Genomic DNA, 144,179 nt, shown 5'->3' on the forward strand with positions numbered 1-144,179 from the left:
CTTTTTCTCAACTAGGAGAGATCTACATCATAGAGAACCTTTGTGTGTCTCCATTTAGATAGTCAATAGATAGTCCCAAACTTAGTCTTAATTACAGAACCCTAAAATTGATATGAATTTCAAACTTTGTAGACCGAGAAAAAATATATGTATGTACTTTTAAAATTGAGAATATTGAAACTACATCTTTTTTCTGTTGGGGACTGTTATATGTGTATAAGTATATTATATATAACATGTTACATATTTAAATGTAATTATATATGATTATATATAATTGTATGCACATATATATGTAGTTTATCTGCTGGAAAGAGATTCACTCTTTACCTCCACATGCATATTAAATGAACAAATGCCATCAACCAAAGATCAGGCACAAAGTGTTTTCAAATGTGATCATCACAACGTGTAAGTGTTGAGCTAGAGTTTACATTCTGTAAAGGCATCCCCTTTTTTGTGGGTTACTCTTCACTATTTACACTTCCAGAATTTTCAGAATGAGACAGCTTACCTGTAGCAAGGATGAACAGAGCCTTGAAAGTGTCAGGATTGTGCTGAAGGTAGTGTTTCATTAAGTACATGGCTAATATTTCCTTCTCTCTTTTCTTTCGTCTTGGTCTGGTATTGTTGAACTGAAGAAATGGGCCAGGCGTGGTGGCTCAAGGCTGTAATCCCAGCACTTTGGGAGGCCGAGGTGGGCGGATCACGTGGTCAGGAGAGGGAGACGAGATCAAGACCATTCTGGCCAACACGGTGAAGCCCCGTCTCTACTAAAAACACACAAATTAGCTGGGTGTGGTGGTGCATGCCTGTAGTCCCAGCTACTCAGGAGGCTGAGGCAGGAGAATCGCTTGAACCCAGGAGGTGGAGGTTGCAGTGAGCCGAGATTGTGCCACTGCACTCCAGCCTGGCGACAGAGTGAGACCCCGTCTCAAAAACAAAACAAAACAAAACAAAACAAAAAACAAAAAACAGAAATGGATCTTCTATAGACCATATGTGTTGCTTTCCTGCTTTGAAAATGGGGATAATTGCCTGACTACTCAGCTGATGATTTATATTACATGTAAAAAAAATTCGTGGTTTAAGAATTAGAATATCTAGACCACAGTTTTTACACAATTATTAATTACTTCATCTATTAGATTTGAGCATCTTGAGTTATTCACTTATTTCTGACTTGACTCATTGTGGAAAATAATGTTTTAATTTTAATTTTTCAAAACAACTTTATTGAGATATAATTCACACACCATACAATTCACCCATTTGAAGCATACAATTCAATGGTTTTTAGTACATCCACAGATATGTTTAAGCATCACCACAGTACATTTACAAAATTCTCATGTATTTATTAGGCATCCGTGTTTCTTTTATGAATTATGTGTTTGTAGATTTTGCCCGTTTGTCATCTTATTTTTTTTTCCCAACATTTATTTTAGGTTCAAGGGGTACATGTTCAGGGTTTTTACTAAGGATAAATTGCATGTCATGGGGGTTTGGTGTACAGATAATTTTGTCACCCAGGTAATCAGCATAGTACTTGATAGGTAGTTTTTCAGTCCTCACCCTCCTCCCACCCTCCACCCTCAAACAGATCTTGGTGTCTATTGTTCCCTTCTTTGTATCCAGGTGTACTCAATATTTAGCTCCCACTTACAAGTGAGAACATGTGGTATTTGGTTTTTGGTTCCTGTATTAATTCATTTAGGATAATGGCCTCCAGCTGCATCCACGTTGCTGCAAAGGACATGATTTTATTCCTTTTTACAGCTATGTGGTATTTCATGATGTATATGTACCACATTTTCTTTATGCAGTCCACCATTTATGGGCATCTAGGTTGATTCCATGTCTTTGCTATTACCACAGTCAATTTTAGACATTTTCATCACCTCAAAAAACTCCCATATTCTTTAGCAATTCCTACACCCTTTTCCTAGCCCTAAGCAACCACAAATCTACCCTTTCTCTATCGAGTCCCCTATTCTGGACTATCGTATGAGTGAAATCAAATAGTATGAGGTCTTTTGTGGTAGGTTTCTTTTACTTAGCATAATGTTTTCAAGATCTATCCATTTGTAGCACCTATCAGTACTTCTTTACTTTTCATGGCCAAATAATATTTCGTTATATGGCTATAACACATTTGTCTATTCATCCTTTTCTTGGCAGACATTAGGATTATTTTCAACTTTTGGCTATTATAAATAATGCTGATAGAAACATTCATGTATAAGTTTTTGTTGTAGACATATGTTTTCATTTTTCTCGAACATATAGTAAGTAGAATTGCTGGATCCTATGGTAACTTGAAAATTAATCATTTGAAGAACTGCCGACAATTTTCAAAAGTGACTTTTCTCTTTATCTTCTCACCCAAAGTGTATGATGGTTCTGATTTCTTCACCTCTTCACCAATATTTTTTTTAATTTTAATTCTAGCTATCCTGGTGGGTGTAAAGTGATGTGTTCTTGTGGTTTTGATCTTAATTTCCCTGACAACTAATGAAGACAAGCATCTTTTGTGTGCTTTTGTCCATTTGTATAGTATATCTTTCTTGACGAACTGTCTATTCAGATTCTTTGCTCTTTTTTAAAAAAGGATTATTGAATTGCACCAAACCATGTTCTCCTTAAGATTGTCACTAACTCATATACCATAAAGTAAATCTCTTAAACTGTCTTTTTCACTATTTTTCTCATCGTTAATGTGGCAGTGAGGATTCTTGCTTTGTCCACCTGAAACAGTTGTTGTAAGATTAGGTGAGAGAGTGTATATAAAGGCACTTTATACATTTTAAAGAGATAAAAAAAACTAAGTTATTAAAGAGAAATACGGTGATAATAGATGGGGCAGTGTTTTGGATTAAAATTAAAGCCTTTGTATAAGTACGATGAATTGTGAAAATGAAGAAATACTATTTAGGCAATAAAGTCATCAAAATTGGTTATAGCTCATCAACTTTAGGAATCAAGCCAGGCACGGTGGCTCACTCCATAATCCTAACACTTTGAGAGGTTGAGGTGAGAGGATTGCTTGAGCCCAGGAATTCAAGACCAGACTGGGCAACATAGTGAGACCCTATCTCTAAAAAAATACAAAGAAAAACAAAAAAGTGGTGGCACACACTTGTGTTACTTAGGAGGCTGAGGTGAGGACCAATTGGGCCTGGGAGGTGGAGGCTGCAGTCGGCTGTGATTATGCCACTGCACTCCAACCTGGGCAACAGAATGAGACTCTGTCTCAAAAACCAATCAAATAAACAACACGAACAACTGCAAAACCCACAAAAAACCAAAACATTAGCAATCAGACAACATTTTTAAATGTTTTATTTTGAATAATTTTAGATTTACAAATGAATTGCAAAGATAACAGAGAGTCTCTTATTGCCCTATGTTCACTTTCCTGTAATGCTAACATCTAACATAATCATAGTATAATGATAAAAATCAGGAGATTAACATTGTTATAATACTATTAACTAAACACCAGACTTTTCACTAGAATCCTTTTTCTGTTCCAGAGTGCAATCCTGGGTCCTACACTGCATTTAGTCACCACAATTTCTTAGTCTCCTATATTTTATGACAGTTCCTCAGTCTTTCCTTGTCTTTCAGAATCTTGACTCTTTTGAAGAGTACTAGTCAGATATATTGTAGAATATTCTTTAGTTGGGGTTTGCTGATATTTTCTCATAATTGGACTGGGGTTATACATTTTTGGGTTGATGATTACAGAGGTGGAATGCCCTTCTCATCACATCCTATCGGGGGTACTTAATATAAATATGCATTACTATTGGTGACATCAATCTTCGTTACTTGGTCAAGGTAGACAAGAGTTTTAATTTTGAAATATTCTCTCTACACAGCCTTGCCAAGAGAGGATTTTGTCCCAAATATATATTCCTAATTTTACTAATAATAAATGACTGTGGTAACCACTACGCAAAATAAAATAAAGAACAAAAGAGAAGAAGGAGCTAGAGAAGGGGTAGGTGGTGGAGGAGGAGAGCGGGGGACAGAAACCTGTGTGTGGGTTCCAGAGAGACCCCGCCTGATTAGTGTCCTGGCAGTTGGGCCCATGGGAGTACACAGCTTAAGTGAAGGGGAAGTCACATAAGTCAGACATGGTCTTGAGCAAGCTGCTTTTCAAAGATAAGGTTGGAATTGAAGAGCTTCCCAGAAAATATGACAGATCTTTATTTCTTTTTTTTTTTTCAGAACTTGGTCTCATTCCCCACTATAGTTTATCAGCATGCCTCAGCTTGCTGAGCCTTAGGCACAGATGTGTCTTCAGAGTAAGCATTTGGTGGCATTTTTAACCTACTGGCATCTGATACCTGCCAGACTCTTTACCCATGCTAACTATAATCCTTAAAACAGTGCAGCAAGATAGGGCTTTTTATTTTTTTCTCTTATTGTCATTATACAAATGGGAAAACTAAGACATGAAATGGCTGTTGAAGTCTAATGCCATTTAGAAAATTCCAGTATCCACATTAAAATGAAAGTCAGTCAGTCTGACTCTAAAACTGTCATTCTTTTTCTTCAGCTAAATTGGTTTTAGTGCTTTTCTACTGTCTTTCAGGTATTACTTACATCCTAGAAAAACTGCTTCTCCTAATAGAAATATAAATAATTACATATATTCATAGTTTTTAGATGATAAAATCTAAAGTTTTTTTAACTTATTCATACTGTACAGAACTACGTAAAGTAAGTGTGAATGTCCATCCATTCACTCTTATGCTCCTGGCGATAGTTTGATATTCATCTTTCTGGTCTCCCTCTAAACATTTATACATAAATATGTTCTCATATACGTATTTCTGATTTTATAATATCAATGTTATAATACTTCAAAAGCTTCACCACGTGTCTTGGAATATCAGTTTTACCTTTTTAGTTTTAAAGGTGGTAAACATATTTCATGGTATAGATGGGTCACTTGTATGGATATTTTGATAGATCAATAAAGGTTTTTATTAGAGGATTACAACCATGCATGCTGAATCTTCAGGGATTATAACAAGCAGGGAAGGGAGATGTTTAGGAGTATTTTGGAGCCTTCAGTATAGATCAATGCTTAGAGCCTCAGACCTTGAATCCAGACTGCCTAGTTTCCTATCCTAACTACAGTGTTGACTTGATGTGTGAATCTGGGCAAGTAACAAATTCTGTAATTGGTTTTATTCTCTAAAACATACAAATAATAATGACTTTGCAAAGTCATAATGAAGTCACAGTAAGGATCATAATGTTACTGAGTAAAAAATTACAAACAAAGCCTGAGACACAGTAGGGACACAGTAAGTGCAATATTACTTTTATTTTGTCATTTTTGGCTACCCACATCCAAGACTCTATTTTGAAGGAATTTTAAAATAAGAGCCTTGTTTCCTACTGTTGAGTCTCACATTGGGGCAGATATTTCCAATCCTTGTCCTCAGCCATTTGCCAGGTTAAAGTCTATGACTTCGGCTTGATCAGTTGGATTCTCATATCTAGAACTTAGAGAATTTCGAAGGCAGTTATGCAGAATGCATGGGAATTGAAAACTTGGGGCATGTTTGTGACAGCAGTAGTGGCATTTTTATAAACTAGAATATTCTTATGGTATTATTTGCTTGTGACATCAGCTTGCTTTGGTAGGATTTGTTTCTTGACTTTGGGTTTCAAGGCTGAAGTCGATTTTGTGAGCTTCCTGGTACCCTCCCCAAAAATGCCATTTTCTCCATAGATATTTCATTTCTGCAGTTTGTAACTAAGAAGCTTGGTGATTCAGTATCATCTCTGTACCCCCTGTAATCTCATTATTCACTCAAAACATTTATTGAGGACTTCCTCTGTATTGGAAAAAAAGCTGCAGTATATGATGTTGCTCCTCCTTAACAAATTCAGAGAGGTTGAATTTGGGTGTTTTTGCAAGTCAGAATCAAGAGATTGTTTATCTATAAACACACACTTCTGGAGAAAATAAAGTCATGTTAAGCTAAACAAAAAATTTTGTCTGTTGATGTTTTTTAAGTTTTTTGAATTCAGTAATTTTGTTTCACAATCATTTTGCATGTAGGAAAAGCAAATTAGCAGGTATTATCCAGGTGTAATAACTGCAATTTCTGGTTTTGATTGAATTTCTGTGGAGACTCCCTGTCAAATTGGCATTGGATTATTCTTATGGCTAGAAGAGTCTGTCAATTTACAGTGGCTTCTGCTGACACAATGCATCAGCTTAAGACTCTTTCCCTTTTATCTGACTCAAACCCAACTTCTCAACTACTGAAAGGAAACCTCAGGTTTTATGTGAAAAAGTGATATTAATTTATCCATTATGCATCCTCTACTTTTTGCTCATAAAGATCACTTCCTTTAGAGTTTTTGTGGTCCATTTAATGCTTCCCTGTACAGTTATTATAAAGTAGATTTTATCCATGTTCAAATATTTGAATGAAAGAAGTCAACACAATGGTTGACTTGCTCTGGTTCCCACAGTCTGTAGAACTGGCTCTAATCACAGGGTGAAAATTATACCAGTGATCAATTTGATTATAATTTTTTGGTGGTAGGATTATGGATAATAATAAATGTGATTCTTATATTTTTATATTTTCAAATTTTCTTAAACTTAGATGCATTATTTTTATATTAATGAAGACATAAACATTTAAAAACATTGATATATTAGAGGAACCAGTAGGGATATAAAAAGAAGCTAAAATTTTTGCAAACTCTAACTCAAAAGGACGTTTTATTTCTCATTGGTGATAAAAATGAAAGGCCTTGGAACTAAAATCATGAAGTCACATAAAAATACTTAAAGATCTTTATGTGCCTTCTTTAGCCCAGGGATGTGCCTAACTTTGAAACAGCTCCATGGCTTGCAGTACACCTTAATTCATCATCTATTTAACAGTGTACCTATTATACCTGTAGACAAACACAGGAAGTTACTCTTTAATATTTAGGCTTGTGAATACATAACATATTGTGTTTCTTGAACTGGGAGAAAACAGATTGTTTTAAGTTAATGAGTACATTTATGGCAGACCCCTTTAGATGTAAGTCACCATGTGACTGAATCATCATTAATACAACAATGGATGATAATGGCTGTTATTTAGACGAATGGAATATCAGCAAAATAGATGACATTTTTTTTTTATTTTAAGCAAATAAATCTCTATATCTGGCTTTTAGCTAGTATGAAAGAGAGAGTCAACTACTTGGAAAAGAAATACAAGGGCCACGTGAAATAGTGAAATGTTTCTGGACAATTTGTAAGTTGAATAAGAATCAGGGAGCACAGATTTACTAAACAAAAACTGCTCTTGCTTATATGTACCATTGATTAATATTTTAAAAGTCCATTTGTCAGATCTATAACTAGCAAATAGTTATTTATGAGTTTATCTTTTCCCCATCAAGGTCTACAGTTATCCTCAATTTAAGTTGAAAACGAGAGGCTAAATATATTGTTTTGTTTCCTAACAACAACAACAGCAACAACAACAACAACAAAAACAACAACAGAGAATCAGAATGGAAACATCAGAATTCTTCATCCTTTGACTGCGTCAGGTTCCTACCAAGTTTAATTTATTCAAGCTACCAGAAAACTTAAAAGTTAAAGAAAATCAAATTCATTATTTAAGAGAACTATCAAAAAGGTAAATACATTATTATTTTAAAATTATATTGGTTTATATCTACAACCATATTGACCTTTTTGCCCAAATTGGCTGATTAATTTAAACAAACCAGTAATTTACTCAGAATTTAATCTGCTGAACTCAATTTACTAAACCAGTTGAAAAGATCAACATAATTATAATCTGTGACTCACTGTTTTTACCCACAAGCCCAGCTAACAGAGAGATAGCAGCATTGGGAGGCAGGGATTACGGGAGAAGAAATTGCTTTCAGTAACATGTAAGAAAGAAAGAAAGAAAAGAAAGATAAAAAGAGAGGAAAAAAAAAAGAAAGAGAGGGAGAAAAGAGGAAGGAAAACCAGCTGTTGTGGGTTAAATTGTGCCTCTGTATCCACCCCTTAAGGTAGGTTATTTTAAAGTTGAGAAAGTTTAACTTAAAATTAAGGAAATTTGGGTGATACGTATGCATTTTCCAGAAAAGATATTCAGTCTTTTGGGAAAAGTAAATAACTTAGGAAATGTTCAAGTATAGAAAGGTTATGCAAAAATACACAATGTTTGGCATGGATTGTATGAGAAATCTTTCCTCCTTTTCATATTTCCTTCCTGTGGGATTTATATGCCATCATCCTACAAGAAGAGAACTGTTGTATGTTCCTTTTATCAAAAAATTTGGAAACATCAATACGATGATAATGATGGGGTAAGAAACCAGGAAGAAGATAGACATGATCAATAAGAAGGTAGAGACACTAAGTGCACACTCTTTTAAATGGCAATGAAAATAAAGAGAATAATGGAATATTAGAATCTTAGCATATTTGTAGGAGGAGAGGAAAATTTTCCAAAAGGAAGATACTGAGAGTAGGAGCTGCTGGGGTGCTTATTGATGGCTTATAGTCCTAATGTGATCAAGAGATAAAGGTAGAGAATAATCTTTGAAAAGGTGCAAGACAGTGGTCTATTACTCAAAGTAAGCAAGGCAGGAGAAAGAGATGAATTAAGTTATTAAAACATTTGAAGCTGCAGAAAAAAAAGAGACGGTTTAAAACCTTAGTTTCATGGTTGTTTTTAAACTTTTGAACACATGATAATTTAATCTTCTGAAAGCTGATATTCTGTCAAGGTGGGGGACTTGAGAGGAAAGGCAAGGTGACTTTTGGATAATGCCACATAATATTCACAGACAAAACAGTAGTGTTCTTTTACTATTCTGGATGATATCAAATGTTGGGACAAGGCTTTTTTTGGTATTGCTTGACTCCTGGATGTGTGTGAAATCAATGAAGAGTTACACATCCTCCTCCAAAAAGGCCTTTTTTCAAGGCTTTGTTAGTGATCTGCAGCATACAGTCCGTTGGAGACTGCCATCACTTACGGTCAAGTTGTCTTTCAACTGATGAACTGTTTGCCATCTTACATGTATCTGCTGTACTCTGAACTGATATAGCAGCTTGAGAACTCCAAACCTTACAGAAACACATAAATGTATTGCATAATACATTATATACTGGATAAATTATGAACACTCCTGAAAAATGCCACTCTCTTAACTTACTCCAGACTTCCCTCTCTCAGGAATAATTGTTTATTCTTCACATTCCAACCATGTTCTATTCTCTTAAATACTGTTTTTCCCCTTTACAAGTCTTGTGTTCAGCAACTTCTGCTCCTTAACACTTTAAGCCAAAAATTATTAAGTATTATAATGAGCTCCTCAAAATCTAGATCTTCTCTACCTAGTCAAATCATTATACATACCTTAAGTATGCTCTTCACAATTAAGCTAGGCCAGAGTCACTTCTTTTTTCCGGTGACTTTTGTTTTGGATTTAAATCTTTACTTGTACTGTCTAAGAGGGCCATCACTGTCCTCTCAAAAAACTATCTTCCATCTATTTATCATTGTCCCCACTCAATTTTTCTCCTCTGCAACAGCTTTCCTAATTACAGTCTGTTCTCTGTATCTGTGGGCTTGGCATTTGTGGATTTGAAAATATTAAGAAAAAATTCCATGTTGAATCTATGCAAATGAAATGAAGTGTAGGCATTGTATTAGATATTACAAGCACTCTAGCAATCATTTAAAGTTTATGGGAGGATGTGCATACGTTAATTACAAATACTAGGTTATTTTACATAAGAACTTGAGCATCTGCAAATTTTGGTGCCTGCATGGGTCCTGGAACAAATCCCCATAGCCACCAAGGGATGGCTGTGCTTCATTCCCCATCCCCTTCAATGACTTACTACACCCTTACCCCTTTTATATTTTCCTTCAATTTTAACATTTAATCATAATAATCATAATCACTTGATATAGTTAATTATTTTGTGTATATATATAGTGTTCCAACTCAGTTTAAAGCCTTTGAGAGGCAGAATATGTGCTAAGCATTTATCTTGCTCACGTTGAACTAGATAATAAGTATAGCATTCCAAGGAATGCTAAAACATTTTTGCATTTCTCAGCACTATTGCTTACACCAATCCAGACACAGGTGGGAAAATTTGTAAAATTAGGCTAGGCCAGAGATTTTTTAACCTTTTTTGTGTCATAAAGCCTTTTGAGAATCTAATGAAAAGTTTAATTGCTTTTCATGAGAAATTGTCAAACATTCATATCTGCAGTATTTTGCATGCACTGTCAAAGGATTCATGAATCTTTCAGAGTAACCTTCCCATGAACTTCAGCATAAAAACCTCTGAAACAGAGCATAAGTTCTTGACTTAATAATCTTCACAATTTTATCTATATTTTGTCTATTCAGATATGACAATTTTCTCTATATTTTATCTATTCAGATATGAATCATAGAACTTGCTTTGATGCAAGATTGTCTCAGATCTAGTTTTCAGAGACTTTTAAATACCACTCATGAATAATTATTTAATAACATTGATTATGAAAAACACTTCTCCTTGTAGGAACGCTACAGACTGTAGATGCCTTGGGACATTGCCCATTCATAAAAGGTTGCCTGAGGAAACTGTTTTTCAAGGTGAAGTGACAACCAGTGCCATGTGAGATTAAAGTTTAAGAATAATATGATAATTTATTGAGCATTTATAACTCTGTTAGCTGATAAGCACTTTTCCTGTATTCTTTCACTGAATCCTCCCAAACACTTGATATAATAGGCATTATTTTACTCTTTTCTTAAATAAAGAAACTCAAGGCCCAAGAAACTAAGGAACTTGACCTAAGTCACAGTGCTAGTAAACGCTGGAATTAGAATTTGAGCTCATTGAATAGTCTCTGGAGCCTCTTCCCATAATCATGATGCTATATTACCACTCTGATTTTGAATGACTCCACACTCAGAGAACATGTCTTTGGACAGAAAGTGCACTTTCCTTTACGCACCCCTTTCCTTTTGACCATCTTTTATTCTGGAACCAAATATACAGGAAATTTTGGCATAACCATTGTATCTTGAGTACCATGAAATGCAATTCTATTTGTTTAGGCAGAAGACATTTTTTCCTTAATCCAGCTCTAGCTACAATCGTTTACAGCCCTCAACTTAATCAATATTTATAGAATAGCACTGTTATTCCTATACTCAAACAGTTTTTTGCCATTGTGAAAGAAGGAAGAAGACCAGCAACTTATCTCAGGACTCTTGAAAGTTTGTCAGTGCCCTTTAGTACCAAGTATACCTTTCATTTTAAAAGCGCTTTGTAGTTTTCCTTTTCTCTTGTGCAATTCTGTGCAGGGAATTTTACTGACTCTTATTTCAAAAAGGAAAAAGGTAATGGGTAATTGAAAGGGCAAAGACTTCTGGCTCTAAATTTAGCATTCTCTGTATTTTATTCAGTATTACCATTCTTGCAGGCTTTGAAAGTTATGAGATAGTCCCAAGCTCTTGATAGAGTAAAGCAGTAGGTAAATAGCTGTCTTTAAATATATTATAAGATTTTGAGATATTCAGTGAGTTATTTCCGTGCCCAGCTTTGGTTTTAAAATTAACAGCCATTAAGTCTTCAAAAAAAATAAGTTTAGGTCATCATGATTCAATACATTTTTAGATAACCTATTCTCTAAAAGTAATCTTCCTTCTTTTCTTCTTTCCTCCCTTCCTTCCTTCCTTCTTCCTTCTTCCTTCTTCCCTCCCTCCCTCCCTTCCCTTCCCTTCCCTTCTCCCCTCCCCTCCCCTCCCCTCCGCTCCCCTTCCCTTCCCTTCTCTTCTCCTCTCTTCCCTTCTTTTTTCTCTTTTCTTTTCCTTTCCTTTCCTTTCTTTTTTCTTTTCTATCTTTCTTTCTTCTTTCTCTCTCTCTGTCTATTTTCACCACATTCAATTCCTTTCTTCTTCTTCTTTTTCTTTTGTAGTGAGAATACTTAAGGTCTACCCTATTAGCAAAATTCAAGCATACAACACAGCATGGTTGATTATAGTTACCATGCTATATATTAGATCTCCAGAACTTACTCATTTTGCTTAACTGATACTTTGTACCTTAAAACAACATCTCCCAGATTTTTCCTCCTTCTCTCCCTTGGCAACTACCATTCTACTCTCTGCTTTTATGGCATTGACTATTGTAGATTCCACATGTAAGTGAAATTATCCAGTATTTCTCTTTCTGTGTCTGGCTTTTTTCATTTAACATAATGTCCTCCACATTGATCCATGTTGTCACAAATGGCAGGATTACCTTAAACCGAATGATATTCCATTGGGTTTATATTCCACATTTTATAAAACTGACAATTTTAAATTATCAAGTAAGTAAATAAGAACATCATTGCTAGAAAGGAGGCAGAAAGCCAGGGATGTAAAATTACTCCTTTCAGGTAGAATTTCTGAATACTTGGTTTAAAATCTAGTACTAAAGTATAGTACTAGATTTAAATCTATACTTTACTACTAGATTTAACTAGTTTCATAGTACTCTGTATACATATGTGTGTGTGTTGCATATATTTTGTGTATATATAGGCCATATGTATTTTGCTTGCTATTTTAAAATATCAATTTGTACATTTTCATCCTTTCTTTCTTGACAGCTTTCTTCTTCTTTCTCTTCACAGATTAATAAAGTATGCTGTAAAAATTAGGAGATGACAAGACATTTATAGGGGCTTCCCACACATTCAGGGGGCTTTGTGAAGAGACAGTTTCAATCTGTTTTTCTGTGTTATATTCATAGATCCTGCCTGTTGCATGGAGTAATGAAGAACAGAGAACACACATAGCAGCAGATGGAGTAGAGACATCCTTAAAAGAGGGGGAAAAACCCGGTTTTTAACAATTGCAATTATTTTGCACCTCTCCCAGAGTGACTGGTTTGTCATCTCCCAGGAACAAGCAGCGACAATAGCCTTCCTCCTTGCAGAGCCTCTGTCACTCAGTTTAACCCCACAAATGACCTCACAAACAACTCATCTCATTATTCTTCTCTAATGAGAAGTACACTGATGATGATGATCATCATCATCATTTTGATGTCAGTCTAGTACTTACCTCTTCTTAGATACAAACACTAAAAGTAATAATCCTTCACAACTTATAACTTTTTTTTCAGCATTTGAGTCTCACGATCTTATTAAACTATTATCTCAGTTTTGCTAAGTACGGTGTTTCCCAAAGTATGATCTATAGAGAACCTACATCAGCAACATTTGGGATGCTCGTTAAAGTACAGATTCCTAGATCTTACATAATTAACATTTCTGAAGATGACAAACATGAATTTTAAACAAATTCCTCACATAATCTTTATTCATACTCACGATTGATAGCTACTAGAACAGTACATTCAGATCTCAATGTGCTTACATCCTCCCATGGCTTCTCCCTCAACCATGAGAATAAATTTATTATATGTAATTTGCAGCGATAAATCCACAATACACCTGGGTATGTTTTGGATTGTTAGAAGTTCTGAAGCACACTCTTTCTCATCTAGGTTTTGTTTTCTTAATTTAATTTGTTTTCCAAGTCAATATATTTTTCCTAACTAAATTTCTTGAACTTTAGCCATGTGCTAGAAAGTTTTTTGAAATAAATTGTATTCTCCATTCTGGCAAACAATGGCACTGTATTTCTGTGTTTCTGGAAGAAGACAGAAAATTATTTGAGGGACTATTTTCTCTATTCTCTTATCTTAGATGCATAAAAGTGAGGTTACTTTATTATGTATGATGAATGCCTTAAGGCAGCGGTTTTCAAACTTTTTGGTTTCAGAACCTTTTTATACTTTTAAAAATTAGTGAGGATTCAAAGAGCTTTAGCTTACATGGCTTACAGCCATCAATATTTACCCTATTAGAGCTTAAAATAATTCTATTACCTATTTCCATATTGTAAAACTCATTAAAATTTATGTTATTCTCAGAACAGATCAGAAAGACCGATGTCATATGTGTGCACATATATATTATATATATTTATATATATAATTGTTTCTTAGCTGCTGATAAATTTGTGATCTAAAAATTGTGTCATGTTCATCTTTGCAATTCTTATAAAATATGCACTCAATGAATATTTGCTAAGCTGAATTGAAACAGCTGAAATAACAGTAAACTGGTTGAAAAAGAAATTACTTCCTCTAAAAATTGTAGTTGCCTACACTTCCTGCTTAAATTTAAAAAAATACATCTAGTGGCATACTATTGGAGAGAAGATTTTAAACATCATTCAGATCACAGGCTAATACATTATCTTCTGTTGACAGCACTGAAGACTTGCTCTAAAGAGTCTTCAAATGCTCAACAGCAAAGAGATAGATTATGTATAAAGCAGAATCTTCCTTTATGATCTTTGACATTTTTGAAAAATTAATGACAAGTATACTATCAATGTGTAACTTTCAACTATCAATTTGCTATCAACGTGCAATTTTATCCTCCTTAAGCCCGTATGCCAATGAAGATGAATATCAGTTCTAAATGTGCAGCAGATAGATGGGTATAATTAGAAAAGTTCTGAACTGGAACATTTAGATTTGAGTTTCAGCACCAATACTATCTGGCTGTGTGATATTTTAGAGTCAGCAACCCTGAACTTTAAATTTTTATCTTTCCAATTAAGAGGTTGAATTATTATAATTCTGAAACAAGGTTGTGGTAAAATGTCAAAAACTGGAGACTATCTCTAGCAGGTTATTTTAATTTTAGGAATTATCAAAAAGTCTCAAGAGGACACCCTAAATACTCTCCTCACATTCCTATGATACTATTTCCCTGAATACAGTTAGAACTTTTATTGGGTTAAAATGATAAGCCCTTTACTTTTAGCTGTATAGCAAAATATTTTTACATGCACAATTTTTGGAGGCAACAGCAGGAAATTTATAAACATTTCTCTTTGTTGAACAGTTTTTACCCTCTAGATCAGGAGAAAAGGCAAATATTGTCCAGATTGTATTTTAAACATGTTCATTCTTAACTAAATTTGATAGTGTGGGCATTTGGGAAAGTTCTTTCCAGTATCTCAGTTCTCAAAGGACAAAAATTCTGCCCATGTTCTTTAGAAATAAAACTTTGCAAAGATAGTTTTATTTTTACTTACCAATATGTTATTTTTCACATGGTATTAACCCATTGACAGACAATTTACATAGTAAAATAATTTACACGAAAATATAATGTTTTCTAATTTTAAATGCATAAAAATCACAGGTAACTGTTCAGAAAAGGATTATTATAATTGTCACTTGCACACCCCAACCTTCATATCTTCTTGAGTTAATGTATACCATAACTTGACTGTAAGATTTTTTACCAAAGAGGCCAAACCTATTTGTCGCTAGATAATCTATACAACTCTTCAACATTATTATGACGTAGTATGTGTTCAATAAATATCTATGTGGTAATGATAGTAGAAAAAATGAAATTAATGAGAGATTAGAAAACAAAAAGTCACTATCCAAAATATGTTAGAGTTAAAAAGAAAGTCTATAAAATTTAATAAAGCTAATGATAGAAATTAACAACAAAACTTTAATATTTTTCTTATCTTCATGAATTGCCAAAAAGTACTTTTAGGTGGAAATAACTTTCTGTGCATTTGAGATTTATACAGATTCTATTTCTGTTTCTTTGTTTCTGTCACCACATGAATTATTCACAATATTTCCCAGAATGTCTATTGTCCCACATTGTCTATTGTTTCTGTCTTTATGTTCACATGTACCCAATGTTTAGCTGCCACTTATAAGTGAAAACATGCAGTATTTGGTTTTGTTTCTGTATTAATTTGCCTTAGATAATGGCCTCTAGCTGCACCCATGTTGCTGCAAGGGACATTATTTCATTCTTTTTTTATGTCTGCATAGAATTTTATAGCACGTATGTAACACCATTGATAGACACCTGGGTTGATTCCATGTCTTTGCTATTATGATGAGTGCTGCACTAAACATATGAGTGCAGGTGTCTTTTTGGTAGAACAGTTTATTTTCCTTTAGGTATATACCCAGTAATCCCACATATACAGAATATATACCCAGTAATGGGATTGCTGGCTGGAATGGTAATTCTATTTTTAGTTCTTTGAGAAATCTTAATCTGCTTTCCATAGTGGCTGAACTAATTTGCATTCCCACCAACAATGTATACACTTTTCCTTTTCTCTGCAACCTCACCAACATCTGTTATTTTTAGACTTTTTAAATAAAGATCATTTTGACTGGTGTGAGATGGTTTCTCATCGTAGTTTTGATTTGCATTTCTAGAATGATTAGTAATGTTGAGCATTTTTTCATATACTTGTTGGCTGCTTGTATGTCTTTTTTTGAGAAGTGCCTGTTCATGTTCTTTGTCAATACAAAGACTGTAAAAAAATATCTCTGGGAAGGGTGATACAGCCAACAATTTCCCAACAATTTCTTAGGGACCTAGCAGATGTGGGACTGGAACCCTGAAGCTCCCAGGTAACTGGTTGAGACAAGGCAGATGAGAGAGCCTCTGAAAAGGAGAAGGATTTTTTTTAAGAGATGAGAGAGAGAGAGGATATAAAGTAAACTTTATTAATTTAATTGTTTTACCTACAACTATATCTGATTAGGCATTTGGAAATTTGGACGTTTCTAGAGAATTAAGTCAGCACCAAGGGTCCCGCATCTTTGGGCATTAAATCATACTGTCAGTTCTCATACAATTTCCATGGTTAGTTTCCGTTAGCTATTAAATTTAGAAAATAATATCACTGCTGGGTGCAATGGCTCATGCCTGTAATCCCTACAGTTTGGAAGGCTGAGGTGGTTGTATTGCTTGAGCTCAGGAGTTCAAGACCAGCCTGGGCACCATGGCAAGACCACATCTCTAGAAAAAATACAAAAATTAGCCAGGCGTGGTGGTGCATACCTGTAGTCCCAGGTACTTGGGAGGCTGAGGTGGGAGGATGACTTCAGCCTGGGAGGTGGAGTTTGCAGTGAGCCGAGATAGTGCTACTGGACTCCAGCCTGGGTGACACAGTGAGACCCTGCCTGGAAAAAAAAAAAAAAAGAAGAAGAAGAAAACTACTTATATAATTACTTGATACACAATAATATACATTCAAACATTTACTACAAACATTTAAGAAAGAGCTGCTATTAAAATAGTTATCTAAAAAGAATTATCCTGATACTAAAGCAAAACAAGACACATCAGGAAAACAAAACTACAGAGCAATAGATCTATAAATATTGATGCAAAAATGTGCACAAAATACTGACAAACTAAATTCAGCAGTACAGCCAAAGGATTACACAACATGATCAAGTGGGATTCATTCCTGGACGGCAACAATAGTTCAACATACTAAAACTAATCAGTATAATATGAAACATAAATAAAATGAAGACAAAAGTAAGTATTGTTATTCATTTAAAAAGCATTTGACAAAATTTAATTCCCTTTTATTAAAAAATTTAAAAATCTAGGAATAGAAGGAAACTACTTCAGCATAACAAAGGCTATACATGAAAAGCTTATAGTTAACATCATACTGAGTGATGAGAGACTGAAAGCTTTTTTGCTAACATCAGGAACAAAGCAAAGATGCCCACACTTGCCACTTCTATTCAACATAGTATTGGAAGACCTAATCAGAGAAGTTAGGCAAGAAAAATAAATAAAAAGCATCTAAATTGGAAAGGAAGAATAAAATTATCTCATAAGATGACATGGTCTTACATGTGGAGCACCCTAAAAATAGAACACACACATAATAAAATCTGATAGAACTAACAAATAAATTCAGTAAACTTTCAAAACACGAAATGAACATGCAAAAAAACAATTAAATTTATATACACCAAAAATGAACAATACCAAAAGGAAATTAAGAAAACAATTCCATTTAAATGGTATCAAAAAGAATACTCAGGAATAAACTTAGCCAAGAAGACAAAAGACTGTACACTGAAAACTACAAAAAGATTCTGAAAAAAATTAAAGAAGATGCACATAAGTGGAAAGATATCCACAGGAAACTTCTCCAGGCAGCCTTGAACCAACCCAGTTCTTCCACTATTCTCACTTGTAGTTCTCAAGAATAACTGTAGAATGTACTGGGAATGCAACACACGAATATAGGAGGAAGTGACTGGAAGGCTCTGTTCCAGTCTCCTCTAGACACAGGATGTCCTTCAATGTTTTAGCCTCACAAATTCTATTACCCTTAGAGTGTAAAACCAAAGATGAACTACTCTCCTGGGCCTCTCAGCTGCGGTACAAATGGATTATGTTCTGACAAGATTCCATCTTCCCCCAGGCAGCTTTCCTGAGCCTTGGAGCCTGGGTTGTAATGACTCCCAGGTTTCCGTTGTCCCTTCCTGCCTATTTGTAAGTAATAATAAGCCTGCCTCGTGTAACTTGTTATGTGTATGGGTGTTCTGTCTCACTGGACTCAGACAAGTTGGTAACAAGTGCATAGTGAATTTGCTTCACAATATCAGTATTTATGGATTGGCCAACAATATTTCTGAGATGTCAGTAATACTCAAAGTGATCTATAGATTCAGCGCAATCCCTATCAAAATCTCAATGATGTTTGTGGCAGAAATAGAAAAATTCATCCTAAAATTCATGTAAAATCTCAAGGGACTCTGAATAGTCAAAACAGCCTTCAAAAAGAACAAAGTTGAAGGCATCTCATTTCCTGATTTCAAAACTTACAAAGCTACAATAATCAAAACAACGTGGTACTGGCATCATGACGGACATATAGACCAAAGGAAAAGAATAGAGTTCAGGAATAAGCTCTCACACAGATGAGCAAATGATTTCCAACAAGGGTGCCAAGACCATTTAATGGGATAAGGACAATCTTTCAACAAATGATATTGGGAAAACTGGATACTCATATATGAAATAATGAAGTTGAACCCTTACCCCTGCATAAAATTAAAATGTAACACCATATAAAACAAACTAAATATAAGAGCTAGAATGCTATAAAACTTCAAAGAAAACACGGGAAAAGTTTCATGACATTAGATTTGGCTATAATATATATACATTTTTGGATTACACCAAAAGCACAGGCAGCAACGACAAAAAATAGATAAATTGTATTTCATAAAAATTTTTGTCCATCAAAGAACACTATCAACAGATTTTTTTCCCATGGAATGAGAAAAAATATTTACAACTCATCTCTGATAAAGAATTAATATCTAGAATACATAAAGAACTCTTACAAATCTACAACAAAATCCCAAACAACCCAGTTGAAAAATACACGGGATTTTAGACATTTCTCCAGAGAAGACATACAGATGGCCCATAAGCACATGAAAGATGCTCAACAACACTAATGATTAAGTAAATGCAAATCACAACAACAATGAGATACCACCTCATACCATTTAAGGTAGCTATTATCAAAGCAAAATGAAACAAACAAAAACCCAGAAAATACCAAGTGTGGGTAAGGAAGTGGGAAAATTAGAACACTTACACATTACTGGAGGGAATGTAAAATGGTGTCGCCACTTTGGAAAATAAAAAATTAAAAATGGAATGTTGGTATGTTTAATATGATAGTTCTTCAAAAATTAAACATGAAATTGTAACACGATCCAGCAATCTCACTGTGGGTATATATTCAAAAGAAATAAAAGCAGGAATTAGAACATATATTCGCAAACAAATGTTCCTAGCCGCACTATTTACAAAGTCAAAAAGTGGAAACAACCCAAATATCTATTGATGCCTGAGTGGATAAGCAGATGTGGTATTACATACAATGGAATATTATGTAACTTTAAGAATGAATGACATCCTGACACACTACAACGTGGATGAACTTGGAGGACATTATGCTGAATGAAATAAGCCAGCGCAAAAGGACAATTTTGTATGTATATTATTGCATTTAGATGTGGTATCTGGAGTAGTCAAATCATACAGACAGAAAATGGGTGGTGGCCAGGAGTTGGAGGGAAGGAGGAATGAGGAGTTATTGTTTAATGACTATAGTGTTTCAGTTTGGGGAGTCGAAAAAGTTCTGGAAATGGTTGATGGTGGTGGCTGCATGACAATGCAAATGTACTTGATGCTACTGAACTATACATCTACCAATGATTAAAATGGCAAATTTCATGTTCTATATAATTTACCACAACTTTAAACTCCCCTCCCCTGACAGCAATTTGCTCCATATACCTTCAAAATAGCTGGAGGTATCTTCTGATCACAAGCAGAGGTTAAAATACTCACATAACTCAGCATTTTGTCAATAATTAATTTAGCACATTTTTCTCATAATATTACTGTCTCAGGCTGCAAAATAAATCACCCCCTATCACCTTCTGGACATAGTCTTTGTTAATGACAGCTCTGTTTCTATCACCTGTCAGAGCTTCCATTAATGGCTCCTTTATTTCAAAAGCCCAGATAATCCCATGGAAGCAGGCTGCTGGTGTCACTCCATTCCTTCAGTTTAGAATTTTTTTCTGAAGAAAATAAAAATTTTCAACAAACCACTGTCTCACATTAGGAAAAACTGTCACCAGCAGTGGAGCAAGGGATTGTGAAACTTAAAAAAAAAAAAAAAAGTTTTGCAATCTGAATTCTGCATCAAGATGGCTTTCATAATTAAAAAAAATTCCTGTGGCATTCTAAATTTGATAGTTTTAAGAATCCTGTTGGAATGGTTTTTTATCATTCATCACTCATGTGTGTCATATCATTATGACAACTCATTTAAGAACATGTTTCCATTCCAATAAAAAGAACTGCCTAGTATTGGCTATTTTCTCACTGTGTTTAAGTTTTTATCTTTCTTTAAGTTATTTCCTCCCTTTTGGGAGGAATCCAGCATGTAAACAGAACCAAAGACAAAGAACCACAAGGAAAAAGAAAGCTTCCTTCGCTCCCTCCATCTGTTTTTACTGCCTGCCTGCAATTGTCTTCCTTTAAAAAATAAGATAGGCATAGTTTGCACAGCAAAAGATTACATTTAACTAAATAAAGTGTTTTGGGACATTATGATATTAGAGTTTTTAAAGTGGAGTGGATTATCATTTTTAAAAGTCACATTTTTTCTATATAATTACTGTACTATGCATTTTACTCTACAAATACTATATCAAAACATTCAATGAACTGTTAAGAGAGAAATTATCTTGCTAAGCTCTGAAAATATGAAATGTAGCTTCTTTTAAAATGACATTTAATTTTGTTTTAAAGATGGTACATGACCCATACAAGTGTATTTGTTATTTAAAAAAGTAATAGAAATTATAATGAACTCTTTAAAATGTATCAGCCTCTCTGTAAATATTTTTGGTTTTTTTAAAATTGTACTTTAAGTTCTGGGATACATGTGCAGAATGTGCCATTTTGTTACATAGGTATACACATGCCATGGTGGTTTGCTGCACCCATCAACCTGTCATCTACATTGGGTATTTCTCCTAATGCTATCCCTCCCCTAGCTCCCCAGCACCCGACAGGCCCTGGTGTGTGATGTTCCCCTCCCTGTGTCCATGTGTTCTTATTGTTCAACTCCCACTTATGAGCGAGAACATGCAGTGTTTGGTTTTCTGATGTTGACAAATAGGAATTCTTTTACACTCTTGGTGGGAGTGTAAATTAGTTCAACCATTGTGGAAGACAGTGTGGCAATTTCTCAAGGATCTAGAACCAGAAATACCATTTGACCCAGCAATCCCATTACTAGGTAATACCCAAAGGAGTATTAATCATTCTACTCTAAAGACACATACACAAGTAAGTTTATGGTGGCACTGTTCACAATAGCGAAGACTTGGAACCAACCCAAATGCCCATCAATGATAGACTGAATAAAGAAAATGTGGCACATAGACACCATGGAATACTATTCAGCCATAAAAAATGATGAGTTTATGTCCTTTGCAGGGACATGGATGAAGCTGGAAACTATCATTCTCAGCAAAATATTTTTGGCTTTTTTGGCCTTAAAAACATTATTTTCTCTTTTTCTCCAAGGTTCTTTGTTTAGTTGAGAGACTTGTGTTTGGCCATAAGATTGGCTATAAAATTTTAATTTTAATGTGTACTCCAAAGGAGTATTTTACTATTTATACATTTGAATAGTCAGTTAATGACTTAAATTTTACCCATTGAAAATAAATGTGCCTTTTAATAAATTACCTTCCTAGGAGAGAAAATGAAATAGTGCTTAAAATTAAATATACAATTTGAAGAAAATAGATTTTATATTAATCTCCAAACCTCCATGTGTTACGACCAGGATTATTTAAATAATAAATTTAGGAAGTTTTCAACTAATATCATCCTTTGTTTGATTCTGGTATTAGTGTCCATCATTTATAAGAATGCTATTCATGTTACCTTTATGAATGAAGCAAAAATTCCTTGAGCTCCTCTGGAAAGTTAGCATGAGTTGGCTGTTTTCTGTTTCTGCAACTGTGTATATATAGCATATGGGATTCTTTATTTGAAACTGCTTTTAAAATAAAAATAAAATTAAAATTAACATTGAATTCTTTCCAAAATACTTACTAGGATTTTTTAAAACCACAGTTGATTACATTGGCTCAATTGTAATTGCATCTTTTTTTATTCCAGTGTACAAGAACTTTCTGTTCTCCCGCTGTTTACAATAGTAATGCCATAGGAGCAAAGATTGCAGGTACATCGTGCCTGTTTCTGTTGTCATCACCTATTTGGCTAGGGAATAGGGAGAAATAGTTGATGGTTCTGAAACCTCTCCTGCGACCATGTGAGGTAAAAAGGTATGGCTATGCACATCCTGGGACTAGAAAGAGTTTTATCTTTTCCTAACCTCTTCTATCTCAGGTTGCTATTGGAAATTTTTTTCTTAGAGTATAAACATGGGGCAGACTAATGTGGTAACATACAGAATTGTCTGGGAGACACTTTATTTTAAGAACACTCAAGTAATAGACAACCATTCTGCCCCTTGCTGGACCATCCTGAAGAAAAAAAAATGTCCAAGTAAAAAATCTCCTGCCCTACAAGTGTTAACTTTCCTCTTTTCTTTTCTGAAATCTCTGAGGATGGTGTGAGAATGCTTTCTGATGGGGCTGGTTAGCTGTGAGTTTTAGAATGATACTCAGATGAAGCTAAATTCTATGAGTTCTTGTTACCTTTGACTCTTCCTGTGACACAGGATACATATTCAACACAGTCATCTTATATATGTGTGTTATAGCATTTACACAGGAAGATTATCAGAAAAATTATTCAAAATTTATGTCCCATATGAGGAAGGTGAGTGTGACATTTTTGAACACATATGAATACACAGTCGAAATCCACCGGAGAAAAGCAAATGTCGGTTCGTTTTGTTACTAACCCTTCTTGTCATTTCATGTAAGTAATTTCTCTAATTTGTGCCTCAGTTTTCTCTCCTGACAAATCATGATAATTATATAAGGAGGTAAGCCTTCTTAAGTTAAAACTCTTAAGATATCAATTTGGGAATTTACTGGTTTTGAAAAACTTGGACAAGTTAGAAAACTTTTCAGAGTTTTATAATTTTTTAAGCTGAGAATACTTACATTAATAAAAATAGAAAAATGTGGGAGATGTTCCACTGTTGTGATTGTCACAAAATAAGTTGTCAGTGGATGGTAATTTTCATTATTTTTCCTAGTATGCATTTTTAGTGGTCTCAAGAAAACACATGAGACTATAATATATATTAATCTACTTGGAGAACCAGAATTAATATTGGACTGATGTATCAAAAATGAAAACTGAGAAGTATTTAAATTAATTCATTTATATATGATGTCATGACTACTCCTACTGAAAACAAACAACTAAACCCAAAATTGGTCAGCATAACATTTTTAGCTGTATTAATGTTGAAACAATACAAACAAGAAAACCAAATCATGTGAAAAGGTGAATTAGCTCAGTAACTGAGTGCATATTAGTATGGCTTCATTGTATAGATTCTAAAAATACTAATCATTAGCTGATCACCACCATTTTGAGTGTAAAGATACCTCCTTAATGTTAAAAATATTCACCGACCTATATACAATATGGTAGTTTTAGGATTTATTGATTGAGAAAATACAGAGTAACAAAAAACAAATGAGGGTTCAATTTCAGTTTTCAGTGAGTTTGCATTTTAATTATTCTGTCATAGGAGTATATGCACAAGTTGTATATCCAAGTCTGCCTTCAGTGAAACTGGGGCTCATTGTTGAACATATCTAAATTCTACAATTTAGAGGCAAAATGGGGTGAGAACTGTTTTTGTTATTTTTTGTACAAATGTAAACCTATTTTTTTCCATAGTGCATACAAAGTCATGGAGGGAGATTTGAGATTTAGAATGCAATAAATTATCATTCGTTTCTTCATTAATTCCTTCAAAAACTTCTCCAGTGAGCCTGTGTTATGAGCCAAGGGGGTGGGGATACAACAGTGAATTAAGACAAAGATGCTATCCTCATGCTATTGCCACTTACAGTTTTGTGGGCAAGAAACACAACAAACAAACATTTTATAATATAATTTTGCAAAAATAGTGACAGAAGGGTAAGGGGCAAGAGAGTGAGAGGGGTGTGTGAGTGTGTGTGTGTGTATGTGTGTTTATGTATGTGCCTGTGAGAGAGAGAATGTAACAAGGAAAGTCTGAGGAGATAATTAACATTTGAGGAGGCTAACATTTACATATTTGGGGAAAGGTATTTCTGGCAGTGGAAATAACATGTCCTAAAACAGTAAAGAAATTGTCATGTTAGAGCAACATAAAGAGGACAAACTAGGCTACAGGAGGGTAACCAAGGAAGGGTGATAGGAAGTGAGGTCAGAGATTTAGGTGGGGTTTCATCATCGAGGGCCTTGCAGGGCATGACTGCTATCAGACAAGTTTGCCTCAGAGGTAAAAGCAGTTATGACAACTCTTGAAAAATAAGATTTTTCCTGCCTAATCTTTTCCCACAAGTTTGCAAAAATTAATACAGCTTTCTAACTTCTGAATTCACATTTATATCTAGGAAACTAAGTGTTATTCTTTTTTTCACGTGCAGTTAGAGAAATGATCTCTTCCTGTTTTTGACTGCCCCTCAGAACTTTTTATTAATAATTCTGTATTAGTAGTGGGCAGGGGAAATAGCTTCCTATTTTATAAAACTCAGACTTCTGGGGCACTTGAAACCGGAGTTTATCTTTAATTTACTTTTGGTTCCGGTTTCTAGAACCTCAAATTTCTTGTTAGTATGGGGTCTTTTCTTCCACAATCAGAGAAAAAATTAATTAAATGTGGGTATTGAGTCATCGTTGTTTATGAAGAATGGAATTATATCTGGGTGAGATGGAAGGGTAGATGTTTAGATTATGACTTTTGTGTAGTTTGAATTTTTACAAAAAACCTGAATTCTTTTCCATTTAGAAAAAGAGAAACTTGTAGTTCCTTATCATTTCAACATTTTTCCTTCTCCTCTCTATAGGCTCACTTTATCTACTTCTGTGATTTTAATGTAAAAACCTAAATTTCCTGTTCTGCCATTTCTTTTGAGGCCCAGAGTCTTTTGTCTAATTAACTACTGAATATTCTGCAGACAGTTAAAACCCAGGGTATCTAAAATCAGTCACCAATTTTCTGTCCCAGACCTGCTTCTGCTCCATATTCCCAGTCATAGCTGATGGCATCCCATTCCACCTGTTCTCCCAAGTTAGAATTCTGAATCATCTTTGCTCTTTTTTCTTTCTCCCTCATCCTCAGGTCACAGTACATTGTTCTACTGTAAGGTTATTTCCCAAATAGCACCTTGTCTCCTTTCCCATTTACTACTGCCTCTTACCTAAACTTGTGCAATAGCCTCCTGTTAGTTTCTTCAAATCTGTTCATCTCCCATTCTTCTTAATGGTGTGCTTATAAAAATACAGTATGTAAATGACTTTCACTTGTTCCCAATGGTCTATAAGATATTCAAAAATTACTCAGCATGCCATGCAAGTCTATTTACAGTCTTTTAAGTTTGATATCTGGCCTCATAATCTAGGGTCTGGCTGCAACAAAATACTTGTCATTCTTCAAATATTTGCTCAGGCTTTTCCCTCCTATGGTAATGTTACCTTCACTCTCTAAGACACACATAGATCTTTCATTTCCTGGTAAATAAGCTGCCTCACACCGTTCAATATTAAATGTGGTTTTCTTTGTGAGTTCTTGCTGTTCTCATGGTTGCCCCTTTCTATATTTCTAAGAATTCTCTCTTCTCTGTCCCTTTCCCTATCTCACATTTTGTTATTATTAGCTGAAAATATGTCCATCTCTTTTATAATACAGGAACAGTCTAAGAGCAGGAGCTATTAATATGTCTATCTCATTTATCTTCATGTCTACAGAACACACCACAGTGTCTGTCTTATAGTATGGGTTCAATTAATGTTTAGTGACATTAAAAAAGGAGGAGGAAAAGAAGAAGAAAAATGCAAATAAACCCGGGAGAGAACACAGTGTCTAAAATGTTACTGTGAGTATTTTTGGATCCTTTATTGAGAATATTAGGTTACATAGTAAAGAAATGTTGTGTTTGGTCTCTTACAACACAAAAGCCCTAGTAGTCAAATACCAGAGAGAAAGGTTTTTATACACAGTTGAAAAAAGGGCACAGAGAATATTGGTTTGAAAAGTTGTATGTAAACAGCTCCTTCTTCATCATATTGCCCAGTGATGATTATTACTTCAAAGGTTGGTCTGGATAATATTGCTTGAAATCAGTTGTGTTCACCTTAGCACATGATCAGAACAGCCTGTGATTATTACGTTAATTCTGAAACCCAAACCCCTCTGTTTAAGTGTGAAGAAACTGAGACACAGAGGAGTTGTGAGGCATGTCTGCTTTTATTATTATGGATATAATTTGATTCTGTGCAAAGCCTAGAGACTTCCAACCCCCATCATCTTTTATAGCTCCTTTTAGAGAAGATTGTAAATTCTTAAACCCCTAACATAGGACATACACCAATAAATTTAACACAATTGGTTTCATGGGTTAAATTTCCCTCAATTGGGATACTAAGTTGTACAACTAACTTGAACTAAATCAAGATCTGCAATCTTTTATGAATGCTCCATGTGTCCTATTCTTTAATTTTTTTATGAATGCTCCATGTGTCCTATTCTTTAATTTTTTTTGAATGCTCCATGTGTCCTATTCTTTAATTTTCCTCTAGTCCTCTCCATCATGAAATAACAATTCCTTAGTTCTAGTTGTTTGGTTCAAAACTCTTAAATGTAACCTTGATTTTTCTTTTTTGTCTTACATTCTACGTCAGATCCATCTGCAAATCCTGATAAGCATCCATTCAAGACATATTCAGAATCTCACACTTTCTAGTTACTGCACAGCAACTACTTTCTCCTAGGTACTTTCATCTCTTGTCTATAATATTTACCATATTTTCTTGTCTCCTTACTTCGGCTCTTGCCTGAACATAGCCCAATCTTATAGTACTAGAATAATCCTATGAAAACATCAATTGTATTATGTCATTTCTCTGTTTAAACCCTCCAATGGCTTCCATTTCACTGTGAAACCAAGCCAAAGTCCTTACGGATGGCCCTCAATGTTTTACATGATTTGCCTTCCTCCCTCTAGTTCTCTAATCTCCCACTATTTTCCACCTTACTTACTGTATTCTGGCCACACCAGCCTCCTTGCTTCTTTGAATTGTGGGCACTCGTCTATCTGAGTATTTTAGCCCTTGCTGTTCTTTCCCTGGAGCATTCCTCCAAGGAATTCCACATGGTTCATTGCTTTATCCCCCTTCAGACTTTTCTTCAAATGTTATCTTTGCAGTGAGGACTTCCCAGGATATCCTGATACTGTAACTTCCTCTCAGACCACAGGTATCCCCTATCTCCCTTACCTGTTCAATTTTTCTCCTTGGGGCTTATTACCATGAATCACATATTTTCCTAATTTATCCTCTTAATTGTCTATCTCCCTCAAACTCCAAAGATGAGAACCACAAGGACAAGGATTTATGTATGTTTTGTTCACTTATAAATTCTTAACATTGGTAACAGTGTTTAACACGTAGCAAATACTAAAAAAGTGGCTGAGGGAAATAATGAAGGGTTCAAAGCAAAATACATAAAAAACTGCAACAAAAACTTTTTGTGTGTCAAAACCTTTCAAAAAATCAATGAATCCAGGAGTTGGTCTTTTGAAAAGATCAACAAAATAGGCCTCTAGCAGGACTAATAAAGAAAAGAGAGAAGAATCAAATAGATGCGGTAAAAAATCATAAAGGGGATATCACCACCGATCCCACAGAAATACAAACTACCATCAGAGAATACTATAAACACTTCTATGCAAATAAACTAGAAAATATAGAAGAAATGGATAAATTCCTGGACACATACACCCTCCCAAGACTAAACAAGGAAGAAGTTGAATCTCTGAATAGACCAATAACAGGCTCTGAAATTGAGGCAATAATTAATAGACTACCAACCAAGAAAAGTCCAGGACCAGATGGATTCAAGGCCAAATTCTACCAGAGGTACAAAGAGGAGCTGGTACCATTCCTTTTGAAACTATTTCAATCAATAGAAAAAGAGAGAATCCTCCCTAACTCATTTTATGAGGCTAGCATCATCCTGATACCAAAGCCTGGTAGAGATACACCAAAAAAGAGAATTTTAGGCCAATATCCCTGATGAACATCGATACCAAAATCCTAAAAAAAATACTGGCAAACCGAATCCAGCAGCACATTAAAAAGCTTATCCACCAAGATCAAATTGGCTTCATCCCTGGGATGCAAGGCAGGTTCAACATACTCAAATCAATAAACGTAATCCAGCATGTAAACAGAACCAAAGACAAAAACCACATGATTATCTCAATAGATGCAGAAAAGGCCTTCGACAAAATTCAACAGCTTTTCATGCTAAAAACTCTCAATAAACTAGATATTGATGGGACATATCTCAAAATAATAAGAGCTATTTGTGACAAACCCACAGCCAATATCATACTGAATGGGCAAAAACTGGAAGCATTCCCTTTGAAAACCAGCACAACACAAGTATGCCCTCTCTCACCACCTGTATTCAACATAGTGTTGGAAGTTCTGGCTACGGCAATCAGGCAAGATAATGAAATAAAGGGTATCCAATTAGTAAAAGAGGAAGTCGAATTGTCCCTGTTTGCAGATGGCATGATTGTATATTTAGAAAACCCCATTGTCTCAGCCTAAAATCTCCTTAAGCTGATAAGCAACTTCAGCAAAGTCTCAGGACACAAAATCAATGTGCAAAAATCAAAAACATTCCTATACATCAATAACAGACAAACAGAGAGCCAAATCATGAGTGAAATCTCTTTCACAGTTACTACAAAGAGAATAAAATACCTAGGAATCCAACTTACAAGGGACGTGAAGGACCTCTTCAAGAACTACAAACCACTGTTTGATGAAATAAAAGAGGACACAAACAAATGGAAGAACATTCCATGCTCATGGATAGGAAGACTCAATATTGTGAAAATAGCCATACTGCCCAAAGTAATTTATAGATTCAAGGCTATCCCTATCAAGCTACCACTGACTTTCTTTACAGAATTGGAAAAAACTACTTTAAAGTTCATACGGAACCAAAAAAGAGCCCACATAGACAAGACAGTCCTAAGCCAAAAGAACAAAGCTGAAGGCATCATGCTATGTGACTTTAAACTATACTACAAGGCTACAGTAACCAAAACAGCATGGTACTGGTACCAAAACAAATATATAGAACCATGGAACAGAACAGAGCCCTCAGAAATAACACCACACACCTACAACCATCTGGGCTTTGAGAAACCTGAGAAAAACAAGCACTGGGGAAAGGATTCTCTATTTAATAAATGGTGTTGGGAAAACTGGCTAGCTATATGTAGGAAGCTAAAACTGGATCCCTTTCTTACACCTTATACAAAAATTAACTCAAGATGGATTAAAGACTTAAATGTAAGACCTAACACCATAAAAACCCAAGAAGAAAACTTAAACAATACCATTCAGGACATAGGCATGGGCAAAGACGTCATAACTAAAACACCAAAAGCAATGGCAACAAAAGCCAAAATAGACAAATGGGATCTAATTAAACTAAAGAGCTTCTGCACAGCAAAAGAAACTATCATCAGAATGAACAGGCTACCTACAGAATGGGAGAAAATTTTTGCAATCTACCCATCTGACAAAGGGCTAATATCCAGAATCTACAAAGAATTCAAACAAATTTACAAGAAACAAACAACCCCATCAAAAAGTGGGAAAAGTATATGAACAGACACTTTTCAAAAGAAGATATTTATGCAGCCAACAGACATATGCAAAAATGCTCATCAATACTGGTCATCAGAGAAATGTAAATCAAAACCACAATGAGATACCATCTCACACGAGTTAGAATGGTGATCATTAAAAAGTCAGGAAACAACAGATGCTGGAGAGGATGTGGAGAAATAGGAACACTTTTACACTGTTGGTGGGACTGTAAACTAGTTCAACCGTTGTGGAAGATGGTGTGGCGATTCCTCAAGGATCTAGAACTAGAAATGTCATTAGACCCAGCAATCCCATTACTGGGTATATACCCAAAGGATTATAAATCGTTCTACGATAAAAACACATGCACATGTATGTTTATTGTGGCACTGTTCACAGTAGCAAAGACTTGGAACCAACCCAAATGTCCATCACTGATAGACTGGATTAATAAAATGTGGCACATATACACCATGGAATACTATGCAGCCATATAAAAGGATGAGTTCATGTCCTTTGCAGGGACATGGATGAAGCTTGAAATCATCATTCTCAGAAAACTCTCACAAGGACAGAAAACCAAACACCGCATGTTCTCACTCATAGGTGGGAGTTGAACAATGGGAACACATGGATACAGGGAGGGGAACATCCCACACCAGGGCCAGTCAGAGGGTGCGGGTCTGGTGGAGGGATAGCATTAGGAGAAATACCTAATGTAAATGATGAGTTGATGGGTGCAGCAAATCAACATGACACACGTATACCTATGTAACAAACCTGCATGTTGTGCACATGTACTCTAGAACTTAAAGTATAATAAAAGAAAAAAAAAACTTTTTGTGTGTGTTGGCTTTGCTTGCATATACAACTTCTGTTGAAAACACCCTACCTTGGATCACCAAAGTGTCCCCTTAACGACTTGAAATCATTAGGTGTTATATTAAATATAGGCCGACATCTTAGAACATAATAATAATGTAAGAGTGAATATGTTTAAAATGTAATGCAATTACTAAAAATATAATTTTAAAAAATGGAAGGGTCACATGTTCATGGATGGCCTAGTTTATTAATGCTAGACCATTATTTGTAAGAGCTGTGACTACATGTAATAATTAGTCTCATAGAAGAAAGAAGCCCATTGCTTCTTGGCTCCCATGGCGCCATGGTTGTGTTTTCTAGGAAGTCTGAGGCAGCAGGATACTGAACCCCATGCCTGTCCTGTTAGATCAGTTAACATGGATCGGTGACCTTTCTTTTTGTCCTTTAACTAGACAGGGACACCTCAGTTTCTCAGAATCAGTAGAATGTTGAACATACTCACTAACCCATCTGGTTCTCTGCCATCAGTCTTGTGCCCTGTCTAAAGTGTTGAAAGGCTATATTGCTTCACCCTTGAGTTAAAGATCTTATTTTTTTTGAAGTCTGGCCTAGGGAGGCTGGGAGATGACATTAAATCTGTTTTATTCATTCCATGCTGCTGTGTAAAAATCCACTCACTGAAAAGATAAATATCTTGCTCTTTGTTTCATGTTTAAAATTACAGGTTTTTAAATAAGATTATAACATAATGTTCAGGTAAATCTAATATATGGAGGAAGACAGAATCAACAGGACCACAGAGAAGATAATCTGGTGACTTGATGATATTGAAAAGTTTTGGCTCCAACAGTGTGCCCACTTTGGGACTTTTTAGTCGTACGAAGTCAGAAAAAGCTCCTGGTTTGTTTAAGTCATTTGGAATTAAGTTTTCTGATTTTTATAACAAGAGAGCATTAATATATCTATGTAGTTAATTGGGAGCTTACATAAAAGATGATATTTTGAAATTGTACACTCTGATGAGTAAGATTAAAATTCACATTTATAGACTATCTATTACAGATCTTGGATTTGGCATGCATGTATTAAAAGCAAGTTATGTTCTAGGTGTTGGTGACATCAAGAGGAAAATAAAACATCATATCACTCCTTTGAGAGATAAAGCAGAAAAGCCTGGAGTACTACAGCAAGAAGAAACTACTTATTCTTACTATGCCATCTGATAGGGACTCTGATATGGTTTTGTTCTGTGCTCCCACCCAAATCTCATCTAGAATTGTAATCCCATTGTGTTGAGGGAGGAACCTGTAATTCCCATGTGTCGAGGAAGGGAAGTGATTGGATTATGACGCAGTTTCCCCCTTGCTGTTTACATGATAGTGGGTGAATTATCACAAGATCTGATGATTTAATAAATGGTAGTTTTTCCTGCATGCTCACACTCTCTACTGGCACTTTGTGAAGAAGGTGCCTGCCTCCCATTCTGCAATGATTGTAAGTTTTCTGAGCCCTTTCCAGTCATGAGGAACTTTGAGTCAATTAAATCTCTTTTCTTTATAAACTATCCAGTCTTGGTTACTTCTTTATAAAAGTGTGAGAAAGGATTAATACAGACTCCCAAATTGTTGCATTGGGAACTATTGGGAAGGGGAAAAGGTTGGGAATAGAGTTTATAACCAATTTATGAAAGATCATAATATTTCCAGTTAAATGCTGTATTCTATAGGAAAGATAATGTTTTGGAGGATTTTTAAGCAGAAAAGAAACACTTAATAAGTTATGACCCAGGAAGAATAGTTTGGTAGCAGTGTACATGATGAATTGAATTGGTGGAGATAAGACATTCATAATTAGTAGACAGGGAATACAGTTTAATGAGATTTGCAGATGGCTCTCAGATTCTTACAAATCCAATCTTTTCCCTTGTTTCAAGAATTTGTAATAGGTCATGGTTTTCAAGTATTTTCTCTTAAGTCATATTTTATTAAAAACTCCCATATATAATCATACTTTAGAAAATAATATCTTCATGTAGTCTAAGCAAAATAATAATGATGTCTAATGTTTGCATGTTTACCATCACAAAATATTCAGAAATATAATGTTGTGACATTACAAGATTCTGAAGTAATGGGGCAGGAATTTTTATTTTCTCACTTAGAAAACTACGACTCAGAGAGTTAAGTGATTATATTATATGATGTGTGAATTCACATAATGGAAGCAGATGTAGATTGTTATTCTCTAGAGCTTTTTGTTTATTCATATGGTGTCACAGGAGGCAGAACTGGACTAGTGCCTACTTTTTTCCACCAAACAAAACAAAATTAATTTAGTTTTTCACCTACTTTGTCACCTTGATTTAGTGACCTGAATGTATACAAAACCAAAGTCTTTTTCTCTACTTTTTTTTTTTTTTTTTTTTTTTGAGACAGGGTCTTGCTCTATTACCCAGGCTAGTGTGTAGTGGCATGATCTTGGCTCACTGCAGCCTTGACTTTCCAGGCTTAAGTGATAATCCCATCTCAGCCTCCTGAGTAGCTGGGGCTACAGCTGTCCACCATCATGCCTGGCTAATTTTATTATTATTATTGTTCTTAGTAGAGATGAGGTCTCACTATGTTACCCGGACTGGCCTCAAAATCATGGGCTCAAGTGATCCTCCCACTTTGGCCTTCCAAACTGCTGGCTCTGCCCTGTTAACCTTGACTTTAAGATTATTTGTTATCCCTGACAGCTGCAGTTCAATAAAAAATTTGGCAAGTCAGCACCCTAACTCATCACTTCAAGTTGCCAATAAAGATGATAAACTGAATTTGCATCCTTATTAGTAATGATCACCTCCAGTAAATGGAGATCTTCATTTTGGAAGATAACATAAAATCTATCCACATTGTTTTAATATATTGAGACTAGTATCTTCTATAAAGTCTAATCAGCATTTACAAGACATATTAGTGTCAATATATATTCAATATATTTTTAAATGAAAGACTATATTGTGTTTGCCAGAGCTAGGCATAATCTGCTGGTTATCCAGTCTGTGTACAATCATAAATATAAATTTTGTATATCAATGTCCACAGTTGCCTTTTAATTTCTGTGTTTGTGTTACAGGACTGCCAGGTTTGTATGCTCATTGTGCAGCAATGGACCAATACACTGAGGCAGCAGGGTTTACAGCCGAGAATGAGTTTAATAATCACAAGGCCTTTGAACTAGGAAATGAGAGGAAATCTCAAGCCACAAATTTGCTCCATGAAGGGGTCCTTTAAGGAGACTGTGGAGGATGAGAAGCTGAAAAATTTGGATTGTTGATTGGTCAGGGTAAGGGGGATGTAATCATCAGGATGTTGAAACTGCATTCCTCCATGAGTCAGTTTCTTGCTAGGTCGTTCAGAGCAGCTGGCATCACTAGTTTTGTTGGTATGTGGAACCTAAAGAATAAATTCAAAAGCAAAGATTATCATCTCACAATGCCTTAGATTTTATCTATGGAACAGAAAAGGAACAAAAAGTCTTGTGACAAGGGCTACCTTATACTGGGGTAGTAAGCAGTGACCAGTTACAAGGAAGAGGACGAAAGGGCAAGCTGGCTTAATGATTAGTGCTGATTGTGCTGCCAGCTTAGGTGAGCTTTATTGTTTTCCTTAATCAACTTTGGCAGCACCACTGGTGTAGTGGTAATCATGCAAGAGTCTCTTAATCAATTTTATAAAGTTATCTTGGCGATGGTTTCATTCTTGTTGATCAAATGTATTGTGATACGTTCTTTCCATTAAGTTTTTAGATATTTTTACTTTGTCTTTCAAATTTACATGCCCCAAGCATTTAGGATATCAACTTACCATATTGAAATAAAAAACACTGTATTAACGAGAGAGTGAGAACATGGCATTCAACTAAACTTTTATGATTCCTTGTATTTATTATGTTTCAAAGGGAAGTTGGCTCTTATTCCTTCCTCCCATAGAGTTGATGTTTCTTGTTTACCAAAGGAGCACGGATGACAACTATTCTCTTCTTTGTTTTTGGTAGATTGAAGGGCAGGTAGTGTTCTTTCACATACACTTACAGCAGGAAATACATTAAGGATTTCTTTGGCAATATGAGTAGCTTCTTATAATGTCCATCTCACAAAATACAGTCCTGTGGGAATTATTGTTTTCATTCCTTATTTCCTTATGTATCTATTCATTAAATTATTACTCAATAGCTAACGTCAAGTGGAGTACTGGGTGCAGGATACTAAACAGAGGACTAGCTAAACACACAGCAAGCTTAATAATGAATAAACATACACTTAAGGAAGTCTAGGGAAAGCCTGAAAGACAATTTTTTAAAGGACTGGAACTTTATAAGGAAATAGGTAATGAAGGCAAATATAATTATAGTGGATACATAAGAAATAATGGTATTCAATTGTAAATTCTTGATATGATCACTGATACTGGAGTTAGAGAAACTGGGTTTAGGATCAATGTTAGACTTGCAACTCCTACTAAAGATCTCTGCAACCTCCTCTGCTGGAGTTCCAGTGTTTCTGTCTCTCAGAGTGAAGGGCCATGGAACCTCAGAAGGACTTCTGAGCTCTGAGATAACATACTTGCAGGGTGAGTACATCCAAAGAACTGCATTCAGAATTATAAAACAAAAATAATATCTAAAATAGAATACTAGAAAGGTGTTCAGAAACAATTCAACACAACAAGTATACCCTGAACATCAGTATGGATCTACAGGGTGCTAAGCGCTTTAGCGGGCACTAGAGAAAAATCATCTATTACTCCAAATAGCTTATATAAACTGATTGGGTTGATGAGGCATGCACAGTTCACATGAGCAGTGTTGTGTCCCCATTTCAGCATGGGTCCACATTCCAAGAAATGCCATTCTAACTCTAGAGGCTTAAATAAACTCCAATTGCTTTTCTACAGTGTATGGTTTTTCTATAAAACTTGGGAGAAAAAATTTCCATCTTATTACACTTTCCCAGACGAATCTGTACAATGGAGACAAAAGAAAGTTATTTATAACCAGTGCAACTTGCTGTCTCATCTCTTAACTAGTTCCCCCCGACTCCCTGGCTTTCTGTTTCTCCGGTGGGATTGGGATATTTGTAATTGCAGAGAGTGTAAATGTGATAGCATCGGGATTTAAATTGAAGGAGGTAAAGAGCATCTCTAGCCTGATGCACTCATGTGTTTTACCATTAGAACTAGTCTTTGCCCACACGCTTCTGATCACTGTACACTAAGCAGGAGCAGCATCAAGTTGATACTGTCTCATTTGAATTCCTCCTACAAAGGTCTTTCACCTGAAAAAGAGGTTAGGTGGCCACTTAATATTCCACAGTGCCAAAAACAAAGCAAGCATAAGAATGTCCCTGACTCCTCAAAATGATCGTAGCTACTTATGTCTGTTGTATGCCACAGAATTGGTGTCCCAGTTGGCTCTGTGGGATGTCCTAATGAATGGGACAATTTTAATACACTTTGCCTCCCTATCACTATACTTCAGACACCAGTTCAAGTATTCTGTTAACATTTAATATCAGAATAAAATATAATGTTCTGCTTATGTTCTGCACAATGCACTTTAGAATGAGACTTTTATTGAGTGAACATTTTCCTATAAAGGCAATTTAGATTTGCATGAACACATTGGTAGTCTTATCATACTGTTGTCATAAGTCATTTTTGCACTTAAAAAAGCTCTAAGTCTTTGTCATATGAGATACTTATGCACCAAGTATTGCTCAACTTGTTCTTTTACAATTGATTTTTAACCTAAATTCCATCTTAGTTACTACTGCATTCTAGCTTTTGATGTTTGCCACCCTTGAGTCTGTCAGTTAAGGTACAGTATTAGCCACCTGTTCAAGATTAGGATGATTCTGTTCACCTTTAAGGACTCCTCTTTTTATCATGACAAGTTATTTAGAAAGCTAAGCAATGTGATAAAAATGTTGTTTTTTGAACTTAAAATGAGAGCAAAGGGAAATGGTTTTGAGAGGAATTTTATTCAGCTCACAATAAGGTTAATGGAAGAGTCCTGTCCTGGGTGGAATATTCTCCCCTAATGACTGCACTGGAGTCTGTCAAATTTGGTGTCTGCCTTCCATATTCCATGCCTTAGGTCAGTCAATCACAAATTTTCATAGTTAGAACACACATTGCTGAATCTTACCCCAGTTTCTGATTCAGTGTTGTTGTTTTTTTTTGACATTTATTTATTTATTTATTTTTGAGACGGAGTATTACTCTATCACCTAGACTGGAATGCAGTGGCACGATCTTGGCTCACTGCAACCTCTGCCTGCTGGGTTCAAGGGATTCTTGTGCCTCAGCCTCCCAAGTAGCTGGAATTACAGGCATGTGCCACCATGCCCAGCTCATTTTTGTATTTTTAGTAGAGACAGGTTTTCACGATGTTGGTCAGGTTGGTCTCGAACTCCTGACCTCAGGTGATCCACCAGCTGTGGCCTTCCAAAGTGCTGGGATTACAGGTGTGAGCCACTGCACCCAGCCGACTTTTATTTTAAATTAAGGGTATATGTGCAGGTTTGTTACATAGGTAAAGTTGTATCATAGCAGTTTGTTGTACAGATTATTTCATCACCCAGGTATTAGGCCTAGTATCCATCAGTTATTTTTCCTGATCCTCTCCCTCCTGCATCCTCCACCCTCTGATAAGTTCCAGTGTGTGTTGTTCCCCTGTATGTGTCCATGAGTTCTCATCATTTAGCTCCCACTTATAAGTGAGAATATGTGGTGTTTGGTTTTCTGTTTCTGTGTTAGTTTCCTAATGATAATGGCCTCCAGCTCTATCCATGTTCCTGCATAGGACATGATCTCATTCTTTTTTATGGCTGCATAATATTCTATGGTGTATATGTACCACATTTTCTTTTTTCCAGTCTATCATTGATGGGCATTTAGGTTGATTCCATGTCTTTGCTATTGTGAATAGTGCTGCAATTAACATATATGTGCACGTGTCTTTATGATAGAACAACTCATATTCCTTTGGGTATATACCCAGTAATGGGATTGCTGAGTTGAATGGTATTTATGACTTTAGGTCTTTGAGGAATTGCCACACTGTCATCTACAATGGCTGAACTAATTTACACTCTCACCAACAGTGTATAAGCATTCCTTTTCTCCACAACCTTGCCAACATCTGTTATTTTTTGACTTTTTAATAACAGCTATTCTGACTGGTGTGAGACGGTCTCTCATTGTGGTTTTGATTTGCATTTCTCTAATGATCCGTGATGTTGAACTTTTTTGGTATGATTGTTGGTTGCATGAATGTCTTCTTTTGAAAAGTGTCTGTTCATATCCTTTTCCCACTTTTTAATGAGGTTTTATTTTTTCTTGTAAATTTAAGTTTCCTGTAGATGCTAGATATTAGACCTTTGTCAGATGCATAGTTTGCAAAAATTGTCACCCATTATGTAGGTTGTCTGTTTAATTGTTGATAATTTCTTATGCTGTACAGAAACTCTTTAGTTTAATCAGATCCCATTTGTTAATTTATGTTTTTGTTGCAATTGCTTTTGGCATCTTCATTATGAAATCTTTGCCCATGCCTATGCCCTAAATGGTATTTCCTAAGTTGTCTTCCAGAGTTTTTATAGTTTTGGGTTTTACATTTAAGTGTTTAATCCATCTTGAGTTAATTTTTATATATGGTCTAATGAAGGGGTCCAGTTTTAATCTTCTACATGTGGTTAGTCAGTTACCCCAGCACCATTTATTGAATAGGGAGTCCTTTCCCCATTGCTTGTTTTTGTCAGATTTCTCAGAGATCAGATAGTTGTAGGTGTGCTGTCTTAATTCTGGGTTCTCTATTCTGTTCCACTGGTCTGTTTATCTGTTTTTGTACTTACCAGTATCATGCTGTTTTGGTTACTAAGCCCTGTAGTAATTTTTCAACTAGATTAAGCATTTTTTCAACTAGATTAAGATATCCATAATAATATTAGTATATAGACCCACATTTGAACAAAGTACTTAATGAATTCTGCTGAAACTTTAGATTAAATGTGGGCAATAACATATAGATTTATAAAACAGAATCAATTTTGATTTATATTTATAAACTATCAAAAAGAAACAAATTTAGTGTAGCAAATTTAAAAATTATATTTTACTGTTTTACATATAATATCATGGTTTAAAAATGATGAAATCACTTTAAATTGGAGGAATTTCTCATAGATTAATGCCAAAGTTTTCTTTTATTTTTTTCCCAGGCTGGCCTCAAACTACTGAGTTCAAGCAATCCTCCTATCTCAGCCTCCTAAGTAGCTTGGATTCCAAGTGCACACCACCATGCCCAGCTTCAAGATTTTTTTTTGCCCTTTCCATTTGTCATATGTTAATCAATATGTTGCTTTCCTCCTTGTCATTATTCCTTGTTAACTGACAGTGATCTCATGATCACCTTGAAATGTTTTTTAATATCCCCCAAGCATTTAAATAATTATTTACTATGTCCTCACAGGTTAGATCATTCTTTTTCTCCTTCAGATAATTGTGCCAGGCTGTAGAGTTTAAAGATCCATCTCCGTGAAATAAAGTAATAAAAAATAAAAGTTAAATAATCATCTGTCTCTCTGGCATCTATACTATACTATTTCATCCTTTCCTCATCTTCTTGTTTTTGACACTTTTGGTGGACCTTTGCTCTTATTTTCACAAACTTTTTTAAATTCTGGGATTTAGCATATTGTTTCACTTACTTCCCAGGAATCTCAGGTGGTATTGTGGCTTTAGGTGCCGTCTATACAAAGATGATTTTCAAATCTTTATCTCCATTTTAGACTAAATCCCTCCTTATATATTCAACTGTCTTCTCTATGCCTACACTTTCAACATGTCCAAACTGAACACCTGATTTAGTTCTAGCAACCATATAACATACTCTAGTTATCTATTTATTTTCTTTCTCTCTTTCCCTTTCTTCCTTCCTTCTTCCCCATCCCTCCCTCCCTCCCTCCTCCTCCTCCTATTCCTCCTGTTCCTCCTCTTCCTCCTTCTCCTTCCTTCCCACCTCCCTCCTTCCCTCCATCTTTCTCTTTCTTTCTTTTTCTTTCTTTCTTTTTCTTTCTTTCTTTCTTTCTTTCTTTCTTTCTTTCTTTCTTTCTTTCTTTCTTTCTTCTTTCTTTCTTTTCTTTCTTTCTTCTCTCTCTTTCTGTCTCTTTCTCTTTCTTTTTCTTTTTTCTCTTTCTTTTTCTCTTTCTTTTTCTTTCTTTTTTCTTCCTTCTTTTTCCTTCCTTCCTCCCTCCCTTCCCTCATTCCTGCCCTCTCTCCTTCTCTTCCTCCTTTCCCTCCTTCCCTCCATCCCTTCCTCCCTTCCTCCCTTCTTTTCTTCCTGTTTCAAGTTGAGGTTACCAGGCACAGTGGCTCACACCTGTAATCTCAGCACTTTGTGAGGCCGAAAAGGGGGGATCACCTGAGGTCAAGAGTTCAGAACCAGCCTGGCCAACATGGCGAAACCCCATCTCTATTAAAAAACAAAAATTAGCTGGGCATGGTGGCATGTGCCTGTAATCCCAGCTAATCTGGAGGCTAAGGCAGGAGAATTGCTTGAACCCGGAAGGCAGAGGTTGTAGAGAGCTGAGATCACGCCATTGCACTCCAGCCTGGGCGACATGAGTGAAACTCCATCTCAAAATAAATAAATAAATAAATAAATAAATAAATAAATAAATAGAGACATGCAGTGTATACAATACAGCACACAAAATCTTAATTGCATAGCTCATTTAATTTCTAAACATGTGTATACCTATGTAAATAGCACTCTAAAGGGCTCCTTCATGTTCACCCAACCAGGACCCTTCAAGGTTTAATCCATTTCTTGTCACCATTTTTATAATTATGGGTTTTTAATATAATAGAAACAGCCGGGCGCAGTGGCTCATGCCTGTAATCCCAGCACTTTGGGAGGCTGAGGCAGGCAGATCACGAGGTCAGCAGTTCAAGACCAAGATGGTGAAACCTCGCCTCTACTAAAAATACAAAAATTAGCCGGGCACGGTGGCAGGCGCCTGTAATCCCAACTACTTGGGAGGCTGAGGCAGGAGAATCACTTGAACTGGCGGGATGGAGGTTGCAGTGAGCCGAGATCATGCCACTGCACTCCAGCCTGGGCAGCAGAGTGAGACTCCATTTCAAAAAAAAAAAAAAAAAAAAAAAAAAAAAAAATATATATATATATATATATATATATATAGAAGTTGATAGGACTAAGTCACTATGTAATTTATAAAGACATATTCTAAGCCTGACTACCATTGAACTAAAGGTTTTAAATGTCACATTGTCAAAAGTGAACACATTTTCATGAATACAGAACAAGTAATCTACCTAAGAGCTTTATATAAAGGAAATATTTATTTTCAAATTAAATGTCCAGTTTGAATATATTTTTCATTCAAGCTATGAGCTAATTTTAGTTTTCATCAGGAAGCAGAATTGTGGTAGTGCTTAAAAGTATAAGACTTTGAGTCCTACTATATCTGTACTGAGTACATGCTTTGATGTTCCTTGGCTGATTGTATCTGGGCAAAGTACTTAATCTTCCTATCCTTGTTTCCTCATCCGTAAAATAAAGAGAAAGGAATATTGGGAGGATAAAGTGCAAAAATGAATATAATCGTCCCTCAGTAGCAATGGGGGATTTATTCTAAGACCCTTTGAAGATACGAAAATCCACTGAAGCTCAAGTCCTTTATATAAAATGGTGTAGCATTTGTTATGACCTACACACACCCTCCCACATACTTTAAAACATCTCTAGATTGCTTATAATACCAGATACAATTTAAATCCTATACAAACAATTGTTATATTGTATTTTTTAGGGAATAATGACAAGAAAAAGTCTGTGCATGTTCAATACATATGCAACCATCTGTATAGTACTTTTTTCCTACTATTTTTGATGATCAGTGGTTAGTTGAATCCATGGACGTAGAACTCACAGATATGGAGGACCGACTATATAAGGAATTCAGCATGGCCCCTGGGATACAGTATGTTTTCTAATTAACTTCTGCAGTGCTAAGGGGAAGCAGAGAAGAAAATTAAAATGTATTGAGTATCATTAGTACCTCTTACTCTTGAATATCTTACATACTTAACTTAAAAAAGAAATCTACTTAATTTGAAATAAATCAATATCCAATGGCATTAAAATTTTAACATGTAAATTAGGGGTATCTTATACAATCATATTTCTCAATACCATGGGGTTTAAGATCATTCTCATTGTTTTTATATGTGGATGTGTTTGGATTTGTGTGCCACATACATACACACACTTATATAGTTTTCCCCTCTACCTACTATTGAAAGGGACAGAAAGTCTAAACTTTCAGTCAATTAGTACTGGGTATCCTTTGGCTCATAGAGACTTTTTGCATGCATACTAACAGAACTTTCATCTCCTCTGTAGCATATCCCCTTTTGTTACTCTCTACTCCAGCCTCTTTCACAGCTCTGGGATGCTAAGGACTCTGATGCCTGGGAACTCTGTGAGCACACTGCCAATAGTTCCAGGTCTCACAAATGAGTTTCTGTTTTGGGCTCCCCGGATGCCTCCCATGGCTGCCATTGCCTCATCAGCCCCCACTGCCTTTGCCACTGGCCACCAATGCTGCAGTGATAAAGATGGACACTTCATATGAGCAGCATGAAATGGTGTTTTCTGAAATTTCCTCTAACTTAAAGTCACACTGTGTTCCTTTAGAAAGTCGTAAGACAGCATTTCCGCCCTTTGGTGTTACACTGTATCATTTTATGAATCATTTTTATGATCCTAAGGAAAGGTTGTCTCTGCAGTGACTGGAGATGTCTATGTCCTTATTTCCTACTTCTAAAATTATCAACTGATGAAGGCAGGGACTCACTTTGTTCACTGGTATTTCCCTGACAGCTCTGTTTATCTTTGTATGTTAAAAACCATAAATTCATACCGATACCACCAATTTCAATAGAACACCACAGGGTTTATTCCTACATTCTCCTTTCTCATATGTTTAAATCCCTTCTCTAATAGTGAGAAACCTGGTTCTCATTATTCATAATGTATTTATTCATTTGTTCAGTCGTAACATATATAGTCAGTTTCAGAACTACTAACTCATGTGTCTATGGTAAAAATAAACACAACTTTATTGACTGGAGTCAAACATTTGTTTGCAGTTTTTATCTTTACCTAGAAGGAATATGGCATTATAATACTCATTAGGTCGGCTGTTTTTTCCCCCACTTTTTATTGTGATTATTTATTTGAAATATAGTTTGTTTTTTGTTTCTATCCTGTTTTTGGGCTTTCCCCCACTTCTTAATTATATTAATTATACTTTATTTTAATGAGTATGTAAGACATTAATATAATTCACAAGCTGAAACTATACAAAGAGGAATACCCAGAGAAATATCACTCCTCCCAACCATTTTTTCTTACACCATTGTCATCCTCCAACCAGCCCACCCCATTCTCAGCCACCCATGGTATACTAGTGTCAATACTTTCTAGTATACTCTATGTTGCATCAACATTTTGCAAAAATGTGAAGCCATATATTTTTTGTATTTATCATTTTTTAATACAAAAAGTAGAATACTATAAAAATGTTTTGCTCTTCGCTGTCTTTCAATTAGCAATATATACTGAAGATACGTCCATATCAGCTCATAAATATCCTTATTATTCATTTTAAAAGCTGCATAATAATCAATTGTGTGGATGCATTGTAGTTTATTTAACCTGCCTTTTGTGTATGTATAGATTATTTCCAATACAAATAACATTTTAATAAATAATCTTGCACATATGTATTTTCATATTCTTGGAACAACAATATGAAATTGCTAGAAGCGAATTAATGATCATTTCTAAAGGACTGGTAGAGTAAAGGATAAATGCACATGCAACTTTGTTAGATATTGCCAAATTTCCCTCTCTGGTTTCAAAATGAAAATACCAATAAAAAACCCACAATGAGATACCATCTCACACAAGTTAGAAAGGCGATCATTAAAAAGTCAGGAAACAACAGGTGCTGGAGTGGATGTGGAGAAATAGGAACACTTTTACACTGTTGGTGGGACTGTAAACTAGTTCGACCATTGTAGAAGTTGGTGTGGCGATTCCTCAGGGATCTAGAACTAGAAATACCATTTGACCCAGCCATCCCATTACTGGGTATATACCCAAAGGATTATAAATCATGCTACTATAAAGACACATGCACACATATGCTTATTGCGGCATTATTCACAATAGCAAAGTCTTGGAACCAATCCAAATGTCCAACAATGATAGACTGGATTAAGAAAATGTGGCACATATACACCATGGAATACTATGCAGCCATAAAAAATGATGAGTTCATGTCCTTTGTAGGGACATGGATGAAGCTGGAAACCATCATTCTCAGCAAACTATCTCAAGGACAAAAAACCAAACACCGTATGTTCTCACTCATAGGTGGGAATTGAACAATGAGAACACATGGATACAGGAGGGGAACATCACACACCAGGGATGGTTGTGGGATGGGGGGAGAGGGGAGGGAGAGTGTTAGGAGATATACCTAATGCTAAATGATGAGGTAATGGGTGCAGCACACCAACATGTCACATGTATACATATGTAACAAACCTGCACATTGTGCACATGTGCCTAAAAAAGCCTTTAATTTTTAAATACAATTATCAGTACTGTCTATAAGCCTAAAACTTTAATTTTAATCTTATACTTAACAAATATACAATGTATAAAATATTAAGTGAAATGTTTTATTAATGTATTAGCATATTCAATAAATAAATATGAACTAGCATATGTAGTATAAACGTTGATAAAGCATGAATCATTCTCAAGCTACTAAAAATTTCTTTTTCTTACATCACTTTCTGCCAGGAGTAATATTATCTAACTCTTCCTGTCCTTTGACATCACTGGAAGCATCACATTGAGCTTCTAAATTTTCTATGCAGAAACTTTTCATTCCTAGAATCTTGAAATTCAGTGTTCTCGCACAAAACTCTTGTCATGCGAACAAGGGCAAATGACCACACAGTACCCATGCCAAAACTGCTGGAGTTGGGATTACTGGGGAAAATTCATAGAGGAGGGGTCAGAGGGTTAATCTGTTGTTCATCACCATTTGGGTCAGTGTGAAGAGATACAGTAGGTTCAGACATGAGACTGTTAGAGATTTCCATCCTTGAGCCCTGGAGCCTTTAAGTTTCACGATCACACAACGTGGGTTTCTCCTCTCATGTACTCAGGGGCGAGGATCAGAAGTGAAATGAACCTTGCTTCAGTTCCACTGTGGTACCTCTGCTTTCTGGATTGGGGCAGGCTTGGGGGACAGTTACCCCTCCCCTGATGCAGCAGAGGCCTGGGATCTAAGCCGGATGGTTAAAGTCACATGGCGTAACAAATAAACAACAGTATTAGGCACACCTGTGTTCACAACTGGGGAAATACCAGCCCTTCCTTTGATATGCCGAGGGACTGATGTTCAAGTTTTGAGAAACTGTCTCAATCACTGGGCCATAGCTTGTTGCCATGGAGCTTTGAAGGAAGTCAGTCCCATCTCTGGGAGGTCAACCTGCAATGGATGAGTCCTAAGACAAGCAAAGTCTTACTGTTCACTCTTAGTTTTACATCTTTAAAACAAATTAACAAAACTATGGTTCTGAAAAATTAAGTGACATGCATATTTACAGTTGGAGAAAAGCTTGAACAGGATTCAGTTTTCCTTGTATTTAGAAAAGCGTGTTTGTTTTTGTGTTATGTGGTGCTTCTTCTGTTAATACTAGAAGACTTTAAGATAAGGATGTTTCTTTTTTATTTTTTAAGGCTAGTCAACTGGGAAATATACAGAATATAAATACAAATAAAATACAAAATAAAAATGCTTTTTTTTTCAATTAGGAAAATACATTAAAATATTATCTGCCACAAATGAGTCACTGGGCATTTACTAGCAACCTAGCTGGTAACTAATTGGGCTTTAAGGTACAGGCCAAAAAGCCATTATATTGTGATGAGAAAATATTCCGAAAACAGATCTTACTCTGTTAATGTTACCTGTTGAGTGGGGATTGCCTCTAAATTTTGTAGAAAATTTTGAATACCATTAATGTCTATGCTGAGAGCCTCTTTCCAAAATGACTGCTTTACATTACCTTATTTCCACAAAAATGCATTTTTGAATCTCATTACTTTCATTTAAAAAGTCTCATATTGATTAAGGTATTATTAGTTGAATTATTTGTAGCAGTTACATTATCTTTATAGTTTGCTCTGAGTAAACACTAGCTGTACACCCTAGATTATGATTTTCTCTTTTCTTTTCTTTTATTTTTTTGGGGGGGACTGAGTTTTATTCTCGTTGCCCAGGCTGGAGTGCAATGGCGCCGTCTCAGCTCACTGCTACCTCCACCTCCCGGGTTCAAGCGATTCTCCTGCCTCAGCCTCCTCCCAAGTAGCTGGGATTATAGGCACCTGCCATGACGTCCGGCAAATTTTTGTAGTTTTGGTAGAGATGAAGATTCACCATGTTGATCAGGCTGACCTGATCCTGACCTCAGGTGATCTGCCCTCCCTGGACTCCCAAAGTGCTGGGATTACAGCTGTGAGCCACTGTGCCCAGCCTGGATTATGAATTTCTGATGAAAGAAAATGACCATTCCTAAAGCATAATTTAAAACCACCACACATATTTAGACAGACCCTTTTATACTAGCATATTTAAAATTATATTACAGACATCAAAACATCCCAATCAACACCAAATTAATATATACCTCTAGTATGGTATTTATCATATTGGGCTATAATTACTTATGTTTTTATTATTTTCTTGCTTATATGTATTTTAATGCTATAAAATGGCACTGAGTTATTAATCTATTTTACTGGAATATAGCAGAGTCCTGGATGATAATAACATTGTTTATTAATCACTCATTATGTGCCAAGCAGTATTTTAAATAACTTACTACCTAAACAACTCAAAATATTACTAAAACTAATTAGTTTAATGAGATGACTGGATATAAAATAGGTATAAAAATTTCTTTTTTAAAAATAATAACAATAACGCTTTAATCATTAAAAATTTACTCCATAACTTTTACATTTTTAGGAATAAGTTTTATTAAAAAGAAACAAAATGTACATTAAATATTTTCTAATGTTTTCTAAGAACATAAAGTATACTCTGAGTAAATGGAGGAACTTATCACATTCTTAGATAGTATGGGTTAATCTAAGTTCTAATCAGAATCCCCCTCTCCTCACTATTCTTAACAAAAAGGTGATAAATTCACCCTCTTCCACATCACTCTTTCTTTCCAGAGAGAAACCAAGTTAGAGGACAGTGGGAGGGTTTTCAAAGCAGAAGACAAAAATGAGTATATTAAAAAAAATTCTCAGCTGTTTATAAGAGCATCTTCTATCTTTAAAATTTCTATATCTGCTTTATTGGAATTAATAAATATCAGTCAGCAATTTAAAGAGAACTTGCATTTGGAACATAGTTATGGATTTTCCTAATGTAAAATTCATATTGTTTGCTTATCAAAAAAGTTTTTAATATTCTGTACCCTTAGGTATCTTGTCTCCTATTTAGTCAATACCTGATTGAGAACAGAATTGATGATAAAGACATCTCCATTCATGTGGTAAATACTGAATGATAGCCTACCATATGTACACCACAGTGTGCATGCACTGCAAGCCATAGGAATAAATAGTCACAGGTTTCTCCTGGGGTAACTTAATATTTAATAGAGAAAGCACGTTTTCATGAAAGAAACCCAAACAAATCCTGTGTGATCCAAGAGGAAGGAGTAATTTCATATGAAACATTTGACTGAAATTAAAATTAAATACGATTCTGACCAGATTAAGTAAGAAAAACTAAGATAAACAAAAGCAAGGAAGTATGAAAAGAAATAGGCTGAGGCACAATCAAATGACAGAAATCAATGAATTATGGGAGCATGAATGTAGAAGGAAACACAGATTAATAGTTAATACATGACCAAATGAAGGAGGAACTTGAGTTAGCAATGATATCATAATGTTCACTGAAAATGTTCATTTTGGAAAAGATTCAGCAAAATCTATAAAATCAAATGTTTGTGGGTATTTGGAGTATTTCTGAAGACATTTTACTTTAGATTTGGACATTTTCGTTGGTTAAAAAGGTATATATCAAAATCGTCATTAACATTTTGAAAAATTAAATAACTATACAGTATCTAAGAATTTACTATTATTATTGTAGAATGAAGGTAAGCTTAGTGATACAAATTCAATTATATAAGACAAAACATACATTACACTAAAACAACTGTTCAGTTTAGTGGGAGAAAAAGTGTTTTGAGTGTAACTCTTAATTAGCAATTAAATTTTAAAGATTCTGGTATAGAGGGTTTTTTTTTTTAACCAGTCACTAGAGTTAGATAAATTTTAAGAATGCTATGAGAATAGCAAAGATTTTCCTACTACCTGAAAGTATTTATAAAGGTTATTTTTTAGTCACTTCTGTTAAGGACCAGATCAGATCTTCCACCCACAAAGCTAACTCTAATCTTAAAATTTTAAAGAAAACTCTGTATTTAAAACCTTTCAAATGCCACCCCAATAACGGAGTGCTTCATATGAGAACCACTCAAGTGGAATATTCTGTTTGCTTCTCTCTCACATTGTCACACTACCTCAGTGCTCTTGCAGTTACAAATATAAATATTCCTTTTCTCTCCTAAAATAGGCTTAAATATTTTAAAACATAGTTTGTAAGACACTTGAATTATTAAGATTAGGATGAAGAAACGCTCATCTTGTCAAAAAATCAATTTCCAAAGAAATTCTTGGGGAGCTATATATACAATGAATATATTCTATAATAGGCAATTTATCTTCTAGACACAGTTTAATTTTGATTTATTCTTGTAATTTGTTTCAAGTCTGTGTCAGGGTATGTTTTCCTTTTACTATATTGCTGATACATTTACTAAATGTTTGTTTAAAATTTTTTCATCTATGCTCATGATAGCGATAGATCTCTCTCTATATATTTTTTCCGTTGAAATGTCTTTAGTTTTAGTACTAAGATAATACTATCTTAAAGACTGAATTAAGAAGTATTTTCTCCCATGTAATTTTCTGGAAGAAACTGTAAAATTGCTATTAATTATTCTTTTAAGTATTTGACAGAATTATGTGGTGAAACCATTTGGGGGCCTAGAAATTTCCTTTTTGGAAGCTTTAAGATTATTAATTCAATTTCCTTAATGGTTATAGGATGATTCAGATAATCTGTTTAATTCTGTAGGCATTAGTAGCTCATGCTATTTCACCATCTGTCTAGCCAGATCTACTTTCTGGTTTTCAATAACCTTTCCACTTTTAAAAAAAGTTTTAGTATATGTTTTCTCATCTATAAGATGGGCTTACTTTACCCTGTCGTTACCAACCTAATATTGATTATTCCACTTGTTTGTTTTCTTGGAAGGCTGTATTTGTATATTTGGTTAAATTATGTCCTCTTTTCGTTGGCTTTAAAAAAATCAACTAAACCAGTAGGGAGATCAAAATATCAAAAAGGAGAAAGCAAGTAAGAGTAGAACTGATTAATTTTTTGTTAAAATTTAACTTTATAGACAACTATTTTGAAAATGTTGCTGTTTTATCATTTATCTCAGATGAATCTAGCTGGAGTTAATTATGAATGGTATAAATATTGCATAAGAATCATATCATATGGTTGCTTAGAAAAGTTCTTTGTTCGAAAAGCTGATTACTTTTGTTTAAAAGAAAGGTCATTAAGACAACGGCAGATGTAAAGCTTTGAATTTATTGTTTATGCAAGTAAAAACTCAGGTAGTAGGAATGGCAATGATGTTACAGTCTTCTTCTTTAGCATGTTTCAGGAAATACGTAATGCACCATTTTGATCCAAAGTCCTAGTGACCTAAATCCTATGGTTATACAGTTTTCAAAATCCTCAACCTGATTCAGTTCGTTATAAAGCACTAAATTTATGTCAGAGTTCACAGTTGTCATCATCTACTATGCTACTTTTGTAAATCATTGCCTGAAAGTGATTTCTGTGATGATCTGGGGGAGAAGATGCATTGCTCTTTGAAATCAAATTTGTCACTAACATACATACAATTTCCACTGGTATGTCGCAATTAAATGATGCAGCCCTTATCCATGCAGTCTTGCACAATGCTCACTAGGTAAATCAGTAAATTTTGTTCTCACATAGGCAAGTAGCCTTGCACTTTTCCTTGAGTAACTCATGTTCACAGCCAGCTGTATTCTTCAAGGAATCACAGTTACTTAGGAGATCTTGATACTGGCAACTATTGGCTGTAACAAAAACAGATTAGTTAACTCATTATCGTTTTCCTCAGTAAGAGCAAAACCATACATTCAAAGTGTGTGGGGAGGGGGTAGGAGGGAACAAACAAGTTAGCATCGCTTACACTACAATGGGTCTTTCATGTCTTTATGGCTGCATAGTATTCCATGGTGTATATGTGCCACATTTTCTTAATCCAGTCTATCTGGATCCAGGGACATATGAGGTGTCTTAGTTGAGCTCACTGATAAATCCATCACTCTTTAAATTCCACATTTAGTGATATGTTTCTAAAATAAATTGACCTATTTTTCCCCCTCAGCAAGCAGAATAATATGAATGTAATTAAATCTTTCTATGCCTGCACAGCCAAATATGGGAGCCATTAGCCACACAGAGGTATTTAAATTAAAATTAAAATTTTGGTTTCTTAATCTTGTTAGCCACATTTCAAGTGTTCAAAGTGTGATTAGTAGCACATGTTGATAGAGACTCTTTCCATCATATCATAATATTGGGCAGCATGGCATTACACTCCAATGCTTTTTTTGAGTAAATAATCTTTATGGGTGGATAAAAGTGTAAAACAAGGACAATACGCCCTTTTCCTTTTGATGTTTCTACTTGGATGTTCCCTAGGGACCTCAAACTCAATAAAACTCAAATTAAACTCCTTGTATTAGCTAAAAGGCTGACAATTCTCAGCAGTGATCTCCCTGCACCACCCACAATCTAAGGGAAATGAAGAAAGTTCATTCTTTTTCCTTCTCTTTTTCATATAGCCTGTCTTCAAGCTCACTGATTCTTCTGTTTAATGAATTCTGCTGTTGAGACCATCTAATGTTTTTTTCAGTTTATTTATCGTATTTTTCAGCTTCAGGATTTCTGTTTTTCTAAATGTCAATCTCTTCTTCAAATTTCTCTGATAAATTTCTAAATTGTTTCTCTGTGTTTTATTGAAGTTTGTTGGGCTTCCTCCAAACAGCTATTTTGAATTCTGTACCCTAAAGATTACACATTTCCATCTTTCGAGGGCTGGTCACTGGTACTTTACTTAGTTCTCTTGATGAGGTCATATTTTCCTGAATGTTCTTGAAACTTGTGGATTACTATCTCAATATCTAGGCACTAAAGAATTAATTATCCTAGTCTTTGCAGTCTGGGCTTGTTTGTACCTGTTTTTCTTCAGAAGGCCTTCCAAGAATTTAAAGGAGCGAATAAGTCTCCTAAGATGGCAGTTATTTCATTATTAGATGATGTTCTAAACCCAGGTTTGCTGCAAACTTGGTTACGAGAAGGGTGACATGGACAATTCCCTGGATGCCACAGCTGGCACTGTGCCTTGATGCATCTGAAGCCCATGGACTCTCAGACCAGGACAGAACCAGGGCTTGCCCAAGGCCAGCAGCTGTTATGACTTTCCAGCTACTACAATTCATTTGGGGTCTGAGGCCATTTTAGTTGACCAGTAGTACTGGGACTTGAGTCTGTCCCACTGGGGCAGTGGATTCCTTTTTGGTGCTATGGTGGGTCTAGAGGCCCACCAATCTGGATACCAATCTGCATACCAATCTGGATTTAGGAGCTGTGGGTTTCTTACTGGTGTGTGTTTTGTTGTGGCAGGCTCAGTACTAAATCCAAGGCAGAGTACCCCACACACTTCCTTCTCTTTCCCCCAAGTGGACAGTGTCTCTCTCCCCTCTGTGTTACCTAGGGTTTATGAGAGGGGTGATGCAGGCAATCCCATGGACACAGCAGCTGATACCAGCTGATACCATGACAGATGAATTCCAGACTTGTTAGCAAATAGCATTCAGCAAAATGTATAAGTATTCAACTATTTTTTTCTTTTTTTTTTTTTTGAGACAGTCTCGCTCTGTTGCCCTGGCTGGAGTGCAGTGGCCGAACTCGGCTCACTGCAATCTCCGCCTCCTGGGTTCAAGCGATTCTCCTGCCTCAGCCTCCTGAGTAGCTGGGACTACAGGCATCCACCACCACACCTGGCTCATTTTTGTATTTTTAGTAGAGATGCAGTTTCACCGTATTGGCCAGGTTGGTCTCGAACTCCTGACCTTGTGATCCGCCCACCTCTGCCTGATTTATAGCTTTGGTATCATTAATATTCTGAAATATAGCTATATAACTGAGTCAGAAAAAATGCTTAGTAAAGGTGAATGCATTGAAGAGGTAAAAATTTCAGTGATGGTGTCAACTTTATCATTCATAATAATTTTAATAAAAGTATCCCAACTACAGAAAGCCAGCAGCTATTTTTACTTCTATTCATGGCAATTTATTAAATGAGATATATGGTATTTATTTCATTTTCTCCTTTTGCAAAAATATGTGCACAGTTTCTATGAGCCAATATTGTATATAGATTGAGTTTTGTCATAAAAATGTACACAAAACAATTATGAAATTATAGGGCAAGTAATCATTTATTAAGGCAAACACTATGATCCTAATTATACTATAAAAAAGAAGTGAGGAAATCAGCATGACAAACACATTAGCACAAATAAACAGTAATATTTGGCGTGCCTGTCTAGACTGAGCCATAATGTGGTCTCACACTTTAGATTTATACATTTTGATTCCTTTAAAATACCACTTTTGGTATAGTGATATGAACTTTGAGAATTGAACTATTTACCAAAATGGTATATGGTTAATATTAAATGGCTCTGAAGAGCCACAAAAACACATTGATGATAAATATTCCATTATGTTACATACGGCAATATGCTTTTCATTACAAATAATATGTAGCTCCTGCAGTGTGTAAAATGTTTGTTTAAGCATACTTTGTTGAATAATTTTGGGTTTTTTCACCAATACATTATTTCAATTCATTACGTTAGGAGATTTGTTAAATTATATAAAGAAAAGATAATATCAATTCTATAATAAATAATAGCAAGCTAATCACTTCAAACTTACTGCATAGTCCTTTGTCACAGTCATCAGGGCAACCGGCACAAGGTGTTCCTTGTTGGTACGGGGTATTCTTTCTATTCATATTATTACCACTGAAATTTGAAATACATGTCAAATATTTTTCACTTTACTGTTTATACTCTAAGGGCAGTATCAGTCATCAAATATACATAAATAGTTATTCAGGGTTTTTAGTATGTTAACAAAACTGAAAAATTACAATTCCCAATGTGTATTTCAGATAACAATCCAAATTAAGAAAATGCTTCACACATGGACATATCTTCTTGACCATAATTTCACAGGCTGGGTAACTAAATTTGATGACAAGAGTCTGAAATTTTGAGAGTATATTCAGTGTGGCAACACTATCTTTATCTCCCATTATATTTAGTCAAATTACTAAGGCAGTGTACCCCAAGGTGCCAATTAGGGGTAAAACATCCTGTAGAGGGAAAGGAGAAGATCCTAGGAGTAGCAGGTTGTGGCAGGAAATGAATATGCAATGTTAAAATATCATTTTCCATTTGAAAAATGGAAAAAACTCCATAGTATCTCTAACAGAAACTATGAAAAATATAGCTCCAGAGTATTTTTTTCTTCCAGATGGAGGTTGCGATTTTTCAGTAGTTAGTGGTGTGTGTGTTTGTAGGAGTGTGCTTAGGAAGGTTTGTGAGCTTCTAGAGGTGGCATGTATGAGATTTTTACATTTACCAAAATGGAATATTAGTTTTTGTTATCCCAGAACTTAAAGTAAAAAAAAAAAAAAGAAAAAAAGATTAAAGAAAAGTTTTGATAAATACTGATATCCAGGATATAATAGTTTTGCAATGATTAACCATAGGATAATGATGATCATTATTCTATTGGCCATTAAATTCATTTAAAATTATGTGGGAGTCCAAATCTCAATAGACCAAGTGGGGTAAGGACCCAAGGAAGTGCAGCTGAATCTCAGTCTCTTTGCCTAGAATATAGCTGTGTGTGTATGAGCTCTTGGAAAATTGTGAAACAGATATAAAAGGATTTTAAAAGTTCTAGTTCCCTTGGCTTCCCTCATGATCTATTCCAACTGTCACTTCTGACACCTGGCTGCTGATGCTTCCCTCTGAGGGCCAGTAAGTGAGTTTGGATACATTCTCCCAGGGCCTTTCAATTCTCTCTACTTGAATCCTAATAGGTACTTTAAAGAAAATGACTTTGGAGGTTATACTTCTCAAACTGGAATCGTACATCATCTTCGCTATCTACAGTCTCGAAACAAATCCTGTAGCTGTGCCCCCCACCGCAGCCTCCAGTAGTAAAGAATTTCAAACACTAAATTTGATATTGTGAATATCTTCTTAAAATATCCATAGGATTTATTGTGGATAACTCTAAACATATTGTTTAATGAAGAAGCATGTTTACTGCTACAAATCAAACCTTACAAGATGGTTAAAGAGCTTTCTGTGAACAATTCTGAGAATCAGAGACTTAAGATGTTATCTTTTCTGTATTCTGAAATAAAGATGTCCTGAAAAGCCATTGAAATCCAAATGAATGAATAATTTGTAATGGTAATTGTGTGTGGTGGTGTGTGTGTGTGTGTGTTTTACATAAGCAGAAGTAGGAATATTTGAGCAGAAAGGGCCAAAATCACAATCCATCTTCCATTTGCAATCTCACCAGCACCCTAAAGCATCTATACTCCTAGAGTATGAAATTAGCAAGATGTGATGATACCAATTCTAGAGAAATACATATTACACATGCTCACAGAGTAACCCTAAGCTGAGGGAAGGCCAATTGAAAGAAAAGACATTATTCTGTTAATGAGGAATGAGAGCTTCAGTTTTTATACCTGAAAGTGAGAAGTTGTTCTCCTCTGAGAAGTTGAAAGTGTCTCAACCTTAAAAAACATTTCCAAACGTTTATCCCCTCCCTTTTATTGAGATATGTTTTCATTCTGGTTTAAGATATGAGAATTATTAAAAAATAAATTGCAGATAGAATTATTGCCATTAAACTCTAAACAGTCTACTTACGCAGGACAATATTGGCAAACATAGTAGTATTTTAGACTATCTTGATTGGGACAGTAGGCAATTCCACAGCCTACCTGGTAAGTCGAGTACCAAACAAGCTGCAAATTAACAATGGAATAAATATATAAAAGTACATTAGAGAAGATGAAAAATATTTAAAAAAGTAGCAAATATAAAACTGAAAAATGTTAGTTTTATAGACATATACCATAAAAATATTTAAATTATTGAACCAAAGTCATAAACTTTAAAAATATTTAATTTTCATGTACATTCATCACTTTAAAATTTATAATGTAGGAACAATACAGAGTCTGCTTTCCTACTAAGAGTTTGGCTGACCATGGACAAAAATGACAGCTCTACAACAGCCAAATGCCAAGACTGTATTCTACCCACTCGGACTGTTCTCCTAAATTGAACATTACAGTGGTCATAATTTGGAGAAGCTTTCCTCTATTAGAACATCTGTGACATAGGTATTTTCATGCATTCTTCTTACCTGAGTATAATGTCCAACAACTGCATTGGGACTCTTTGGTCCTACACCATAGACAAAATCTAGGATCTCGTCATACCAGCTTTGGATTGCAGAAGACCAGGAAGTAGGGTCACTTGACATATAGAGATTCTCACCACATCTTGTACCTAAGGGGCAGATCATTCATGAGCAAGGTAATAAACATGCAATGGTAAAAGAAATTGACTACACAAACACAAAGATGTTGCCTTTCAAACCCAGGGTCCAGCAGATGCTAACTGTTGATTAATACATAAAGGAGTGCCTCAGTTCCTTATCAGCTATAAAGCTGATTAGAACACTTAACTGCCTGACACACTGAGGTTGGCCTGACCACATAAAACTTTGAGTAGGTTAACACTCTGCTCCTTAAAAATGCCCTTGCATGCTAAATTTTCCACATGTGTATGCCTTGAGTGTTCCCAGCTGTATATGGTAAGCTTGCTAAAGGCAGTGACCAACTCTTATATTCTGTTTTCTGCTCTAGTAACCCTCAACAGAGATTTTTCAAATATAGGACCCCAAATAAATGTATAAGACTTTGTGTGAAATCTGAAAAAAAGACTTTATAGGCTGTCTTTAAGAGTCCCAATCAAGAGAAAACTGACACCAGGAAGGATAACAGTTTTCAAAATTTATGGGTTTTCTCTTAACCAGGAAATCAGATATCACAAGCTGAAATCCTTGTGAGTTTGTCAAGAAGTGCCTTACAGCCCAGAAACACTTCATAAATTATTTGGGCATTTACTAGTTTTTATAATCCTTGATATGTCTTTTTAAAACTCGAATATAGTATTCTGTGCATTGTAGGTATCCAGTCCACACAAAATACTTGCTAGTCTGATATTAAAAATTAATATATTAATATATTCAAAAATATTCATTTTTATAGAAATTTTGAATACGATAAATTTAAATCCACTTTATCCACTTTTATCCACTTTAGAGCAAAACTTAGGAATAATTCATCATAAGTTCAATATATTTTATGGATACAAAAAATAGATTTCAAAACATCAGACAGCTACATAAATTAACAAAAAGGGCAGTGGGTTAGAAATCAGAAAGCTTGGTTAAAAATTTCTAGTATGACACTGTTTCAGATTATGTTCTTGGGTAAGTCACTTTTCTTTCAAATTCTGGCTTTCTAATCTTTAAACTTACAAAAAGAAAGATGATATAAAATCTGCTGTACTCATGAGCTGGTTGCAAGAAGCAAAATTATTTGCATAATGTACACAATAAAAAAACACAAAATTGTTCTTATTGTAAATACCCCTCTGTATACAGATACTTTGACTTCAAAAAGACAGCAGTATAAGTAACATTTATTTTCAAAGTCTTCTTATTATAGAGCATCCTACAATGCTCTATTATTATTTTATTCATTTATTTATTCAACAAATATTTACTAATTTACATACTGGTTTTGCGGTCCTCTGGATCACTATGTTGTAAAGTGCACTTGTTTGCCCACCTTTGGGCATTCGTTGTTACCTCTCTGCTCCATTCCTAAACGTCACAAGAAAACAAAATACACTTAATGATTCAGCCACAATGAAACATACACTTTATAATCTGATTTGTAAATACTTTAAAATTTCTGTAGATGTATTCTCTAATACTACTGTTATTAAAATGTTTTTAAGTGTTTTTATCTCTTCTGGTGCCAGTTTACACATGATGGGTAGTCCATAGGTAATATATCTAAAAAGCAAAATAAGACAATAATATGTGATTATTTATGATAGCAAAGCAGCCATACCTAGGATATTTATTAATGATGCTAGTCTAAATATTGATAAGCATGTGAAATATTCTAATTATATTTTAATAGTAATAAGATGGCCAACGTTATTTCCAATTCCATTTGTTTTCATATGTAAGCCATTGCTTTCATATCGGAGATACCAGTCTTTCAGGGACTGTGCCCTGGGAAGTGGGCTTTTACTCACAACAGCTGACACATATCCTGAAGGAAGGGGGATTTCTTGATTGTAAACCAGAAAAGAGAATTAACAAAAAGTGTAATGGCTTAACACTGAATGCCTGAATATTTGACTTCCAATTATGCCTTCCAAATTTAAAAACTCTGTATAATTGAGTTTTTTTAACCAGCTTTAAAACAAAAACAAGAATACAATCCTCTCCATATAATGGTTCAAATAAAATAACAAAACAGAGACACAACTTTGTAAACCACAAAGTTCTTAAGAGATGCCAGTGGCCAGCCGTCGGCTCCTTCCACAGCTGATTCACACCCATCTCCTTACAGCACTGCCTCTTACCATCTTTAGCATGTTACTGGCAGGTGGAGAGACTGCTTTCCTTAGTTCATTGTGTTTATTTACAATCTCCCTTTGCACTTGCAACTGGGTGGTTAACAAAGCAGTAAAAGCGGGATCCTAAAAGAAAATAAAATTGGAATTATTATTTAACAATATTGTAAATTTCATATAATAGTGAATAAGTTAATTCAAGAGAACAAAGGTCACTTTAAAAAGTGCAAAATAGTTATCATGTACATATATTAAATACTAAAGTTATTTAAATAATAAAAGCCAATATTAGTTGTTAAGCATTGCCACTAAATCTGAGTTGAAGATATAACTTTTAAATAGTAAAGTAGTAGACTGAAACATTTAAATAGGAAAGTAGTAGATTAAAGCTTTGGGAATTGTGAGTAACTCATGGCATGACAAACTAAAAACCCCTCTGAGGCCACAAATGCCGATTTCTGGTTTCAAGGGAACTTTTCAAAAAATAATTTTGGGGGAACAGGTGGTAAATTGTTGCATGAATAAGTTCTTTACTGGTGATTCCTGAGATTTTGGTGCACCCATCACCCCAGCAGTGTACACTGTATCCAATGTGTAGTCTTTTATCCCACGCCACCCTCCCACATTTTCTCCCAAGTCCCCAAAGTCAATTGTATCATTCTTATGCCTGTGCATCCTCATAGCTTAGCTCCCACTTATTAGTGAGGACATATGATGTTTGGTTTTTCCATTTCTGAGTTACGTCACTTGGAATAATGGTCTCCAACTCCATCCAGGTTGCTGCAAATGCCATTATTTCATTTCTTTTTATGGCTGAGCAGTATTACGTGTGTGTGTGTGTGTATATATATATATATATATATATATACACACACACACACACACAGTATATATATATGGCTTTTATGGCTGAGTATTACGTGTGTGTGTATATATATACACACACACACGGTATATATATATACATTATATATGTATACATTATATATGTATACATTATATATGTATACATTATATATGTATACATTATATATGTATACATTATGTATACATATATAATGTATATATAATGTATATATACACGGTATATATATAATGTATACATTATATATGTATGCATTATATATGTATGTATGTACACATTATATATGTATACATATATAATGTATACATTAATAATAATATATATTATATAATATATATTATTATATATTATGTATTATATATTATATATTATTATATATTATGTATTATATATTATATTATATATAATATATAATATATGTAATATAATATATTATATTATACATAATATATAATATATATAATATAATATATTATATTATACATATTAATGTATACATTATATATGTATACATATATAAGTTTATATTATATATGTATACATTAATATAATGTAATATATATTATATATATTATATATGTATACTTATATATGTATACATTATATATATGTGTACTATATATATATATATATATATATATATATATATATATATATATAACATTTTCTTTATCCACTCATTGATTAATGGGCACTCGGGCTGGTTCTATATTTTTGCAATTGTGAATTGTACTGCTATAAACATGCGTGTGCAAGTGTCTTTTTTTCATATAATGACTTCTTTTCCTCTGAGTAGATACTCAGTAGTGAAATTGCTGGATCAAATGGTAGATTTACATTTAGTTCTTTAAGGAATTTCTATACTGTTTTCCATAGTGCTTGTAATAGCTTACATTCCCACCAGCAGTACAAAAGTGTTCCCTTTTCCACATCCACACCGGTATCTATTATTTTTTTAATTAAATTATGGCCTTTCTTTCAGGAATAAAGTGTTAGCCTCATTGTGGTTTCGATTTGCATTTCCCTGATAATTAATAATGTTGAGCAGCTTTTCGTATGTTGGTCAGCCATTTTTCTATTTTATTTTGAGAATTGTCTACTCATGCCCTTAGCCCACTTTTTGATGGGATTTTTTTCTTCTGATTTGTTTTAGTTCCTTGTAGATTCTGGATATTAGTCCTTAGTTGGATAACTAGTTTGCGAAGATTTTCTCCCATTCTGTGGGTTTTATGTTTACTCTGCTGATTATTTGTTTTGCTGTGAGGAAGCTTTTTAGTTTAATGAAGTCCCATTTTTTATCTTTCTTTTTGTTGCATTTGCTTTTGGGTTCTTGGTCATAAGACATTTGCCTTGGTCTTAGACATTTGCCTTAAGCCAATGTCTAAAAGAGTTTTTCTGATGTTATCTTCTAGAGTTTACATGGTTTGGTCTTAGATTTAAGTATTTGATCCATCTTGAGTTGATTTTTGTATAAGGTGAGAGATAAAGATTCAGTTTCATTCTTCTACGTGGATCTTGCCAACTATCCCACCACCATTTGTTGAATAAGGTGTCCTTTTCCCACTTTATGTTTTTGTTTGCTTTGTTGAAGGTCAGTTGGCTGTAAGTATTTGGCCTTATTTCTGAGTTCTCTATTCTGTTCCATTGGTCTATGTGCCTATTTTTATACCAGTACCATGCTGTTTTGGTGACTATAGCCATGTAGTATAGTTTAAAGTGGGGTTATGCGATGCTTCCAGACTTGTTCTTTTTGTTTTGTTTTGCTTTGGCTATGCAGGCTTTTTTTTTGGCTCCATATCAATTTTAGAATTGTATTTTCTAGTTCTTTGAAAAATGATGATGGTATTTTGATGGGAATTGCATTAAATTTGTAGATTGCTTTTGGCAGTATGGTCATTCTTACAATGTTGATTTTATCCATCCATAAGCATGGGATGTGTTTCCATTTGTTTGTGTCATTTATAATTTCTTTCAGCAGTGTTCTGCAGTTTTCTTGTAGAGGTCTTTCACCTCCTTGGTTAGGTATACTCCAAAGTATTTTATTGTTTTTTCAGCTGTTGTAAAAGGTACTGAGTTCTTGATTTAATTCTCATCTTGGTTGCTGTTGGTGTATAGCTGTACTACTGATTTGTGTACATTGATGGCTAAAGATAGGACTACAATCTGTTCTGGCTTACAGGATTTCTGCAGATAAATCTGTGGTTAATCTGATAGGTTTTCCTTTATAGGTTACCTGATGCTTTTGCCTCACAGCTCGTAATATTCTTTTCTTGATCTTGACTTCAGATAACCTGATGACTATGTACCCAGGTCATGATCTTTTTGTGATTAATTTCCCAGGTGTTCTTTGAGCTTCTTTTATTTGAATGTGTAGGTCTCTAGAGAGGCCAGGAAAGTTTTCCTCAATTATTCCCTCAAATAAGTTTTCCAAACTTTTAGATGTCTCTTCTTCCCCAGGAACATCAATTATTCTTAGCTTTGGTGATTTAATGTAATCCCAAACTTCTTGGAGGCTTTGTTCATTTTCTTTTTATCATTTTTTTGTCTTTGTTAGAATGGGTTAATTCAAAAGCCATATCTTCAAGCTCTGAAGTTCTTTCTTCTACTTGTTACATTTTATTGTTGAAACTTTCCAGTATTTTTTGCATTTCTCTAAGTGTGTCTCATTTCCAGGAGTTGTGATTGTTTTTTTATTTGTGATATTTATTTTTCTGGAAATTTTTTCATTCATACTTGTATTACTTTTTAAATTTTTTTGAGTTGGTTTTCACCTTTCTCTGGTTCCTCCTTGAGAAGCTTAATAATTAACCTTCTGAATTCTTTTTCCAGCAATTCAGAGATTTCTTCTTGGTTTCAATCCATTTATGGTGAGCTAGTGTGATCTTTTGGGGATGTTATAGAACGTTGTTTTGTCATATTACCAGAATTTTTTTCTGGTTCCTTCTCATCAGGTAGACTATGTCCAAGGAAGGATCTGGGGCTCAAGGGCTGCTGTTCAGGTTCTTTTGCCTTGAACCCTTGATGTGGTACTCTCCCCCTTCTCCTAGAGATGGGGCTTCCTGAGAGCCAGACTGCAGTGATTGTTATTGCTCTTCGGGGTCTAGCGACCCAGCAGAGCTACTGGGCTCCAGGCTGGTACTGGAGAATGCCTGCAAAGAGTCCTGTGATGTGATCCATCTTCAGGTATCTCAGCCATAGATACTGGCACCTGTTCCAGTGGAGGTAGCAGGGGAGTGAAGTGGACTCTGTGAGAGTCCTTGGCTGTAGTTTTGTTTAGTGCACTGGTTTTCTTGAATGTTGGTTATGCTAATAGTGAAGTTGTCATGTGGACAGTCTCAGGACCTCTGGTTAGCCAGGATGTTACAGGCAGTGGAATTAACTGCTGTTTTGTCTTTCCTTGGAGTAGAGTTGTTCTGAGTTGCTGTAACAGCTCGAGTTGGTTTCAAGACAGTGTAAGCTGTGGTAGTATGGGGGGATACAAGTTTGCCCTAAGGTCACCTGGATAAGTATTCAGGTTTTTCAGGTGATGGGTAGGGCTATAGAGCTCCCAAGAGTTTATGTCTTTTGTCTTTGGCTACCAGGTTGGGTAGAGAAAGACCATCATGTGTGGGCAGGATTAGGCATATCTGAACTCTGACTCTCCTTGGTGGGGGCTTACTGCAGCCACTGTGCAAGATGGGGGTGTGGTTCTCAGGCCAATGGAGTTATGTTCCAAGGGGGCTATGGCTGCCTCGGCTGCTTCATAGAGGTCACCAGGGAAGTGGTGGAAAGCCAGAAGTGACAGGCTTCACTAAGCTCCTAGTCAGCCAGCAAGGCCAATCTCACCCCTGCTGTGCTCCCTCAATGGCCAATAGAGCTGAATTTATATCCAAGCCTCTGTTGTGCAAGTCTGAGATCTTGGTCCAGGCTACAACCCTCCCCAAGGAGAGACTAAGGAGGGCTTTCAGGCCTTTCCCCATTTCCCACCTACTGCAGCTTCTGTACTCATATCCGTACTTCCCATTCAGAATCCCAGATCTGCCCAGAAAAATTTGCACTTGGTCAAAATTATTACAAAGTTCAGCTGGAAGTCTCCTCCCTGTGGCCCTTCTCTAATTCCACTGGCTTTCCTCTTTGAGGATCTCTGTGAGATAAAGTCAGAAATGGCTTCCCTGGGCTTCTGTGGGAACTGGGAGTGCCTACAGGGCTCTTCTCACTGCTTCTTCTTCTTTTTTATTTTGCATGGCTCTCTAAATTCATTTCAGCCTTAAGTAAGGTTAAATCTTTCTCCCATGATCTGGATTTTCAGCTTCCTCAGTGAGGATGTGTGTTTAGAGGCAGATTTTCTTCCCTCACGCTTTGGGCCCTCATAGTGTTTCAGCTATCTCACAGAGTTTGTAGCGTCAAGCCACTTCTTTCAAATGGTCTGTGAATTCTTTCAGTTTTCCTGCCATGCTCCTGCAGTGGTTCTTGGCACAAAAGTTCATGATGTGAATCTCCACATATTGTTCTGTTTATCCAAGTGGCAACTGCAAGTTAGTCCTGCCTCCTATCTGCCATTTCCCCCAGCAAGGGAACTTTTAATATGATTTGTATAGACATATGAATAATAATATTTTATAACTACAAGCATACAAATTTAAAACCTTGAGATATATTCATTCACATTTGATCAGGCTGCAAGGTAGGGTAAAGCTGGAGCCCATGATTCATCTTAAATTTTATGGGGCAGTTTTCCTTGACATGGTATCTGCCTTTAAGGAAAAATGTTTAGGCCCAGTTGAAGTGCATGTCTGCATTCAGTACTATAGTGAAACCATTATACCTATTATGTAGCAAATTTTATGGGTTGCTTAAAAGATAACTTTGTAAAACTAAAAAAAATTTAAAGCAATTTGGAGGGATCAAATCTATCTAATGAATGGACTATTGCTGACTTTGTTCCTTTTAGTAACAGAAACATAACTGATAAGGTATTAAATTGGGTGCTAATATGTTTGGTTTATCTTTGTGGTTGTATATTTGTCTGTGTGTATGGTATGGGGCCTGCTAAGCCTGGAGGTGGAATAGGATGTGAAAATTCCTGGGTAAAGGTCCAAGCATTTGATGACCTAAATTTACACAAGAATATGATGTTATATAGGAATGGGCAAGATTTTGAAGTATAAGTCTGAAAGGAACAGGGCTCCTCATGGATTTTTTCTGACACCTTGCAATAAGTTATCCTCCTCTCCTCCCATACTGAGTTCATTTAAGTCTCTCAAAATACTTACACCATTGGTCTGAGCATCTTATTGCCATTATCTACAATATATACATTTCTCTTTCCTGCTTTTATGTTCCTAAGAACAGGGACTGATCGTGGACGCCACTGTACCAATAAATATGGCAAAGTTACTGACTCATAAGTTAGAAAGGATGTGCATATAAAATATCAGTAAAGGCAGATTTCTAAATCACATCAAAGCATAAAATAACATCCCTGGATATTTTCTCTCGACCTAAAAAAATCTGGTTTTTGTGGTTTCATCTCAAAACACATAAAAAGTTAATTTCTAAATTATTTCCTGCTTCTTACACCTTTTTGCTTTGTAGATAAAAATTGTACTGAAAAAGAGATGTATTTTTAAATGTGTTAATAAAGTTATTACATGACTAGAAATATTAAACATATCGAGAATAAAATAAATATGGTATCTATCCTTAAAGAGTTTATATTGAATAAGTGACGTGACATAAGTAAAAATTACAATACACATGATAACAAAACTGATCTTAATGATCTACAAGATAGGGAGGAAGGAGGGATCAATTTTTCTTTGAAGTCAGAGAAAGCTTCATAAAATGTGATTCTGGGGTTCTGAAAGATGAACAGAGTTTTCTAGGCATCTTGAAAACATCAGAAAATCATACTGGGCAGAGTGTTTATAGAGCATCTGATTTCAAACATTTAGTGGTGCCAAAGACAAAATGACATCTCACTTTTTAATAATTTTATAAATGAAGACCAGGAGATGAGCTGAGATGTTACAGGGGATTGGAAACAGGTATGAAAGAAAATCTTTCAGGGAAAGAAATGAAAAGAACAGCAAATTATTTGAATGAGGCCCTAGATGATGAATGAATTATCTGCACATTGATAATCTAATTACAGTAATACAATGACTATATTTCTGAATGCCAAATGAAGTTTGAACTGAGTGTCAGAGTCCTCCAGTCTGAAAAGTCCTAGCGAGTCTAATGTGCACAGAGTTAATGGAAGATATGACAAGAAACAGCAATGCCAAAGCTGTTTCAGAGGCTACCTGCTCAGGAGATACACACTGCATGTGAGCACTGCACATTTTATCACTGAAGATTGCTGACCATATTATGGGGTCAATTCAACAAAGTAGCATATTAGAAATAACTCTAGGACCTGAATTCAAAATCCTCTTGGCCCTTCACATACTAACTCTATTATCACTACTAAACAAAGCACTAAGGCTTTTAGAGTTAGGGTTTTTGTTTTCTTAATTAAAAATATAAATCTAATTATTCTTATACCCTAACTATACAAATTAAATGTGTTAATATAGTGGAGAAATTGTGCTAATTTAATATTATATAAGTATATTGTTAATTTTGTATAGGGATCTCATTAAAAAGAAATAAAATTAAGGAAATCAGAAAATAGATTGGAGCAAGAGGACTATCATCAGCTTTCTAACCCCATAGACCAGTGTTTACTAGAAAAATAATTTAAACATGATATGCAATTTTAATTTTTAAGTGATATTAATTTAAATAATACATTTTATTTGTAATGAGTTAGGTGGTAGACTCCAAAAAGACATGTCCATATCCTAATGCTCAGAAACTGTGAATGTGTTCTTATTTGGAAAAAGTCTTCGCAGATGTAATTAAGTTCAGGATCTCAGGATGAGATTAGCCTTGATTATCCAGTTGCCTCTGAATATAATGACAAGTGCCTTTATGAGACATACAGAGAAGGGAAGATAATGTAAAGATGGAGGCAGAGATTGGAGTGATGCAGCCACAAGCCAAGGAATGCCAAGCAGTGGCAGAGACCACCAGAAGGTGGGGAAAGGCATGGAACAGGTCCCTCTTAGATCCTCCAGAGGGAGCTCAGCCCAGGAGATAATTTGATTTTAGATTTCTGGCCTCCATAACTGTGAGAGAATAAGTTTTTGTTGTTATAAGCCACTTAGCTTGTGATAATTTGTTGCAACCACCCTAAGAACCTAATATATTATTTAATGGAATATCCAAAATATTATCATTTCATCATGGATGCAATATTAAAAAAATGAGATATTTCCTTCTTTCTTTGTTCTAAATGTTTGAAATCTAGTGAGTTTCTTACCATCAGAGTACATTTTGCCTGTTCAAACCTCATTTCAAGTGTTCAGTAGTCACATGTGACCGGTGGCTAGCATACACATGCAGAACACATACAGCATAACCTTGGCCTTTCATCTCAATAATTGTGTTAAGTGCTCTGAGAACTCTGAACCAGTGGAAACTCTGACATACCAAACTCTCTTACCCCCCTTTACTTTCAGAATAGCCTGCCATACCACAAAGTTGCTGGATAGCTCTGAAAAGATTTTCCATTTTAACCTTACCTTTCCTTCTGCAGGTAAAGATGGAAGCAGCACAGTAACCAGAAACAACACCGGTAGTAAAGCCATTGCTGGAAACTAAGTCAAGAAAAACAAAGGTCTGCATTGAAATATGTAGTTTAAAAAACTTCTAAGAGGGGGAATACCAATATAATGATCTCGATTATCTCAAAGGAACTGTGATTCCCAGATTCATTAACAATGGAACAAAAGAAGAATTGCCCTATGGTACTAGTAGAATCATAATGAGGCCAACCTTGTCTTTGATAGTGACAATAAAGAAAAAGCTGAAGAACTCTACTGATGCCCTTGAGGTACATCTATAAAAGAGAGAGACCTACTCCCTTCTTTCTGCCTACTTCTGCTACCCTTACGCCATCAAAAAGAAAATAGATTCCTTAATAGTTAATTATAGTACTGACATTCATTCTTCATCTCAATTTTTGGAGGAAAGTTTATTTTCAATATGTACCATCTCTCAATTGGCTATTCTATACGAAAAGTAAAACGGTTTGTCCTTTTATTTATACCAGACTCTAATTAAGATGACAAGGTTGTGATTACACAGATATGGTTGTGCAAATACTTTATTAGCTGTTATTTCCCTAATGGAGTAACTAGAAGTTATGTTTATTTTCTTCCTTATACTTGTGAATATTTTCAAATTTCTCTGTATACAAAAAATACAATTAATGCATTGAAGATATAGCTTATTCAAGTTTACTCAATCCATTATTTGGTAAGAAGATTGTTTCGTATTTTCATTATCTCCTAAAAAGACACTCAGCATTTTGTTACCCATGTTGTCCTTTCTCAATATGTCAAAAAGTCTCACGTCCTTCAGATGAAACAACAAGACCACTTAGTTTTGGAAACACTCACCTTTCTGTCATTAGTCATATAAATTGTTTAATTTGTAAATTAAAGTTATGCTGCCTAGATTTGTTTCTTGTGTGTGAGACTGTCACTCCCAAATTCTTGGAAAGAAAGAAAATTCCGAACAATTTATCTGTGATGCTTCTCAGGCTTCACTTACTGTAAATAGTGTATCATTGATACTTGTTCCATCCATTGCCTTTATGCTCAATTATGTGCAAAAAAGGGATGAGGGATGAACAATTATTGACGGTTCATGGAAAATGATATACAATTTCACTCCCATACCTTACTGGGTATTACTATTTATATTGTATGGATGATGTAATTGAGGCTTAAGACAGTTAATTAACCTATGCCAATGCTACGTTCTTAGGTAATGTCAGAAATTAGTCTTCATCCAATTATGACTTCGAAGTCAATGACTTTGAAAGAGACATTGACTCATTGAAAGAGACACAGTTTTAATTGGGAAAAGGCAGACATTGTTGCAGCACAATGGAGACCCTTTATTTTTACTTTAATAATTCCCTTATTAATACATAACTGTATATGTTAATAGTAAAATCATTAATATGCCAGCTTATACAATATACTTAAACAGCCATACTTTTCCATTTTCCTATTAAAGGTAGTTCTAGTATAATTGTCTCAAGTCACAAACATGAGAATTAATTCCATTACTTATTTTTAGAATAAAATGTAAAAAATTTTTACATATCAAATTTTTTTGTGTGTGTGCGTAATATTGCTGTAATTTACCTTCTTAACTGTAAAAGAATAAAATTAACTTGAGGTCATTCTCAATACAAATTTATTAAAGTTTTGAAAATCATGGATAGGCCAGGCACAGTGGCTCATTCCTATAATCCTAACATTTTGGGAGACTGAGGTGAGAGCACATAACTTGAGCCCAGGAGTTCAAGATCAGCCTGGAAAGCACAGTGAGACCTCATCTCTACTAAAAACAAACAAACAAAAACAAAACATAATTAGCTGGGCATGGTGGCAAGTGCCTGTAGTCCCAGCTACTCAGGAGGCTGAGGTGGGATGATCATTTGAGCCTAGGAGTTTGAGGCAGCAGTGAACTATGATCACAGCACTGCATTCCAGCCTGGGTGACAGAAAGAGACCCTGTCTCTAAAACAAACAAACAAACAGACAAACAAAAAACAAAAAAATAAAATCATGGGCAAACTCATTAATCATTTTACCCTTGACAACATAAAAATGATTGGCATGATAAAATATTCACATTAAAATCAATGATTTAACACTTACTGTTGGTTTTCTGAGCAGGATGAAATATCTACTTTATCTTTAGAAAGAAAGAAGGTGGAAGGTTTAGAGCAGCATATATATTACACATATTCCTGTTTTGTCAAACTCTGGTTTTGTTAAATAAATCTAAGTCAACAAAGTTCTGAAGTAGTATTTTTCATACCAGTAACCTTAAACTTCATTGTCAGTTGTCTGATAATGCTTTTGACATTATTTGCTTCCCACATAGTTTTTAACATGAGTAAGTAAATCATGCCCTCCCTTTCTAATCAGTTCTCCCTTCTCCTTAGGCACACGATAATCTGCATGTGGCCTTTTTGGACTAGTATTTCTATATTGACAACCCAAGACAGGTTAACTACTGTGAAGGTTACCAGGATTCTGCCTTATAGCTGAACTCTCATAGTTCAGCTGTCTATGATTTTTACTTTCTAATTATCAACTACCTGTAGCTTATTGGTTACGGGTGCATTCTTTGGAAACCATCAGGTCTGGGAAATCTATGCCAAGCTTCAGTGTTTTTCTTATGTAAAATGTAGATTTTTATATCACAGGTTTTTGCTTTGAAGACTGGAAGGGACAATGTATGTAACACCTCTAATACAATAAACACATTATGCACATAATACAAATAAACGGAAATTATTCATGTTTTTATTATCTTTTGCAATGTCTGCTAGTTTGTTGAGCTCATAAGAGCTTTCTATAAACATATGCTGTTTGATTGAATTGCTAATTACTAAGTGTTTAAGAGACATGTGTTTCCTTCCAGGTGTTATAGGAAAATACAATCAGTATAATCTAATTCGAGATTCACATGTTCAAGGCCTGGTTCTATTAGACACCTTCTGGCTGACTTTAGGAAAATGCTCTAACATCTGGGCTGTTGTATCCTCATCAGCTCATTGAAAGCCATACACAGGAGCCTGAAGAGTTTTGTATAGCTCAATCACCCAGTGTATGCATCTGATGAGCCAGAATTCTATAATAGGCCATGATGCCATACTCTCCTCTTTGCTGCTCTTCTCTCTCATAACCTCAACCATCTAACCTATACTCATCTTCATTGAGTCAATGAAAGCAATGTCACTGTTGGTGAGAGTATATTCAAGGAAAAATATTTTTTTCTATTCCATATAATTACATTTTATTCCTTTAAACCCATATTGATATATAGTTGAAAAGTTGGCTACCATTTTTTTTCTTTGCTACTTACTAATGGTGAAGTACTGTGCTCTTTCTTGCAGGTGTTTTAAGATCAGGATGACATGGTTTTCCTAGAGTGTCTTTAGGAGGGCCATGGTGTATAATTTTATAACCCTAGAACAAGGAAACAAAATATTTAAAATAAAGATGTGAAGAATACCCTTATAGATGGTATCTATAATCTTTGTCACAAACTTAAATTTTGACTCAATTGTTTAGTATTGTTTCTAATAATTTACTGTATTTATTTGATTTCAGCGTTAAGACCATATTGTCCTTCTGAGGTCAGATTGTATTTCAACGCCCTGATATTTCCTTCAAACACTAACAAAAAAGTGGACTTCTTGAAGTTCAGTAACTACTAGTTGGCTAACTTGCTTGGAAAATTGCAACCTTTTTTCAAGACTCCCAACCCCTTATCTAGGACTTCAACCCATTCTTTAAAAGATCATTTCCATAAGCAGTGTCCCACATGGTAAGTATTAACTACGTGGATTTGGGGGTAACAGCTTTGTCTCTTCATTTTTTTTTTAAATTCTGGAAGCCAATAGATGATATAAAGTCCAGCAGAGTCAATGACCCCAACTCTAATTGTTATTACAGTTTCTAATAACTGTACATTCAAAACATCAATTAGAAACTAAGAGTCTTAATTTGACTTCGTAAAAAGCAGATTGAGAAATGACTTCAGGCTTCTACTATGATTCAATGGGTCTTATGTACTTAGAATGATTTCTCTTTTAAGGTAGGTAAAGAGTTTCAATAGACTAAACATAGAGAAGCATGTTGAAAGTTATGGTAGGTCGGCGCTAAGCAACAAAATTGAACTCTCAGTCTGCCCGGCATTAGCTATGTGCCCTCCAGATGCCGGAAGAGGAGCGAAGGAGGATCAGAAACCCCCTCACCTCAACGATGGTTCTCTCCCCTGTGCTTCACCCCACCTCCCCGTCCCTAGCCATTTCTAGTCTCCAATCCGGGTCTTACATTTACCCTGGCTCCAGAGCACAGACCTTCCTGCAGTTGGGCCGGCGCGTTGCGGCGTTGAGGAGCTGCGGCGCGCCCCTCTCACCGCGATTGTTCACTTGCCAGGCGCCACGTGTGGGCGACGTCACTGGGCTTTATGCTTTCATCGCCGCTATCTGCCTACGTGAGCTGCTCTCCTCCCATCGCCCCCGCCTCCCCTACTACGGAGAAAATCTTGCACGTTTTCCCTTGTGAAAAGCAGAGTTCTCTTTTTCTCATTACCACCAGTTGATGAGGAAAGAAAATGTCTGTTCGCATACCTGCGCCGTACTAGGAGGAGGAGGGAGGTCATATAAGGATTCGGGTTGCCCAGGGGGTGGCTTGAAAAAGGAGGCGTTCGCATTCAAACAAGAATGCCTGAATTAATGTAGTTCAATTTAAAGAGCTAATTAGGAGTCCACAGGTGCTTAAGTTTGCAGTGCGCTGCCAGTGTCATGCCAACGACGCACTCCAGTTACACAGGTTGTCAGTTTCAGGCTCCCTCATAAACACTTCATGTTCTTGTCCCTCTTCCCCGTTGGCAACAGTTTTATGGTGAGAAAATTCACGAAGAGTAACAGGAACAACTCTTATGAAAATACGCAGAACTCCTGACCCAAGGCTACTGGCTGCAAGTTTAGCATACGTATCAAGCATGGGTTAAAGACATGTTTTCTCTCTCAGAAGGCGGATGAGTAATAGGTGCATTTTCTTCTATTCACAGTTGTTTTCAAAGCGAAAAGGAGTGAATTCGCTTATGACCTAGAGGAAGAGAGATGGGTCAAAAGATGTCAAGCCAAGGATTAATATCCGTCATACCTTGGTTCTCTGTAAGCCATGCAATAAGAGGCTTGAGATTTCACCAACTCTGGAGACTCACTTGGGCACAACTGAAACTATAACAAACTTGGTGCTCAGTGCCATTTTCCTTTGGCAGTGTTACAAGGTAATTTCAAGGGATCAGCACACAGACATTGTTTTAGTTTTCTTTTGCTGCTTATTTCAGTTCATGCAGCACTGACTAAAAATTTTGGAATTTAGACTGCTTAACGCTTATATCTACATCCAATATCAAAATTCATTACTGACAGTTTGCCTTTCTAAATATTTATGAAATCTAGTCCTCAATCTGTCCCTCACTTCTATATTCATGTTTTCACCATATCTTGCTTAAGTTATTAATTGGACATTTCAAATACCTATATGCACAAAATCTCTGCCTACCTATTTGTTCTTTCTTTCTAGTGCCGAACAATTCATTCTCAGCACTATAATAGTCTATCATTTACTGTGAATATCTTATTTTTCATTTTTGGAGAAGAGTCATTCCTGTAATTATTACTTGTTCCCATATTCACATTGATGATATCAGAATGAGAGCAACTTGAGCGCTGTGGTGCCAGATATTGTTGGTGAACCTGAATTTCAGAAATTGGCTATGTCTGTCTTGATTATTGCTGTATCTCCAAAACTAACACAATACCAAATATAGGTGGTAGTTTGTAAATATTTGTTAAGTGAGTAAATATTGACCCGACATAGATTCTTAGAAAATACAGAAAAAAGGACATAAAATCTCTTTCTTCTAAGACTCATAGTACTATGAGAGAAAGGAGTATGTATATGAATAAGTAAAGAATACTATTAGGTAGTGTAGTTTAATGCTAAGTAGGGCGACCAAAAATATATACAGTAATTGAGAGTTCTGTGAGTTGATATGATCTGGGTAAAACCTAGGAAAGTTTTGACATTTGAACTGTTATTGAATAATGCGTATGGCTTGATTTGAAGGGAGAAAGAGTTGAAGAACAAAAGCAGATAAATCATTATATCACAAGGCATATTCAAGACAGAAAGACTGTTGAAAAGGTTGGGGAAACTTTGTATAGAAGTCTAAGGAGATTTGCTTCTCTGTATAACATGGGAAAGTAATTTCATTGACATTTTGGAGGGTTGGGAAATTCTTTGATCAAAAGAATGTTTCATAAAAGCCACCTGATCTCACTGCATGGGGTGATTTACAGAGCTGAGAAATTGATGGCAGCAAAAATAAGTGTGGTAACAATTCCCCAGATTAATTTTGTAGTAGTAGAAATAGGACAAAAGGGTGGAATATGAAGAGATTTTTAAAAAGTGTTGATAGATTTTGTATGAAGGGCAAATCCAGAATAGAAGACTTGTAAGTTTGGTGCCTGAATGTGTTGGAGAGCACATGGAAAGTAGATCTCCATTACTGAGAGGAATAGTACAGGTACTTCTAAGAACATTGCCAGGAGTCCTTTGCTTTTCTAGAAGGGCATCATTTGTTAGTTCCTTTTTCTATGGTTTGGAGTAAAAGAAGCAATGATTAGAAATGCATTCCTCATAGTAGGCTCTATAGCAGATTCTACTGTATAGGATATAGTTAAATACCAGACTTTAAATTCTCTTGTGAAAATTATGATAGAATTGGCTGAATAGAGAAGTATCTGTGCAGCTGCTGGCACTTGTGGCCTATGGAGAAATACATCAGATGAAGACTATAGAGATTTAGCTGTAGAGGATAAATGAAGAGATTGCTTAGTTAAGTAAGTAGACTCTTTAGCTCATTTTTTGATCTATTTAATTTTAGGTGGTTTGGTTTATGGGTAACCTGGGTAAAGAGCATACTCCAAACTCTTGGTATTATCCTCCCGATAGTCATAATAATAGTTTCCCTGGTACACTGTATTCTCTCAAAGGTTTTAAGTGCTTCCACGCAGCCATTGCTAGAATGTCAAATGGTCTCTCTTCAATTAGAATGACAAGAGCTGAAAGAAATGTGTGACCATGAGGACACCATAACCTATGAATGATGTGGTGAGACCAGAAACCCGAAATAATGGTAACTGAGAGTGGTGCTAAGGCCCTAAGTTTTGGTCACACTCTCACCTAAGTGAGAACCTTATCAAAAAGGGGGGAATTTTCTTTTTAAGCAAAAGCATAGGAGGCAATTGTTTTGGACTGAGTTCATGCACTAGGCCCCAAAAGACCAAACCAAACCAAACCAAAACAGAGTCGCTTGTGCTAAGACATTAAGGAAACACATAGATCCTAGAAAAGACCAGGTTTTGTTTTTCTCCTGCAAATTTCCATAACAAACATTGCTGAAAGAATAGGTATCCACCCCCTAAAATTCCCATTAAATCTTTAACCCAATTCATTTCCTCTCGCCTAGAGACGATTAAGCTTTAGATGATCATGTGACAAGGGTTCCAGCCAGTTCCAGGTGAAGATGCCTCCCCTGGCCATCAAGGAGCTACCCTTCCTTCACTAGAGAGAGCAAGGCAAGAGGTCTGTGATCCCCACACCAGTCATAAAGCATTTACAGAAGAAAGACCATCGGTTGTTCCACCTCCCATAAAGACTTATGGAGATCACATCTTTCAGGGGGAAATTGAGGCAGGAGAATAGGGCCTAGAGGCAGAGAACGAAAGGACTTTCTAGAACTAAATCAAGGGGAAACACTTCTTCTAGAAACACTGTATTGGTACAGAAAAAATTTCTCAAGTGAGCATGTGTACAACTCCATTAAACACACTGTGCATGAGGCTGCTCCCAAGTGCTAGCAGGCTACTGCACATGCAGATGGCCTAATCCAAGGGAAGAGTAATGCAAGACCCTGGAAGTATGCCAACATATAAAACCCCAAGTCAAAAGGTCAAATTGTTAGAGGAAAGAATGGCTACTCCATAGGCAGAGCAGCCCCAAGGGCTGCTGGTTGCCAATTTTTATGGTTATTCTGATTATATACGAAACAAAGGGTGGATTTTTCATGTCTCCCCTTTGTAGACCATATAGGGTAACTTCGTGACATTGCCATGGCATTTGTAAACTGTCACAACCCTTGTGGAAGTGTAGCAGTGAGGACGACCAGCAGTCACTCTTGTTGCCATCTTGGTTTTGGTAGGTTTTAGCTGACTTGTTTACTGCAAACTGTTTTACAAGAAAGGTCTTTATGACCTGTATTTTGTGCCAAACTCCTATCTTATCCTTTTACTTAGAATGCCTTAACTGTCTGGGAATGCAGCCCAGTAGGTCTCAGCCTCATTTTACCCAGCCCCTATTTAAGATGGAGTTGCTCCGGTTCACATTCCTCTGACATTTCTCCTCTCCCTTTTATAAAAGAACCCTTAATCCTAACAGTTGCAGAAGGATGAAGATTCATCTTCTTTAACTTCTTCAGGCTGAATGGGGCAATGATATTTCTGTGTAACTATTAGGGTCTCTTGTGTTCAGGGTACAGAGGAGTTCAGTCAGAATGCATTAGTATGATGAAGGCCATTCATAACTCTTAAGTTCCAAGAAAAGGTGATATCTGGAAGATTTTTTTAAAAAGTTGAGTAAGTTTATCCTCTATTCCTACACAAAGAGCACAACAGCAAGATATTTTAAAACAGTAAAGCAGAATAAGCAAAATTGTCCTAAGTTAACTAAATTAGAAGGCTTTCCATGAATTGGGCAACTATTGAAACCAAGCTGATATGGGGTCACTAGCTGATTCCAGTGTGCCCAGAATTGGAATATTGATTCATATTTTTACATTACCCATTCCTTTATTTTCTTCTGAGCAGCAGCCAGAGATTGCTGGTTGGTTCACAGGAATAAGCAGGGTTAGTCTAAATTGCAGAAAAAAACTCAAAACAACTGATGAGACTAGAATCTAAGAGCAAGTACACCATAGTTCTTGAAACATAATTCTCTCTCCAGTTTCCCATTTTTACAAAGGACAAATAATGGTAAAACTGACTTGCTTTACTATGCTTGGCTGGATTCTTTGTATAAAGTATAGCAAGAATAATTATTTTTCATGTAAGCTTTTTAAAAATTGGCTTTGATGGAACTCTGTTTCATAAAAGGAATCTCAGATAAGGTTTTTTTAAAGCCAAGCCCAGCCATGGGTTTTTTACCCTCAAATACCTAACAGTTGGCTAAATTCCTCTACTCTTGAGGTTTCAGGACAATTTGGGGCTTTTAGGTCTGTCAGAAAGTGACATTCTTTACTTACCAAAGGTGAAGAACCCTGTAGAGGGACTGTGTAGACAAGGTATGAGGCCAGTTTTCTGAAGGGGCCTTTATTGGCTTTACTAGTCAAGTTTGATTCCTTAAAGGAAAGCACAGCCTTCCAGTCAAAGCTTTGATAAAATAAACAATTTCTCCAATTGTGTCCTGTTGCAAAAGAAAACCGATTCTTATTGCACTTATGCAAATAACTACATTGCCATAAATTAAGAATACCCACAAACCATTTTCAAATTCTGGATAAATCAGTAGAGAGAAACAAATGTGCTCCTGATTTTGTTTATAGAAGAATACTTTACCTAATTGTTAAAAGCTGTAAATAGCTTAAAATAAAATTTTCTAGACCCTGAAAAACAAAACAAAGGATTAGCAACATTTTAAGCACAGTCAAAAAGATTATTTTTTTAGTTTAGTCCATGCAGTTAACTCCTGTTCTGAAAAATAGTCATAAATATTTCAGCTCTTCATCAGAATCCTGAAAGTGTTTTCCTCTATTCTAATGTCACAATTTCCAAAGATATCAGGAAACCTGCATTTAGCACCTGTGAAAGTCCTATAGTTGATCATAAAACCACCTTTTTAAGAGGGTTAAAACAAGGCAATAATTGTCTGTGGATGACAAAATGTTTTAGGGCAGCCACAGTCAAAAACATGATTGACAAAGAAATTAGGTTACCTTTGTGGTATACAATGATTTTATGTAACAATTATTAATAATATACACTAAGTCATATCAAAATTATAGGAGATTTTTATAATTTTGGAACACATACCAGTAATATACTAATACAAATACAGCCCAAAGAAGGCCAAACACCATTTCATATTTGACAATGCTTCCTGTATGACTTTTATATCAAATAAACCAAATTTCACTTCTGCATTAGTGTACTATTAATGTTAAATCCAATTTTTAATAAAACCTTATAGACAAATCTATCCAATTTTAATGTCTGACCATAAGGTAATATTCTCTTAAATCTTTTATAACTCTTTATAAATTTTTGTTAAATGGTAGATCAGTGCTCTCAGAAAAACCTGTTGTGCTTTTATTCCAATGTTTAATTTTTAGAAAAACTGAAATAATACTGCTTTAACTTTAGTCAATATGTTCACACCCAGAATTTCTTTTACAATTAATTTTTCACAAACCTTTCACAACTTGCTTAAAGCTTCAGCTTCATCTGAACTCAAACAATCCTTTACCCTTTAGGCAAAAAACAAGTCACATTCCCATGACTTCTTATAATTTATTTTAAACTGAAAACACATTTTACTTTCTTTGTACACCTTTCATGTAAAACTTTTTCTTCAGTAGTCTCAATTACATGTTATAATGTTAACTCTTATCAACGTTTACTTATGGTGAAAACCTTGGTAAGTTAGGATTTTAATTGTTTACTAAATGTAGAGCCTAGGATCCAGATAGAAGTGCAGATAAGGTCTGACTTTTTCCAATGTCTAACTCCACATGTCTCAGGCTTTACCTAGCTGTAAAGTAGGCAAGTTGTACAGTTAAGAGTCATAGTGGCATTTTATGAAGCATTTAAGAGGACTAGCCACCTTTAAATTGCACATTTCTTTCATAAATTCTATTTTATAAATTCTTTCATGACTTAACCAGACCATCTACGAAGTGCTTGGGCTTTCTGACTTGTCCTAAACATCCCTCTTTTTAAACAACCAGTTATTTTACTTTAGACAAGAATTTACCATACAAGATATTTTCTTATATAAAATCTCTTTTCTTTATAACCTTGTTTACATAGATAGGGCACATGGCTAATTTAACATGTGCCCAGGCTTTTTGTTTTTTTGTTTTTTTTTTTGAGATGGAGTCTCTCTCTGTCACCCAGAGGGGGGTACAGTGGTGCGATCTCGGCTCACTAGAACCTCCATCTCCCGGGTTCAAGCAATTCTCCTGCCTCAGCCTCCTGAGTAGAGGGAGTACAAGCACATGCCACTATGGCCAGCTGATTTTTTGTATTTTTATTAGAGATGGGGTTTCATCGTGTTAGCCAGAATGGTCTTGATCTCCTGACGTCATGATCCTCCTGACATCATGATCCACCTGCCTCAGCCTCCCAAAATTCTGGGATTACAGGCGTGAGCCCCTGCGCCCAACTGCATGTCCCCAGGCTTTATATAGAATCTAATGCTCCAAAATAAATTGAACAATTTTTGAAAGTTGAAGAAGCAGTTTATGACCTTAAAGCAAACCTAATATCTAACCTGTATAATTTAGACCAAATGTTTACATTTTGAAGATATTTTTATTTTACCAATAATGTTTAAAACTATCTTTATTTCCCAAAGATTACTTAAGTCACATGAACTAAATAAAAGATATTACACTTTTTACTTTTCTGACAAAATATTCTATTTGAGCTCTTATATTAAACCAATTAATTAAAGCTCTTTTATATTACACACACAACATACATAAATACATAGACAGAATAAGAAAGGAGTCATTCCCTAAGCTGGGAATTGAACCCTGAACCTGGGCTGCCATTGTGATGGTGGAGACCAAGAGAAAGTACTGCCACATGGTTACAAGGTGACATTCCCAAGGACATACAAGACAAGATAGAAACCTCATCCAGGTTTTTTTTTTTTTTTTTTTTTTCAGGGACTTGCAGCAAAGTTTGTAACTGACCAGTTTGCTGGGTCATCTTGAACAGTGGGCTTATGGGAGTACTAAGCCCACATTCTATCCTAAGGTACCACTCTTTTATGACAGAACAACACAAAAAAACACACAAAGCACACCATATTTATTATAGTTTAAGACTAGCCTCACAAATCCTTTTTCTCATTAATCAAAACTTTAAAGAGAAAATAAACACTGATTTTTGCCATTCATTCAACAGGTTTGCACAGAGAGAGAAAGTAAGGGGAAGGGAGAAAAGCATTGCTTACAGCAGAATGGGGGAAGTGAGGTGCTCAGAGAGGCCAGAGAAAGACCCACCCATTGCAGCTGGCACTGAATCAAAAGTTCAGGCAGCTGCTTGTCAGTCGAGAAGGGATCTTTTCCAGTACTCCCTTTGGCAATCAAGTTTCCCCTTTTATGGAGGAAAAAGTTCCCCATGTCCCATGATCCTTTACATGCCTAATTCTGTCACCCGCAGCTGTCACCAAAAAGTGCAAGGCAGATTAATACAAAGAGAATAGTGGTAAACATTCCTAGTGGCAAACCTGTTTTTAGCCAAAAGGGACTTTACTGACAGTGGCCTCTAACCCCTTACATCTTAGGAAGGACTCTAACCTTCCTAAGTTGGGCCTTGAACCCAAGTTCAGTCAAGCATCCTTACTTTTATTAAGAGGAGCCTTTTAACCTACTCTGTCTTAGGAGAGACTCTAACTCCCCTAAGTGGGCCTCTAACGCAATCCCATTCTTTACCCAGGTATATGTGCCCCACTTACCTAAAGTCAGCCAATCAATGCTGCAGTCTATTTCCTTTGGGTTGGGAGTCTCCTCAGTATTATCTCTTCATGGTCACTGGAAAGATGTTACAGGAAAGGGGTCCTGATCCAGACCACAAGAGAGGGTTCTTGGATCTCAGAGAAGAAAGAATTCAGGGTGAGTCTATAGAGTAAGTGAAAGCAAGTTTATTAGGAAAGTAAAGGAATAAAGAACGGCTACTCCATAGGCAGAGCAGCCATGAGGACGGCTGGTTGCCTGTTTTATGGTCATTTCTTGATTATATGCTAACCAAAGGGTCGATTATTCATGCCTCCTCTTTTTAGACCATATAGGGTAACTTCCTGATGTTGCCATGGCATTTGTAAACTGTCATGGCGCTGGTGGGAGTGTAGCAATGAGGACAACCAGAGGTCACTCTTGTCACCATCTTGGTTTTGGTGGCTTTTAGCTGACTTCTTTACTGCAACCTGTTTTATGAGCAAGATCTTTATGACCTGTATCTTGTGCCAACCTCCTATCTCATCCTGTGACTTAGAATGCCTTAACCATCTGGGAATGCAGCCCAGTAGGTCTCAGCCTCATTTGACATAGCCCTTATTTAAGATGGAGTTTCTCTGGTTCACACACCTCTGACAAAACCATGCACTTGATCTCTCAAGTTGCCTGCTTGGCCTTCTTCCAAGTGTACTTTACTTACTTTCATTCCTGCTTTAAAGATTTTGAATAAACTTTCATTCCTGCTCTAAAACTTGCCTTGTTCTCTCTTTCTGCCTTATGCTCCATTGGTCTAATTATTTCTTCTGAGGAGGCAAGAATTGAGGTTGCTGCAGACCTGTATGGATTCACTGCTAGAACAATACCAGATATATTTTATGCATGTGGAAAGATACATACTCTTATTTTGATGAATATTGTTTTCTGTGCATTGAAAGCTATTTGGATCAGAAGGCTCTTATTGAGATAATGCCCACGTATGTAGCACAAGGCTTCTTTGAAATCATTATTTTCTCATGTTTAGTTTCAGCTGTACAATACAATCTTTGTAGATCTTATCAACAAAAGTGATGAGTGAAGTTTGGCTCTTGATATAGAATAAGAGAGTTAAAGACACAGAGTCCTGCCATGTTCTGTGTCACAAATCTCTAAATCAGTTCCGATCTATATTTGTTGCCACCTCCCCTGGCATACAGCAGTAAAAACTGTGATCCTCTTTATCATTATCTTGGTTTTTTCTTTTGCTTGCATGGCTTGCATGGTTTCTAATGAGAATTCCACTGTAATTCTTATTCTGTTCCTCTATCAGTAAGATACCCTCCCTCCTTTTAATCATGTGACCTTGCTAAACTTACTAGTTCTAGTAGCTTTTTTGTTGATTCCTTCAGATTTTCTACAAGATCATTTTAATTTTCAAATTAAGGCAGTTTCTGCCTTTTTAATCTCTATACCTTTAATTTTTTTCCTTTACTTATTGCATTGGCTACAATTTAAATAGTGAACTGTAAACCAGTAGTAAAATTCAAAGGTTCTCCATAATCATCTGAACGGACTCTCTCCTTGGCTAGGGCACCCTGAAGTTTTACCTGAATGACTGTATCAGGCCATGGTGGGAAGTGGGGGTCGGACATGCCTCATTATACCTCTCTAGCATTAACATCAACACAGGCCTTAAGCCTGGTAAGAAACATTTACAGTCTATTCTCTCCAAAGCCTGCTACTTGGAGGCTTCATCTGTATGATAAACCTAGGTCCCCACGACACCCTAATGTAACCCAGACATTGCTTTCTACTGATAATAAGTCTTTCAACTAATTGCCATTCAAAATATGTTAAAATCTGCATATGACCTGGAAGCCCTCCTGCTTCGAGTTGCCCTGCCCTTCCAGATTGAACCAATGTAAATCTTACATGTATTGATTGATGTATTATATCTCCCTACAATGTATAAAAGCAAGCTGTAGCCCTACCACTTTGGGCATATGTCGTCAGGACCTCCTGAGGCTCTGTCACAGGCGCATCCTTAACCTTGGTAAAATAAACTTTCTAAATTGATTGACACTTGTTTCAGATACTTTTTGGTTTACAGAACAAAAGTGGTACAAACTAACATATTTGCCTTATTCCTGATTATGGATTCCAGATAAAAAATGATGCAATCATCGTTTCAATGATAAGTAATAAAAAGAAAAAAACATTAAAGACTTAAACGATAGACCTAAAACCATAAAAACCCTAGAAGAAAACCTAGGCAATACCATTCAGGACATAGGCATGGGCAAGGGCTTCATGTCTAAAACACCAAAAGCAATGGCAACAAAAGCCAAAATTGACAAATGGGATCTCATTAAACTAAAGAGCTTCTGCACAGTGAAAGAAACTACCATCAGAGTCAACAGACAACCTACAGAATGGGAGAAAATTTTTGGAATCTACTCATCTGACAAAGGGCTAATATCCAGAATCTACAATGAACTCAAATTTACAAGAAAAAAACAAACAACCCCATCAAAAAGTGGGCAAAGGATATGAACAGACACTTCTCAAAAGAAGACATTTATGCAGCCAAAAGACACATGAAAAAATGTTCATCATCACTGGCCATCAGAGAAATGCAAATCAAAACCACAATGAGATACCATCTCACACCAGTTAGAATGGCAATCATTAAAAAGTCAGGAAACAACAGGTGCTGGAGAGGATGTGGAGAAATAGGAACACTTTTACACTGTTGGTGGGACTGTAAACTAGTTCAACCATTGTGGAAGTCAGTGTGGCAATTCCTCAGGGTTCTAGAACTAGAATTACCATTTGACCCAGCCATCCCATTATTGGGTATATACCCAAAGGATTATAAATCATGCTGCTATAAAGACACATGCACACATATGTTTATTGCGGCACTATTCACAATAGCAAAGACTTGGAACCAATCCAAATGCCCAACAATGATAGACTGGATTAAGAAAATGTGGCATATATACACCATGGAATACTATGCAGCCATAAAAAATGATGAGTTCATGTCCTTTGTAGGGACATGGATGAAGCTGGAAACCATCATTCTCAGCAAACTATCACAAGGACAAAAAACCAAACACCACATGTTCGCACTCATAGGTGGGAATTGAACAATGAGATCACATGGACACAGGAAGGGGAACATCACACACCAGGGCCTGTCATGGGTCGGGGGGAGTGGGGAGGGATAGCATTAGGAGATATACCTAATGCTAAATGATGAGTTAATGGGTGCAGCACACCAACACGGCACATGTATACATATGTAACAAACCTGCACATTGGGCACATGTACCCTAAAACTTAAAGTATAATTAAAAAAAAAAGAAAAAAAGGAAAAAACATTCACTCATTCACTATTAAGTATAAGGTTAGCTCAGGGATTGATTTTGCAGATGCTCTGTATTAGAATAAGAAAGTTACTTTCTATTCATAGTTTTCTGAAAATTGTTTTCATTAAATCCTATTAAATCTTGTTAAGTGCATTGATTTGCATTTTTTGAGATGATCATATTATATCTTTATTTTATTAGTATGATACATAATATATATATATATACACATACACATATATATTTATAATTTAGTACAATTTAACTTAATTTCTTTTCTAGGGAATAGCCTCTTTTTTTTTTTTTTTTTTTTTTTTTTTTTGAGACAGAGTCTTGCTCTGTCGCCCAGGCTGGAGTGCAGTGGCGCTATCTAAGCTCACTGCAATCTCCGCCTCCCGGGTTCACGCCATTCTCCTGCCTCAGCCTCCCGAGTAGTTGGGACTACAGTTGCCCGCCACCACGCCTGGCTAATTTTTTTGTATTTTTAGTAGAGACGGGGTTTCGCCATGTTAGCCAGGATGGTCTTGATCTCCCGACCTCGTGATCCGCCCGCCTGGGCTTCTCAAAGTGCAGGGATTGCAGGCGTGAGCCACTGTGCCCGGCTGGTAATAGCATCTTAACTGATGTCTTGCTTCCATTCTTGTCCTCTCACAATATTAGATCTAATAATATCACTCTTTAATATACTCTGATGATTTGCTGCCTTAATTATAATAATATCCCAATTCTTTACCTACCCTAGAGGGCACCATATAATGAGATTCCTGCCTAAGTTCCTTACCTCTTTTTAATATTTTCTTTACCATGCTCCCTCTACTCCAGCTATTATGGACTTCTTGCCTTTAATAAAATATGCCAAGTTTATTCCTACCTCAGTAACATTTTACTCACTATTCTTGCCTGAAAGTCTTCTCTATCAAATTATCTATTGGTGGTTCTCTCACTTGTATTGTGCTCTTGTTCCATAAAAAACAATTCAGATTTTGTCACTCTTCTGTTTAAAATCTTACAATTGGTTGTTCATTACTAAAAGGATAAATTCAAAGCTCCAAATAGTATTTAGCACTTTAGAGATGATTTACCTGATAATCTTATTTAAATTAACATTTCTCCCTCTCAGCCTATCCTCATTATGCTCTATCCTCTTCCCAAGTTTAGTTCATAGCATTTGTCATTTCCTGACATTGTATTAAGTATTTATTTGCAAGAGAGTTTTCTTTCTCTTTCCTCTGCTAGAGTGTGAACTTCATGAAATTTGGAATTTGGTCTGTCTTGCTAATTGTTCTATTTCAAAGTGCCTAATTGAATACTCAACACATAAGTGTCTTCAATAAATATTTGTTGAGCACAGGAATGAATTATTACACACTGTGATGATTACTATAAGAAGAAATATAGGGAGCTCTGAGAGAAAATGGGGGGAGCTTCCCTAGATTATGTGCTCAAAAGAATCTGTTGATGAAATAATGTTTAATGTGAAGTAGCAATTCTAGCAAATAATACAGTGATCACTCTTCCAAACAGAGCAATAGCAAACACAAACACCATAAGGTAAAAATAATCTTGAGGAATTTGAGATAATTTAACGGGCTCATCCTACTGAAACAGAGGAAATGAGGGAGGGTGGAATGAAGTGAGATTGGAGAGGGAAATATAAAAAACATTATTCAGCTTCTTGCAGATCAGTTTAAGATCGTGAATATTATACTAATTACTTCTGAAACCTATTGAAAGGTTTTGAATGGAGACTAATTAGGAAATTTATTGCTTGAGAGATTAAGAGATGCAGCCAAAAATAGCATCTAGGGGCTGCATTGGTGGTCTTGCACCTTCCTGTTTTCCTTTGCCTCATGATTACTTAGATCCTTGAAATTTTTACTGCAGTTTGATACTGGATAAGCATATCGATCTGATATGACAACCCGATCATTGATATTATCTGAAAGGACAAAATCAAACATATAGCACTGGGATAAAGGAGCTGAAGGTTAAAAGTCTAGGAAAGAATAACTAGATAATCTGAAGAAAAGCTTTGATGCATCATGGAGTCAAGAAATAAAATTCTTGTATTTTTTTTCAAGACACTTTTTATTTTGCATTGCTTTCTTAGACTTACCGAAAATTTGGTAAGATAGTACAGAGAATTCCTAGATAGCCCTCACCCAGTTTCAGTTTCTCTAACGTTATCATCTTACATTACCCTGCTATATTTATCAAGATTAAGAAATCAACACTACTGTTAAAAATACTCCAGATTCTATTCAGACTTCATCAGTTTTTTCATTACTGATCTTTTTCTGTTCCAGGATCTGATCCAAGAAGCACATTGCATTTGGCTCACATGTCTCCTTAGTCTCATGTGGTCTGTGATTGTTTCTCAGGATTCCCTTATTTTCCATGATTTTTACAGTTTTGAGGAATACTCTAAAATACCCCAGGGATATTTTGTAGAATGTCCTTCAACTTGAGTTTGCTGGATGTTTTAGCTCATAATTAGATTGGGATTATGAATTTTTAGAAAGATTATCTAGAACAAATCTGAATGACTTATCACTGGTGACGTTAATTTTGATCACTTGGTGAAGACGTCATTTGTCATTTTTCTCCCCTGTAAAGTTACTATGTTTCCCTTTCCATACTCCACTCTTTGGAAGTGAGTCACTGATTTTAGTGAAGACTCACAAGGGAGAGGACTGAGTTCTACCTCCTTGAGTGGAGGGTATTTACCTATATTATCTTGTATTCTTTTTTAAGGAAGTTTTGTCAAAGAGAAGAGAGGTTTAAAAATGAAGGTTTGATCATATTCTACTGTAAAATTTATGCAGATAAAAAATTCAAAGGATTGTATTGATTTTGGCAAAATAAAAGTCAGGATTGTTTTAGGAGGAACAGCTTCAACTCAATTGTGAGGATGCCAGCCAGATGATTGGGAAGAAGGGTGAATGAGTGAAAAGAATTAAGACAGCATATGGGAAAACGTCTTTGAAGATGCTTAGCCTTAGAGTGGAGCTAGGAAAGGCAACTACAGCCAAGGGTTCATGTGAAAATTATATTGTTCTTTTTGTACATTTTGTTCTAGGAACATAATTTTCACTTTCAATCCAGGGTTTTAGTGAACTTAGTCATATGAGAATACAACTTTCAAAATTTTCACCCTAATTAAATTCAGTAAATTTAAATCACAAAGTTTATATATAAAAATCCAAAGTTGTTGTTATAGATTTTGTTTCTTTTTAACCATTTGTATGAAAAATATTTTTGTAAAATAAAAAGCAGATCCAGAAGAAAAACATTTGAAATCAAATGTGTATCAAACATGCCTACAATTTCTCAGCTAGTATATGTTAAATCTAAGTAGATGCCAAATCTAAGTAGATAATCTGACTCCTCTCTACATAGCCCTACTCGGTGTGTAATGCGTATTTAATAAATGCTGTTTGAACAATTGCAGGAGGCCTTGCAACTGTCCCTGACCAACTGATGTTTACAGGTTAATGTGAGCTTCAAACTTTTACAGTTACTATAGAGATCTTCGTACTTGCAACCATTGGCTGGAATAAAAACAAAGAAATTAGTCACTTCATTATCATTTTCTTTCATAACAGCAACACAAACAAAACATTCTATATGAACGGAGAGTAGGGAAGTGAGCAAACAAGTTGAGATTATTACACTAAGATGGCCATTTTATATCTTGAGGGACACATAAGGTCACTTAGGTAAACACGCTGATTCTTTTTTAAATTCGAGCTTTTGGAAATGTTTCTAAGATGAACTGACATATTTTCCTCACTCAACAAGTGAGCAGAGTAAAATTAATTTAAATGAATTTCTCTAGAACTGCAACATCCAAAATGGTAGATATTTGTCATGCGGTTGTTTAAACTTAAATTAATTAAAATTAAATAAAAATAAAATCAAATAAAATTAAAATTTCAGGTCTTTCCTCAACAACACCAGTTATATCAAGTGTTCAGTAGCCATGTGTCTAAGGGCTACTTTATAGGAATATTGAACATCTTCATCACTGTAGAAAGTTATATTGGACACAGTTGTTCTAGACTCTAATGCCCCCAGTCTTTCTCTCAGGTCTAGGTAATTATTATAGGAAGATGTAAATGTATAATGTAAAAGGTGGAGAGAATGTCATTATGATTATTGGACATTTCTACTTGGATGTCCTTCAGTGGCCACAAACTCAATAAATCTCAAACTAAATTCATCATCCTATCTACAAGCTTGACATTTCCTTATTATTTCCCAACAACTGTTCACTTCGTTCACCCAGTTTCAGAGAAATGACACTCCCAACTATTAAACAATTCAAGCCAGGATCCAGGAATCAACTGGAACTTGTTTCTATTTTTTGGTTTTTTTTTGTAATCAATACTCAACAATACCAGGTAACAACCGACTGTTCTATTTTCTTCCTATTTTTCATACCTGTCTATTTTTTCATTCATTTTGCCCTAATGCAGTGAAGATACCCATTTGTTTTTGAGTGTGTGTTTTTCCAACAGTCTCCTAGCTGACTTTCATCCAATTGCTTCTTCCTACTACTGTCGGGAGCTCTTTAGAAAACACAGTTCAGATCTTATCATTCTTCTGTTTAAAATCTTTCAGTTGGCTGATTATTACTAATAAGATAAATTTCAAGCTTCTTAGAAAACAGCATTTGGCAGTGCTGGAAATATTTGGATTTTCCTTCTTTAGTTGATTTATAGCTTTGGTATTATCAGTATTCTGAATTATAGCTACACAATTCAGTCAGAAAAAAAATGTTACAATTCAGTCAGGTGAATGCATTTGAAAGGTAAAAATCTCAATGAATGGGTCAACTGCATTGTCAGTAATAATTTTAGTAACATATCCTAGTTAAACAAAAATATCATCTCTTTGTACTTTTATTTATAAAAGCACAAAATGAAATTGTATGAGATATAAATTTATTTACTCCTTTTTGCTAAAATATTTTTGAGGCTTCTGCAAACTAATACTACATACAGATTTGATTTTGACTTTAAAAATGTATACAAAATTATTAGCAAGCAGAAGTGCAAGTGATTATTATACTAAACTTGATGATTGTAACTACACTATGGCAAAAATGAGGAAGTTAGTATGATAAGTTCATTAGCATATGAGGAATTGCAGTATTTGGAGTCCCTGTCTGGATTGAGCCATATTCTATGGTCTCATACTCTTAGATGTATATTTGTTTTCCTTTTTTAAAATAATGCTGTATTTTGTATAATGATATAAACTTTGATGAGAATAAACTTCCTATTTAATTACAATGTTATTTCCACAGACACATTTTCATATATGCCAATATGTAACATGGATGGTAAGTGTTTCAACAGGTTACATATGATAACAGGCCAAATTTTACATTGCAAATGATACATAGATACTGAACAGTGTAAAATTTTCACTTAAAAATGCTCTGTAAGGCTGGGTGTGATGGCTCACACCTGTAATCCCAGCACTTCGGGTGGCTGAGGTGGGCAGATCGCTTGATGGCCAGAAGTTCGAGACCAGTGTGGCCAACATGGCAAAATCCTGTCTCTACAAAAAGTACAAAAATTAATCAGGTGTGGTGGCACGTGCCTGTAGTCCCAGCTACTCAGGAGGCTGAGGCACAAGAATCACTTGATCCCTGCAAGCGGAGGTTGCAGTGAGCCGAGATGGCACCACTGCACTCCAGCCTGGGCGACAGAGCCAGACAGACTTTTTTTTCCTTTTTGTCCTTTGCATGAAGGCATTGCTTAAGTTGGTTGTCTTCAGATTTCCCAATTCTTAGAAGAAATGTCAGATCATTTTATTTTATTATCAAGTTAATCACTTCAAACTTACTGCATAGTCCATCGTCACAGTTATCTGGGCAACTGGCACAAGGTGCTCCTTGTTCATAAGGGACATATAGTCTATTAGCCCAATTACCACTGAAATTTGAAATAAAAATGTCAAATATTTTTCATTTTTATGTTTCGTTTATGTTCCAAGGTTAGTATCAGTCACCAAATATACATGAGTATTTATTAAATGTTTTTAATTATGTCAAATAATTAAAAATATAATCTCAGAGTATATTCAGACAATAATGCAAATTAAGAGAATAATTCACACATTCATTCACTTTCCTGACCATAATCTTGCAACCTGAGAAACTGAAATAGGATAATTAAAGTCTAAAGTTTTTAAAGTATATTTCAATGTGGCAACACACTTCATCTCCCAACAGACTTCGTCAAATTGCTAAGATGATGTACCACAAGGTGCTGGCAAGGGGTAAAACATATCCCCTAGAGAGATAAGAAAAGTTCCTGAAGCACAGAAGGTTGCAATATGAAAAATAACATTTAATGTTAAATGTAACTTATAATTAAAAATAAAAAAAAACCATAATTTCTACAATATGAGGTAGGGTAAGTACAGTTTCAGCGTAAATTTTGGCTTCTAGGTGGAGTGGTGATTTTCACATGGTTTTTGCTGTATGTTTGTGAAAGGGTATTGGGCTTGGAAAGGTTTGGGAATGTCTACAGGTGGTGTGTATGAGATGTTTATGTTTGCCAAGAATGGGAATGTTAGGGAAAAAAAGATTTAATTAATACTAATCTCCTCTGTGTGTTCATCTTACAGTGACTAGCCTGTACATCATTGATGATTATTTTCCTATCGGTAATTATCATCTGAAAATACAAGAAAGTCAAAGTCTTAATTGCACTAAGTAGGCTAACGGTCCAAGGCTATGTAGCTGAATCTCAGCCTTTCTTCACAGAATATAGCTGTTGGTGTGTGAGCACTTAAGAAAATGTGAAATAGATATCAAAGTGTTCTGGAAGTTCTCTTTTCCCTGTTTTCTCTCATTACTAATTCCAACTCTCACTTCAGATGCTGACTCCAGATGCTCTCCTCTAATGACCAGGCATTTGGAGGCAGTCTCCCAGGGTCTTTCAATTTTCTGTATTAACAATGATAATTCTTTGCTGAAAAATGACCTTACAGGTCATATTTCTCAGACTGGAATCCTACATCACCTGGGATATCTACAGCCTCAAAATAAGCCATGCAGAAAGCTGAGTTTGGGGAAAACCCCTCCCACTAGTGGTGAACAACTTCAAATATTAAAAGGAAATTAAAGCTAATAGATATGTTGTGAATATATCTTCAATATATCCACAGATTTTTTTTCGTGAGTAGGTCAACTATATTGCTTGAGAAAAAAAAGTGGACTTTCTGCAGAAAACCCGAGATAATTAAGAAATTAGGATCTTAATGGAAGGTTCCATGAAATTTTTTTTGTGGTAAATTCTAAGAAGCAAAAATTTAAGACATTATCTTTTCTTGGCTATTTGAAATATATTGGGGATCTCTTAAAAGTCTTTGAGGTCCAAGATTTAATCATTTCTTAATGTATAATGTGAAATTTTCTGATAAGCAGGAGTAAGAGCATTTGAGCAGAAAGGACTGATATTGCTAAAATGGGTCATTCCTTATTTGTTTGTTACCTTACTTTATCCCTGGACTAATTATCAAGCTTCCAGTTTCTCGTGTGTAAACTTAGCATGAACTGATAAAATTATATTTAGATAACTACACACTACATGTACTTATGAAGTAACCGTGAGCATAGCAAAAGGCAATTGAGAGAGGAGACAAATTATTTTAGGCATGAGGAAAGACAGCTCCCTGTTCAATAATACTTGGAACTGGAACTGAAAACTTTATCTTTCTGAGAAGTTGGTTGAATGTGTCTCAACTTTAGAAAACATTTCTAAAGATTAATCTCCTTCACCTTTACTTAAATATGCTTTTTAGTTTTTTTTTATTAAATGTTAAATTGTATTTAGCATTATTGACAATAAACGCTAAAATATATACTTACGCAGGACAATATTGGCAAACATAGTAGTATTTTAGAACTTTTTGATTGGGACAGTAGGCATTTCCACATCCAACGAGGTATGAAGAGTACCAAACAACCTATAAACCAATAAGTGAAGATATGAGAGCACATTAGAGAAGAAGGAAATACCAAAAAACAAATAGTAGGAAATACAAAATGGAGAAGAATGTTACCGACATATTTTGTTTTCATATACCTTATGGCTATATTTAGTTAAATTATTGAATCAAACTAAAACACTTTAAAATATTACATTTCCATGTACATTCCTTTTTGAGACCGTTGGACAAAGATTATGCTTCCCTACCATGATCCTGCAGTCTACTGAAAAATGACAGTTCACAGCTGAAATACTCACCAAATGCCAGACTATTCTATATTCACTTGAAATTTTCCCCAAATTCAACTTGGAATCAGTCAAAATTTGAAGAATCCTTTTTTTTTAGGGCACTTATAAAGGAGATGGTTTTTCATTTCTTCTCCTTACCTGTGTATAATGTCCAACCACTGCGTTGGGAGTCTTTGGCCCTACACCAAAGTCAAAATCATTGTACTCATCAAACCAGCTTTGGATTGCTTGTGACCATGAGCTGGAGGCACTTGACATGTAGAGATTCTCACCACATTTTAGACCTAAGAAGGAACAGACCACTCATGAGGAAAGCAATAAAGCATGCAATGGCAAAATACACACAAACACACACACACTACACACAGCAGAATCCCTGTTTTTTAAATACAGTCCCCAGTACCCACCGTTAATGAATATTGACTAATACATAAGGAGGGTGCCTCAGATCCTTATCAGCTATAAGCTGAATAGAAGCCAGATTTGCCCAATACTTGAGGCTGGTCTCAACATGCAAAACTTTGAGTAGATGGAGAAGCCTTTTTTCTTTAATGTCTGCTCTCCCTGGATTCATTTATTTACACATTGAATTCTTCACATGTGTGTGCCTTATGAGCTTTCAGCTTTGTAATGTGAGCTTGCTGAAGACAGAGATCAACTTAGTAATTCCTCTCCTGCTCTAGCCCATACTCACCAGAGATTTTCATATATAGGAATCTGAATAAGTGGTTAGAATTATTATTTTGTGTGAATTTTTTAAAAAGTCTTATGCTCAGTCTTTAAGAGCCCTAAACATGAAGCAAATGACACCATAAAAGACAATATTTTCACAGGTTACAGGCCTCCTCTTAGCAAATCAGAACATCACAGGCCACACTCTGGTCAAAAAATAAGGAAAAAAGTGCCTTGCAGCCCAGAAATACTTCAACACTTTTTCAAGCCCTAAAATTAATATTTATATTTGGATGGCTTAACAAGGAATGTCTACATGCTACTTAAAGAGAGTATAAACTACCTTTGTATAGCTCCTTTGAGAGGGAAAGAAAGAAGCTAAGATTTTAACAATAGATTGGGATTTTCAAGACCATTTCTTTCAATCTTCTCGTGACCATAGTTACCCCCTTTCATAAATTTATTATAGTTTTATATCAAAAATATAGATAACAGTGGCTGTCCTATTTTCAAAACAAGCCAGTTATTTACCACTTGTAAATTTGGTTTGCCTTTACCTATGTTATTTTTGATAATTTAATAAGTATTTTATCTGATAGCTCATCCATATGATATTTTATCTAATTGTTTTTATATTTATTGATGTATAGGTTATGTCTTGCAGGTCATTTTTTTAGTTTAATATAGTATGCATTGTAAACATCCAGAAAATATAAAAGACATGGCTTACTGTCATCAAAAATTCAAAAGAAAATAATAAAAGTTAATGCTAATGTTAAATACGTTTTTCATAAAATTCAGGAACAGTTTGACAAAATTTAAAATATTTTATAGAAAAAAAATTAAGTAGGTTTCAAAACACAAATAGGCTGCATATTGTCACTAAAAAGGGTACTGATTTAGAAGCCAGAAATTCTAATTCCAAATTTCCTATATATGACATTAATTGCCAATCATCATTTTCTTCCAGGCTGTTGATTTTCTAATCTCTGTAATTGGGAAAGAGATGATCTGTAACCTGCTTTACTCCTGAGCTGATTGAGAGGTAAAAATATGATACTGTGTGAGACGGTTTTTGTAAAATTTATTTAAAACAGTAAGCACAGATGGTGCTTCTCAGAGTTATCTCTACATGTAGATAGTCCATATTGAAAAAGGTAGCATTAGAAGCAATATTTATTTACAAACTTTTCTTAATGCAACATCATAACATGGTTTATTATTTTACTTGTTGATTTATTCAACAAATATTTCCTAATTTACATACTTGTCATTCGATCCTTTGGGTTACTGTGTCTGTAATTGCACTGGTTTGCCCACTTTTGGGCATTTGCTGCAGCCTCTTTGTTCCATTCCTGAAACAAGGACAGAAAAAAGATATCCACTTAATGTCTCAAACCTCAAAGGAGCATAAGCTTTATAATCAGGTTATAGGTTGATTTACATCATCATAAAATTTCTGTACAAGCATCTTCTGATTTTTATAGTAATCAAATGTATATATTTTTTATGTGCTTTTATCTGCTCCACAAAGAAATATAGGTAATATGCCTACCCTAAGTAATCAAAAAATCTAGGTTTATGGTCCAATTATTTATCACAGGACATCAGAAACACCTAAAGATTTTTTGTAATGGTCCTGTTCTAAATATTGATAAACATGTGGAGGTGCTGAGATTGCTTTTCCAACAATGAAGTAATTAGCTGGCTTACTTCATTTCCAGTTCTTTTTTTCTTTTTTTCCCCCTCACTGAATATGTTCGGGAGACATGTGGCCTTTGGTACAGGGCCCAGAAAAGTAGATTGTTATTTACCCTACATGGCATTTATCTTAAAAGGAAAAGGTCTTTCTGATCTCAGATTAGGACAGATAAGATAAGGAGCAGAAAAACATAATGGCTTTTCACCGTATGTCCAAAGATTAGGTTTTAATTCTGCCTCCATAATTTAAATAGCCCTATGAATTTGACGTTATGCAACCATTATAAAGAGAAGTTAAGAAATTCAGCTCTGCCCATTACACAGCTCAAATGAAACAAAAAAATACAGAGAGAACTTTGTAAACTTCAAAGTTATTAAGAGATATTAGTTGCCAGCCGCCTACTCCTTCCACAGCTTGTTCACACCCCTCTCCTTTGCAATATCACCTCTTACCATCTTCAGCATGTTTCTGGCAGGGGGAGATACTGCTCTCCTCAGTTCATTGTGCTTATTCACAATCTCCCTTTGCACTTGTGTTTGGGTGGTTAACAAAGCAGTAAAAGCGGGATCCTAAGGGAAAATAAAATTACAATTATCTTTTAACATTGTTGGAAATTGCACATAATAGTAACTATGTTAGTTCAAGGGAACAAAGACCATTTTTAAAAAGTGTTGCCAATGCTAGGTAAACATTGTCAATGACTGCCAAAGCTATGACTTTTTAATGGAAAAGTATTAGATGAAAGTTTTCAGAATGGGGATATAATTCATGGCATGACAAACTAAAATCTCCTCTGAGGCCACAAATACCAATTTCTGGGTTAAGAGAGGTCTTAATGTGATTTTTCTAAATATATGAGTGATAACATCTTATAGTGACAAGGGTACATGATAGTAATTATTAAGACATTCACACTCAGGCTGCAGCAAAGAAGTTGTAAAGATTGAGGCATATGATTTACCCTAAGACTCTAGGGGGAATTTCTGCCTGAAATGGTGTCTGGTATTTAGAAAAAATGCTTAGGCTCAGCCTAAGTGCATGTGTAACATGCAATACTCTAGTAAAAGAGTTTTATGTATTACGTAGCAAATATTATGGGATCACTCAAAAGATAGTTTTACCACATTAAAAAAAATCTCCAAGGCAATTTGCGGGGTGGAGCAAAGTCATTTAATTAATGAACTTCAATACCCTCATGTGGCTAGGGGCTACCATATTGATCACCACAGCTTTAAACATAATTATGTTAACTACCTTGAGCTACTAATGAGTACTTTATGATGTACCAGACACTCTAGACCTTTTCACTTTTGAAGATTGATCTAGTAGCTTGCCATCCCTCATGGTTGCCTGAATTTTTCTGAAGATTTTTGACTTCAACCATACCTTATCTTCATTTGCTGGAAAAGATGGAAGCAGCCCAGCAACCAGGAACAACAGCACTGGGAATAATGTCATTGCTGGGAAAACAAAACCGGTGGAACAGGGATCTGCATTAAAATGATTGGTACATGCTGTTGAGTAACATGGGGGTGGGAGAAACGTAATGACCTCCATTATCCCAAATTCATTATTAATGTAACAGGAGAAGACTTGTCACATGGAGCCAGCAGAATGACAGTGGATTCAGCTTTCAAAGTATGCATTCAACTGGGACTATAAAGAACAAACCAAAATTCCCGACTGAAGCCCTTGAAGCATGCCTATAAATGCTAAGGACTTTCTACCTCCTTCTTCCGCAGCTCCGCAGTCTTCTCTGTGTAACTACTGTCTTTAGGTTGTAGGAGTGGATTCTTCACAATAACAATTCAGTAGCTTCCAACTGTGTTTATTACTGGGATACTACTGCATTAGCCCTTGCTGATTTCCTTAAGTGCTGTCTACACTTTTATAAATATAACCTTATTAACATTTCTTCAAATTAAAAGTTAGCATGTGCCAGTTCTTTTCCGTCAGGGATCTGGCTCATATACTTGCCATTCTTCAAACCCTAGAAAGTCCTCTACGTATATGCTTTTTATGCATACCTTTAAACTACTCTCTTCAAGTTTACCCATGCAGCCAGCATCCTAACTCCTTTCCTCTCAAAACTTTCTTTAATACCATGCCTCAAATTTAAAAAGGCAACATTTTTTTCCTCTGGATCTTAAAACAAAAAGGTAATAATTTGATTCTCATGTTTAAGGGATTACTCACCCTATCTGTATTAATATCCTTAATATGTTCACATTCTTTATCTCACTAATTCAACTTCTTAGAATTCTACTGAAATTATAAACTATACTAAAAAGTTTTAAGCATAAAATTTTCATCATGTTATCATTTATAAGGGTTAAAACATTGTAAATTAATTACATGCCTAGCAATAGGGAGATATAATGTCTAAGTAAATGAGAATACATCCTCTTATGGCAGTATATTAGACATAAAAACCACTATACATTTATGGTTGTTTTGTAACCTCAGAGAAGAAGCTTATGCTTCAGTGTTAAGTTTAAAAACAAGAAAGCAGAACAAATAGTATATGGTAGATCCTTAGCCTTCTGATTTGGACTGAACGTTAATAGAAGTAGTGACTCATCCTACAAAAGCTCTTCCTTCTTAGTTATTCACTGGTTCCTCCTGAACCTCAGCTCTGGGGGCTGGGACTGGGTCTCCCTTAGACTATGAACTTAGCTAACACCAAATCCCCACAGAACTCCCAGAGGAAGAGCTTTCCACCCCAGACTGGTTCCCAGCACTAAATTCAGCTTTCCTTCTCCTAACCAGCACCTCTGCACCCCACCACCCCGCCCACTGTGAATCTAAGTATTGGGATGCAGCCTGATATACACTTGCAAAACCCATTTTCATGCTATTAAAGTCAATGTCACAAACCATCTCGTCCCAGCATCGCCCCACAATCACCCCGCAAATATGGGACTTTGCTGGTATCCATTTGTATCACTTTTTCAAAGATATTTCCAATGGAAGAACAAGAAAATGGGAGCAGGGGAGATATACTTTTGATAACAAGTGTGGTTTTATTTTGTCCAATGCATTAATAAATACACTTGAAGTCTGAAAAAAAAAAAGAATCCACGAAAAATGATGTTGCCAGAATGCAGATCTGGAGCTCCAGAAGATTTCAAACTACTAGTGTTATAGACCTTGAAACTCACTCAGAAATAACTTAACCTGGCCCTGCTTCCACTTCTAAATCAATATGTTGATGCCCTAACTCCTAGTGTGCTGTATTTAGAGATGGGCCCTCTAGTGCGTCTCCTGCAGAATTTGAGAGCAAAAGAGGAAAAACAGATTCTTATTTTCATTTGTAAGTCAAAGACAATTAGGTATTCTTCTTTCCTTTAGGAGACATTTATCAAGTTTTGTACACTCTATTCAGGATAACATGTTATAATATTGCTGCACATGATCAAGTGAACAAGACTTGGTTCTTGCCCTCAGAGTCCTGGTATATAATTACGGGAGCTCATCATTCAAGTACCCAGAGGGGGAGCTGGTTGAATTTTCTCATGTGTGCAAAAGAGGAGAGTAAAATTTTATTTCCTTTTACAGTGATCCATTCCAATGCTTTATGGAGAGAGATGGGGAAGAATCTAGCACAATTCAGGGCTCAGGGAGTAAACAACTTGAATGAGATAAATATGATAAAGATGTAACATCAGCTTTAAGACCAATAATGGTGACAGAGAGTCGCTGTAATATTTCACTCCATCCCCACCTCTCCTCCCAAGGGACTACTGTAAATAGCAGGTGCAAGTGGAAAATGATTTGTTTGCAATTCCATTTAGTAGTAGCGTCACATAGAAGGTACTAGAAAGAATGAAAAAAAAATAGCCTCTCCTGTCATTCACTTCCATGAAGCAATTTCTAAGTGTATTAGTTATACATTATTTTCTACTATTCCTTGGAAATAAGCAGTAGATTTCTCTTAATTCATTTCACTTGAAAGAGTTATTTTGCTATGTGTAAGTCACTGAGTCCTACCTTTTATATGGTTTTCTGTTCTGTTCTGGTTTTCCTTTTTCAAAGAAATTAATAATTTATCTCAAGTGTGATTAGAGAAAAACCAAGTCCCTGGATTTCAAAGATTTATGATTTCAAATAGTGATGGTTTGCTACTAATTCCAGATCTACAGCAGAGCAAATTGTGTCTTTCTGAAGCATAAATGTATATAATACAATTAAACTGTAACATACTGTGCCTTCTTCACACTGATGTTAGGACCACTGGTATGTTTGAAACACTCCCTTGGAAAAGGAAATCATTTTATCAAATGACCTGATATCACTGCATATTGACTGACAACATATATCTACAAAAACTTCTATAGGCATATCTGGCTTTAACAGTCCATTTTGTGGAAATAAGGATTTGCAAATTAGGAAGTAGGACAAATTTGCTTAGTGCTAAGAGAAGAATTAATCAAATGGTCTATTTATAAAGCAAGCCTTTGGCTTTTATTTCAGGCACAATATCAAAATAAGCAAGCTTCTTGCTGCCACCCCAAAATTAACTCTGAAAAAATTATAGAAGCAAGAGGGAAACAGGGATTCCAAGAAAATACTGAAAAGATAGTGAGAAAATCTGAGGAGAATAAAGTCTCTCATGACTTCTAGAATGTGTATATGGATGTGTGTGTGTGTGTGTGTGTGTGTGTGTGTGTGTGTGTTGTGTATAGTGAATGTGAAGGAGAGGGGAGTGCTGCATCCAACAGCAGTGGTTGGTCTAAAGTAATGCCTGTTAGTTTCTACTCTTGCCTCAAAACAATCGATTCCTCTTTATTTGCAAAATTCTGCAACAACAGAAAAACGCTTGCTCTAGTGCTATGTGTCAGCAAAGTAGCATCGAAGAACTGTAAGACCCATCCTGTGTGGGGCTGGATGCGGTGGCTAATGCCTGTAATCCCAGGACTTTGGGAGGCCGAGGTGAGCAGATCACGAGGTCAAGAGATCGAGACCATCCTGGCTAGCACGGTGAAACCCCATCTCTACTAAAAATACAAAAAATTAGCCGGGCATGGTGGCGAGAGCCTGTAGTCCCAGCTACTCGGGAGGCTGAGGCAGGAGAATGGCGTGAACTCGGGAGGCAGAGCTTGCAGTGAGCCGAGATCGCGCCACTGCCCTGGGCGACAGAGCGAGACTCCGTCTCAAAAAAAACAAAAAACAAAAAACAAACAAACAAAAAAAACAAACAAAAAAAAACCACCAAAAAAAAAAAAACAAAAAACGAAAGTACCATCCTGTGTGAAGAACCAATGATAATAAGGTCATGTGTGATAGCACTCTCCAGTGCTCTTATACTCACGCCTTCTTACTCCCTAGTGTTGTATGGTTCAAATTAGCTTGACTACTTCCTCCCAATGCTGTTTTTTCCTGAAATGTAATCTGAGGAGTGGATATAATTCCGGGATTGACTCATAAAAGACGTAAGAATAATAGTAAATAATACATAAGCCCACTTCATAAATGAATTGCAAGAATCCTAACAAAATATTAACTCATCAATTTCAAAAATATATTAAAAATATCATGACCAAGTAAAATTATATGAGGACTGCAAGAATAATTCAAAATTAGAAAATTCATTGGTAAAATTCATCACATTAACAGACTAAAGCAAAGTAATATGACAAAAAATACGTCATTAAATTCAACCCCTGTATGTAGTTTTTTTTTTTTTTTTTTTTTTTAAAGAAAAAATAGAAGAGATCATTACTTTGGTAGGAAGCATATACTGCAAATCTATACCCAATATAATGGTTATTGGAGAAATTCTAGGTGCATTTCATTTAATATTGGGAACAAGAAAAGAATGACTAACACTTTTATTTAACACAGTACTGGAGAGATCCTAATCAAAGCCATAAGAAAAGAAAGTATATACATATATATATATATAATATATACAAGTAATGTAATGTATACATTTTATGTTATATATAATAATATAAAATATATTATTATATATAAAATATTTGTAACTTTTGTAAGAGAAGACGTAAAATTGTTATTGTTTTCAAATGATAAGATCATCTATCTGGAGAACACACCAAAATTAACAATTTTGCTAGATGCACTATCAACTTACAAAAATACCATTTCTATTACTGGAAACACTCAACTAGAATATAAGATTTAAGAAACACTTATAACAGTTAAAAAAACTATACAGTATCTGGGAAACAACAAAACAAATTTAAAAATCCTTTTTGGAAAAAATCTTAAAACTTTAATAAAGAACATAGCAGAAGTTCTGAATAAATTGAGAGTTTTGTAATGCTTTTAAATGGTACATGTTAGCATAAAGATATCAATCCTAAACTAACCTGATAATTGTTTACTTTAATTCCAATACAAATTTTAAGTGGCTTATGAATAACTGAGTAAACTTTTAAAAGAAGAATTGCTTGGGCGCAGTGGCTCATGCCTGTAATCCTAGCACTTTGGGAGGCCAAGGAGGGTGGGTTGCCTGAGCTCAGGAGTTTGAGACCACCCTGCGTAACATGGTGAAACCTCGTCTCTACTAAAACTACAAAAGTTAGCCGGGCATGGTGGTGCATGTCTGTAATCCCAGCTACTGGGGAGGCTGAGGCAGGAGAATTGCTTGAAACTAGGAGGTGGAGGTTGCAGCGAGCCGAGAGTGTGCCACTGCACTCCAGCCTGGGCGACAGAGCAAGACTCCATCTCAAAAAAAAAAAAAAAAAAAAGGAAGAAGAAAAGAAAAAGAAAAAAAAGAAAGAATTAATTGGGTTATCTTTTCATATTAGTTATTAAGATAGACTTCAAACATTTGTTGACAAAAATTTAATATTATTGTAGGAACAGATAAATCAACTGGTGGAGGAAAATACAAAACTTAAGAGACAGACCAAACATCGTAACATTAAAAAGCAAAGGAGGAAGAACAGACTATAGAAATATTTTAAAGGATTACGTGGATTAGAAAAGATGTCAAAAGCATTAACACATGTGAGTATAATGTGTGCACTATAGGTATAGACACATTTATAAACTAGTCACAGCACAGAAAAGTATTTGATGCAATATTTTCTTACTTAAAATTTAATAGTTAATCTTTATTCTGATCACTTTCTTTCATCTTATTATGTATCTGTGATACAGAAAGCAGCCTATGCCAATATGCAAAGTTTGCAAAACTGCTAGACTTCATCAAGTAAGAAATTCGTAAAGATATCCAAATAAGAATAGCTGTCTTGCATTTCTTGAGAAGCACTTTTTTTTCAAGGATGAATTCCCTCCCTTTTACTTGAATTCAATAAATAACGTAACTGAAATTCATAGCAATTATCAGATTTACATTACTTGAGAATTCTGACACTCTTCCTCCCAATTCATCCCTGCCTGTTACAAATCAGAAGCCCCAATTTACCTCATAACTTATCAATGTAGGGTAACTCCCAGGCTTGAAACTTGTCATCAATTTAATTTCTTTTGATCCACTTTCAGAGGTCTTAGTCATACAGGCAGACATTCTAGATTTGGTTTTAACTAGCAGAAGAGGCAACACCGGATCTTCTATGGCTATTGCAAATACTCCCAGAGTTTCCTGGATAGCATTTAGCCACAGGGAAGAAAAGCATTTTACTTTAAAATCTTCTGTCTAGTGGTAAATAACCCCTTTCATGTTGTCATTAGGTAGTTCTGTGGTCTCCTACTATCTGACTCTTCAGAATCACTTCTAATATGCTACGGAAGATAAAGCCGTATGTGGAAATTGCTTCCTTAGATGAAATATGCACGATAGATATTATATTTAAATTACCTACATAAACATGACTGAGTAGACTGACTTTTGACTGAAAAACTTCTAAAAGCCTTTTTTTTTTGTTTTTGATCTGAGTGCATTTCATGAGGTAAATTGCATTTTATGTTGATGGTCTTTAATAAAATACTTTTTAATCTTGAGATCAGTGCTATAATTTTGTTTTGACCAATTTAAAACTTTTGCTATGGCATCCCATATAGCTGTATGTTTTAATATTAGTAAAAGTTACTGATGTGAAAGTATGCACACACATATATTCATAGTTTTTCATTTTTCTATTAAAAATAGTTCTAGTACAATTGTTTCCACAAGTCATAGACATGGGAATTAGTTATATTACTTTAGAATGAAAGGTAAAAATTTATTTAAATTTCAAACTGGATAAAAGTGCTTTTGGAATAATAAAGCTGTCTATGTATTAGCTTCTCAGCTTAAAATGAATATATTAAGATAATTACTCTCATTAAAAGTTATCAATAAACTTTGGAAAATTGTAGATAAAATATACGAATATATCACTTTATCATTGATAAGGTATAAATGTGTTGTTCACCTTGAAATAAATAATGTTCACCTTGAAATAAAGGAGTTATCACTTACCAGTGGTTTCCAGAGCAGGATGAAGTATTTGTTTCATCTATTGACAGAAGGAAGGTGCAGAGAGAGAAGGTTAGAGCCGTATATATGAAACACCTATTTCCTGTTTTGGCAAATTCTGGTTGTGCAAGTAACTCTAGATCAACAAGGCCTGAAACAGGATTTGTCATACCAGTAGTCTCAAATTTCATTGCTGGTTTTCTAGTCATGATTTTGAAATTATTTGGTGATTCCTCAAATGGCTTTTAAAAATAAATTGCTATATCAAGTTTTGTAATTGTGCATTTATTCTTTGAAGTTCATATATTACAATTTATCCATGTTTTTGCCAGTCAATAGTTTGAAAATTCTTAGCCCAATTATTAGCATCACAACATTAGAGTTTTCAGAATTATTTCTGTTGGATTGAAATTAAGCTCATAATTTTTATGAACTCTAGAGAACACAATGTTTTTTACAGCTATCTAAAATGTTTATTAATAATCTATTGGACATTACTGTTTTGGATAATAATTTTATCTTTAATGTTTGTAAATACAAGGCCACAGTGACTTTCAGAACTCAATGGCCAAACACACCATAACTCATTGGTATTTCTATATTCAAAGATGTGCTGTATTTACTTGTATTTTCTGGTTGTATAAAATTAAAGATAATATTGATCTCCAAGCTAAATTATCATTATTTGGTTCTGTTCATCTATGGAAGATGTCAATCATTCCAGGCTTGTTTCCATAGCACAATAATGAAGTGGGGTGGACTAACAATTTCAGATTTCCTCTGATTCTAAAATACAATAATCTTAAATATTGAGTTTATATAAATAAAGAAGTATAAATTAATAAATCACAAGTAGCATATACATAGCACGCAGACATTTCTGCATGCTCATATTGGCATATAGATTGCACCTTGTGGTGCATAATTCAATAGTTTCTGTTCATTTTCATTTTTATATTTAGCTTTATTGATCAATGTGACAAAATGTATAATCACAGATCAATGTCTACACAATAGGCACATTTTAAAATTATAGTTAATTTTGAGTTCAAGAATTGGATACTTCTAAATGTCTGTTATAAGAGAGTTGAGAACTCAGAAACTCAGGTCAGATTTTACCATTAAAAAATGGTTAACCATTTGCTGCCATGTCTCCAAGTAACTCCTAGAATCTGTTTACTTTATGAACATGTGAAGTGGAAGCTCTCAATAAACCAAATCAGCTATGTGGAAAAAATCACCATGGAACAACCTTCTACACAATCCTCTTTCTGTGGCAAAATGTATTTTGTGGGGAAGGACCAGACCCAGAAGCATCCACAGCCCATTCTCTTCTCTACTTAGTGGTGTAGAATGTTGTTAAAAGCTTGATATTTCTGTTTTAATGGAAATGGGCTAAATTTCTATACCAATGTGTATTGGGAAATTTTTATATTTTATTATTTTATTTTATATCATATTTTATTTTATTTGAAGCAGGATCTCACTCTATCATCCAAACTGGAGTGCAGTGGTTAGATCAGAACTCATTGTAGCCTTGAATTTCTGGGCTCAAGGGATCTCCTATTTCAGCTTCCCAAGGAGCTGAGACCATGGTGTGCACTACTATACACAGCTAATTTTTTAAATTTTTTTGTAGAGACAGAGTCTTGCTATGTTGCCCAGCTAGTGTCGAATTTCTGGCTTCAAGCAATCCTCCTGTCTTGGCCTCCCAAAGTTCTGGACTTACAGGCATGAGCCACAGCACCTACTTTATTAGGAAATTATTATTCTGATTGTAAATTTTCATATTTATCATAAATGGGAATAATATTAATTGTATTTAATTGTGATACATAATATATGTAAGCTGCCTGCCATGTAGTAAGTATTTCCAGTGTTAATTCTCTCCCACTTTATGCACTTTTCTTCTGTATCTAGACAAACCTACCCCTAATATTTGTAAGCTGTGGGATTGCACTTGAGTTTTAGGACATGGTTTGACTTACTAAGCTATAGGCAGTTCTGTGAGAAATTACCATAAGTAGACACAAAACAGTATAAAAAGGAAAAATATTTTTGCCTCATTATTCAAACTTGATAGTTTTTCTCTAACTTTTTACTGAGTTATGACTAAATGACCACTAGATGCACCATGATGTAGAAGGCATTTTGCTTGTCAAATATTGGTACATTTATTATTAAGCTAAATAAGTATATGTGGTCTTTTTGGGTCACAAAATACCATACACACGTTGGACTGACAGACTGACTTCAATCTGACCTTAAGTGTCCAAAATGGCTGTTTCTAGTCACCTTTGTTCTCTCATTTCCCATGATTAGGTTGTCTTTTCTGTATTTACGTGTCCCAAGGTCATTGCTGGCCCTTCATGATCCATGTCTCCCAATTTTAGCAGTGAGTGTCTTCCAGCTCTTATTTGGATATCTAAGTTCCATCTTAAAAGAGCAAATAGTTTGTTCCTGTATATACATTTTAATCTATTCCCACTATTCTATTGAAACTTATCAATGAGTCTCTTAGCGACTGTTGCTATTAATCATTACATTTTGTTTTAGGAATGCTCCTTTTCTTACTCTTTAAAATTATTCTTCTATTCCTATGCTTTGACTAGTACAGTGTAACCAGATTGTCTATAATATGAATAAATAAAGCACAGCTTCCATCTCTTCCTAGTCAGCCCTTCTCTCATCTTAGATACAACAACATCTGAATGCTGCCTTCCTGGGATTTCTACACTGACCACCCAAAACTGACTAGTTATTACAAGGGCAACTGGGATCCCTGCCTTACAGCTGAACTCTTGACCCAGCTTTTTATGACTTTTACTTCCCCATTATTACCAACTACCTATAGTTTACTGATTACAGTCTTTGGAAATTGCCAGGTCTGAGAAATCCTTTCTGAGCTTCAGTTTTCTCTTCTCTGAAATGTGAATTTTCATATCATACGTTGGTTTTAATGACTGAAAAGCATAATTTGTGTATAAAAATGTACTGAATACATAATTAAACTATTAGTGCGATGCTTGGCATGTGACACTCAATAAATGGAATTATTAACATTTGTATTATTATCCCTTCCAAAGCCTGGTATTTCCTGAGTACATAAAAGTCTTCCACGAATGCATTTTGTTTGATTGAACTGCCAATTCAGGAGTCTTTATAAGAAGTCTTTCTTGTTTTAGGTATTTAGGAAACAATCATAGTTTAACCAGAAATTCAAGTGTTTAAGGTGCAGTTCTATCAAAGCCTGTCAGGGTGACTTTAACAAAATGATTGAGCATCTCTCATTTTCTGTATCCTCACCAATAAATTAAGGAGCACAGACTCAGGTGCATTTTAGAATTAGAATTAATTTTACTCTGCTCTCATTAATAAATAGTAGATTTATAAATCAGTTGTTGTTTTGTTGAATTATCCTTTAATATAATGGTTTAATTTAGTGACTTATTAATTTCCAAGAAAGGTATAGTCTGTGTGTCAATTTATTTGCATTTTTCTCTTGCTTCCTCAGTCCCTTTGGTTAATATCCTGATTACTTTTTGTCACTCAATGCCTAATTATATGAGTGAAATATCAGAATTATAAATTATTTATGTGTTTCACCATTCAGTGTATTATTTATTACACACACACAAACACACATGCACACACCCATATAAGATCACACGATCTTAGGTCAGGTTTGCAAGAAATACACTGAGACACAAATTACATTGGCTCTGATTTATTGAGGAAGTACATTGCAGCAGAAAGGAAAAGAGTGAAGCAGGTCAGGGGAGGACAAAGAGCTAAAGAAGAATGTGTTCTCAGGTAAAATCTAGTCTTCCCTGATTAATAGAGGCAGTGCTGCAGACAGCCTTTTTAAACCTATGAACAGTCAGTCATTAGTAACAGTGGGGAGATGACAAGGTGGTTCTCCTCTGCCAAAGGCAATTCTCTTGAGAGGGGGCAGATGTGGGCACAGTAGCTAATTCTCACAACATCTGGGGGACAGAAGCATTGCCTCTGGGATGGGATCTCTGTGCAATACCTAAACAGCATCCACCATAATATGGGATAATATTTGCATTATTACAATAGTTGCATATTATAAAGATGATGTAAAAAACAGTGAAGGTGCTTATCATGATCACATGATTCATTTATCTCATTTTAAAAGTGAAGGAGCAGACAAAATAACTTAAAAAGTCCTTCCATATTTAAAATTATGTATGTCTCTGTTTAAGGAAAAGGGAAAACAAGGCTCTGTCTTGCTTCTTTCACTAATTGGATGTATTTGTTTGCTAAGTCCTTGACTCTTGCTAGTCTTGGTTTTAATCCAATTCTGTTTTCTTGCCTGTAAAATAGAGACAAAAATAATACCTAGTGTTGTGAGGATCAAAATGTTGGTGTGTAGAAAACATTTTTTGACTGTACTAACCTGAGTGCTAAGAGAACTGAAAAATTCTGTCCCTGAGTTACTGAAGCAGTAAGACTAGCATGTGAAAAAAAAAAACTGTAGAAAAACATATGAATCCACGTGATTGGTGATAATATCTGTATTGCCCATTGTAATGGCTGTAAGAATTCAAGTAGAGGAATACACTTTATGGGTAAATAAAAGATGTTTATATACCAAAAATTGGAGATGAGTTGGTATTAATGGATGAACAAACTTTGGGCCCGAATGAAGTTAACAAATCCAACTTTGATTTTTTTCAATGTACATATTTATTTTTAAAATTGACATACAAAATCGTATGTATTTATAATGAACAACATGTCTTGTAGTAGAGTAAGTCCTCATACATCACAAATAGGTCCTGGAAAATGATGCATAAAAACAGCATTTTTTTCTCATTGACATTATAATGATATGATGTTGAAAAAAACGATGTTATTAAAAGATGTGCTGTATGTTGTTTCACTTGAAGTCGCAGTTTCCAAAAATGTATTGACTGTGTTAAATGAGGACTTACTGTATAAATACATTGTGGAATGGTTAAATCTAGATAACTAACAAATGCGTTACTTTTCTTAGTTTTTATTTTTGTGGTGAGAACACTTAACATCCACTCTTCTAGCATCTTTTCAAGAATATAATATTTGCCATTAACTGTAATTGCTACGCTGTAAAATAGATCTCTTGAACTTACTCCCCTCCAAACTGTACATGTGTGTTCTTTAACCAACATCTCAACATGCCTTCTTACGTCCCACCCATAAGCTCTAATGCCCAGCATTCTACTGTTTTCTTGACATGAAGTTTTTTAGATTCCACATATGAGTTAGATCATACAGCATTTGTCCTTTGTGTCTAGCTTATTTCACTTAACATAATATCCTCCAGATTCACTCATGTTGTCACAAATGGCAGGATTTTCTTATTTTATTTTTATGACCAAATAGTATTCCATTGTGTGTGTATGTGTGTGTGTACGTGACATATATATATCACACATAAAATGTGATATATATATATATCCCACTTTCTTTATCCATATCCATAAGGTTGCTTCCTTATCATGGCTATTGTGAATAGTGCTTCAATAAACATGGGAGTGCAGATATCTCTTCAACATACTAATTTCACTTCCTTTGGATATAGATCCAATAGGGGCATTATCAGATAATATGGTAGTTCTATTTTTAATTTTTATAGGAATCTCCATAATGTTTTTCATAATAGCTGTACTAATTTAAATTCCTACCAACCAACACAACTTGGTTGGTAGTAATAGAGTCCTAGAGAGGAGTCTATTATTAACAGAAAGGTTACTCTTTGTTTTCAGTTTCTTTACAGTTATACTTGGAAGAGAGGCAGTCTCTGGTACATGGAGGCTTATATTAGATATTTGCTAATGATAAGTCAGTTAAGATGAAAAAATGTGACACTGCATACATAATTAATTCCAATGTATCTTAAGCTAGTAGAAACAGCATATCTCTTGGCTTATACTCTATTTTAAATAATTCTGTTTATATGTTTATTTGATATAATCAACCAGTCTGTGACAATTTTCCTCTTCAATAAAATGATTTTTAAACTTTTATTTTAGATTCAGGGGTACATGTACTTTTGGTGTCTTCATCATGAAATCTCTACCAGTTTCTATGTCCAGAGTGGTATTGCCTAGGTTATCTTCCAGGGTTTTTGTAGATTTGGGTTTTACATTTAAGTCTTTAATCTGTCTTGAATTGATTTTTTGTATATGGTGTAAGGAAGGGGTCTGGTTTCAATCATCTGTCTATGGCTAACCAGTTATCCCAGCACCATTTATTAAATAAGGAGTCCTTTTCCCATTGCTTGTTTGCTCAGCTTTGTTGAACATCATATGGTGGTAGGTGTGGCCTTGCTTTTGGATTCTCTATTCTGTTCCATTGATCTATGTATCTGTTTTTGTACCAGTGTCATTGTGTTTTGGTTACTGTAGCCCTGTAGTATGGTTTAAGATGGGGTAGTCTGATACTTCTAGCTTTGTTCTTTTTGCTTAGGATTACCTTGGCTATTTGGACTCTCTTTTGGTTCTGTATAAATTTTAAAATAGTTTTTTCTAGTTCTGTGAAGAATGTCATTGTTAGTTTGATAGGAATTGCATTGAATCTGTAAATTGTTTTGGGCAGTATGGCTATTTTTATTATATTGATTCTTCCCACCCATAAGCATAGGATGTTTATCCATTTGTTTGTGTCATCTCTGATTTCTTTGAACAATGTTTTGTAACTCTCCTTGTAGAGATCTTTCACCTTCCTGGTTAGCTGTAATCCTAAATATTTTATTCTTTTTATGGCAATTGTGAATAGGGTTGCGTTTCTGATTTGGTTCTCAGCTCGACTCTCGTTTGTGTATAGTAATGCTAGTGATTTTTGTACATTGATTTTTGTATCCTGAAACTTTCCTGAAGTTGCTTATCAGCAGAAAGAGCACTTGGGCCAAGACTATGGGGTTCTCTAGATATAGAATCATATCGTCTGCAAAGAGGGATAGTTTGACTTCCTCTCTTCCTATCTGGATGCGATTTATTTCTTTCTCTTGCCTGATTGCTCTGGCCAAGATTTCCAATACTATGTCAAATAAGAGTGTTGAGAGAGGGTATCCTTGTCTCTTTCTGGTTTCCAAGGGGAATGTTTCCAGATGTGGCCCATTCAGTATAATGCTGGCTGTGGATTTATTATAGATGGGCTCATTATTTTTAGGTATTTTCCTTCAATACCTAGTTTATTGAGAGTTTTTAACATGAAGAGATATTGAATTTTATCAAAAACCTTTTCTGCATCTATTGAGATAATCATATGTTTTCTGTCTTTAGTTCTGCTTATGTGATTAATCACATTTATTGATTTGCATATGTTGAGCCCATCTTGCATCCCAGTGATAAAGCATACTTGATTGTAATGGATTAGCTTTTTGACGTGCCACTGGATTCAGTTTGCAAGTATTTTATTTATTTATTTTTTATTTATTTATTTTTTATTTTTTTGAGTATCTCACTCTGTCACCCAGGCTGGAATGCAATGATGCAATCTCAGTTCACTGCAACCTCCACCTTCCAGGTTCAAGCGATTCTCCTGCCTCAGCCTCCTGAGTAGCTGGGATTACAGGTGTGCACCACCATGCCCAGCTAATTTTTGTACTTTTAGTAGACATGGGGTTTCACCATGTTGGTCAGACTGGTCTCAAACTCCAGACCTTGTGATCTGCCTGCCTCGGCCTCCCAAAGTGCTGGGATTACAGGCATGAGCCACCGTGCCTGGCCACAAGTATTTCATTGAGGATTTTTGCATCAATATTCATCATAGATTGAATATTTTTCTTTGTTGGGTCTCTGCCAGGTTTTGATATCAGGATGATGCTGGCCTCATATAGTGAGTTGAAGAGGTGTCTCTCCTCTTCAACTCATTGTAATAGTTTCAGTGGTAAAAATATCAGTTCTTCTTTGTAAATCTGGTAGAAATTAGCTATGAATCTCTCTGGTCCTGGCTTTTTTATCATTGGTAGGCTATTTATAACTGATTCAATTTCAGAGCTCATTACTGGTCTGTTCAGGGAATCAATTTCTTCCTGGATCAGTCTTGGGAGGGTGTATTTGTCTAGGAATTTATCCATCCCTTTTAGATTTTAGATCCCTTTTAGATTTCCTGGTGTGTGCATAGAGATGTTCATATTAGTCTCTGATGGTCATTTGTATTTCTGTGGGGTCAGTGTTAACATCCGTTTTGTCATCTCTAATGGTGCTTTTGTGGATCTTCCTTCTTTTTTCTTTGTTAGTCTAACTAGAAGCCTGTCTATTTTATTAATTTTTTCAAAGACCCAACTTCTGGATTGTTGATCTTTTGAATAGTTTTCTGTGTCTCAATCTCATTCAGTCCAGCTCTGATTTTGGTTATTTCTTGTCTTCTACTAGCTTGGTGTTTGGTTTGCTCTTCATCCTGTGGTTCTTTTGGTTGTCATGTTAGGTTGTTAAATTGAGAGCTTTCTAACTTTTTGATGTGGACATTTAGTGTTATAAATATCCCTCCTAATACTTCCTTGGGGTTTGTCCCAGAGATTCTAGTATGCTGTGTCTTTGTTCTCATTATTTTCAAAGAACTTCTTGATTTGTGCCTTAATTTCATTATTCATCCAAGAGTAATTCAAGAGCAGGTTGTTTAATTTCCATGTAATTGCATCTTGTTTGGTGATTTTTCTTAGTCTTGATTTCTATTTTTATTGTACTGTGGTCTAAGAGTCTTTGGTATAATTTTGATTGTTTTGTATTTGCTGAGGATTGTTTTATGTATTATTGTGTGGTGAATTTTAGAGTATGTGCATTATGGTGATGAGAAAAATGTATATTCTGTTGTTTTTGGGTGCAGTGTTTTTTAAAGGTTCAGCAGATTCATTTGGTCCAATGTTGAGTTCAGGTCCTGAATATTGTCATTAATTTTCTGCCTCAATTATCTGTCTAATACTGTCTGTGGGGTGTTAACGTCTCCCACCATTATTGTGTGGAAGTCTAAGTCTCTTTTTAAGTCTTCAGAAACTTGCTTTATGAATTTGGGTCCTCCCGTGTTGATGCGTATACATTTTGGACAGTTAGCTCTTCTTGTTCAATTGAACACTTTACCATCATATAATGCCTTTTTTGTCTCTTTAAATATTTGTTGGTTTAAAGTATGTATTGCCTGAAATTAGGATTGCAACTCTTGCTTTTTTTCTGATTTTCATTTGCTTGGTAGATTTTCCTCCATCCCTTTATTTTCAGATGATTGTCATTGCATGTGAGATGGGTCTCTTGAAGACAGTATATCACTGGGTCCTGCTTTTTTTTATCCAGCTTCCACTCTGTGCCTTTTAAATGGGAACACTTAGCCTGTTTACATTCCATGTTAGTATTGGTATGTGTAAATTTGATCTTGTCATTGTGTTGTTAGCTCATTATTATGCCAGCTTGTTTGTGTGGCTGCTTTATAGTGTCACTGATCTATGTACTTAAGTGTGTTTTTGTTTTGTCTAGTAACCATATTTCCTTTCCTTATTTAGTGCTTTTTTCAAGATACAGTGTAAGGCAGATCTGGTGGCAACAAACTCCCTCAGTGTTTGCTTATCTGAAAAGGATCATTTCTCCTTTGTTTAGGAAGCATAATTTGGCTGGATATAAAATTCTTGGTTGAAATTTTTTTCTTTAAGAATGTTGAGGCTGGGCATGGCGGCTCATGCCTGTAATCCCAGCACTTTGGGAGGCCGAGGTGGGCAGATCACGAGGGCAAGAAATCAAGACCATTCTGGCCAACATGGTGAAACCCTGTCTCTACTAAAAATGCAAAAAATAGCTGGGTGTGGTGGTGTGCACCTGTAGTCTCAGCTACCTGGGTTGCTGAGGCAGAAGAGTCACTTGAATCAGGGAGGTGGAAGTTGCAGTGAGCCGAGATCATACCACTGCACTCCAGCCTTTTGACAGAGTGAGACTCCTTCAAAAAAAAAATGTTGAATATATGCTCCTAATCTCTTCTGGCTTATAGGGTTTCTTCTGAGAGGTCTGCTGTTAGCCTGGTTGGGCTTCCTTTGTAGGTGACCTGCCGTTTCTCTCTAGCTGCCTTTAATATCCCTTCTTTCATTTCGGCCTTGGAGACTCTGACGATTATGTGTCTTGGGGATTATCTTCTCGTGTAGAATCTTGCAGGAGTCCTCTGTATTTCCTGAATTTGACTGTTGCCCTCTCTATTGGGGTTGGGGAAGTTATCAAGGACGAGGTCCTGAAATACATTTTACAAGTTGTTTGCTTTCTCCCGTTGCTTTCAGGGATGCCAGTGATTCATATATTTTGCCTTTTTACATAATATTGTACTTCTCAGAGGTTTTGTTTATTCCTTTTCATTTTTTTCTTTATTTTTATCTGACTGTCATATTTCAAAGAGCCTGTCTTCATGTTTCAAGATTCTTTCCTCAGCTTGGTCTATTCAGCTGTTAATATTGTGAGTGTATTGTGAAAGTCTTCTAGTGTGTTTTTCACATGCCAGTCTGGTCTCAAACTCCTGACCTCAGGTGATCCGCCTGCCTCAACCTCCCAAAGTGCTGGGATTATAGGCATAAGCCACCACACCCAGACCTTGGTTTGCTTTTATTGGATTTTGCTGTTCTTCTGAGTTTTGGTGATCTTCACTTCCAGCCGTATTTTAAATTTTATTTCTGTCCTTTCAGCCAAATCAGTCTGATTAAGAACCCCTGTTGGAGAACTAGTGTGATAGTTTGGAGGACATAACATACTCTGGCCTGGCTGGGAGCAGTGGCTCATGCCTGCAATCCTAGCACTTTGGGAGGCTGAGGCAGGTGGGTCACCTGAGGTCGAGAGTTTGAGACCAGCCTGACCAACATGGTGAAACCCCGTCTCTACTAAAAATACAAAAATTAGCCAGATGCGCTGGCACATGCCTGTAGTCTTAGCTACTTGGGAGGCTGAGACAGGAGAATTGCTTGAACCCAGAAGGCAGAGGTTGCAGTGAGCCAAGATTATGCCACTGCACTCCAGCCTGGATGATGGAGGGAGACTCCATCTCAAAAATAAATAAATAAATATATAAAATAACTATTTTTGGGTTAAAAAACTAAGATTATCCCCAAGACACATAATCATCAGAGTATATATATATGTGTGTGTGTGTGTGTGTGTGTGTGTGTGTGTGTGTGTGTGTGTGTGTGTGTGTATGGCCTTTTGAGTTGCCAGAATTCTTGCATTGTTTCTTTCTCATATCTGTGTATGATGGGTGTTCCTTTAATTGTGGTGTAGATTGAGTACAGTCTATAGCCTCCTTTGCTGGGTGTTTTCACAGGGCTAAGGCTTTGTGCAGAGTCTTTTTTAATTTGCTGCTGACTTATTTCTTGTCTTTGGTTTCACAGGGGGTTATGTTAGCAAGGTATTTTTGGTGTCAAAGCTTTGGGATGTGATCCAGTAGGTGGCTCTTAGGCATTTTGGTCAATAGGCAGGCTCTTGCTCAGTCATGTGGCTGTCTTATATTTTCTCACAGTTGCAGCTGCCTCTCAGTACTCAATACTCTGAAACTGTGGACCCTTCTTTCACTTGAGTGTTGGTTGTAGATCATAGCTTGGTACTCCCAGACTGCCCACCACAGCTCTGGGGAGATCTCAGGGTTTATGTTTCCTCCCTAACTTGAAGGCAACAGAGGAAGTGACCTACCTTAGCAGTGGTTGAAGACGAGGTCTCTTACTTGTCTTCTGGGGGCTCTGCCCCAGAGAGATGCAGATCATCAATTGATCAGTGTAATCAGCTCAGGATGGGGGTCGGTGTGGTAGGCTCAAGCCAGGAGTTCTGTGCCTGATGATAAGCACTGTGGGTGGGTGAATGGGACCTGGTCTTCTTTCCTCTGGGTTGACTGCTGCTTGTTGGAGCTGTGGATAAGGCACTTAGGTTCTTTTCTCCTTCGTTAGTATGGGAAGTACCACTGCTACTCTCTCTGCAGTGGCAGAGAGGCTTTCGGTTGCCCCTGGGGGCTTCACCTCTGAGAAACATGAAGCCACTGTTGCTGGAAGTTTCAGCCAGGGCAGTTGTGTGGATGCCTTGCTGGCATGAGCTTGAGGCTCTGCTTGTTGGGGAGCAGGGGGTTGATGGCTCACCAGGAGGAGAGACTGGTCTCCTCTCCATATGGTGACTGTGGCATGCTGTAAGCTTGGGTGTAGCCCTCAGGTCTTTGTTTCTTCCCCAGAACAAGGGCAGCAGGGATAGAGCCACTGCTGTGGCAGTGGCAGAAGTGCTGTCAGATGCTTCTGGGAGCCTCTTCCCAGGGAAACTCTGGGCCACTACCAGTAGTTTATGCTCAGCTGTGGGTGGGGTGACTGTTCTTTGGTCATGAACTGGGAGCTCTGCCTGGTAAAGAGTGGGGTTTGGGAGTTCCCAGCAAAGAATGGCTAGGCACCTCTCTGTATGGTGGCCTTGATGTGCTGGAGGTGCCAATGTAGTGACTAGGCCCTTTGTTCTTTTCCCAGCCCAAGGGCTATTAGGATGGTACCACTGCAACTACAGTGGTGCAGGGGTTGCAAGCTGACTGTGGGATTTCATCCTCAAACAAATGCTGGGCTGCCTCTGATTGAAGTGGTCAGGTGGGGGTAGGGTGGTTGTACTGGAGTCCCAGGTTGGTTGGCCCTGCCCAGGAAGAAGCGAGGACCGGGACCTGCATGGAGAATAGTCCGGTCACCTTTCCATGAGGTAAGTGCTCTGTACTGAGGGTCCAGACAAGACCCTGGTCTTCACAGACTCTCCAGAGCCTGGAGATAGCACTGGTGAGGGCTATGAGACAGCAAAGACGTCAACCCACCCCTCCCACTGGGAGCTCTGTCCCGTGGAATTGCAGAGCTGATACTGACTTGATAGCCCCAGTGGGGAGTGGGTGAAGACCCAGGCTGTGTGGACCCATCCAGTGAGGAGATATGGGATCAGGGACCCATGTAAAAAACAGTCTGGCTACTTTTCCACAGGGCTGCTGTAGTATGCAGGGGATCCAGTCCAGTCCCTAATCACCTTGAATTTTCCAGTACTTGAAGGTATCAACAGTGAAGGCTGCGAAACAGCAAAGATGGAAGCCTGCCCTCCCTCTGGGAGCTCCATCCCAGGAAGGTTTGGAACTGCTGCCAGCTGGAAAACACTGGCAGGGGTGGTTGTAGACCTCAGTTGAGAGATTCTGACGAGTGAAGAGAAATAGGATCCGGGACCCACATGGAAAAACAGTCTGGTTACCTCTCTGTGTAGCTGCTGCACTTTACCAGGGTAACTGCTCCAGTCCTTAGTTGTCTTGGATTCCTCAGAGCTCAGAGGTATTAATAGTTAAGGCTGTGAAAGAGCATAGATGGTGGCCCAAGACACCCCTTGGGAGCTTGGTCGCAGGGAGGTATAATACTGCTACCCATAGCTGAGTGAAGTTCTAAGATGTGGGTCTTATCCAGTGAGGTGCCATGGAAGCAAGGTCTGCAGACTGTGGCTGCTCAGGCCCCTGTATTCAGCCCCTTTCCTAGAGGTATGTATGGAGGTCTAACCTCCCATTTTGCCAGAGCTGCAGCCACTTTTATTGGGAAGCTCACTTGGGGCTCCATGTGTGTCTGAGCAGCTGCTCTTCTAATACTCTGTGTAGCTCTGTGTGTCTAACTGAAGGCCCTGGTGGAATAGGTTCATGAAGGGGTCTCCTGACTCAAGAGTTGCAAAGATCCATGGGAGAAACATCAGTACCTGGGAGTGTTCACTCACTTACCACTTCCTTGGGCTGGGGAGACTCCCCTGGCTCCACATTGCTCCTGGGTGGGAGATATCCTGCCATTCTTTTCTCCATTCTTTGTGGGTTGAATTGTTTTTCTGATGAACCCTAATGAGTGTACCTGGATGTTTCCACTGAAGGTGCTGTATTTACTCACCCCTCTATTTCTCTCCATGGGAGTGGCACACACTACCTGCTTCTAGTCTGCTGTCTGTTAAAGACTAACTTGCTGTAGCTTGTTTAGTATAGGGTCATATGTGACACTATCATTTCATAAATTTTCATAATTAGGGTTGTGTTTTTGCTCACCACTTTAGATCAAAGTTTTAAAATCTAAGCACCGAACCATTGCTGGAAATAATAAGGTCTTGCGAATGAAGCATCTGAAGGACAATCCAAAACTGAAGTCCTGATTTCTGACAAATAAGAATCAATTTTCTCTTTTTTTCTGTAAACTTTGACATATGTGACAGGACTGTGTCTATAATCTGAGTATGGATATAAGCATCACTAGAATTAATAGTTCAACAAATAGATATACAGAAATTAATAGCATCCACTGTATTATCTTCAGATATCTAGGACAATTGTGTGTGTGTGTGTGTGTGTGCAATTGGCAGAGATTATATCTTTATTGTTGCTGAAAAACTAGAAAGAAGGAAGATATATTTTGCTATTTGAGGAGGAAGTTTGAGAATCCTGTGGGCAGTGGCATAATTTATCCTGTGAGTGGCATAATTTCTATTGATGACATATTTTGCTCTTGGGAAATAAACAGAGCAGTGCTTACACATGAATACAACATTAAAAAATCAGAAATTAATGGTGAATGATTTGCAAGTAATCTTTTTGGTGGTGTTTTCTTAACTTTGGCAATATTTTTCTATGAAGAGGACTGTAAATGGATAGCCACCTTGTACAGGTATTGTGTTATTGCTACTCTCTTTAAGGCCAGGTTTAAAATTATGAATGTAGTCTTTGATTAATGTTACCTAATAAGAAGTGCTCAGTATCATTGACCACAAAAAAAGCATTGTATCTTCCAAATGATGACAACTCTCACTTCAGTGATGAGAATTAAATAATGTTTGCTTTCTGTTCTAATTCTTCTTTGCTTCCTTATTTAACATTTTAAGAAAAAGACATTTATCATAAAAATAAATTACCATTTTCAACTTTTGTATTTGTTGCATACATTTAACTTCTGTCTAGTTGATTTATATAAATTGAAATTGTTGTAATTATCAGTAGTATCTTTTATGTATCCAATGAGAGTTATACCTGTAAATTAAAATACTTGATAAAAAGCACTTGGGTATATGTCATCTGTCATTTCACACATCCTAATTGCTCATGACTAGTTCCTAAAAAATTCAAATGTCAAATTAAAGGAGTCATTATTATACTGAAAATGTTGAGAGCCTTTTGAGCAATGACATACTGTTGCATTTTTTTAAACCAATCAGATTACAAGTCTTTAAATATTAGTGGTGGCATTGTAAATGGGAATAGATAATTTGTTTTAGACAGTCAACCTTGGTGAAATAAGCTTATGTTTCTTTATTGAGAGCAATTGTAAAAAGCCAAATTGTTTCCTAAGATGAAAGATAAACACCTCTCAGGCAAGACTATATTTTCTTTATAGCTCATTTAATTGCTTTAAATTTTTTATCTCCACAATTTCTTTCTGATCCCTAAGCCACAAATTATACTCTGCCTCTTGGTTGCTCAGGTGTATTTCATTTACTTTACCTTTCTAATGTTTTCATCTTAAAATTTTATTGGGATCAATATGAAGACGATTGATGCTGAAAAAGAACTTTGGTTACATCTTCACGTACGAATACACAAATATAAATGTTATCAGAACATTTGTTTCTCCGAATAGTATCATTTTCTTTTATTAATAGTTATGTTCAAAACATGTCATCAAAGTAGGCCTCAGTAGAAATGTAGTGATGTAATTATTGCTATTAATTTGCTTACTCGAAGGCACATAATTTCTCCAGCTCTAGCTAGGAAACTTCTCCTGATATCTATCTCATAAACAAAGACTAGAAACCAGGTAAGTTATTTCTCTGTTTTCTGTGTGTTTTAAAGAAACACAAATTAGGTATTTTGCTACGCACCTTCAGTCTGGGCTGAGGTCAGTAGCGACGGCTTTTCTCTGATCTATATGGGTTTCCCTTGGCAGCTTGACTAGGGCTGGAGGATCTACTTCTAACATGGTGCACCACATGGCTGACTGGCTAATGGCAGCCTATGTCATAAGACCTGGGCCTGGAAATCAGAGCAGCATCACTTCTATCATATTCTATTGGTCAAGCAGTCACAGACCCCAGATTCAAGGAAAGAAGACATAGACCTCGCCTCTCAATTGGTAGAGTGTCAAAGAATTCTGAGGTTGTATTTTAAAACCTTCAAATTACCTTCAAAAGGTTTATTATTTATTTATTTATTTATTTTACCAACTTGCTTCCTGCCTCTGGTGTAAGTGGCCCATACAATTCGCTCCTCTCTGGCTTCTTTCCAGAAACTCTAGAAACATTCTCACTTTATAATATAGAGCATTTCACCTCCCTCCAGCATTGTATTGAAACGCTTTGGGCTAACTTAGCCACTCCAGATCCCAAAAACTGGGCCAATGCACAGACCAGAGAGAAGCTTGGAAGCATTTGGCTTTCCCTTCCCCTTCTGTCACAATGCCTGAGAAGGGAAGAGTAAAACAAAGTATTTTACTTCTGTCCAATGTGAACTATGTTATTTATCTAGAAGCAACTTTGGTCATTTTTGGTCATATAGACTTTTCACCTTATTTCCTTTGCACAAGTACATGGTTCCCTGTCTTCTGTGGACTCATTGTAGCTGGCCTCCTGCTCCTCCTCCCTGGGCTTTGCCTTCCCCTGGGCCTCAAGACTTGACTCTGTAAATCCTTTTCCTCAATCTCCTACTACCACATTCCCATGAGAGTTGAGAGTCATGAGACTGTAGAATTAAAAATAAGTTATTTACTTTCAGAATATAATGGTTGTACAGGCACTGGGTAAACATTCTTACTCTAAAAGGGAGAAATCAGCCAAAAGCAAGGATTTCTTGGAAGTTCAAAACTAAGCAGGGCAGACATTAAGTCTGAAAGCTCCAAAATAATCTCTTTTGACTTTATGTTCTTCATCCTGGGCACACAGGTGAGCTCCCAAAGTCTTGCTTAGTCCCATCTCATGGCTTTTCTGGCATGCAGCCCATGTGGCTGCCCCCACAAGTTGAAGTTGAATTCATGTGGCTTTTTCAGGCTGAAGTGGCATACTGTCAGTTTCTCCACCATTTTGGGGTCCAGACAGTGGCTCCACTTCTGCAGCCTCACTAGGCATTGCCCAGAAGGGAACACTTTGTGGTGGTTATGGTCCTATGTCAGATGCCTGCTTGAGTACCCAGGCTTTCCTATACATCCTCTGAAAACTTTGCTTCTTAGAAATTTCTTCTGCCAGATAGCCTAGGTCATTACTCTTAAGTTTAGCATTACACAAAGCCACAGGGCATGGACACCATGCAGCCAAGTTCTTTGCTATGATGTAATAAGGGTGACTTTTGCTCCACTTCCCAGGAAATTTCTCATTTCCATCTGAGACCTCCTTAGAATGGTCTTTACTGTTTAGGTTTCCGTCATCATTTTGTTCACAGTCACAACCAATTTTTAAGATGTTCCAAACTTTCTCTCTTTTTTTTTTTTTTCTGAGCCTTCTAACTCTTCCAACTTCTGCTCATTGCCCGGTTCCAAAGCTACTTCCACATTTTCAGCTATCTTTATAGCAACAGCTCACTTCTTGCTACCATTTCTCTTAGTTCATATTTTGTGATTATTACAAAATATCTGAGGCTGGGAAATTTATGAAGAATAAAAGGATTATTTGGCTCACAAAGGTGATGACTGGAAAGTTTAAGATTAGGCATCTGCACCTGGTGAGGGTTCTAGGCTGCTTTCACTCACGGCAGAAGGTGAAGGGGAGCTGGCATGTGTAGAGATTACACAGCAAGAGAACAAGGCGGTAGGAAGTGCTGGGCTCTTCTTAACAAACTCTCTCAGGAACCAATAGAATGGTAACTCACCTCCGAAGGAGTGATTTAATCTGTGGGTGAGGGATCCACTCTCATAACCCAAACATCTCCCATTAGGCCCCACTTACGATATTGAGGCTCAAATTTCAACATGAAGTTTGGTGGGAACAAACATCCAAACCATTGCATATGCCCAGCCTATCTAACAGGATAGTTTAGCCTGGCCTACGTTAAACATGCCCAGAACACTTACCTTAGCCTACAGTTGGGCAAAATCATCTAACACAAAGCCTATTTTATAATAAAATGTTGATTAACTCATGTAGTTTATTGAATACGGTACTGAGAGTGAAAAACAGATTGGTTGTTTACCCCAGTGATTGCCTGGCTGACCGCGAGCTGCGGCTCATCTCCACTGTCCAGCATCACAAGAGAGTATCCTACCACATATGGCTAGCCTGAGAAAATATCAAAACTCAAAATTTGAAGAATGTTTTCTATTGAATGTCTATCACTTTTTCACCATCCTAGAAAAACCCAGGTTGAATCATCATAAGTTGGGGATCATCTGCATAAGCCACATAGTATTTGCTGAGAACTTGGTATGTATAATTTATTCTGACTTCCGTGGAGAGAAGAGAGAGTATGCAGATCATTTGGATATATTAATGCACTGCTCCTAAAAGCAAATAAAAAACAGCAAGGTGCTCACCTTTTTTTTCTAAAGCATGTGGATTTTTGTCTTGTTTTATGTTGTTTTGTTTTGTTTTATCCTAAACCCACTGACTCAGAATCTCTGGAAGTGGAGTTTAGACTCTGGCATTTTCAGTAAGCTTCCCAAATGATTCTTATATTTGGGGAAATCTTTTGAAAGCCAAACACGTGTTGAACTACTTGAAACTTTTTTAAAGCTGGTTAGAATGACCATCTAATCTGTGGTACTTTAAAAGAGAAAGAAGACACTATTAAAAAATTATTGCAGAACAACCTGTGTGTATATATATATATATATATATATATATATATATATATATGCCAAGAACTTCCCAGAAAATCAAGAAATACTTTCATTTTAGTGAGAATGGAATACTAGGATACATGTCTTAAACATAAAATCCAGAACAGACTAAATGTTTTGGATGTATACTAGACTGTTAGCTCCAAATTATCCCTGTTCATTTCAAGTTAGAACTGCAACTTGTCCCTCCAAGATATTGCTAGTATGAGCTCATCTTTTACATTGGAAGCACCACAGTCCTAGATTGGGCCAGGCCCTCAGTTATTCTCCAGATTATACCCTTATCTTGTTCTTACTCTTTCCAGTTTTCGTCTTTCTTCCATTCTTTCTTCCTCCTGATACCAGAGCAATGATGCATAAATGATCATTCTATCATGTTTAAAATTGATTGTTCTCCCTTGATTTCAACTCTAACAAGGAACAGCAAAGTCAACAAAAATATACACTATATAATATTAATATGAATAATAAAATATATAATGATAAAAATAACAGAGTTCTTATTTAACCAATATATACCAGACACCATTTGGCAAATTACTGCTCTCCTTACCCCTTCAACTTCTCCTTGCCCTACTCTGGAACCAGCCTGACTTCTGCTTTCAGAACCCAAATGAACTGTCCCACAATCTAGCAACCACTAAGTCTCAAATTGGCCCAGAAGTGTCCTGCTGGACCCTGCTTCAGTGCTATGACTTGAAAATGTTTTGCTGGATCAGTGTCTATGTTGTACTCATTATGGTACATTTTTTAATATCCATTCTGAAAATATATAATCTGCTTTTCAGAGTATTACAAAATATGTCATAATTTGGCTCCTTCATATCTCATCTGTTCTATGCTTCAAATCCTCCTACTCTATGCTTCATTGCTGCAGAAAATGACATCTTCCCTTCCTATGTCTCCATGCTTTTGCACCTGCTTTCCAGATCACTCTTTTTTCCTAGTTTTCTTTCCCTTAAACTTTTACTTACTGCTTGTAACTCATCTTGATTAACATTTTTTTCATAATCGTCTTCCCTAGCTCCTCTAGGCATATTTGAATGCTTCTCCTATACTCACATTTTATTCTGTACATATTTCTAACTCAGTTTTTAAAATATGGCTATTTATTTGTATGTTCATCTTCCTTCTCAACAGTGGTATTCTTGACCTCTGCGTTCATGTGTTTTTGTGTGTATTTATCTCTAGTCCTTTGTACTTTTCCTGCATATATATTGACCAAATGAATAGATAATGCTAACTTGAAAGAACACATAGTTTTTAAAATGTTGGTTAAGATTAGTCAGATAGGGATTCACGAACGTGATACATTTTCAGCTGTACTTTGAAAGAAATAACGGACATGTTGGAATGGAGAGGAGGTTGATTTACACTGTCAACAACAGCGATATCAAAAAGAAAAACACAGAAAAATAAATTAATACAATGGTATTTGGAAAATGTAATTTGGGTTAGTAACTGAATGAGAGAGAAGAAAGAGAGTTATTCTTGCAGCATTTATTCTTTCATGCCAGTTTGAGGAATTCAGAGCTACACTATTGGAACAAGTAAATCCAAAGCTTTATTTCCACACAATGACCCTGGGTTTGTAACAATTGGAAAGTTTGTTCTTTCCTGGGCTTGGGTCCAACTCTACACAATATCACCGTCTGTGTCCCCAAAATGATTCAAATCCACGGTGAGCACTGCTATACTCCTGTGCATGTGCCTTCTTTGAGCTCATCTTGTTTTTCTCTCAAATGTTAACTAATGATTGCTTTGTCCTGCTCATTCATTGTCCCTTAAGCATGTAATGTAGTTGTTTGCCAAATGTTAATTCCCTTTAAATTAAGGCTCAAGGAATAAAGAAATCCATTTAGTGATTTATCTGGATGTTTCTCCAGTTGGCTCTGAGTTTTTGTTCTTTGATATGTGACCTTTTTATGTTTGTTTTAATACTTCACTGGTGTCCAAAGTTTATGGTTCAGTCCTTGTGGCTGTGAAGCTATTTCTTGTCCCTCATTGAAGAAAATACCTCATCTACCTTTAAAATGAAGCTTGTAGATTAGCTAACATTGTTTTTTACTACCTTTTAAAGGCTATTATTATTTCTAAGATACTCACAAAGTGAAAGCAATCTAACCATCAGGTTAAATAACTTCCACTGTGAGATTTTACTATTTCTTCCAAGTTACACAAAAATGAAAGTGACCCATGTCCATTTCAATGTCATCTTAAGCAAAAGGAAAAGTTTTTACAACCTGCCTTGGTTTACAAAACTAATTATATTAATAGATTTTTTGTATGTAGATAACAAGTACTGACCCTTTCATATGGTGTCTGATCAGGTTATTTACTCAAGTGGTATTGGCCTTGGAAAGTCTCTTTCTTTTCTTTTTTTTTTTTTTTATTATACTTTAAGTTTTAGGGTACATGTGCACATTGTGTAGGTTAGTTACATATGTATACATGTGCCATGCTGGTGCACTGCACCCACTAACTCGTCATCTAGCATTAGGTATATCTCCCAATGCTATCCCTCCCCCCTCCCCCCACCCCACCACAGTCCCCAGAGTGTGATATTCCCCTTCCTGTGTCCATGTGATCTCATTGTTCAACTCCCACCTATGAGTGAGAATATGCGGTGTTTGGTTTTTTGTTCTTGCGATAGTTTACTGAGAATGATGATTTCCAATTTCGTCCATGTCCCTACAAAGGACATGAACTCATCATTTTTTATGGCTGCATAGTATTCCATGGTGTATATGTGCCACATTTTCTTAATCCAGTCTATCATTGTTGGACATTTGGGTTGGTTCCAAGTCTTTGCTATTGTGAATAATGCCACAATAAACATACGTGTGCATGTGTCTTTATAGCAGCATGATTTATAGTCCTTTGGGTATATACCCAGTAATGGGATGGCTGGGTCAAATGGTATTTCTAGTTCTAGATCCCTGAGGAATCGCCACACTGACTTCCACAATGGTTGAACTAGTTTACAGTCCCACCAACAGTGTAAAAGTGTTCCTATTTCTCCACATCCTCTCCAGCACCTGTTGTTTCCTGACTTTTTAATGATTGCCATTCTAACTGGTGTGAGATGGTATCTCATAGTGGTTTTGATTTGCATTTCTCTGATGGCCAGTGATGGTGAGCATTTTTTCATGTGTTTTTTGGCTGCATAAATGTCTTCTTTTGAGAAGTGTCTGTTCATGACCTTTGCCCACTTTTTGATGGGGTTGTTTAAATGGTGCTGGGAAAACTGGCTAGCCATATGTAGGAAGCTGAAACTGGATCCCTTCCTTACACCTTATACAAAAATCAATTCAAGATGGATTAAAGATTTAAACGTTAGACCTAAAACCATAAAAACCCTAGAAGAAAACCTAGGCATTACCATTCAGGACATAGGCATGGGCAAGGAAAGTCTCTTTCTTATATGGGTTAAATAAAATTTTCTTCTGCCTGCTGGATAATTTTTTAGATTTAATTAGCATGTGCTGTTTTCCAGGTTTCAAAACATTTTTCTATCTTGGGTTGGGTCTCCAGATATTCTTGATCATTTAAATGCTTATTTCTTCTACTGCTTGAAAGGTACCTCCTGGCCTAGGGAAACTCATGAAAAGGGAATACTGTATTTATATGCGTGGTTCTCAAGATTTGTTATGAGACAGTTTTCAACAGAACCATTGTTGCTCTTCATTTTATTGTTTAATTTGTTTTTCAGACTTTCCCTCTACCAACTCCACGCTCCAGGAGGGTTGCTTTCTACAAATTGCACTTTGTGTTTCTCAAGCAAATCACACTCCTCCTCCCTATTGATGTTGCAACCACACTGGATTTCCTAACATTTCTCAGTAAAAGCTCATTCCCACTCCAGGGACTTTGTACTTTCTGGACTCTCTGCCTAGGTTGCTCTGTCCCTCACTCTCTCTCCTCGTAGCTTCATGGCTAGGTTCCTTATATCTAGTTATATCTAGTTTGGCTACCTCTAATTCCTTCAGATTTTAACTCAAATATTACTTCTACTTAGAAAAGCCTTTTCTGACTCCCTTAGATTGTGTTACACATATAGGCCATTAATACAAATTTACTGAATAAATGACTGGGTGGGTCTGATATTATACATGTCATATTTGAGGAAATGAAGAGATGCTGAAAGTACTGGAAGTGTATAGATGAAATGAGAAGCCGGAAATAGATCCTATTAACATTTTCCTAACACTTTACAGTTTACAAAGCACCTTTGCATATGTTATATCACTTGAATTTTTAATATCTGTTAGAGAAAACTCTTACTATCTCCATTCTACAGGCTTAGACAAGTGAAAAGACCTCAAGATCACATAGCTAATAAATAGAAGTTGGAATTATATTCTTATCTCCAAATTTAATATATTGTCCTCTATGGCATGCTGAAATCCCCTGACTTAAGTTTGAGGCTTACAAGAATAGATATTCCAGGCAAAATGTCAGAAACCTGAAGTGTATGATAATCATCAGAAGTTAATTACTTTCACGGACATTCAAATTTCTTCTTTGCTGTAGGAACAAAGGAAAAAGCTTATCCACAGTCCCATGTGTTATCTCTGGCTGAGCCTCTTCCTAATTATATTACCAATGGCTAACTGTCTGCTTTAATTTTCTCTGTTGTAAATGAGGATAATTATAGTATTAGGTTGGTGAAAATTAATTGTGGTTTTTGGCATTGAACGTAATGACAAAAAACACAATTACTTTCGCACCAACCTAACACAGATTTTTATAAAGGGATTGTGAGAATTAAATTAGTTTATTTAGTAAGACTTCACAAAATTGCCCATCACAGAATATTGCTTATACAGGAAAACTGCTATTATGGTTACTGTCATTGTTATTATTAGTATTATTTAATGTGCTTACTAAAGACCTTTTCTCCTCTCAAGAGAACAGAAAAAAAAAACCATAAAATTTGTGACTATTTTATCTGCAATTAACTTTTTAGGACTTCTACAGTTTATTGCATGGGAGGAGGAGTCTTCCTTTTAATCTTTAAACCTTTGGTTGAATGTGGCTTGAGCCTTGACACTTTTATTCTGAGGTTCCAGCTAGCCCTAAGCAGGAATTTCTGAGATGGATATGTCTCATTGATCTTGGATTTGATCTGCAGCTATAAGTTACAAAAGAGGGAGGTCTTACTGTGAAATACATCAGAATGTAAGTAGACTCATATTATTTCAATAATTGAAAGGACATTAAATATTATCTGTTTTTTAATCCATCCCTTAACATGGATGCCCGTTTTCAGTAACCATGGAGAGTTTAGAAATTTCCTGCTTTGAGATTATTTGACAGTGTATGTGTGTGTTTTAACTCTTCAAGACTTGTTTTATTGGGGGTATGTTTACTCTCTTCACAGTGTTCCAAAGTAGATCTTGCTCATAGATTTTATTTATATGCCAATCATGTTTTGGATATAGGGATCTCCTATCAGAAGATTAGAGTCCGCTGGCAGATGCTAACGTTGTACCTAGTCAAGAACAATTGGTAAATTTCCAGGATTTGGTTCCATTTGCAAGGGAGTTGCTAGGATTCTTGTTATGAAGAGAAGAGCAATGCTTAAGTTCTCCATAGAGACTCTATGCTCAGAAACTTCCTTCCTATTCTATGACCTTTGATAAGATTGCAGTAATAAGACGTAATGTCTCCCTATAATTAGTCTGATATAGTGGTTCTCAACCCTATCAGATCCAATGCTTTCTTCTTATCGTAAATTTTAAATACCACTCCCTGACAGACATTATTCTGGAAATAAATGCAGGGATAATAATATATCCTTGACTTCTAGAGTGTGCAAAGCCCTGAGAATATAGTTTTTGTGGTGCCTCTTTTTATTTAAACTACTTGACTTACCTAAAATCAGCAAGTAAGCAGAGTCCTAGTGGCCCAATATTATTTAATCCCGATAAAACACACACACACACACACTCACACACACACACACACAGGCAGTTGGGAGTGATCCACTCACAGGCAGCCTACTTGGAACTGAGGCCTTGCCACAAAGGCTGAGACAACCTATAGATTCAATCATGATGCCTTTGGGGGCAACTAGATCCCATGTATGGAGCAGAGATTTGGACAGCAGCTCAAAGGGGGAGAAATGGAGACTAATAGCCACTCAAGTCCTAGACTTTGCTTGGAGCACACTTCTAGGACAGTACCACTGGCCCCAGCCTATCCCAGCCACAGAAGGGAGACTTAGATATTTTCAAGAAAGGTACTTTAAATAAAAGCAGTCCCCTGAGATTCAGATATAGGGGCAGGGGCCCTGCTTGCTAAACATTTTTTTTTAAGATTGATGTTAATAACATAATATATAACATATATTATCTGTTTTCTAATCCATCCCTTAACATGGATACACAGTCCATGCCCGTTTTATAGTAACCATGGAGAGTTACTATATATTATGTAATATATGTTATATATTATGTTATTAACTAATATAATACTAAGAACAGTACTGAACATTTTTTAAAAGAGTGATGTTAATATAATATATAATATATAATATATAATTTAACAGAGAAATTAAATGAAAGTAATTCGTAATATGTTACATATACTTTAATTCAAAAATTTTGTTCTACAACTACACCAGAAAATGTAATGAAATTCTCAGATACTTACAGCCTCTTTTTATGAATAGATTTGTATTTAACAACATAAGAACATCACAAGCCCTTATTTACAGGAAGTATAGAAAATAAAAGAACAGAAGTATAGACAGACACCAGAAAAAATAGGATTAGTATAGTTAGAGACCAGACATATTTGTATATGATAAGAGAAAGAGGGAAATAACCTTAAATGAATTTGCGATTACATGACAAAGCAAATTAAAGGTTGATAAATTGAAAAAATAAGGAAGTAAGAATTTCTTGTAAATGAGCTCAATGTTATCTATAAATGCACTGATAAAATAACTCCTTGGACAGTAATTTGGGTCCCGGTGGATTATTGTACTTTGGAATGATTCCCTTGAAAATTTCTAAGTCCTATTCTTGTGGCTGAGACCAACTGGGTCTACAGTGACATGCAGAAAATGTTGCCCATGCCAAGATAGGTACCTACATGGGCTCCAGTACCCATTTCTCCTCTTTAGATTGCTCTTCAATCCTGTATATATGGGGTGAAATTGGTGAAGATTCACAATAATTATATCTGCTATACTGAATTTCTAGCACATATTCAGGCATACTTTAAGTTACTTGCATTTAAAATAAACCTGGAGACCACGTTCTTCAAGAGGCAGTAGGGAATATAGGACAGATTTAAAAAACAGTGATTTGAGAGGTTGTAGAGGAATTATGTAATCTGCTGTTGAGGAGAGTATTGAAAATGATTGAAGATTGAAAATGGTACTTGACTCCAAAAAGACTACCTGTGTTGTGTGGTAAGAAAGTTGGAAGGGGCCGATGACTTCAAAAAGGAGGTAGTGTAGTGCGAAGTTAAAAATATCTCCCTATTTCCTGGTTTCATCTGTCTCTATGTGGATGGTAGAATCAGAGATTCAGTAGAAGGGTGTCTGACAGTCTATTAAACCATTTTCACATTTTGCTTTCAAACTCTGTGCTTTCCCAGGAATTGTTTAATTAGTAGCATGCTGTTAATGTGTAGTATTCACTGCACATTTGAAAATAGTGTGGATTATATTTATAATCAGAAAAAAAGTGTTTTTGCTTACATAATTTGTTTTTACCAAATGAAAATATCTGAAGAACCAGAGGGACCACAAAAGAGAAATCAAATTTGTCTTCAGAATATAATTAATTTCATGACATTTATTACTCCACTTATTGAATTATTATAATTTCTAGTTATTAAAAATTCTGTGAGGAAATAAATTAAAAAATAGGTTAGTTTGTGCATGTCAATCATATATTTGTTGGCTTATTTTTTTTTCAGTTGAACATGGTTCTAATCTTGTTGTCCCACTTGTTGATAATGTTCTTCAATCTGAAAGTCTCATGATTCTTTGGACCACAGTCATAAATCATTAGTATTTTTATTTTATTATTTGTTTTAGGTTATGTTGATGTTGATTTGGCTTAATTTTTATTTTTATTTTATTTTATTTTTTATTATACTTTAAGTTTTAGGGTACATGTGCACAACGTGCAGGTTTGTTACATATGTATACATGTGCCATGTTGGTGAGCTGCACCCATTAACTCGTCATTTAGCATTAGGTATATCTCCTAATGCTATCCCTCCCCCCTCCCCCCACCCCACAACAGGCCCCGGTGTGTGATGGTCCCCTTCCTGTGTCCATGTGTTCTCATTGTTCAATTCCCATGTATGAGTGAGAACATGCAGTGTTTGGTTTTTTGTCCTTGCAATAGTTTGCTGAGAATGATGGTTTTCAGCTTCATCCATGTCCCTACAAAGGACATGAACTCATCATTTTTTATGGCTGCATAGTATTCCATGGTGTATATATGCCACATTTTCTTAATCCAGTCTATCATTGTTGGGCATTTGGATTGGTTCCAAGTCTTTGCTATTGTGAATAGTGCCGCAATAAACATACGTGTGCATGTGTCTTTATAGCAGCATGATTTACAAGCCTGCATCAGCACTAGTGTTCTCTTCTACCCAGGTAACCTAAATCATGATAAAATTTCAAGATGACAGGAAAGTACTTATAGGAGAAAACTAATTATTTACATTGGGCATTTTAGAACTCTCCAAAAGTTTAAGTAGTAATAGTTTATGTCAATTTATAGGAAACAATCTAAATTTCTCATGATACCTTTATTTGCCATCTGAGAGGCCTTATGTTTTTGTTCTGGTTACTACTTTTAGGCCAGTTCTACTAAAAGTACTTCCTCTAATCTTTTGATTTATTGTAAACATCAGTTGAGGGAGAAATACAATATAATTGTTTATTTAGTTCTATTTGGATGTGCTTTACAAATTTTTAGTCTCTTTAGGCTAGCACTAATTATATTCCATTCACTAAGTAGATCTTTTCTGTATCATCTCACAGTCATTTCTGCATCTAAATTCTTAAAGTTAAATAAGTGGTTTGTTAACTCTTACTAATACATATACGAGCACTTTAGATACAACCTGAGAGGGGCGTCTGGCTGATTTCGGTCAGGGCTGCTTTCTTTTACAGACTTAAGAGTATATTTTGGTTTGAGGGTGAGGGGGATTATCAGAAGCTTGGAATGTTCCTGTTTGAGGCAGAAGTTTTATGGCAGGGTTGGAATGTCTCTGGGAGGAGGGGAGTTTATCTTGGGGCAGATATCTTTCTGGCCAGACGGGGGTAATCTCCAGGCTGGCATCTTCCCAGCCAGAGCGGGGTTATCTCACGGCTAGGATGTCTCTGGTCAGGGAGGGGTTTGGAATGTTTCTGGTTGGAGGTGTTATTTGTGGTTTATGGTCGTGCTGACCTTAGTCATTAGGTTGATGCCCTTTGGATTTAGGTGGTTTTTTATTAAAGTGAACTTCAGAATGAGGGGCTTGTCCAAGATGGCAATGCTCCTGCTCGGTCAAGCATAATCATATGTACAAAATAGAAATAGATTTATGTCATTTACAGTGGTGTTTTTTTTAATTGAAGTGTCACTCAGGGCTACATGAACAGTTTTGAGAAACATGTGGGCCCAGATAATTTTATGGGAATTCTTTAATTCCATGGCTGTATTCTCTCCTAAGATCATTCAGACAGACAATATGACCATAGGTGTTTTTTTTTTTTTTTGCAGATTTTGTGTTGATTGAAACTTTGTGCTCATTTTAGTTTCTTATCATTTCCACTTAAGACTGTGTGCTTCCCGTTTTACAACAGAAAAGCAGCATTCACACATCTTGAATCACAAGTTGCCTCAAGATGCAAAAGCCTCAATAAAGGGACAATCTGAATTATTAGTATAAAAAGAAACCTCCTTTAATTAAAACAGCAAAACCCCATGGTAAGTCCTTAAGTCTGACCTTGTCATAGACATATTCTGTTAGAGAAAATCGTGGTATTAGAAACAGATATTTAGGCTGGGTTGCAATATTCTAAATTTTGATATATTATGGAGTGAGGTAGTGGGAATAATGATAATTTTCAAATAATCTTGTGCAGCATCTATCCTCCAGCTATTGTCATCAAAGACTGTATTGTTATTGAAGGAGAGTCTTTTACAAACAATGTAAGAAAGTTTTACCATGAAATATTGAAACCAAGATGATAAAATATAGGAAGTCTTCTAATTTTTTCTACTCATCTACGTAATAATCTTCAGATTAAATATATAAGATTTATTTTGAAACACCTACTGTAAAATATTGATTTGTAATGAATTTGTCCCATCTTCACCTTTACCACTTTCAGGAGAGACAGCTTTGTGGCCACTCTCATTAATTGGTGTCTCCACTGCATACTTTGTGTGATTTCACTGAGGAAGAGGTGAAAAGTTCTATATTTCCATCTCTGGTTAAAAGAAACATATAAAGAGTTAGAGTTTTAGATTTTAAAAAATATTTATATTTAATTATGAAATACTATAATTCTACCTTTTTAAAAACTTGAGCAAAATTTCTTGCCCACAGTTATGTGGCTATGAAAAAATGTTAATAAAAAAAGAGGTCTAAACTGTTATTTTTAAAATGAGGAACACATTTTGCATAAACCATGGTAGCCTCTATCCTTAAAAGTTATAATGTGTCAGCAGTCTCTAAGTGGTAGGGTTATTTTTCTTCAGAATAAAAAATAAAGCCAGTCTTTCATGGGTCTGTACAAACAAAAATGATCAATTATTACCAAAACTAATATCAAAGTATTGGAAAACCAAAGTGTGTATATATAAGCATACAGCTTCTTAATTTCCTTTCTCAGGAAGTCTCAGAAATACTTTCAGAATCATTATCCTAACATGCCCAAATTCAGAAAGTGTCCCATGAAACAGTGGTCCCTAGTAGTTGGAGCACAGGCTGTAAAGAGACTCCATTACTCAACCTTGGACCAGATGATCATTCTCTTTCTGCTTTAAGATTTTATTTGTAAATTGAAATAATTAAGATTCCATTCCGAGATTTTATTTGCAAAATGGAATAATTCTACCTTATAGTGTAGTTCTAAGGATTACATAACATACCATTGGTAAAGTGCTTAGTCCTAGGATTAAAGTAAGTTCTCAAAAATGGAATCTATTATTAACCCATGTGAAAAAAAGAATGGTTTCAATTTGTCATTTAATTGATTCATTAATAAAAACTTGTCAAGCTCCTATAATGGATCAGACAATTGTTATGTGTTTTGAATGTCAAAATTAATAAGACATAGTTCTTCTCCAAAAGTATAGGGTGGAATATATGCATAGCCACATAAAAATAGAGCAAGTGCATTGCTTGACACCACTGAAGCAGCTATCTAGTGAACAAGAGTAGTCTTTATTCTTCCCATGGCTACAAAATAAGGAAAGATATAGTATTCCCTCAAATTAACATGTAAAAGAGAAATAAAAGAATGTGTTTGTCAAAATTTCAGTACTAATATGGTGACCTTTATCATCACTGAGAAAAAGGATGCATTAAAACTTTAATTATCAAAGCAGGCTTTAAACACCAAGAAGAATGACTGGAGATCAAGGAGAGTATGTTTCACATACTGAAATATATCAGAACATAGCTCACCCAAACTCTCCAAGGACACTGAAAGACTGCAGCTGAACAAAGAACTTAACAGGTCTTTTAAATAAGACTGATCTGACAGTTTATAAAAATGGTTTCCTGTAAATACTTCTTTCCAAGGGAACTCTGGTCTTTTGAAAATGTTTTTAATCCATTTAACCCTGAATAGTTGCACAGATTAAACCATTTTCTTATTATTAATAATGTAAATGCATACCTATTTTGAACTTTCTTTCAAACACTGTGGTAAGCACTTTACAAATATTGTATCCATTGGTCTTGTTAAAAAAACACTTTTGACAAATTAAATTTAACAGAGTTCATTTGAGCCAAGAACAATTTATAAATCAGGCAACAGTTGGAATCAGAAGAGTCTCAGAGAGCTCCACCCAGCAGTGTGTGCAGTGCAATTTTATAGGATACCCACAGAAGCAGAGTTGAGAAATCACCTGATTGGCTACAGCTAGGCATCTGCTTTATTTGGGCATGGAGTGATCAGTTGGCTACCTATAATTGTCTGAAACATGGCTGCTTGTGATTGGCTGAAACTAGACTCTTCCTTGTACTCCTAACTTAGGTTTGAGACTGTTTACATATTAATTTAAGTTGTAATTTGCTTTGTAGGGACTCAGGGTATGGAGACAGCCTCAGGCTAATGGCCTCCTGCTTATTTTTCAGTCTTCACACACAAAGACACACACACGTGCACACAACTAATATATCTTAATATCATTTCCATTTTATGGATAAAAAACAAATAAGAATGGTTATGTCCCTCACTTTAAAAAAACTATGTTTGATCAACAGTATGTCTTTAAAATAAGGACATAACATCTCAAATTTAGTGAACTGATTTTCCTCTTGGCTGATGATTGCAAAATAATATGCTCAGTCTTTCTACTGTTTGTTTAGAATTATTCTATTCAAAGGATTAATATTATCATGAATTAACTGAATAAACAATTTCACCATTAAGTGGTGTATCTGCTTGCTTCAGAGCCAAAATAATCCTACTGGTTCTAGTTATTTGATAGACTGTAAGAAATTAAATATGATTGATTAGTTGAATATTGATAATTTTAAACTGGCTTATTGGTAGAGTGGTTAAACTAATAAATATAAGAGTTTATGGAAAGGTAATAGTCATGCATTCTCACCTTTGCATCATTTTTATACAATGCAACAATATATAATGCTTTGAAGTATTCAGATAGTTTGCATATAGTATGACTGAATTGGCGATGTCTCCATATTTTGCAACTTGCTAGGTTACAGCTGAGTGTTTGGAGTGCAACATTCTTTTAAAAGTCACGAAATAACTGTAATTTGCTCAGGGAAGTCTTACAGGCTAGACATTCTTTGCCCCTCCAGATCTACACTCAGTCTCTCTTTACCGTTTGCACTCCTGGATCTGATTCCTCAGAAGTTCTCTTGTTTTCTGGCTTTCTATTTGCCAGAAAACAAGACTCTGCCAGTGAGAGACATCATCAGGAAATCTAAATGTGGAGAAAAGAGGTTAGGCATTTAATTCCACCTTCCTCTCTAGCCCGCACCTCAAGCTGAAATTTGGCTCTGTACCTCCTATGCAACAGCTTCTCTCTCCAGCTACAGCTTTCACTAGTCTCTGATAACAGCTCCTTCTCCTTATAAATTTCTGGTCTAGGGCATCCCCAGTTGTGGGCCCTCAGGTACTTCATCTTAATTCTTAACCCTACCCATACTTAAATAGTTCCTTCAGTAAACTGCTTTGAATTAAGTATTTCAGTGTGCCTCCTAGGGTGACCAACCATTCTGGTTTGCATGACACTCATGAATTTATTTTAGCACTAAAATCAGATGCCCTTGCTACACACGAGGACAGTTGGTTACCCTCAGCTTCCTGACAGAGACTTGTTTGATCTAGATGGCTAAGATAGTGAGGGTCTGGTAAAAATATAGGCTATGTGGTTGAAAGAGAGGGAGATATTTTATCTGGAAAGAGAGAATGTTAAGTTTTGCTTCAAGACAGTTGGCTTATTTTATAGTAAAGAGTGTAGAAAGTTTAGAGAGGGGTCAGAAGAAACCATGTGTAAGGTGAGGAGTGTCTAGCATTGTGGTAGGTGATTTTTATAATATTATATATATATCTCACCATGCCATAAATGTGTTTGAGTAAAGTAGGGTCTGTAAATAGTACAGCTTACCAGCTCAGTAGACAAGAAAATCGGTTGTAGTCATTACATAAACTTAATCAATCTAAAAATTAACCTACAACTACCTTAGAATATCTGTCAGAATTTTATATCTCTGAAATTAATTGAGAATTTCTAAATAAACAATGAATGAACATGAGTGTCAAGTACCTTTATATCATTTACTTAGGCATAATTATATAAATAACTTAAAAATAATAGGTAGCAAGTAGAGTTTTGATATAAATTTCAATTTATTCTCTGCTAAGAAAATCATTAGTTTCTGCTGATGAGATAGTCAAACAATTCACTCTCAATATTTCATCACAGTCACCGGTTCCTCTCCCTTCATCACTCTTCCTGCTGGTACAGTATGCAGAACTAACTTTTTGTGTCTTTCATTAATGACTTCTCATTACTTGTATAGGAATTCAACTTTTTTTCTCTAATGATTGATTATCCTGTATCCTGGGTAGCTCACTTTCTTTACTGTAGCATGCTATAATAAGTGGAACATTCCATTTACTTTGACAAGAAAAAAAAATTCTTGATTGTGAAAATGAGGTTCCTGTTATGTAGCAACATGGACATTGTTACATTTTTGCTCTCATTGTACAATTTGTATTTTCCACATATCTCCCAATATTACTTTCAATTTATAAAATAACAGCATCACCAACAATAATAAATTGATAGCTGCAAATCTACTATATGCCAAATACTGTGCTAGACCCTGAAGTAGAGAGTTGAATAAGATGTAGTCTCTGACCTTCAAAAATTGAGAGAGGGATATGTCAACAAAACATTCCAATAATATTAAAGAGTAAAACAACAGGTTTGCACAAAGAACAAAATAACCCAAAAGTGTGATTCTCTTATCTGGAAGTGTGGATTGGGCAGGGAAAAGTTGAGTTAAGACATTTTGCAGATGTCATATCTGAGCTTATCCAGTTAAGTCCATTTCCTTCTCAATTGTAAATGACTTGCCCTGATGAAATGGTGATTAATGCAACAATTATACTGTGTAAGAGTGTATACAATAAAAACTAAGCCTCGTTCTCACTCTAGATTTTTTTCTATCTGTGCAAGCAACCAAATCACAACTTTAAACAGCCAAACAAGAATAAGCAAATACAAAACCAAATATTTAAATGTGCAGGTATTGTATTAACTATCAATTTTCTACTACAGAAACCAATTTCAGACACCTTGTGGAATACCCACTTTTCCTTACCTGGGGAGTTCTTCACCTTGTTTTAATCTAAATAACTCTATTAAGACAAAGAGTAGTTGAATCCATTTCACTGTATTTATATTTCTTTAAGTTCTCAGACACTGTAGTTGGGGGGATGTAGCCTTCATATATAGAAAGTAAATTTCAAGTTGCAAAAGGAATTTATAGTTGGAGAGCCAAGGTTCTGATTTTTTTTTCTTCATCTACAATTTAGACCTCAATGTACAATGTCCCTTAGCTTCTAGGTCATTCTTTTCTTTTTGTAAAGAGTCTTAGCAGATAAAAATTACAGCCAACAGTCTCAAGTATACCAACCAGAGTTCCAGAGCCATATAATTTAAAAACTAGAAGGAACCTCAGATAACATATAAATAAATATATTCTTTTTCAGCTAAAGAAGCCCAGAGAAGTGAAATGATTTGCCTCAGTTAAAACAAGTAGGTAGTGTCATGACTGTTCACTAGAACTAATTCCTGTTTCCTTTTAAAGTGGTCTTTATCCTAATACAAAAGCTGAAATAGAAACACTGGAGAGCTTATTACAGTACATGTTGCTGGATCTCATCACCAGAGGTTGTAATTTGTTAGGGCTAATGGAGGCCCAGTAATCTGCATTTCTAACAAGTTTCTGGCTGCTGCTGCTGCCTTGGTAAAAATACATTGAGAAACCTGCTCTACAGCATGCATCTTGAGGCCTTACATAAGTATTTTTAAACCTAAGCCTGTAATAACTTAGTAGAAAGAAGTCCTGACTCTAAAGTGAATATTTTCTTTTTCCTCCTAATAAGACACTTCACCTCTCTGTAGTACACTTAAAGGTTTGATCTAGGACCTGAAGATTTTCTCTCGGTAATTACGTATTTATTTAATTTAAAGCCAGTTAATGTATGCATGCTTCTTAAAATATGAAATAATATAATATTTTTATTGTATGACTTACACTTTTTTCATTAATTGAAAATACCTTCATCACCATTCATGATTATTGATTTACACAGCCTGGATTTACCTATCCAATATTTACCCATCTTGTCAAATTAGTCAACAGGGACTGTAAATTATTCTGTCACAAACTTGCAATCCCCTGCTAACCCTTTACCTCTCTGCTTCCATCTTCCTTTCCCTCCCCATTCACTACCTGAGCTCATGTGGTCATGTCAGAAGTATATCATTAACCTGCAATGATTATACTTTTACTTTTCTTTGCTCCACAGACACAAACGGACAAAAATCATTCTTTCAAAGAAATCACAGTGTCTAAATAATTCCAAGGTTTTATAAATATATTAAGAAAACAATTAAATGCATTGAGCAAATATAACTGCCTTATTAAAAGATATTTTTAACATCACTAGACTATTTTTGCTTTTCTAAAAGTATAATTTTCTAATAGATCAGCTATACACCTTTAATTTGCATGCTCATTGCTTTCTATTAAAGCGATTATGTAAGTTTTCTGGAAAAAAAAATCCTAACTTTTTATAGACAGAATTTAACTAGGGTTTTTGACAGAGATATTCTCAATCAACTACCTATTCCTCTCACTTTGGATAGTAATGAAGGCTGTCATAGAAAATAAAGGTTTATAATGAGACACTATAGTACCCTACCATGGGGACAATGAATGGCATCATGTTCTCTTTAATCTCTCCTTTCTTCATTTTATTTTTTTAGGGCAAGCATGGAGCCATTATGAAAGCTAAAATTGATTTTTTTTCTTGAACATTTAAACATACACATATATAAAGGGTATGTTTGGGTAGCGATTGCTTCCAAATGACATTCTTTTGGAGAAGGATGGGAGGTTGTATCTTTTGAAGAATTTTATGAGCCTTAATTTTTTGGAGAGTCTTAAGGCTTCTATATGATTCTAAAGAGTTAGAGAAACCTGTGGTAATCCAAAGAGTGAAACTAAAGACTGGTGTTTATCACAGCTTTACTAACTAATGTTCCTTGAAATAAGCTATATCAATTTACAGATATTATTAAAAATGCACAGAAAATAAATGAATACTAATACCCAAGCATGTGAATTAAATAACTCAAATTGCAACCTTGGCAATACCACAATCTTATGGTAACATTTTAAGGTTTTTAAAAATTTGATATTAATACATAGCAAAGTATTTTTAATGTATACAATTATATGTAACTACAGAATTCTTATAATTATACAAAATATTATATTAAATATATACATATAACATACACACATATATGATAGATGCATGTATATGTATTTATATACAGTCATACATACATTGTTTAACAACTGGGATATGTGTACTTACACAAATCTAAATGGTATAGCCTACTACACACCTAAGCTTTATGGAGTAGCCTATTGCTCCTAGGTTACAAACTTGTATGGCATGTTACTGTACTGAATACTGTAGGCAATTGTAACACAATGGTTAAGTATTTGTATACTTAAACATATATAAACATAGAAAAGGTACAGTAAAAATACTGTATAAAAGGCAAAAATGGTACACCTATGTAGGGCACTTACCATGAATGAAGCTTGTAGGACTGAGAATTACTCTGGGTGAGTGAGTAGAGGGTGAATATGAAGGCCTGGAACATTACTGTATACTACTGCAGACTTTAGAAACACTGTACATGAAGGCCACACTAAATTTATTACAAATATTTTTTCTTCAATAATAAATTAACGATCTTGCTGTAAGTTTTTACTTTATAAACTTTTCATTTTTAAAATTTTTGACTCCTACTTTTTCTTTATTAACGAATTAGAGTAAACATCACATTTGTGTGGCTGCAAGGGCACAGCCTACTTTGACAGCTTGGAAAAAATAAACAGTAATTTATGTTACAAAAAAAAGAGAAAACTTCTGTAACAAAACTTATCTTAAAACACAAAGACATTGTACAGCTGTACAAAAATTTGTATTTCTTTATATTCTTATTCCATAGCCTTTTTCTATTTTTAAAATAATTTTTAACTTTTTAAACTTTTTTGTTAAAAACTAAGACATGTACACACACCTTAGCCTGGGCCTACAGAGGGTCAGGATCATTGAGGCATCACTAGGTAATAGAAATTTTCCAACTCAACTATGATCTTATGGGTCCACTGTTGTACACGCAGCCTGTTGTTGAGTGAAATGTTGTTACTGGGCACATGACTGTATATTGCTCCACAAACATCTTTTTCTAAGACTTCATTGTGTTATGTTATTTTTTCAATATGCTTATTCACTGATTTTTTTCCCGTGCACTTTCAAGTCTTTTATTTATGTCTACACCACTTAATATTTTGTACTGGCAGTACTTGAATTTGTCATGTATTTTTATAATTCTTGTCAGTTTATTTTCTATCTCATGTGATCATCTTCTATATTCATTTTTCTTCTTTCATAATTTTTTAAATGAAGCGTGCTTGTTCTCTAAATGGTCTCCTTTCTCTTAGGGTAAATCATCTATGAAAGCATTTTCTCCATGGATCTACTGGGGTATTGTGAAATTGTCATAGGTTCTTCTTTTTGATATTGTCTTAACTTCACCCTTTGTTATTCTTCCTTTCAGTAACAGTTTTAATGGGGCCCATGATGACTCAGTTATAGAACATTATTGTCCAGGTTCCCTTTCACTTAGATGTGATCATATTATGAAGTGCAGGCTGAGATGATATAAACAAAATTGATATCTGTGACTTCCAGTGTTCCTCTTTAAGAAGACGATGTTTTCTCTGAATTCCCCTTTCCCTGCACAGTAGGTTGGAAAATGTCAACGACTGAATTGATCCTCCTGCTCCTAGAGATGAAAATCAAGTACAGATAATGACAGAGACATTTTTGCTCTATTAGGTCCTTGGATGAGCTCAAGAAATGTCTGCTTATCCCTAACCACCTTGGAAAGTTACCTTAAGAAAGTAAAATTGCTATGTTGCTTGAGAAGCTATATTTTTAAGTATTTTTATTATAGTAGTTTCTAGAACAAGATTTCTCAACCTTAATACAATTGACATTTGAGGCTGAATATGTTTTTGTAGTAAAAAGCTGTCATGTGTATTTTACGGTGTTTTGTAGCATCATTAGCCACTACCACTAGACCCCTATGGCATTCTTCTGGTCGTGACAAGCAAAAATGTCTCTGGACTTTGGCAAATGTCCCCTGTGGAATAAATGTGTTTCTGTTTGAGAACCACTAGTCTGTAGACTAACGAATGTAGACATTGTTCCCTGTAGTAATGCTGCCTTAATAAAACTTATAAAATATTGCATTCACTTAGGAGTCAGTGAGAAGAAGTGAAGAGGCATTGAAGGCTGGAAGGTGGTGATAATTCTTCTGCTGCAGCATTGATAAAACTGTTAACTGTGGAAAGTACTAGGCAGAACATATTCCTATGGAGATTAAAGCAGCTAGAGAAGTGCTTAGAAAGGCAGAATGTCAGTATATTTTGCTTGTTACATGTAGTTTTTAGTAAAATATTATAACAAAAAATGAGCACAGCTAAGAAAAAATGAACAGTTGAAATTAGAAATAGAGGTGACAGAACTTTTTAGGGAGATAACCTAAAATTGGCTAATAAGCTAGAAAAGTGAGATCTCTCAGAGTTGAAAAAACTAACTGCCTCGATACTTCAAACAGCGGGAGAAAGAGTGTCACTCATGGCTTTTTTTAGAGATCCCCCCCCCCCATTTGGACTTTTCAGCCAAAAGTATGAAAAAGCCACATGCAAAGATTAGATTATAAATATTGCCTTCGTACCACTACCAACTTTTTCATATGACCACATTAGCCGTCTTTAAAATAAAGAAAAGTGGGCCCAGGGCCAGGCTTACGCCTGTAATCCCAACACTTCGGGAGGCCGAGGGGTGTGGATAACCTGAGGTCAGGAGTTGGAAACCAGCCTAGCCAACATAGTGAAACCCTGTCTCTACTAAAAGTACAAAATTTAGCCAAGTATGGTGGCATGTGCCTATAGTTCTAGCTACTTGTGAGGCTGAGGCAGGGGAATCGCTTGAACCCGGGAGGCGGAGCTTGCAGTGAGTTGAGATGCCCCACTGCACTCCAGCCTGGGTGACAGAGCGAGACTCTGTCTCAAAAAAAAAAAGAAAAAAAGGGCCCAGCAAAGAAGTCAATTAATTAAAAACAAGAATCAGAGGGTTAAGAAGTGTAACTAGAAGACATTTTTGGTGAAATTCTTCCAAATGAAACTAAATACACCAGAAACCTTAATTCTTGCGAAAGTTGAAAAACCACTAGCTCAGCATTGAAAGGCTTTTAATTGTGTGATACAAAAAGACATCCTTGGTTTATTAAACCGAAACCAGCAGCTGTTCATGGTGGCTCACACCTGTAATCCCAGTACTTTGGGAGGCTAAGGCGGGAAGATCGTTTGAGGCCAGGAGTTCAAGACCAGCCTGGTCAACATGGTGAAACCCGACCTTTACTGAAAATACAAAAATTAGCCAGATGTGGTGGTGCATGCCTGTAATCCCAGCTACCTGGGAGACTGAGTCATGAGAGTCACTTGAACCTGGGAGGTAAAGGCTGCAGTGAGCCAAGATCGTGTCACCTCACCCCAGCCTGAGTGACAGAGAGAGATTCTGTCTTCGAAAAAAACAAACAAGCAAAACTATACCAGCAAAAAGAGGTTAGGAAATCTGTGCAGTGGCCTGATATGGCCTGATGAAGCATACCATCTGCTTGACGATATGCCATGGAAGTTAAGGAAACAAAATGTCCCAATAGGTCAAATGACTGGCCAGGAAAGGACAATGGATAAGTTCCTCCTAGAAACCAGAACCAGTCTAACCAAAGAAATAGGGCTGCTGCCAGGTCAGGGAGTTCTTGAAATTCTGATCCAGAGTGATTTATTTCATAATTGTAATGAATCAGTGGCTTTTTCTAGGTGAGTATTTTTGTTGCAGTTGTCCTATTTCTTTTTCACTATTGTATATTGGCTATGTATGGAGTCAGGGGCTGGGAGGTATGAGAAAAATGACTGTGTTTTTGAGTTCATCGCTGTTCCGCCCCCACTGGATCACACAGAAAGAACTGTGCGTAATTCAGAGATATCCAGTTTTTAGTAGGGTGCAGTAACTGGACATTTGATTGTATCGTATCTCTTGGAGAACAGATGTTTTCTTTTTGGAAAGCAAAACAGAACAAAACAAAACATGAATACTTGTACATGGATACTTGGGAGGCCAGCATGGCAGTCTGTCAGAAACCATTAATTTTCTTCAGTGTTTTTCCCCTCCTTACTTCCTTTCAGCAATAGAATCTATTGATTTTTAGTTTGGCACAAGGTATGCAGCTAGAGAGAATACATCCCCAATCTACCCTTGCAAAATAGGCCTTATCTCACAACTAATGCCAACAGGTTACATGAAAACAAATCTCTAAACTTTTTGAATCATGTATTGAAAAGAAAACTAATTGCCTTTCAAGAACTTCCCCCTTCAGGTTGGCAATCAAGTAGCAAAAGCTTGAACAGTGGCCTCATACCATACACAGACTGAACCCCCTCACTGGGAGTAACAGATCTGTTTCACCAGTTTGGTTCCCTAGATGACCTTAAAAAGGAAAGCCCATGTTATTTGCCCTGGATTCTCATGTGAGAGAGCGACATGTTTTATTCTTGTTTCAACTACTCAAGTTTTGGTTCCATTAATCCTAACTCCTACATCTTTCCTGGGATTACTATGATATTAACATTCTGCTTAAAATATGTTGAAATTTCAGATGTATTAAGATTCATATTTGAAGCTCAATTATTCAGGATATTGAATATCACAATTGATCTGCGGTTATGGGACATAAGACATTATAGCTGGGAAAGGTTAATCTGCATTTTTACTCTTAATTACTATTCTTGTTAATAGCATTGCCCTAAACTACCTCTGTCTACAGAATAAAGCAAAATATTTTCCAATAAGTGTTTTTGTTTTTTCTACATTTCTTATCATTTTATCTTCTGTTTTCTAATAGAGAATTTTTATCTCTATTTTCCCATTATTAAACCAGCTATGTATATATATTTTATTTATCTCAAAAACCAAGTTTTAGAACTTACCAGTTATATTATCTATTTATTAAATAATGCCTGCCTTAAAAATAAAACAATTACTTATTTACAACTTGGGTTTAACTTGTAGCTCTTTTTCTAGCTGGCATTTGTGTGTAATCTTGTGCATTGATATGCACACAAACATAATTCTTACCTTGAGTTTAATTTCTTTTCTTTTTAAAAATTCCTTGGGTTTAATAAGTGTCTTTCATTTCTCTTTTTTTTGGTCCTATTTAGTATAACATTTCCCCTTAGCAGAACTTTAATGGTACCCATGAGTTCTTTATATGTAATTATTTTTCTCAGTTTATTTGGGCATATTTATTGTTTGTTTGTCAACTTTCATTCCACCCTTTCCCAACAAATTAAGTTTTATCTTTTGGGTTTCAAATTATGAAACAATAGCAAAGTTGGACTAAAATAAAAAGATTCAGTTTCTTCAGCTCACTTTCTTTAATAGGCAACTTAAGAATATGTCCTCCCTAGATAGCACAATGGTGAAGTTCAAATGAGAACTTGAACAGGCAAATGCGTGACCAAACTAAAATGAATTGCTGTGCTGATATTAAGAGTTCCTGATGGCCTGCTGCTTGTCCATTACATAGGTCTTGATCTAGGAGTAGATTTTAACAAAAGTCACATCGAGATGTAAAAGCATTAAGCTGACTTAAGGGCCATGGACAGAAAACAGAAGGAAGTAACACTATATTAACTACATGTTGCTGAGGGCCTCTACTCCAGGAAGGATTTTACCTTCCAGAAGCTCTAGACTGGCACCGCCTCCAGTGCTGACATGGCTGACTTTATCTTCAGTGTTCCATTTGGCACAGCAAGTAGCAGTGTCTCCACCCCCTATAACAGTGATGCAGCCCTTGGAAGTGGCTTTCACAATTTCATCCATGAGGGCTTTGGTTCCCTTAGCAAAGGCATCCCATTCAAATACTCCTAACGGCCCATTCCAAACAATTAGCCTTGCTTGAGCCACAACTTGAGCATGATTCTTGTTGCTCTCAGGACCACAGTCCAAACCCATCCAGCCAGGAGATATGCCAGATGCTACAGTGGCTTTTCCAACCTGAGCGTTCTCGTCAAACTTGTCCCCAGTAACAAAATCAACAGGAAAAGTAATCCTTACACCATTCTTTTGTGCTTTGGCCATGATATCTTTAACGATCTTGGCTCCCTCTTCATCAAACAGGGAAGCACCAATCTCCATGTTGTTGAGTACCTTAAGGAA

At 35.8% G+C, this 144,179-nt stretch overlaps 3 protein-coding genes across 19 annotated transcripts in view, besides 6 other annotated features; all 3 read right to left on the bottom strand.

Annotated features, from left to right (window-relative positions):
• Nucleotides 3,849-4,478: a transcriptional cis regulatory region, noted in NCBI's record as "candidate enhancer chr6.3307 targeted for multiplex CRISPR interference". NCBI's record gives its function as "positively regulates RHAG gene expression with high confidence in K562 cells {active_cell/tissue: K562}" and the evidence as "EXISTENCE:mutant phenotype evidence [ECO:0000015][PMID:30612741]".
• Nucleotides 4,094-4,238: an enhancer, noted in NCBI's record as "145 bp enhancer 217 fragment used in the MPRA reporter construct; PK_construct_4077". NCBI's record gives its function as "activates an SV40 promoter by MPRA in K562 cells {active_cell/tissue: K562}" and the evidence as "EXISTENCE:reporter gene assay evidence [ECO:0000049][PMID:23512712]".
• Nucleotides 4,158-4,175: a transcriptional cis regulatory region, noted in NCBI's record as "GATA motif; MPRA enhancer 217 activity is reduced when this motif is scrambled". NCBI's record gives its function as "necessary for full MPRA enhancer 217 activity {active_cell/tissue: K562}" and the evidence as "EXISTENCE:site-directed mutagenesis evidence [ECO:0005528][PMID:23512712]".
• Nucleotides 20,777-21,071: a silencer, noted in NCBI's record as "tiled region #4614; HepG2 Repressive non-DNase unmatched - State 24:Quies". NCBI's record gives its function as "represses a minimal TATA promoter and a strong SV40 promoter by Sharpr-MPRA in HepG2 cells {active_cell/tissue: HepG2}" and the evidence as "EXISTENCE:reporter gene assay evidence [ECO:0000049][PMID:27701403]".
• CRISP2 (cysteine rich secretory protein 2) lies at nt 34,373-71,941 on the bottom strand. Of its 15 annotated transcripts, none has more exons than XR_926302.4 (12): nt 71,196-71,264; nt 70,222-70,325; nt 69,006-69,042; nt 66,852-66,926; nt 58,389-58,505; nt 57,525-57,612; nt 56,083-56,228; nt 55,581-55,678; nt 55,397-55,501; nt 53,557-53,645; nt 42,148-42,274; nt 34,373-34,633 (listed from the first exon to the last, which is right to left on the bottom strand). XR_926302.4 is itself a non-coding variant. In XM_011514843.4 (12 exons), exons 4-11 carry the CDS (start codon nt 66,915-66,917, stop codon nt 42,225-42,227), a joined length of 759 nt encoding a protein of 252 aa, XP_011513145.1. In that variant the 5' UTR covers nt 66,918-66,926; nt 69,006-69,042; nt 70,222-70,325; nt 71,196-71,264; the 3' UTR covers nt 34,373-34,633; nt 42,196-42,224. The 15 variants fall into 15 exon arrangements, 14 of the variants coding, with proteins under 14 accessions (XP_011513145.1, XP_011513143.1, NP_001425931.1 ...); XM_011514843.4 differs by having other exon boundaries at nt 42,196-42,274; XM_011514841.2 differs by lacking the exons at nt 34,373-34,633; nt 42,148-42,274; nt 71,196-71,264 and adding exons at nt 50,080-50,621; nt 71,495-71,941.
• Nucleotides 51,363-51,563: a silencer, noted in NCBI's record as "peak5838 fragment used in MPRA reporter construct". NCBI's record gives its function as "represses an SCP1 promoter by STARR-seq MPRAs in K562 erythroleukemia cells {active_cell/tissue: K562}" and the evidence as "EXISTENCE:reporter gene assay evidence [ECO:0000049][PMID:32103011]".
• Nucleotides 77,783-77,983: a silencer, noted in NCBI's record as "peak5839 fragment used in MPRA reporter construct". NCBI's record gives its function as "represses an SCP1 promoter by STARR-seq MPRAs in K562 erythroleukemia cells {active_cell/tissue: K562}" and the evidence as "EXISTENCE:reporter gene assay evidence [ECO:0000049][PMID:32103011]".
• On the bottom strand, nt 85,097-102,109 carry CRISP3 (cysteine rich secretory protein 3). 3 transcript variants are annotated; one of them, NM_006061.4, is made up of 8 exons: nt 102,052-102,109; nt 95,046-95,119; nt 94,112-94,228; nt 93,225-93,312; nt 91,424-91,569; nt 90,916-91,013; nt 88,884-88,972; nt 85,097-86,578 (listed from the first exon to the last, which is right to left on the bottom strand). In NM_006061.4, exons 1-8 carry the CDS (start codon nt 102,086-102,088, stop codon nt 86,451-86,453), a joined length of 777 nt encoding a protein of 258 aa, NP_006052.2. In that variant the 5' UTR covers nt 102,089-102,109; the 3' UTR covers nt 85,097-86,450. The 3 variants fall into 3 exon arrangements, with proteins under 3 accessions (NP_006052.2, NP_001177915.1, NP_001355052.1); NM_001190986.3 differs by having other exon boundaries at nt 95,046-95,149; NM_001368123.1 differs by having other exon boundaries at nt 95,046-95,173.
• Nucleotides 102,110-143,380: 41,271 nt separating this feature from the next.
• Nucleotides 143,381-144,179, bottom strand: part of PGK2 (phosphoglycerate kinase 2) — a 1,626-nt gene continuing 827 nt past the window's right edge. The window contains exon 1 of the mRNA NM_138733.5: nt 143,381-144,179. This exon is cut by the window's right edge and continues 827 nt beyond it. Within this exon, the coding sequence (NP_620061.2) occupies nt 143,655-144,179 (525 nt within the window). The 3' untranslated portion in view covers nt 143,381-143,654.

The sequence above is a fragment of the Homo sapiens genome, chromosome 6 (assembly GCF_000001405.40).
Source record: "Homo sapiens chromosome 6, GRCh38.p14 Primary Assembly".
Lineage (NCBI taxonomy): Eukaryota > Metazoa > Chordata > Mammalia > Primates > Hominidae > Homo > Homo sapiens.

Bases quoted from the DNA above. Each gene is read 5' to 3' on its own strand.
- CRISP2 (XM_011514841.2), bottom strand. From the start codon at position 66,917: ATGGCTTTACTACCGGTGTTGTTTCTGGTTACTGTGCTGCTTCCATCT. The intron at 56,229-57,524 runs GTATGTAAATTA...TCTGCCCCTTAG, and splicing joins TCCAGAGGACCGCAAAACCA to GTACAAGATGTGGTGAGAAT. The intron at 53,646-55,396 runs GTATAAAAACTG...TTCAAATTTCAG, and splicing joins GAACAACTTCTCACTTTCAG to TGGTAATAATATGAATAGAA.
- CRISP3 (NM_001368123.1), bottom strand. From the start codon at position 102,088: ATGAAACAAATACTTCATCCTGCTCTGGAAACCACTG. The intron at 93,313-94,111 runs GTAAGAGGTGAT...TCCTTGTTTCAG, and splicing joins CCAGAAACATGCTGAAGATG to GAATGGAACAAAGAGGCTGC. The intron at 91,014-91,423 runs GTAAGGAGAAGA...ATTGGTTTATAG, and splicing joins TGGTTGGACATTATACACAG to GTTGTTTGGTACTCTTCATA.